Source organism: Arvicola amphibius, chromosome 9 (assembly GCF_903992535.2).
Source record: "Arvicola amphibius chromosome 9, mArvAmp1.2, whole genome shotgun sequence".
Taxonomy (NCBI): domain Eukaryota; kingdom Metazoa; phylum Chordata; class Mammalia; order Rodentia; family Cricetidae; genus Arvicola; species Arvicola amphibius.
The window spans coordinates 69,776,417-69,900,899 of record NC_052055.2 but is presented as its reverse complement, the minus strand read 5'-3'; the positions used below and the strand labels follow the sequence as shown (position 1 = coordinate 69,900,899).

Genomic DNA, 124,483 nt, shown 5'->3' with positions numbered 1-124,483 from the left:
TTTTTTTTTTCATTTTCTCTGGTGTTGGGGATGAAAAGTGGGGTCACAAGCCCCTGGCGGAAATTTTCTGATTCTGGAAATAAAGTGGACTGGATCAGCCCAGGTGGCTACATTCCTTGTTAGGGTAAGCCTGAGGGAGCCGTCCTGGGACTGAGGTCACTTCACCGCCCAGTATGCTTCTCAAGGTGCACGAAGTTGAACAGGGCACCAAGAGCTCCTCAGAGCCAGGCTCTCGCACCCTCGCATCAGCCTTCCCCGTGGCTGGGCAGCTGTTTGGGCCCCAGGATTCCCCGGAGGCTGGAGGTCTCCCTTTCTTTTTTTTTTTTAATTTATTTATTATTTATTATGTATACAATATTCTTTGTGTGTATGCCTGAAGGCCAGAAGAGGGCACCAGACCTCATTGCAGATGGTTGTGAGCCATGTGGTTGCTGGGAGTTGAACTCAGGGCCTTTGGAAGAGCAGGCAATGCTCTTAACCGCTGAGCCATCTCTCTAGCCCCGAGGTCTCCCTTTCTAAACACAAACCCCACAACCATGTGGAGGTAGTAGGATACCTTGCAGGAGTTAGCATGTCAGTCTCTGAGTGCTGGATGGTAGGGGTGTGAGCCATGACGCCTGGTTTATCGCCGCTTGAGACAGGATCTGGTTACAAAGCCCAGGATGGCCTTGATCCTCCGGCCTCAGGAGCCAATAGGCAGGAGGCACTGAGTCCAACCTAGCTGCGCACGCCTCAATCTACAGCCGGGGCTGCGCTGCCTGTCTGCGCATGCGCATGCGGGACAGCAGGGGTCTTACCTTCTTGTGCCTGGAGGGGGACCTGGGAAGTTGACCGAGTGCTGCCTTTGCTCTTCCTCCCGGTCTGGCTGCCCAGAGATGGGTGTGTCTGCAACTTCCGGTGGGCTTTGGGGCCTCCCGGGGCACCGTTCCCCGCATGCCCGGCACTGCCCAGTTCTGAGGGGTGGCTATGGTCGGAGCCGTTTGGCAGTAATGGGGTGCAGCCTAAGGGGTTCCCCTGAGGCTGGCCTGGGGAAATGAAAAGGTGGTGATGAAAGAGAGGGTCACCCTCTGATGATCTGTCTGATCCTACCAGTTTACTCTTAGTTTCACCTCCGGCAGCGAAGGCAGATCTGTGTCCTGGAGAAACTGAGGCCCGGAAAGCAGAAATGACTAGCCCACAGGGACATCATGGACCAATCACAGCCTGGGGTTCAGTTTCAACTCCCATGGCAGTGCTCATTCCGGAAAAACAAAAACTAAAACCAAAGGTACAAAGCAGGGGTACCTGAACCCCACTTTCTTACTCCACATGAAATCTGTCCTCTTGTAGGCTCTAGGACCTGGGCTAGACTGGTAGGGTCGGGGAGACATGGTCGGCTGGGGTTGCTGACGATGGCAGTGAATCAGTTAACCTTCACCTTGGCCTCTGCCAAACCCCCAGCTGTTTTCGCCCTAGGTGCTGCTGGTGACTTATTGGGAACATCTGTTTGGAGACATCATGCTTGGCTCTGGATTGAGGGCCCCTAGTAGCAGCCCCTTTATCTTCTGCTTCTTGCCCTCAGCTCTGCATAGTCCCGCCCTGCCCTGCTACTGTGGGCAGAAAGGACTGAGCAGCTCCTGGTCTGGGTGACGGTGGGGGTGGGGGTAGGGGTGACACGGGACGGGAGAATGGGTAGGGAGCGCCTTCCAAAGGCCACTTCTCCTCCTCTAAGCTAAGCAATCAATTTTAGAAGCTGAGCCTGGTGATGACCCAAGCCCTCAGAGGCTTTCTAGATCTCCTTGTGTTATGCTGGTAGGGGAGGTAAGAAGGGGTCACATGAGGTCTGGGCCCTGGCTGCTGAATGCCTTCTGCAAAAATGGGGTGCTTCCATTCCCTTAGCAGGGCCGTAGTCCTCACTTCTCCAGCTGACTTGGGAATTTACATTCTACAGGGGGGAGATATGAGGAGGCCCTCGGTGCTCAGGAGAGAGGAAGGTGGCCTCAGTGCACCTCTGGACTCAGGGGGCTGGACTCTTGTGTGCCAGTCAGTCGTGGTTCCTTTGAACACTCACTGTGTGCTAACCAGTCGCTGCCCCTTGAGCTCTGTGTGTGCTGGCCAGTCGTCCCCAATACTTGCTGATTATTTTCTAATGGAATCCTCTTTATAAGACCCCCTCCCCCGTCTTTGAGACTTTTGTAGCCAAAGCTGGACTCAAACTGGCTATGTAGCTGACGATGACCTTGCATAGGAGTTCAAGTCCCTCATTCTCCTGTCTCCACTTCCAACGTGCTGGGATTACTGGTGTAGACCACTGTGCCTCAGGACAGAGAGGCAAGGAATGGGGGCAAAGGCTGGGGACTGAGGAACTGGGAAACAAGCTGCTACATCCACAGTCACTTCTTAGAGTGGCAGCTAGTTCACATGCTTTGAGTGGGTATCAGTGTACGAGACCGTGTGCCCGAGTAATGTCTTTAAACACTATAAACCATCAATTATTGGCATGTTTCTCAGATGAAAAAACTTGAGGACCAGCTGGTATAATTCACAAGAGATTCCACAGCTAGGAAGCAGAGAGAGGAGGCTGGGAGGATAACACCAATGACAAGGTGGGAAACAGAGGTGCCAGGCTGGGGTTGGGCAAGGCATGGCTGGGGCCTGCACCTGGCAAACAGGAGCAAAGCCACGGGAGTGGCTAGGCCTGAATCATCCTGGCTCCAGAGCATACTGGTTGAGCCTTTGGCCAGTTTCGCTGTCCCTTGCCCTGCTGCCTAAACATGGGTTCAGTGGCCAGAGGGAGGGAGTCTGTGGTGAGCCTAGGGCCCTGGGAGGCCCTGCAGACACAAAGCTCGCCTGTGGCCTCGGCTATGGGGTGGCCAAGGGGTGGGGGTGGTGTTGAGTCACAGTGCAAACACTCAAAGACATAGACACAGGGGTGTCTGTCCCACTCTCGCCTGGGACCCCTCCCTGTGGCCATGGCCATGACCTCGTCTCAAGTGTGTTTGTGTGAGTGTGTGTGTGTGCATGCATGCGTGTGTGTGCATGCATGCGTGTGTGTGTGCGCGTGTGTATACAGAAGGCTGCTTCCAGGTTGTCCAGTTTGGCCTCAGATGCCCTCGCTAGAGGTGCAGAAGGCACATTATTTATGCCAACACAGCAGGTGGGCACAGCAGAATGAGGCCAGAAGATTGAGTGCCAGGCTTGTGTCCTAGTCTGGTCTAGGTCTGTGCCTCAGTTTCCTCATCTAGAGAATAGGCTTGACAAGAGCCGTGGTGATGTCTCTCTACGAAAGTACTCAAACTCATTCAAAGACGGAAAATCCTCTTTGAGACACTATCATGGAAGGCAGTAGATGCTTATTACAAAAATGACCTGGGTAGCCCTTGCCCGGCTCCCAGGGCACTGTGGAGACCTCCAAACAGGCCTGGTAAAGAAGATGAACTTTGTTCCATCCTCCCCAGAGCATCTGGGTGCTCCCCTCTTTCCTCTGCACCCAGGCCCTGTCCTGAAGGGTACACTGCACTGTGTTTCAGCTTCTGGCCCTGCCCAGCGCACCAGTTCTCCCTCTTGGAGGCAAAGGATGCCTCTTGTCCTGCAAGCTCAAGCTGTGTTTCTGGGAGCCTGGCCTCTTACAAGGTAGAGGCAGAGAGCTGCACTGTACTCCTGAGGACACACTGTGGTTGGATTTCCTCAGGCAGCTCCTGCATGTTGCCACCCCAAACCCTAGTTCCCTGGTACTCACACGTCACAGCTTCTGTGTGAACATCGAGGTCAGTGCTGTTCAGAGCCCGGTGAGCCCCAGGACCACTGTCTTGGGGCATGGAGGGTACCACCTCCTCTGGGGAGCCCTCTTCTGATGATGCGTCTGCAGGGTGAGTGGATCCTGCTGCTACCTCCAGCCCAGGGAGAAGGGATATGGTCTGGGCTAGTGAAAAAGCAGATGATGAAGGATTGTTTCCCTGGCATCCTTCTGTGTGCCCAGGCCCAGGTCTGACCTCCAGGCCAGGGCCCTCAATGAACTCCTTACTTCTGGTCCCTTCACGAGTCAGTCAGCTATCACCTTATCTGGCTGCGATGTTTGACTTCCAAATGAAAGTTTCTGAATCATAGCTCATATGTGTGCATGTAAGTGTTCCTGGGTGAGTACATGCATGTGGCATCAGGAGAGACCCATGGTACAAAGAGGAGTAGGGAGAGGAGGGGCACATGGTGCAGGAGAAAAACAGACAAGCTGTTCAGCAGTGGTGCCAGAGAGACAGTTATGGGGACTGACAGGCACTACAAGGCAGATGCCAGGGAAAGGGAGTTCAGGAGATTGGGTGGGGACGGCAGAGATCTAGTGACAGGCTGTCTGGGACCAACAACAAAGTCAGCCATGAGGAAGAAAGGCAAAGACTAGACAGGGCCTGGGCAGACCAGGGCAAGAAGCTGCTCAGACAGGAAGAGGGCAGATGTGGAGAAATTGGGTCAGAGAGGGGATGCTGGCATGGGAGAGGAGAGAGAGAGAGAGAGAGAGAGAGTAACCTGGGGGTGAGGAGCAGGGAGGGGCCCCAGGCAGGAAGAGAGGCCAGGAGGCAGCCAGGAACGCTGGGGAAGAGGTGAACCGCAGTCCCATGTAATTAGAGTGGCTCTGGGCAGGGTGGGCGGAATGAGGGAACGAGGCCACCTTCAAACCACAATGCCCTTGGCAGCAGGACTAGAGCCCCTTGGGCTCCCAGGAAGGACGGGGATGCATGGTGTCTGAGAACCCACAGCTTCAGTCTCTGGGTAAGGCAGGGGCCACAGGGGTAAAGCCCAAGTTCCGACAATTTTGGCTGTGCTATGCAGTGGGACGGCAATGGTCTCGGAGCATGGTTCTCTACCTGTGTCTCCCTCATAGTTCCCATGCTGGGAGAAAGAAAGAATAGAAGCAGGAGACTCTGTGAGAGGCAGACACCAAAGGGCAGGGCTCTGGGGAGGGAGGCTACACAGATGGGGGGGAGAGACCAGCAGAGATGGGGAGGGAGGGTACACAGATGAGATGGGGAGGGAGGGTACACAGATGAGATGGGGAGGGAGGGTACACAGATGAGATGGGGAGGGAGGGTACACAGATGAGATGGGGAGGGAGGATACACAGATGAGATGGGGAGGGAGGGTTCACAGATGAGATGGGGAGGGAGGGTTCACAGATGGGGGCGAGAGGGGGGAGAAAACAGCAGAGATGTCCAAAGATAAGAGATCAGAATCCAATCCACCCTGTACACACCAGAAAGGGATGGAGACAAAGGAAGGTCCTGCCAATGGAAATAGGTTCCATTACAGAGAACAGAGACGAGCTTTCATAGTTGTCCTCTGAGCTGTCTTCAGATGACAGCCATGGAGGGAGATAAACAGAGCCGTCCATGGAGATGTGGGCACTTGGATCTGGTAATCAGAAGCTGGAAGTAGGCCTAGGGGTACTCCAGTGTCCAGCCACCTCACTGGCTGCTGAGCCCGAGACCCTGTTAACAGGCCCTACTTCCTCTTGGCCATGCAGACACAGATCCCAGAGGCCTACTAGGTAGCACATATGACTGCAGACCCAAGTAGGCATGCTTCTGCCTGCCCAGGGAAAACCACAGGCCTCATCAGCAGATAGGAGCTGGGGCAGAGAGTAGGAGGTGCAGGAGGCCAGGAAGTTTGTGTTAGGTCCTAGCCAGACCCAGCTCAAAGCTGCACCAGGGTATTCATAAGTTGGCGAGGAAGAGGACTGGGCGAGCACTCAGTTAAAGCATTTGTTTGACATGAAAACAACAACCCTGGTTGCTATTCCCAGCACTGCCAAAAACCCAAAACCCCAAAACAAAAACAAACAATGCTAGCTCTTTCACCCCATGAGTAGTACCAATGGGGTGTAGTATCACTTACCTATAACCCCAGCACTTGGGAGGTGGGGGCCAGAGGATCAAAAGTTCAAGGCCAGCCTTAGCTACAAAGCAAGTTCAAGGCCAGTCTGGGCCTCCTGAGACCAACTCTTTTAAAAAAGTTTTAAAGCCAGGTGGTGGCACACGTCTTTAATCCCCAGCACTCTGTGAGTTCAAGGCCAGCCTGGTCAACAGAGTGAGTTGCGGGACAGCCGGGGCTCTTCTCACAGGTGTACACTAAGAAACCTTATCTCAACAAACAAAAACAACAGAAAACAAATTTTAAAAGCCTATAGGAATGTGTGTGTGTGTGTCTGTGTGTGTGTGTGTGTGTGTGTCTGTGTGTGTGTGTGTGCAGTGTCAGGAAGTACCCCAGAGAAGGCAGTGCCACTGAGTCTTAAACAATCGTGGGGGAGGGGTGTTTGAGAAGAGCAATGGGGCCAAGACCCCAGAACCACAGTTTGGTGGGAATGAGGGAGCACATGCCGTTTGGTGCTTCTGAGGTTGGGAGCCTGCAACAGCAGCTGGTCACTAAAGGCCCTTGGCTTCCCAGACTTTCTCCTGAGGTCACAGAGTGCACAGTCCTGTATAGACAGAGCCAAGATTCCTGTTTTTTTGGCCCCCAGGGCTTGAGAAGGAGAAAGACAATAAAGAGGGTTTAAGGCCATGGGAGTCCCGGGCTGTCCTTTTCACCCAGATGTCTCTCCTCACAGTCACTATAAGGCTAGTGATGGGGATGGAACAAAAGCTTCTAGAGAGACCAGACCATGGCCTGAGGGACAGAGAGGGGTAGATCTCCTGAAGCTAGGAAGGTCACAGTGGGGGCAGAGGAGGGAGACGGACCAGCAGAACAGGGAGGAAAGGGTGGAGTCAGGAAGACTGCTCTGGAGGTGCTGCCCCAGAGGACCTGGGCCCCAGGATGCGGCTGGGACGGAAGAGCCAGGGCACACGTGGGCTGAAGACTCCCAGACTGAGAGGCTACAGAGCCCAGTCTTCCCTCTGTGACCAAAAGACTCCTCGTCCTGCATGGAGAAGAGAGAGCATCTCTAAGGAGACTCTACTGCTGTGTGAGCGTAGGAGCGTAGAGGAGAGGCTGGGAGAGGCCAAAACCTGGCTGCCCGCTGCACATCTGTCATGTGACATCACTATTAATTTACACAGTGAACTCAACATGCTAGTGTCCTGCACGTCTGGGTCCCTTCAACAAGCGCTCCTCCCGAACATGGGGTGAGGCTCTGGTCTGCATGTCTCTCTAGAAAGAAGTGGAGAGAACATATTTAAATCCACACGCTCACAGGAAAAGTTGGGGAGACTCACTCCAGCACCAGGGACCTCGCAGACTCCCTCTGTCTGTCATCCACCAGATTGGGGGCGGGGGGAGTGGTTCTTGGCCAGGAAGGAAGAGGAGAACCTCTTCCAGGGGGGATGGTCTCACTTCAAGCCTGGCCAGTATCCATGTTCTGGAGCTCCAAGTTCGGCCCCTAGCATTGTCTTTGTGGACAGTGGATCTGGGCTCCCTGTACCTTGGGCTATGATTGTCTCTGGAGAGAGAAGATCAGGACTTCAGGTCAGAGAGTGGTGGCTGATACCTCTCAGTCACTCTCGGTATGGCTAGACACTCAAGGCCTCTGTCACACATCTTTAGTCAGTGTACAAAGGTCTCGTGTTCCAGGCACACTCGCCTGTCCAGGCCCCTGGGCCATCACAGCAGCTTCTGGCCAGACTACCTGTGCTTATTTAGTTCCTCTTGACTCCTCCCTGTCCAGCCGCAGCCTCATCTCTTTCTCCAGAAAGCCTCCTCTGACACCTGTGATATCAGTATGCCCTCTGCACAGCCCGTCGTTACTGACAACATGGCAACGAAGCGCTAGTTTCTGCTGCAAACTGGCCCCTTGTCCGTCTCCTTCCCTGTGGAGGTCTGCATGTCTGTGGTTGAGTGCTGGAGTTCAATGGCTCAGGTTTGGGGAAGGAGAAAGAGGGACCACATGAAGGATTATGGGCGACATCTGACTTTGAACCCCAAGGAGACCAGAGATGGTGGGCTATTTTGATGTCCAGTTAGCGAGGCCCGGGCCACGAAGAGGAGGACTGGAGAGGATGTGAGCTGCTGGCTATGCTCAGTCCAGTTGTTTTATTTTAGGTTCAAGGGCTCCAATTCCCAGGAAATTGAATTTAGAGCCATGGGTAGAAATTCGACGCCCCAGTGCTAGGCAGAAATCTTGTGGGTTAGGGAGCCAGGCTCTTGGGGCTCTCAGGAATGGGCGGGGTAGAGGCCAGGGGGAAGAGTCCAGAGTGTGAGTACTTGGCTGCTGGCCCTAACCACAACTGCCCTGAGTCCTCTTGTGCCCTGTCTGTATCTTGGAACCCTGAAAGAGGAGGCATGTCACACCCTGGCTGTCCTGCCAGCAGCTTCCACTCTGGGGACAGTGCTGTGGTCTCTCTGTTTTGTGAGCGCACAGGGAACGTGGAGGGTTCTGGTCTCAGGGTCAGGCATCTGTGGGGTTCTGGCTGCATCTTCTGCGGTTTGGGCTTCCTGGGTAGCAGGCAGAACAGTACAGGACAGGACAAGTGTTACAAAAGCCACATTGTCTGGCCCAGTTCAGACTGGGGAGGGGGCTTGCTGGGACACTGGGGCCTCAAATTACAGCCCAGGCCTAAGCCTTCCCGACAATTCCCCCTGGACTCTGCAGCCTGTCTTGAGCACACGTTGCTCCCCTCCTCTGCCATTGGGTGGAGAGCAGGTCAGACGAGGGGGGGGGGGGTTGGAAGGAGATATCGGAGGAGAGAAAAACTGAACAAGGGAAGGAAGACAGCATGGAAAAGTGGGGGTGGGAGAGAGGCCAAGAGAGACAGAGACAGTTCCCAGACATGAAGGCCTTCCAGCCCCCAGCTTCCCACTGTCTTTCCAAGCTGAAGGAGCCTGGTCCTTGGAGGAGCATCTTCCCTAGAAGTCTAAGTCCCAGAACAGGGACTTAGGGCTGATGAAGAAAAAGCACACACTATCTCCATTGGTCAGACATCCCTCAGGTTTTGGAGGTCCCCCACCTCTACAGTTGTGAGGGGCCAGGCCAGGTATACAGGCAGCTGAGACCATTCCCCAAACAGACAAACCAACTAGGGGATCCAGGTTGGGGGTAGGGCATGGAGACTGAGGCCAGAGAAGGGGAAAGACTTGTCTGAGACCCTGAGGGAGCCCGAGGTCCAGCCTTGGATCTTCATTACTGAGACAGTCTGAGGAAAGGGAGAGTTTGGCTGTGAGGAAAACAGAGCCTCTGGCTGAGCCAGAATGGGGTTTTAAGTCAGAAAATCTGGGCCTACACTTTTGCACCCCGCCCCCTACCCACCCCGACTCTAACGGAATCTGCACCTCCATAGAGGTGCCTTCCGTATAAGATAGTTTTAGCCTTTGAGGACAAGGGACTAGGACACTAGATTGGAAGCCCCACCCTTCCTTAGTCTGTAGGGTCCTGGGAGAATCAGGGTAGTTTAGCCCCTGAGGTGGGGGAAGGGGTATTTCACTACGTTGGTAGTGTGTGTATGTGTGCCACGCTGGGTAGGGACTGGACGGAGGGAACGGCAGCTAGCAAAGAGGGAAGGGGCCAGCTTCGAAGCCACTAGTTGCTGAAACAAAAGTTTGCAGAAAGCTCTCTGCTTAGTTTGGGGGAAGGGAAGAAGAGAGACTCAGACGCCACCCCCCCCCCACCCGCCACACACCCCGCCTAAGGCCCTCATAAATATTTACACACCGGGCAGAAATGGTTGAGACACAAATCCCAATATTATGGGCAGACGCCACGGCGTGTGTGTGTGTGTGTGTGTGTGTGTGTGTGTGTGTGTGTGTGTGTAGAGCTGGGGATGGGGGGAGTTGGAGCCAACTCCGCTCAGCCATGGCTGCCTGCTCCGGGCCCAGTTTCCTCACCCTCTACTCTCTTCTACTCCCCTTGGACCGGGTCCCCAATACTCACACTTCTCACCCTCACTCCCACCCAAGCTCCTGGGAGCTATCCGCCCGTGTGTCTGCTAGAGAACTAACAACCCCACCCCCCCAAAAAAACCCTGTTAGTTTTCCACCCCACTCCGGTCCATCTTTGCTCTCCATTCCTTCTCCTACCTGGGTCCGGGGTAGCGCTGGGGACTCCATGGGGCGCGTCGCACAGAGCAGGGCACTGACCGCTCACCTGGGACATCGGCCCGGGACCTGGAGAAAACAGCGCTCAGCGGGCAGGGCGGGCCTTCCCCGGGTGTGCGTGGGGAACCGGGGACTGACTGGGGTGCCCTAGCGCAGACTCGTGCAATCTGTGCTCCCAGGCAGGTCACCGCGTGGACCCCGCCATGCGACACCTGGGTGTCTCCCGCGCCCCCTCCCCGCTCACTCGCTCTTGGCTCCCATTCCAGCGCCAGCTCGCACCCACCTATCGCCCCTTCCTTCTTCCTTCTCTCTCTCTCTCCAGCCCCCTCGCTCCTCCCCTCTTCCCTGGCCCACCCTGTCCCCGCCCCCTCCTCGCTGGCTCGCCCCCCACGCATCCCCTCCCCCGAGCGGGACTCGGCGCTGCCAGGGCAGGACACGTCTGTCCGCGGGGCGTCCGAGGCCCAAGCCCCCACAGGAAGCCAGCTCGTCTGGTTTCCTCTCCTCGCACAGAGCCAGGGGCTCTAGTCTCCCCAGATCTCCGCCTCCTCAGGCCGGGAGGACCTCGCGGGCTGCACAAGGGGCCGCGTGTTTTCCTTCGATCTTAAACTTTGCAAAAGTTTCCAGACTATCAAAAGAAAGAAGTCACTATCACCTTGGGACAAATGTCTGAATACTACTAGCCCACAAATTGCGTTGTCTCAGGATGAGAACAACCTAGTTCCTCTGGTGCCCTTTGTTCATGTCCTGGATTTCCACTAAGAAGCTGGGCGCCTGGAGTTTGAGGATCAGCCCGCCAGAAACTAGACCTCCGGGAAATCCAATTGGTGTCTCATCAGCCTCCCCTATCCCATAGCAACCAGAAGCATCCCCAGTACCCTGCCATCCCCGCCAGCTGGACGTGGGAATTCGTTTTGGGGAAAAGACTGGTCACTCAATCTTTGGCTCCAGGCCGGCACCCCAACTTCAAACACGAGGGTGAGTGTAGAAAGGGGTAAGGAAAGGTCAGTCTGTTGGCCTGGCTGAAATTGTAAACTCTGGCTGTGGGGAGGGGTTGTCACCAAGCAGGGTGTGTGTGTGGGGGGGGGGGTGGTGGTTCGGAGACCCCCAGAGTGACCCCAGGATCCGATTCCGATAACTTGTGGGCAGCCAGGTGGGGCTAGACAGGGACCCACACTGGTCCTGAGCTGCCTCAAGCCCGGCGTCTGAGTCGGTACCACCAGGGCTAATTAGGGAGGCGGCGGCGCCAGGCCACCTCCTCCCAGCCTGCGTTACAACCGAGGGAAGCTGGGACGCCAGGGATGGACCTTTCCCCACGGTCGTCTCCCAGTCCTCGATGTCACTACTTACAGCTCTCTTAGGTCTTCTGGGCGCCGTCGGGGCCAGGACCCGCGTGGCCCCCACGGCGCCCGCAGAGCTCTCACCACCCTCGAGCCACGTCCCGGCGATGGACTGGAGGGACAGCTCTGGAAAGGAGTGGGACGGGAAGGATTCCACCCTGGATGCCTGGATGCTCGCCGCGGGTGTGTGTGGGTCTTGGTTCGGTTCCCCAGAGCCCTCCGAGATCAGGCTGCTCTCTGGGTGAGAACTTGGGTGCACTCCTCCTTCCTGGTACGGGCTGAGTCACCGCGACGCGCCCGCGGCTTGCAGGGCTTGGCGGCTGCTGCATTCTTCCTGGCTTACCTGAGCCGGTAGGTTGGGCCTCATAAGCAGCTCCAGTCTCCCGCTGGCTTCAGCGCCCTATCTTTAAGTTTCATCAGAACAAGGCCCCTGAAACTAACGCAATCCTTCCTACTGTTTCCATGTTGGCTGTGGGTTGTGAAAGCCCCCCAGAACTCCCTGCATCGCTGCAGCGGGCATGCTGATTACACAGGTGTGCTCCCTTTGAGGACTCGGCCTGCCGGCTACAAGTGGTGGGTGAACTTCTTCTTGTTGTTGAGGCAGTTTTGATGTAGTCCAGGTTGGCCACAGACTCCTGTGTGCCAGTAGTGACCTTGGACTTCATATGTCTGCTCCTACTTACCAGGTGCTGTGATGACAGGCCACCACAGCCAGCTTATGGGGTCCTAGGGGTGGGTTTCCTGATTGCGGTCAGCACCCCTCCAATCCAGCTATATCCCCACCATGAACTTTTGGGTATTCTACCATATTTGAATAAGAAGCATTTCGGTGAGGGGGGGGGTCTAGGTGAGACAGGGTCTCATTATGTAGTCAAGCTGGCCTGAAACTCCTGAACCCCCAGCTGCAGCGTCCTAAGCATTGGGATTACAGGGGAGCACCACTACGCCTGTCTTCACAGACTTGTTTATTACCATTTTATTGTTTTTAAGACAGGGTCTCACTGTGTTGCCGTGGCCTGGAACTCATTATGTAGACCGGACTACCTTCAAACACTTGCTTTAGTCAGGTGATGGTGGCGCACACCTTTAATCCCAGCACTCAGGGAGGCAGAGGCAGGCGGATCTCTGTGAGTTTGAGGCCAGCCTGGTCTACAGAGTGAGTTCCAGGATAGCCAGAGATACACAGAGAAACCCTGTCTCAGAAACAAAGCAATACAAGACAGCTCAAACACTTGCTTTGCCTCCCAAGGGCTGGGATCAAAGGTGTGTGTACTTCTGACTTGTCCCCTCCGCCATCTCCTCTGCCCCCTTTAGCCGGTCCCCTCTTTATTACATTGACTCCACCACCCTCTCTTCTCCAGCTTCCTTCAGACCGTTTTCTTTCCTCTCATGGTCCCTTTCCTAGAGTTTCATCATCTATACATACATAGTTATACATACACATGCATGGTCACGCACACGTATAATTTAATACATATATCATATATGTATATATATATAAATTCTCGATAAGAGAAAACATGCAGGATTTGTCTTTCTGAGTCTACTCTATTTTGCTTAACGTAATTTCCAGTTTCATCCATTTTCCCGCAAATGTCTGGTTTCACTTTTCTTCAGGGCTGCCTAGAATTTTGTTGCATATGTGACCTGCGTGCTTTAACCCATTGGTCTGTTGATGAGCCCCGGCTGGTTCTGTTTCCTGCTGTCAGCAGTAAACGTGAATGTGCAGGTATCTTTGTGGCCAACTGGCTTAAGTCCTGCAGAGGTTTAGCTGGGTTTTACGCTAGTAGAAACTTGTTTTCAGTTTTTTTTGAGGAATCTCCACATGGATTTCCATCTCACACAGGTCTGCCATCCCCCCAGGAATAAGGGAGGGGGGTTGCCTGAATTATTGTTATTTTTGTTTGTTGTTTTTTTCCTTGACGATACCCATTCTGACTGAACTGACGTGAATGAGATTGGATGCCCTTTCAAAATCTTCACCTAAGTAGAATGCCCCTCATAGTATGGTCCTGGCACTCTCTTCCTAAAGGAGCTGGCCGGGTTACCTGGGTAATTTAGGGGAGGCCAAAGAGGCCTACCAGGTGGCTCTGCACCCTGGTGGTAACAGACATCCCCTGGAGCTAGAGTTTCAAGCCCTTGTTAGCTGCCTGATGTGGGTGCTGGGATCTTAGAGTGCAGTGAGAGCTCATTACCAGGACCTTGCCTGCCCCCAGAAGTGTGTCTGTACAAGGAACAGTATACATATTCCAATCGTATAGGTGGGGAATGAGACACCGAGAGGGGAGGGGCTTGACACGTGGTAGCTTCATATGGACTCCAGTGTTTCACTAGCCCCCTCTCCCCGAACCCTCTAAACAGTCAAGATAACAATAAGCCATTGGACAGGCTCTGTAGCCTCCAAGCCTTCTAAAGCTGAGCAAGGCCCTTCCCATACTGCCCTCTGAGTCTTTCTTGGTGCACCCATAAGCCTGGCCCCTCCAGGGGTGCCCACCCCTCTGGGTCCAGCAGCATGCACCAGTCTTCCCCACTTCCTGTCTTAGACAGAGGTCAGCCAGTTGTTCTGTATGCTGCAGCTGGACCACAGCTGTGGTCTCCGTGCCCTAGAAACTGAAGATAGGACACTGTCTGTGTGAGGCAGGATCGTCCCAGATGAGGATCATGTAAAGGGGGTGTGTTTTGTTTTGAGGTGAGGTCTCACCATGCTGCGTAGACTGAGCTCCAACTTCCCGGGTCAGCATCCATTTAGCTAGGACTACAGGCATGTGCCATAACACCAGGCAGGGTGGAGAGGTTGTTTGTGTGTAGTGAGGGGAGGCTGCTCTGTAGGAATTAACAATTACTTTCCAGCTCTAACTGTGCATAATGGTGGCTGCCTGTAATTCCAGCCCTCAGAGTGCTGATGCAGGAGAGTGGTGAGATCCAGGTAAGCCTGGGCTACATAGGGAGACAATGTGTCAACAAGCAAAACAAGCTGAACATAGAGGTGAGTGCCTGTAATTTCCACACTGGGAGGTAGAAGAAGTAGAGGGATCAGGAGTTCAAGGTCAGCCTCAGCTACATAGCAATTTCCAGCCCAGCCTGGGCTACATGAGACCCTGACTCAAAAGATCAGTGACTATGGGTAGGAAAGATGGCTGAGTGAGAAAAGATGCTTGCTTTGCAATCCTGACAATCTGAGTACATCTATGGAAAAGTAGAAGGAGAGAACCCAGCCCACAAAGTGGTCCTCTGACCTCCACATGCACAGCGAGGCGTGTGTATCCTCCCACTTTTGTGTATAGCACATACACAGTAAAAAAATAAATAAACAAACCTACCAAAAGACAGCCGCCCCAAAACCCTTCCTTGATGCTTAATTCCGGATGTGGAATTACATACCTGTAATAATTCCAACAACTGGGAGGCTGAGGCAGGAGGATCTGAAATTGGAAGCCAGCCTGAATATAGAGTAGGACTTTGTCTTAAAAGAAGCCAGCACAAGATATGTGTCTTGCTTGGTAAAGTGTTTATTTGGCAACCACAGAGCCCCAGGTTGCGTCTCCAGCACATAAGCTGTTTGTGGCGGTGCACACCTAAAATTCCAGTCCTAGTTCGTGTTTTTCATTTTCTTTTGTTTTTTATTTTTGTTTTTGTCTTGTCTTTTGAGACAGGATTTCTCTGCGTAGCCCTGACTATCCTGGAACTTGCTCAATAGACCAGGCTAGCCTCAAACTCACAAAGATCCACCTGCCTCTTTGCCTCCTGAGTGCTGGAGTTGAAGGTGTGTGCTGCCACCAATACTACCAATACCTGGCCTGCATTTTTCTAATAATATATAATGTCAAATAAATTTTTATGGTTTTATCATGTATATACCTTATTGTTTATATATCTTCTTTGGGGAGATGTCTGAGTCTCATGTCTAGTGGTTCATTATTTTATGAATTATTTTTGAGAGTTTTTGTATGATTTAAAGAATCGTGTGTGTGTGTGTGTGTGTGTGTGTGTGTGTGTGTGGTGCACCTATGCACAGAGGCCGGTGGAGGACACCAGTGTACTGCCCTGTCACCTATCTCTGTGTTTTCTTGGGTCAGGTCTCTCACTGAACATGTAGCAACAGATGACAGCTAGCAGACCCAGTGATCCGCCTTTCTCTGTCCCCGCAGCTCTGGAGTTAGGGGCAGTATGGCTGTGCCCACCTTTTTATGTGGTGCTGAGGATTTGAACTCGGGTCCTTAAGTTTGTACTCAAGCATGTCGAGTCGGTCTTTTGTCAGATACGACGTTTGCAAATAATTCCTTTCAGTCTTGTCTTCTTGACGGTTTTCTACAATTTTAATTAAATCAGGTCTATCACTGATTTCTCTCGTGGCCACACCTTTTGTGATGGCATCTAAAGCATCCCTGCCACAGCTCTTCTGTGGTCCTTCACATACAAAGTATTGCAACATTCAACAGTCACCCAGTAGAGTACATGGTTCAGTGAGTTTTGTTACATTACATTATTGCTTTATATTGTAGTTAAAAAAACAAAACAGATACAGAACTTTTCATTTCAACAATTTTGAAGTGTCCAACTTAATTGGAATAATTATACCCCTGATATCGTACAGCAACACGTTTATAAAGCTTTTCATCACCCCAGACAGAACTCTTTAAATATTAAGCAGTAACTTCCTGTATTAGATTGAGAGAGAAAGAGATCCCAGCCTATCATTCTGACCTGCTTGCCTGTCTTCACATTGTTTATCCCTCTGGACAAGTTGGAATCTACAGCCGTCATCATGAAAGAATGTAGTATAAGCTGGGCAGTGGTGGCACAAGTCTTTAAACCCAGCAACTCAGGAGGCAGAGGCAGACAGATCTCTGTGAGTTCGAGACCAGCCTGGTCTGCAGAATGAGTTCCAGGACAGCCAGGGAAGCATAGTTAGACTCTGTTTCAAAAAACAAAAACAAACAAAACCCAAGAATGTAGTATAAACAGCACAAGCAAACAGAGGAGATCTTCGTGGGCTCCACAGTGGCAGAGATAGGGGACTATTTCCCTAACTCATGGGAGTGCATACACACGTTTTTCCAGGGCCACAAATTACAAGGTCGAGTTTCCCAGACGGGAGGAACCACCGCAGTGGGCAGCACGCCGGAGTGCATTGGGTGAACCTCACCCTGGGGAAACCACCTTCAGCGTCACAGGGCCTCCCTGCCAGGTAAGCACCTTGGCAACAGCGCATTGCCCCGCCTGAAGCGAGCATATGCTGCAGACAGTCTTGCCTAACCTCCTGGCGGTAATTTTTCTGGATTCCATATCCCTTTGACAATCTGATGATAGCCACAGGCTCCCTCTTCACAAACTTTCTCTGCAAACAAACAGCATTTCCAGCACAATTCTGAGAGATTCCTGGACTCCAGAAAGCCCCATGGAATGACATCAGAGGCTGGGGAGAGGGTCTTTGGCCACCACTGTGCCTCTGTCCCCTGTCAACTGGGTTTTAGAAAGCCTCTGACATTAATGATAAAAAGCAGCAATGAAAAATACATGGCCAGTAGGGTGAGTTTGGTAGTAAGAAGAAAGCACCTCTAATAGTAGAGAGAATAAGACAGGACTTCAGGATCTGAGGGAGGTGATAGGATTGGGTATAGCCCTGGGTACTCGTGAATTCGTTTTGGGGTCACCTTGCTTTACCCTGAAGCAGTCAAGCTGATATGTGCTGTCCCTTTCCACTAATGGGAAGATTACCAGAGTTTGGGGTTCCTTTCTGCCTTGGATCTTGCTATAAGGAGCAGTCAATTTTCACCTTTATCATGTGATGTTTTCTGTATCAATCAGGGTCCAATCAGGAAAACAGAAACTTCAAGAAGAAAAGCTGTGTCAAGGCTCTGACCACCAGGGCTGCTGGAGCAGGGACCCACACTGGTAGGCAGCCAGACACAGGAACTGGCTGTCACCTGCCCTACTGCTCTGGTCCACCTGTTCATGTGCCTGTCACTGTGCATCAGAAGTCACTTCCCCAAGCAAGGAAGGGCCCCCTCTACCTCGGGCCTTCCTGTCCCTCACTAGCTCCTTCATGGGGAGAGAGTACTGGGAATGCAATATTGGTGTTTAGCTCCATAGAAAATACGGAGGGAAGAAAGGAAGCTGAGTGCTTGAGGGGGGAACTACAACCCCTTCCTTCTTCCCCCATCCCACCCCTCTCTCTTTCCTCTCAGAAGCTGTGTTTGAACATGACTCCCTCCCAGTGCCTCACTGGAAGTGGATCCATGGTTTGTAAGCGCAAAGCATGACATTGCGAAAGACAAGACGCTGCTCACCGGCTCCACTTTCTCCCACGGTGACCCCCAGTGTTGAGTCAGTACCCACTAAGGATGCTCTCTCTCTGACGGTTTAGTCCTCTCTCCAACAGAGAGGGTTAGTGTTCTCTGCCTTTTATATCCAGAGATGTTGTAGTCCAGAGAACCCTGACTTAACCCACCCAATACAGCTGCCATGACTTGCCCTCCTGGCCAGCCAGAGGAAGGCTGACTCAGCACTGCCCGCTCCCTGCCCCGCCTCCCTAGCCGGTGCTGTGGCTCCCAGCCATGTTGCCGATGTCTCTTTCATGTATCTGTGAGCTTTGGGATCCGAGGCCAAGAAAGGCTGACTCAGACATGACCTCTTCAAGGCCGGCAACTTCCTCCTGCTCCGGGAAGCAGAGTATCCTGCGCCTCTGCCAAGAGGATCGCAACGGAGGTCAGAGAGTCTAGCGATTCGCGCATGTGGTGGTTAGGACATGCAACTGTCCTCACAAGGAAAGTGGGAGAGAGGCTTTGAGACAGGGTCTATCTCATGGATATCGGAGCACCCTGGTCTTGTCTTCCCTTAGTCACTAGACTCCTTGACTTTTGTTGGGGGCCTCTAGGCAGACCTGCAGGATGTCCTATTTCCTAGGACAACAGGAAGTTGTCGGTCCTGGGGAGGTCACCAGAGAGCGTCACTCGGTCTTCGCAGCTCTATCGGCAGTTTGTTGGGGAGCTACAGTCAGAACTGGAGGGTGTCCAGCAGCATGCAGGACCTCTGCTCAGCAGCAGCATTTACCCAGAAGCCCTCTAGTCACGGAAATAAAAATGCCTCCAGGCCGGTGAGATGGATTGGCAGGTAAAGGCGCATGCTGCCGAGACTGACAACCCGAGTTCCATCCCCGGAGGAAGGAGAGAACTGACAACGGCCAAATGTCTCAAGAGCAGGGGCAAAAGCTCTCCTGGTTGGGGAGTCCCGACCCCAGAACACCCGGCATGAATGTATTGAAGATGCTCAGTGTCCAGGAGAGAGTGGCTGGCAGGGAATTCTGGTCTCACAATGTAAGATCCTGCCACTAGGCTGGGGAACAAGAGAGCTTCTGGGCTAAGGCAGATGAGTGACCAGTCCCTCAGGAGGCAGAGAAGCAAACTTCCATAGCCAGAATTCCCAGGTCTTGGCGTTTATGAGAGAAGCTATCCTTTCAGGCTTTAGTTTCCTTACTTTAAAAAGAGGGTTCTGATGGTACCTGAGTTACAGGACTTTGTTGAGCTCTAAATTATTTCTTTAAAAAAATTATTTACTTTTAAAGATTAATTCATTTTAAATTACGTGTTTATGTGTGTCTCTGTGTGGGTATGTACACGTGAGTGCAGTGTCCTCAGAGGCCAGAAGAGGGCCCTAGATTCCCTAGAGCTGGAGTTACAGATGGTTGTGAACTGCCCAAGGTGGGTGCTGGCAACCAAGTACAGGTCCTCTGCAAGAGCAGTGTGTGCCCTTAATTACCCAGCCATCTCCCCAGTCCTGTGAACAATTTCATGGAGAAATTAAGGTTAGACCTGGCAGTCCGTGTGTACCACACTGGCACTCAGCAGGCAGAACTGGGCAGATCACAGGTTCAAGGCCAGCTTGGTCTACATGGTGAGTTCCAGGCCAGCTTGACTCACAGAATACAGAATGAGACTTTGCCTCAAAAACCAGACCCTCACATAGTAGGGTGGGGACATAGCTCAGTTGGTAGAGGACTTTACTAACACGTATAAAATGCTGAGTTGATCCCCAGGGTCGCCTAAACCAGGGGGCTGTGGTTTGTGCATACAGTACCACAACTGGGGAGGGGGGCATAAAGGTGGGAGGCTCAGAAGTTCAGAGGTATCCTTGGTTACATAGGGAGTTTGTGGGCAGACTTGGTTCATCCTTGGCTACACAGGCTAAATGTCTAGTCCTCTGCCCCCTGGTGGTGGCAGTAGCCTCTGACTTCCTTGGCTGCACAGGCTAACTGTCCAGTCCGCTGCCCCCTGGTGGTGGCAGTAGCCTCTGACTTCCTTGGCTGCACAGGCTAACTGTCCAGTCCGCTGCCCCCTGGTGGTAGCAGTAGCCTCTGACTTCCTTGGCTGCACAGGCTAACTGTCTAGTCCGCTGCCCCCTGGTGGTGGCAGTAGCCTCTGACTTCCTTGGCTGCACAGGCTAACTGTCCAGTCCGCTGTCCCCTAGTGGTGGCAGTAGCCTCTGACTTCCTTGGCTGCACAGGCTAACTGTCCAGTCTGCTGTCCCCTAGTGGTGGCAATAGCCTCTGAGCTCCTCACATGCACATGCTCTGCCGCAGTAAATAATTTAATAAGGAATTTTAATTTGAAAAATGACAACAAAACCAAGAAAGGATTGGGAGACTTAGCTCAGTGGTAGAGCACTTGCCTGGCAAGTGCAGGGTCCTGCGTTCCATCCCCAACATTGGGAGAATAAAAAGGGGAAAGGAAGGAGAAAAAGAAAGAGAAAAAGAAAGAGAGCGGTCCAGAGAGACCTCACGCACATGTCACAGTCCGTCTCCCACTAACGTTTGTGGTAACGCATCAACCGGCACTGACACATCTCCGCTAACTAAAGCCCACTTAATCAGGGCTCCTTAGTTTTGACCTAATGTCTTTTCTCTGAGCCAGAATCCTGTCCAAGACATCTTATATTTAACTGCCAAGTCTCTCCCTCTCTCCCTTCCCCTCCCATTATTTTTATTTTTTTAATATGAGTGTTTTGCTAGCATATATGCCTGTGCACCACGTTCATGCCTGATGTCCATGGAGGCCAGAGGAGGGCATCAGATCCCCTGGAGCCAGAGCTACAGATGGCTGGGTGCTGCTGTCCTGTGATGAACGCCGTGACCAAATACAACTCGGGGAAGAAAATGTTCGTTTGGCTCACACTTCCGCATCGTTGTTCATCACTGAGGGAAGTCAGAACGGGAACTCACACAGAGCGTGATCCTGGAAGCAGGAGCTGATGCAGAGGCCATGGAGGAGTGAGTGCTGCGGACTGGCTTGCTCAGCCTGCTTTCTTATCGAACCCAGGACCTCCCTCGGGGGGAATACCCCCACCAGCCATGGGCTGGCCCTCCCCCATAACTCCCTAGCTAAGAAAATGCCTCACAGACTTGCCTGCAGCCTGACCCCATGGAGGTATTTTCTCAGCTGAGGCTGCCTCCTCAGGGATAACTCGGCTGTGTCAAGCTGACACAAAACCAGCCAGAACGACTACCAAATGTGTACTGGGAATTGACTCCCAGGCCCTCTGGAAGAGTAGCCAGTGCTCTTAATTGCTGATCTATCTCTCACGGCTGCCATCACGTCTTGTCAGGACCTTCTTGGCTGTGACCATGGTCCTAGTTTCTCAGATTTCTCTGACTTTTGCTGGTCTGGGACGATCTGAGAAGAAATTGGTGAACACTCCTATTCTAATGAGGTTTGCTCTGTGCTTTCCTCACGATTGGTTATACAGGGGCCATGTATTCTCGGGAGAAAGAGTACAGAGGCCAGCTGTCATTCACATGATGTCGTAGTAAGAGAACACTCTATGAGTGTGATTTGGGACTGTTATATTGACCTTGATTATTCTCCACTGTAGAGTGACCTCCTCCTCTCTGGACTCAAGTGTTAGAGAGGGGGCCAGCTTTGCGCAGGGCACACTTGAAAAGTGGGGAGCAGCACAGAGCTGTGGAGATGGGCTAAGTTAAGAAATGTAAGGCCTAGGGATAGAACTCAGTGGTAGAGTCTTGTCTAGCATTTAGCAGGTCCTAGGTTCAATTCTTGGCTAACACTGCTCCATGTGTGATGGGTGGGGCTTTATGGCACAGATCTGCAATCCCAGCAGTCAAGAGACAGAGGTAGATGCCATAAAACTGTAAGGCCAGTTTGGTCTATGTAGTGTGATCCAGACTGCCCAGGGTTACATAGTAAAACCATTTCTCAAAAAAAGGGGGAGTGGGCTGCAGAGATAGTTCAGCAGCTGAGAGCACTTGCTGCAGAAGACCCAGGTTCAATTCCCCACACCCACCTGGCAGCTCACAACCATGGTCAGAGTTGCTTTTCTGTCACTGTGATGAAACTCCATGACCAAAAGCAACCTGGGGAGGACAGGGCTGATTTCACCCACGGTTCCATGTAACAAAAGCAATGAGGGCATGGATTCAAACAGAGTAGGCTGGAGGCAGAAACTGATGCTCACTGGCTTGCCCCCTGTGGCTTGCACAGTCTGCTTTTTATAGAAGCCAGGACCACCAGCCCAGGGATGGGACCACTGCAATGGACTGGACCCTCCCGTGTCTATCACTAATTTAGACAAAACCCTACAAGCTTGCCTGCTGCCCACTCTCACGGAGGCGTTTTCTCAGTTGAGGCTCCCTCATCTCTGACGACCCTACCTTGTGTCCAGTTGACTTAAAACTAGTGAGCACACAATGGTAGGAGGAAAGAACCAGTCCCTTCTGGCTATCCTCTGACCTTTACATGCGTGCTGTGACTGGCGTGGATCCACACACAAATACATAGGAATTAAATGTTTATAAATATAAAAACAAAGATGTGAAGGGCTTGTGAGGTGACACACCTGGCTCCATGCTGGCTAGAACAATGGCCTCTAAGGCCATCCTAGGAATATGTGGATACACTGCCTAACATGACAGAAAGGACTTTGTAGAAACAAGGACACAGACCTTGCAATGGGGTGATTTCCTTGGTAGACCTGCGCATCACACCATCCTCAAAACGAATCAGCCTTTGGCTGAGACCAGAGAGGGTAACTGAAGGCCAGGAAAACGGCAGTGTGAGGACTCAGTCTCCCCTACTAAAGGCACCCCAGAAAGACACAGCCATGACAGCCCCGAACTCTGACCTAAGAACTATAATATAAAACAATTCCTATGGCCTATTGCTTCTGACGTCAAGGTAATTGCAGCAGCGACGGAAATGAGCGTGTGTGCTGGCTAGCATGGCTGGTGTGGGAAACAGAGTCGTTGGGCAGAATTTCCTGCTTGCTGCCCTCTGGACCTGCAGGTTCGGCTCTTCTAACAACAACAGTCACCAAGCCAGTGCTGGGTGTGGTGCCATGTGCCTATAGTTCCTGCGCACAGGAGGCGGAGGTGGAGGATTACACACTCCAGGTTAGGGTGAGGTGACTTGGTGTAAAGGCCAGGCGCTTGGTGCCAAGCCTGATGGCCTGAGCTTAATTCCTGGGCTCGGGCTTCCACAAGCAGTCCACCTGTGCCAGCCCCAAATAAAAAAGTGTAGTTATAATAATAAGAACAGCAACAGCAACAAACCCACGTTCCAGGCCAGCCTGAACCACAGACTAAGAGCAAGAAGTCTGTCAGAAAGTCCCCCACTGGGGAGGAAGAGACAGAGGCAGGCAACCTCTGTTAGTTCAAGGACAACAATATGGAGTGAGCTACAGAACCAAGTCTACAGAGTTCTAGGAGCTCCATGTGACATGCATGTCCATGAGTACACTGTAGGGACATGTATGTCCATGAGTATGCTATGACATGTATGTCCAGGAGTATACTGTATGGACATGTATGTCCATGAGTACGCTGTGTCATGTATGTCCATGAGTACACTGTGACATGTATGTCCATGAGTACACTGTGACATGCACCCCCATGAGTACACTGTGACATGCACATCCATGAGTACACTGTGACATATATGCCCACGAGTACACTGTGACATGTATGTCCAGGAGTATACTATATACTCATGTATGTCCATGAGTAAGCTGTGACATGTATGTCCATGAGTACACTGTGACATGTGTGCCCATGAGTACTCTGTGACATGTATGTCCACAAGTACACTGTGACATGCATGCCCATGAGTACTCTGTATCATGTATGTCTAGGAGTGCGCTGTGACATGTATGTACAGGAGTGTGATGTGACATGCATGCCCTACACAGACATCATACATGTGGGATAATGATAATAATACTTTTTTGTTTTATTTTGTTTGTTTGAGACAGGACTTCTCTGTAACAGCTTTGAGTATCCTGGAACTCACTCTGTAGGTCAGGCTGGCCTCATACTCACAGAGATCCTCCTGCTTCTGTCTCCTGAGTGCTGGGATTAAAGGTGTGTACCACCACTGTCCAGGGATACTGATACCTTTTAAAGCTCAGCGAGACCAGATGTGGTGGTGCATGTTTGCCTTCTCAGGACTAGGAAGGCATCAGGCTAGCCAGATGTATGCAGCGAGACTGTATCAAATCCCTTAAAAAAGGGGCCATCTAGATGACTAGGTGGATAAAGGCTCCTGCTTCTAAGCCTGATGATCTGATTGTATCCCTGGGACCCTCCCTAAAGCTGCACACACACACACACACACGCACGCACGCACGCACGCACACACAGATGCTCACACACACACACAAGCACGCGCACACACACATGCGCACACACTCACACGCAAGCACGCAAGCACGCACACACACGTGCACACACAGACGCTCACACACGCACACAAGCACGCGCACACAACATGCACTCACACGCACAATGCACACATGCACACACGCATGCACACATACACAGTGTTTACAAGAGGAGGAGACTGGGGTGGCTGTCACACACGATGGAGACTAGAGTTCAGATCCCCAGCACCCACACAAAGCATTCACAAACAGCTGTTACCTTGGCACTGGGGACAGAGAGAGGAGGTGACTGGATCCAGTGAGAGACGTCAAATAAAAAGGTGAAAGGCAGTAGTGGAAGACACTGCGTGTAAACCTCTGGCCTTCACACATATGTATTACCTATGCGTGTGTGCACACACACGCACATATATTATATACATATAAACATATACACACAGCCCTCCAAACAAACAAAAACAAAATTGAACAACTCAAAACCTTTTTGGTGAGTTGGCCCGTTCCTGAGGGTCACCTTCAAGTCAGGTCCTCAGTGGGGCCGATTTATCCTTGTCTCATGTCATACTCTGTTCTATGTGCAGCCCAGTTGGAAGGAAGAAAATTGTGCTTCTCTTCTATCTTCCCCTTCCTCTACCATCGAATCATAACTTGTTATGAGTCAGTCGAAGTTCTTCGGTCAGCTAAAGTCACTCCCGAAGACTCAGTTGAAGGAGGCTTGCTTGCTCTTTTGTCTCAGCTTAAGATTTCCTGGGAAGGCCTGGGTGTGAAATAGCCCCACAGCTTGGCTCTCTAACTGGTGTTGACATTTGAGGAGGTTGCAGAAATGTTGGGAGTGGGGCCTAGCTGCAAGAAAGTGAATCTCTACTGGGCGGGCTTTGAAGTTTATAGCCTGACCCTACTTCCTGTTGTATCTCTGCATCCTGGTTCATAGAGATGTGAGCATGCAGCCTGGTGCCCCAGCTGTGATAGCCATGAGCTGGGAGCTGGCTGGATGCCTCCAGAGAGTACACTCTCAAATCGTGAGTCAAGCATGTCAGGTCATGGTAACAAGAAGAGTAGCTGATATACCTCTCGGCACAATCCTTGCAAATCGTTGGGAGTATCTGGCAGGCATCCACCCATTCACTCCTTCATCCATTCATTCATGCCATGCTCACTGCGTTAGTTACTCCTTCATCCCTTCATTCATGCGATGCTCACTTCATCATCCATTCATTCATGAGCTGCTCACTGCATAATTCATTCACTCATGTGATGCTCACTGCATTAGTTACTCCTCCATCCATTCATTCATGCGATGTTCACTGCATTAGTTACTTTTTGTTGCTGTGATAAAGTCTCATGACCCTGGGGCTGGAGACGGTTCAGAGGTTGAGAGCACTGGCTACTCTTGCTGAGGACCCAGGTTCAGTTCCCAGCACCCACACATTGGCTCACAACTGTCATAAGTCCAGTTGCAGGAGTTTCAACAACTTCTGACCTCTGATGGCACCAGACATGCACATGGTACACATGGTGCACAGACATACATGCAGGTAAAACATCCACAGACATTTAAAAAAAAGGAGGGGGGGGCTGGAGAGATGGCTCAGAGGTTAAGAGCATTGCCTGCTCTTCCAAAGGTCCTGAGTTCAATTCCCAGCAACCACATGGTGGCTCACAACCATCTGTAAAGGGGTCTGCTGCCCTCTTCTGGCCTGCAGGCATACACACAGACAGAATATTGTTTACATAATAAAATAAATAAATATTTAAAAAAAAAGGAGGGGGGCAAACGAAGGCTGGAGAGATGACTCACTGCTCTTCCAAAGGGGCTGTGTTCAGTGTTCAATTCCCAGCAATCACATGGTGGCTCACAACCATCTGTAATGAGATCTGGAGCCTTCTTCTGGCCTGCAGGCATGCATACAGGCAGAACTCTGTATATATAATAAATAAATAGATCTAAGAAAAAACCCACCATGACCATGGGAACTTAAGGAAGACTGAGTTTGTTTTGACTGTGGTTCCAGAGAGGAGTCCATCAAGGAAGGGGGCAGAACAACACGCAGAAGGCATATGGGAGGAGTGGGGGCTAAGAGAGTGCATCTTTACCACAAGGATCAGAGAGAGAGAGAGAGAGAAGAGACTGGGCTCTAAAAGCCAACCCCCAGCAAAGGCAGCCCTCTCTAAGCCCACCTTCCCCAAACAGTGTCACTGACTGAGGACTGTGTTGAAATGCCTGTACCTACAAGGAACATTTTTTATTTGTTTGTTTTGTTTTTCAAGACAGGGTCTCTCTGTGTAGCTCTGGCTGTCCTGGAACTGGCTTTGTAGACCAGGCGGGCCTCTGCCTCCCAAGTACTGGGATTAAGGGTGTGTGCCACCATTACCATGGGCAAAAGTTACTTTTATTTTCTTGAGTTTTTTGTCTGCATATAATGTATGTCTGTGTACCCCATGAGCACTTGGTGCCCAGAGAGGCCAGAAGTGAGTTTGGATTTCCTGGAGCTGGAGTTGCACAAAGTGAGCCAGCCTGTGGTTGCTGGGAATTGAACCCTGGTCCTTTGAAAGAGCGCCAGTGCTTTTAACGGCTGAGCCACCTCTCTGGTCCTCAGGCGGCATTCTTATTCAAGCCACCAGCTATGGAGCCCTGGTGCTCAAGCTCCGGTTGCAGAGGGGGATGCTAATGTGACCTGGGACAGAGTAGAACTGTAGCCGTCCAGAAGCAAGCAAGCTATGCTTATTTGACTTGGCGGGAGACAGCAAATCTGGGAGGCTTCGTGGAAGTTGCGTGTTTAAGTTGGCCTTGAACAGTCCAGCCTCACTGCAGAGACAATATCACCAGCTGTCCGTAAGCAGAGGCCCAGAGGAATGGGGACAGGCCCACAGTCCTCTTGGTCTCTGCACTGCAACCTGCTATTTCTCTTCACATTCCCAGAGCATCCTGCAGAGCCCAGGGCCTCACATTAATGAACAAGAGCATTCCAGTCACATTGCTAGACTCTCTACCTCTCTACCTCCAGTGGCAGGCTCCTCAGGCAGGGATGCAGGCTCACACCTGCAATTCTTGCTTGCTCACACTCAGGAGGTGAAGGCTGGAGGTTCCAGAGCTTAAGGTCAGCCTTGACTACATAGTGAGTTCAAGGTCAGTTTGAGCTACTGGAGACTCTGGCTCAAGAAACAACACTAATTAGGGGATAGAGAAGAGGCTCAATGGTTGGGAGTGTGTGTGTGTGTGTGTGTGTGTGTGTGTGTTACTCTTGCAAAGGACCCAAGTTTGGTTCCCAGCACCCATGTTGGGATGCTTACAACCGTCTAAACCATCTATTCCAGTTCCAGGATATCCTACAGTCATTTCTGGACTCCAAGGCTCCTGTATACACAGATTTTAAATAAATCTTTAAAAATTAAGTCATTAATTAATTGATTGGTGGTGATGGCTGCAGCGCTCTCTATTAAAATACCTTGAATTGCACATGGCAGGAGGGGGGCAGAACTGCACATCTTAGGTGTGAATTGTGTGGTGTGTGAATTACAGTTCAGTAAAATGGTTCCAAAAAATAGTCATATGACTGATCATAAACATCTCAAGAGCTCAGTGGTAGAACATTTGCCCAGCATGTGTGAGGCCCAGGCCCACCCGGGAAACACCAAAAAAAAAAAAAAAAAAAAAAAAAAAAAAAGTAAATGAAATAAATCAAGGCTATTAAAAGAAAAAGAACAAAGGGCAGAAGCCCTGCAAGCTCGGGAAAGCCAGAGGGGCTTGGTTGGAATCAGAGGTCCTGGGGAGGTGGAGGCACAGCCGGTGAGGGGGCTGTCAGAGGAGCAAGGGGTGGAAGTGGCCGGTGCAGGGAACTCTTTTAGAGCAGTTGGCAGAGAAAGGGAATAGATGAGGAGGCCGGGCACTCCTGGGGCAGGAGGAAAGAGGAACACCTGTGTCTGTTTGTATTTGGGAGGCAGCAGACAGGAGTGTGTTTTCTGAGAGAAAAGTCTGCAGAGAGAGGGAGAATTGAAAACTTCCAGGAAAGAGGGAGAGGAAGCCACACAGTAGGATCTTTTTACCATGTCACCCTGGCGAATTAGATGAGAGAAAGCCCCTGAGGATCTCTGAAATGACTTATGGACACACTGCACAGGCCAAGCTGAACACGCACTGCCTGCTCACGTCTCGTAAGAGCCGTTTGCATCAACACTAACGCTGTAACCTCTGTCTGACAGGAGGAAGCCTGAGGCACACACAGGTGACTTCCCAGTGGAACAGTTAGTGCTGCTCTCACAGTCGGGCAGGGGCTCAGAGGAAGACTGAGGCACACACAGATGACTTCCCAGCGGGACACAATTGTTAGTGCTGCTCTCATACTCAGGCAGGGGCTCAGAGCCACCATCTGTACATTGTATGTCACAGTCACAAACTCGTTAGCCAGATGATAGCCTCTGGCTGTAGTGATGTATCAGAGGCCAGATTTACTCCTGTGGCTTCAAAACCTAGAACTCCAGGCTGGGGTGTATTTCATCAGAGCTCTTGGCTGATGTTCACCTAGCTCTGAGTTTGAGTCTCTGCACCTTATAGACCAGATACCTGCCATCCCAGATCTTGGGAGATAGAGGACAGAAGGATGAGAAGTTCAAGGTCACCCACAGCTACTACAAGGCCATTAAGGCTATGAGATGCCATCTCAATACAAGGGGTAGTGGTAGTCTAGGAGATGGCTCAGCCAGTAAACTGCTTTCCGAGCAACCATGAGGACCTGAGTTTGAATCACCAGCATCCACTCAAGAACCAGACATGTAGCCAGGTGGTGGTGGTGCACACCTTCAGTCCCAGCACCCGGAGGGCAGAGGCAACGGGGTCTCTATGAGTTTGAGGCCAGCCTGGTCTGCCAAGTAAGTCCAGGGCATCCAATTCTACAAACTGAAACCTTGTCTGAAAAAAATAAAACAAAGAAACAAATAAAAACAGACATATATTGAGAAAAATAAAATTCACAGGTAAATGGATGGATTCAGAAAAAAAAATCATCCTGGGTGAGGTAACCCAGACTCCAAAAGACAAATATGGTCTGTTTTCTCTTAAATGTGGATGCTAGCTTTTTGTGTACTATAATCTGAGTTACCACAGAGGTTAGGTGCCTGGTAAGGGACTAGTGGGGAGGAGAGGATCTCCCAAGTCAGGGAAAGAGAGGATATTGTTGTAGAGAGACAAGGAGAAACTAGAAACGGAGGGCTAATGGGAGGGGAGTGGGAGAGAAGGATGGGGGGGTCCAGGGAGGGACAGGTAACACCAAAGGCCGTTTGAAAATGAATATGGAAACCTGCATTGTAGAGATGTCTTAAAAGTATATACATATAAGAAAGGATCTGCTAGGTGATAGTACCACAGCCTTTAACCCCAGCACTCGGGAGGCAGAGGCAGGTGAATCTCTGCAAGTTCGAGGCCAGCCTGATCTACAGAGTGAATTCCGGGACAGTTAGGGCTACACAGGGAAGCCATGTCTCAAAAAAAGAAAAGAAAAGAAAAAGAAAAAGAAAAAAAAGAAGAAAGAAAAATAATCTAAAAGGAGTTACCAAATAATAGAGGAGACAATGCCCAAATAGTATATCTTATATCACCAAGCAAAATCTCCAGTGCCAGGAATAGGTTGCATCTTTTTGAATCATTGGTCAAAGGGGTTCCATGGAAACCCCTAAACATCATAGGCTATAGCTGAGGCTGTTGCTGACTTTCCACAACCTGACACCAAGGCTCTATTGCCGACCACAGCACTTCCATATGGCTTCGAACATGGAGAAGTTGAGCTGGTGCCTGGCTGGAGGCTTCAGCCCTGTTGACTTGTGTTCATGGTGCTAGAAGGTCCTCTGCATGCTATCAGAGGAGAAAGGGAACCATCAGTATCTTCCAGCTGCAGTCCCTGCGACCTGCAACAGCGACCTGCCTGCAAGATACACGGGCGCAACTGTGGCACAGACGTCAGGGGTAACCAACTGCCCTCTCATTGGGTTTAAGACCCACTCTAGATCTGGAAGCTACATCAGACACTGCCAAAGTAGTCAAGAACCTGAGACTAGAAAGGTCACAGGCCTAAGGGAAACCCAACATGTTATCCTGCTAGAGGAAAATAGCAATACAATAACTCACAACAACATACTGCTGTGTTGCTATGTTCTTCTCATATATGGAAACCAACACACTGGGCAATGTGCAGAGAGTAAGATTGGAACACTCGGTCCTAAGAGGGATGTCTGCATCAAAGCCCTCGCTCAAGGCTCAGGCATCTGTGAGAAGAAGAGCTGGAGGTGATGGATGACCAGGTGAACAGTCTTCCTGGTACAACAGGAACAATACCTATATGAACTCACAGAGGCTGTGGCAGGATACACAAGGTTTGCACAGGTTCAAGCTAGACAGGGCCCCAGTGCTGAGAGGGGAAGTAGGTACAGGCTCCCATCCCTAAGCTGTTTGCAACTGACACCCACTTGCAGAAGAATTGGTTTTCTCCAGTGGAGTCTCACTGGATATATTAGCCAAACCTCAGGGACGGTCCAGGAGTAGCTGGCCAGCCCAAAACAAACTCAATAATATTTTTTAAGACTTTTGTCTTATTTTTCTTTGTTTGCGCTTTTTCTGTCTTAGTTGTTGTTTATTTTGATTTTTGGTCTGTCTTGGTGTGTGTGAGTGTGTGTGTTTCTTTAGCTGTTGTTTTTGCTTATCAGAGAGAGAGAGAGAGAGAGGGAGGGAGGGAGGGAGGGAGAGAGAGAGAGAGAGAGAGAGAGAGAGAGAGAGAGAGAGAGAGAGAGAGAGAGAGAACATGAAGTTGGATGAGGAGATCTGAGAGGAACTAGGGGAGGGAAAAACATGTTCAAAATATATTGTATGAAAAAAACCAAACCAGACCTGAACAGGATGGGCATGGTAGTGCATGCCTCTCATGCCAGGACCTAGGAGATAGAGGCAGGCAGATCTCTCTGAATTCTAGGCCAGTCTGGTCTACATACAACTTCCAGGCCAGCCAAAGCTAGAGAGGTGGAGGGAGAGAGAGAGAGAGAGAGAGAGAGAGAGAGAGAGAGAGAGAGAGAGAGAGAGAGAGAGAGCGAGCGCCCTGTCTCACAACAATGAACCAAACCCCAATGCGAGGAGACGGACATAGCTCAGCAGTGAAGAGTACTGTTCAATTCCCAGTGCCGCCTGCTGGCTAAAGCTGGCTGTAACTCCAGTCCCAGGCCTCACAGGGCAGCAGGTGCACACACAGTGCACAGACATGCAGATAAAACTCCCTGCCCATGAAAAGTAAAACAAAAAGAGCCCAGAGTTCAAGCCTCAGCACCACATGAAGCACAGGAGAAAAAAACTGAAGCCTTGAGCTCACACAGAGCACAGGCTAGACCAGCGCCTGGAGCTCACACAGAGCACAGGCTAGACCAGTGCCTGGAGCTCACATAGAGCACAGGCTAGACCAGCGCCTGGAGCTCACACAGAGCACAGGCTAGACCAGTACCTGGAGCTCACACAGAGCACAGGCTAGACCAGCACCTGGAGCTCACACAGGCTAGACCAGTGACCATTCTCATCCACACTGGATATTGCATGCCATTCTCATGGACCTCGGAAGGGAGTCACTTTGATGAAAGTCTAAATTAGCCTTAGACAGCCAGTCTGTGCCTATGCCAGGAAGTCTTAAAGGGAAACATCACAGGAGAACTCTGATTCCATCTGGGGAGGGGCTCAGAAGTTGAAGTGTGATCATGAAGGCCAGTGTTCGGATCCCCGGAACTCACCTACATGCCAGCTGGTTGCGGTGGACCGCCTGGAATCCCAAGCTTGAAAGGTGGAGACTAGCGATCGCAAAGCAACTGGTTGACAAGACTTGCCGAATCAGCAAGCTTTGGGTTTGATGAAGATCAGCCTCCATGAACAAGGTGAAAAGAGCAATGGGGGATGGGTTCCAACCTCAACCACTGGCTTCCACATGCATGTGTGTACACATGCACTCACATGTACACAATTCACCCATGAACTTTTGTGTGACAGTGTTCCTGGGGAGACATGAACAAACTCACCCCAGATAGGAGACAGACAACAGACCAAAGTGAGAACCCCCCAAAAGTCCACTTGGAGGGGAATGAGTTTACTGGGGTTCCCTGCAGGAATACAGGTAAGGCAGGTGCAGCACCAAATGCCGCTGCAGTATGGGGGATGATCCTGAAAGTGGGAAACTTGGAAGACGCAGCACAACCCGCAGACAACTTAACAGTTTGGGCAGTGACTTTCCCAGGCAACTCAAATGTGGTTTCTGGAAATGAGACAACGTGTCTTAAGTAGGAACAGCGTCCCCCAGGGATAGAATTGCCTTGGCACTTTTTACATTTAATTTTTTAATTTTTGATGGTCAAGGCCGAACAGCGGCTGATAGACATGCTAACATGACCCCCGAAGATAAGGGAGTGTCTGTTATGTGGAAGGATGTGTTGGATAATAAATGAAATGGACCGGATCCAGTCATTGTGAGATCCAGGGGAGCTGTTTGTGTTTTCCCACAGAGTCAAGAAGTCCCTCATTGGGTACCGACACGGCTGACGAAAAGCCTGAGACCAACAGCTAAAGATGAGGGCCACAACATGGATGCTGATCCTGACAATGGAGACAACCCTGCTGAACGCGAGTCCAATGACCTTATGGGCGGTAACGAGGGCCTGGCCCATGCCGATGCCTGTTCATGCTAACTCTTCCATATTTCCCACATTGTTTTCCACCTCCTGCGATCTGGAGGCACCCTGTCTGCCTAACTCGGATGCTAAACAGGAGTTGTTTAACGCTACAAAGATAGCCCTAAATGGGACTATGTGCTTCTTCCTTGAGGGGAAGGGACCCTGCATAAGGCTTTTACGCAAAAACTTGACCAATTGGATGGATCCCCTGATACAAAGTAAAGTTGGGATAAATTTCCTGGGCACAGCATTAGCCCAGGTGACTCAGGGTGCCACCTCAGGGTCAAAAGGGCCCAGTAATGCTACATCCATTAATGCTACCACCTTGGCCATGAGAGTGGAGTCCATGGTACCGTTGGGAGGTACATCCACCCCTAAAAATGCCACTCGTTTTAGGGCGTCACCACACTGTGTTCCAGATTTTTCATTTCCACTCACATTTACGGCCTGCCAAGCTAAGACTTGGAAAAAGACACAGGTTGCCTATGGGTTCTCCCTATCCCCATCTATGAGGAGATACTTTTATAACCAGTCTAATCAAAATTCTACTATCGGATCAGGATGGTCCTGGTATCAATGGCTGCTCTCTAATGAGATGGGAGCCACTGCGGACATCTCAGCCCTGGCGACGCTACAATTAACTAGGACTTGGCTCCTTAATGTTTCTGGTAGCATATCAGAGTCACCGGGCCAGGGGAGATGGCTTCGCATTTATCAGAAAGAAAAATTGGGTTATGCCACTCTAGGGGGAGCTGCGGTCTGCGTGACCCCTCCTTTTTCCTTTTTGCTTACTAATTCCACCCTGGACTCCTCGGATACCTTGGATTACACAAATGGATCAGTTAATTGTCTAAATGTTAAATTTAGACCACTTGTCTAAATGTTAAAATGGCACCCAAAAGCTGGCTATAATGGTGAAGGTCCCAACCTTCGTACCCCTCCCGGTCCAAGCTGACCCGGACCAATTTCCCATCACAACGCTTTTGCGTAAACGATGTGACTTTGGTATTACTACAGCCATTGTCACCGCTATAACAATGGCGGCGGCGGCTGCTGTCACGGCTGGGATAGCCATGGCTAATCAGGTACAAACGGCGACCACAATTAACGACGTGGTTTCAAAAACAGCTGATACATTAAAAACCCAAAATAAAATCAACAATCATATCCTTTCTGACATAATAGCTGCCAATCAGAGGATAGATTATATACAGACCCAGGTGGATAAATTGACCCGTCTGGTCCAGATCGGATGTGTCTCCTATCAAAAACATGTGTGCATTACTTCTCTTGTCTTTAACAATTCCAAAAATGAGTCACAAAGAATTGGGGAGTATCTGACAGAAAACTGGTCACGGGAAGCGGAGCTGCTTCTCCAGAATCAATTGTTTCGGATCACTATCCTGAATAATACTCATGTCCAGCCCATCACCCTTAAACAGTTTTCTGACTGGCTATATTCCGCTTTCTCCTTTTTTAAGGAATGGGTGGGGGTCGGGATATTTCTGGCTTGCTCTCTGGGAGGATGCATGGTCTGCTTGTGGCTGATTTGCTGTCTTCGAGCCCAAACAAATAGAGATAAGGTTGCTGTCCTACAGGCCTTAGCCGCCTTGGAGTGTGGTGACTCTCCCCAAATATGGTTATCGGTTCTTAAGAACCAGTAGGCATTTGTCCTGCATAGCCTTTGCACCCCTGTAGGGCTTGTTCCCATTGCACCAGGGAAGGTATGCTGAGACAACGCTTGAGGTACTGCCTTTGCACCTCCTAGGGGTTTGGCCCATTGCACAGGAAAAGGATTACCACGAGCCTGGGCCTCCCTTGATCAGCCCCCACATCATGAGGTGGGAGCCAGAACGGGAATAAGACCCCTTGTTGCCTATCCTACTATAAAAACAAAAAGGGGGAACTGCAGGAAGCCGATTTGCCGGCCGCCATTACAAGATGGCGCCGAACCCCTGCACCCACCGAGTAAACAACTCCATATTAGACAAGGCTGTAGACAAAACCTCTCACATGCGCAGTAGTGCGCAGTAATCATGGCCAATCCTGTGGCTGGGGACATCAAAAGACAAGCGAGTAGCCAATCCAGGCAAGATCCGTGTCTGCTCTCCCTATATAAGCGACTGCCGTTTAGTCCTGGGGGGCCCCTCGCTTCCTGCTCTCCCTTCAACCAAGAGGCTCCAATAAAGCGTGATTTGAAAAGAATCCTCAACTGTGGTTTTTCTTCCCTGCTGGTCAGGGGGGTTCGCTGCACATTGGGTTAGAGAAGGAGCTGATTTGATGATACCTTTGAGGAAAGTCAGTGAGACAGGCACACAGGGAGCAGGAGAATAAACGGAACATCAGTGACACGGGCTTATAGAAAGCAATCTAACGCACAATTAGAGGCCCGGATTGAGCAAAGGGGCAAAAATGTATTTTATGTATGAATTGACAATGTCTCAGCAGGTCAAGGAGCTTGCTGCCAAGCCTGACCACCTGACTTGTCACAAGCAGAGACCAGAGAAGGATTTTGGGTGCCCACCAGGAGCTAGGTGACCAGGAAGCCCCAGTGACCTCTTGTCTCTACCCCACACAGCGCTCAGGCTATAAGAGCTCATGTAGCCATGACCAACTTTTCGCTTTAACTTCATTATTGGATCTTTGGGAGTCTCACCTCACTCACCCCATTTCTGCTCACTACCTGGTCCCGTTCCCCCCCAACCCCGTAGCCTCCTCTTATCCCCATCATGTCCCCAACAAAAGAAAACAAAACAGAGTAAGCAAGCAAACAAAAGCAAAAACTAAAACCAAACCAAAACAAAAACAGAAAAACCTCTCTGTTTCTCCTTCTTTCCCACCTCTCCAACCCTCTTCCTCCATCCCAGTGGCGCTGGAGGCTTCGGTGTGTCATAGAGTGTACCCCTTTGTCCCATCAGCTTGAGTCATTGTTCATTGCAAGTGTTCATTGCAATGAGTCACTGGTCTGGTGTGTTGCTGTTGATTTTTTTTTTTACTCTTTTTGCTTTTATTCTTTTTATTCTTTTGGCTTTTTTTGGGGGGGGGGGGTCCCCTTGCTCTTGGAGGGCCTGCCACCCAGCTTCCAAATAAATCACATATGGAGTCTATTCTTTCTTATGAATGCCTGGCCTTAGCTTGGATTGTTTCTCACCAGCTTTTCTTAGGTTATCCTGTCTACCTTTCCCTCTGGGCTTTATCTTTATTTCTGTATACTCTATTTTCACTCTTACTCCGTGGCTTGCTGAGTAGCTGGGTGGCTGCCCCTAGCGTCCTCTCTTGTTCTATCCTGCTCCTTCATCTTTTCTCCTCCAGATTTCTCCTATTTATTCTCTCTGCCTACCTCACTCCTCCTTGCTATTGGTGGCTCAGTTCTTTATTAGGCGTTTTAGATGGCAAAGTAACACAGCTTCACAGAGTTAAACAAATGCAACATAAAAGAATGCAGCACATCTTTGCATCATTTAACAAATGTTCCACGGCACAAACAAATGTAACACATCTTAAAATAATATTCTACAGCAGTTTGGCCTCTGGTTTTTGAAGGCACACCGTCCTTGCTGGATCCTCACCGGAACTCCTCTGGGGATCTTGTGGCTGCCTAGAGTCTTGGAGATCTTGTGGGTGTTGTTCCACAGGAGGGGTCCCTTCACCAGCTCCAGCGGGACCTAGAAGGGGTAGATGCTCAGCTGGGTCAACGCAAAGCCACGCTGGCCTGTCTGTCCACCCACTGGGGCCACCTGTCTCAGACTGGGGGCAGAGTCAGCTCTCCTACGTGCATTCCCTCAGGGCTGGCTCACCCTTGCCTGTGGTGAGGTTTGCAGGCCATCTCTCTGAGTGCAGGGGCCACCTCTCTTGCTATAGTGTCCAGTGAGAGGCAAGGCCTGCTTTCTCAGGGCCAGCGAAGGGTGGGGTGGCTCAGCATGGCCCTCTGATTCATCTTGCATGGTTCCTAAGGTCTCCTGAGGTGATACAGGCCTCAGACATCAACACAGACCCCAGCTGCAGCTGGACCATGGACCCAGACATGACCCAGGGCAACAGCTTGGGCCCAGACGACATCCGGGCTCTGAGTGGAAGGAATGGCCACTCATGGTTCTGGCGGTTGTATGGCCGCTGAACACAACCAAGAACTCAGGTTGTTGCCCAGACAGGGCTTCATATGGCCTTTGGTGTCACCATAGGACACGGGCATCAACATAGACCTTGGCTGTGGTAGAACCATGAACTCAAACATGATCCTCGACAGCAGCCTAGGCCCAGCTGTCACCATGGCCCCAGATCGTGGCAAAGGCTGCCAAGATCGGGTACGGCCCCAGCTGCAGCATGGCTCATGGACCAAACATGGCCCTAGGAGGCAGCCCAGTCCATGGACATCAACACAGACCCTGGCTACTGTAGGACCAGGGACCCAGACATGGCCCTAGGTAGCAGCCCTGCCGGGCATCACCATGGCCCCAGGTGGCAAGCAGGCCTCCAATGTTGGCGCACTCCTCACCATCTTCAATTCTTCCTTTCTTCATCTTTCCACAGTGCATGAACCATTCCGCTTCTCTGTCTCTCCCGTTTCTCCACTACATATTTCCTTAGCATAATAGGGCCCACATGCCAGGAGCTGCAAGTCACCAGGCAGGCCCATGACGGTCTGAGGACCCCGCCAGGCCCAACTTCTTATGTGAGTTCTGGGACTCAAATGCGGTCCTCAGGTATGTGCAGGAAATGCGTTTCCCCACTGAGCAATCTTTGCAGCCCTTACTTTTCAGTATTTATAACTCATTCATTAATCTACTCATTCACTACTTTTCATGCTAGGGATTAAATCCAGGGCCTCAGACAGGTTACACATATGCTCTACAGATGACGTCCAGCCCCCTCTCTCCTTCCCTCCCTCCCTCCCCCCTCCCTTCTTCCCCTCTCCCTCCCTTCCCTCTCTCTCCCTCCCCCTCCCTCTCCCCTCCCTCCCTCCCTCCCTCCTTCCCCATCCCTCTCACATCTTCCTGGGGACTGAACTCAGGGCCTCACTCTGCTGGGCAAATTCTCTACCACTGAACTACATTCCCAGGCCACTTTGTTTTCACACAGGGCTTCACTGAGTTGCCCAGTGCATCCTTAAACACATTCTGTAGTTCAGATTGGCCTCAAACCTGTGATCCTCCTGCCTCAGCCTCCCTACCACAGACTTCCAGAATCGTGAGCATGAGTCATCATACCCAGATTACATTTTATTTTAATTTTTCATGTCATTGCTACCAATACAATTATTACGTGAAAAATCGTGGCTCAGTGGTTAAGAGCACTGACTGCTCTTGCAGAGGACCCAGGGTCAGTTCCTCCCACACAGGATTGTTAACAACCACCTCTAATGCTGGTTTCAGGGGATGCAACTCCCTCTTCCGACTTTTGGGAGCCCTGTACTCATGTGCTCATAAACATATGCACACAAATAAAAATAAATTTTTTTTTGAAAAAGAAAAGTGTGACTGGTTATGTTACTAAAGTTAGAGCATAAAGAAGAATATACATTCAATGTACATGAATATTTGTTTTTAGTTAATTATTAAACCAAACATTGCTGCCAGTCCTCTAACAAACTCCCAGATATTTAATATTACCTAAATCTAGTGATTAGTATATTTCATTTATTTTACTCTTTCATCATTTAAAAAATATGTTGGGTGGTGGTGCACACTTTTGATCTCAGAGGCAGGCAAATCTCTGTGAATTCAAAGCCAGTCTGGTCTATAGAATGAGTTTCAGGGTAGTCAGGGCTACAGAGGAAACCCTGTCTTGAGAAACAAAACAAAAGAATATATATAATATGCACATATAATATATAATGTATGTTGTATATGCATGCACAGTCTCTTGTTTTGTTTATATATGTGTTTGTATATGCATATATATATGTATATATATTTATTTAGTGTTTTGAAGTCAAAGGCAGGAAGATCTCTGTGAGTTCAAGGCCAGACTGGTCTACAGAGAGAATTCGAGCAGGGCTATATAGTGAGACCTTGTCTCAAAAATAAATAATTTTTTTAAAAAAAACCACCTTTTAGTTTTATGTTTTTCTGTGTTAATACAAACTTATGATACTAATTTATAGGCCAGCTTGAACTAATATATGACTGTCTGTCTATATGCGTGCGTGCGCACACACATACACACACACACACACACAGAGTAATAATGTCTTCTCAAGTCAGGCGTGATGGCTTACACTCTGGGCTGTACAGCAAGTACTAGACCAGCCAGGGCTTATGGTAAGACCCTGTTTTCAAAAGATAAAATTGAGTAAGTATTTTTCTCATCTTCTAGAGGAAGAATGAAGTCTGAAGGCCACATTCACCTCCAACTTGCTGATAGATTGTCTGACGTGTGCCTGCTCCACCCTGCTGGGAGCAGAGCCAAGGATGGGGTTGGTCTTGACTTCTCTGGTTTCTAAATGACCAGGCAGGCACAACCAGGCAGAGTCCTTGGCAGACGCAGCCAGCCTGCTGGTGTCCAGCGCCCGTCTCAGAGGGATGTGCTTCTCATGCCGGCGGAGACCGTGTTTTACAGCATGGGTTGGGATGACTTGTGACGATGCCGATTCCTGAGGACTGCTCTGGCTGTGTACCATGGAGTGTGACCGTGACAGGTGACAGTCTCAGGACCCAGCTACTTCTCTCTGCACTGCCTGGGAAGAGAGGATGGGGAGGGGTTAGGAAGAGCAGAACACGGAGAAGTTTCTGGAAGACCTATGAAGATGCTGCAGCACCTCTGTGTAGACAAGGAACAGTTCCATGGGCTGGGGCGTGAAGACAGACTGATGACGGTAGACGTACTGGGACACTGTGTTTCCCCATCAGCAGGAGAGAGCTTGAAGCTTGCAGCTGGGACGTGGGTTGGGGTTCTGAGTCCTCTTTTGAGATGGTTTCTTTACGTAGCTAGCTCCTTGTCACCCTGGGAATAGAAACTAGTGCCACTTGGCAGTCCTAAAAATAAATGCAGGCCAGACAAAGACAGAGACCTGGGTGTTTGAGAGCCAGAGACTGGCTAGGACTGCAGAGGCCTTCCCAACCAGCCACACCAAGCCAAGATCCCTATGAATCGAAAAATGTTTGATCTGATGGAATCAAAAGAATTTAAGGCTTGGGTATGTAGCTCAATTGGTAGAGTGCTGGCCGAGCACTCATGAGGCCCTGGGTTCGATAATGGCATCACATAAAGTCAAGTGTGGTGGCATGGTGGTCTTCTCCCTTTACTCCAGCATTAGGTGTACGTACAAGAGGATCGGGACTTTGAGTGTGTGGCCAGACTGGGATATGGACGATCTTGTCAAGGAAAAAAAATCAAATGTGCAGTTGTTTTCTCCAGTGGCCTGGTTTCCTACCAGCGACACTGGCCCCTTAAATCAAGAGAGGCTTCTGCACTCTGCCACTTGACGCCTCTCTAACCTCAGGGCTGCCCCTGACAATCTCTCATCCGAGTGTCCCTTCTAGATATCAGTTAAGGTCTCCCTCGGAAGGGCAGAGATGACTAAATTCCACAAATGACTCTGGGCCATCGCCAGCCCAGGTTTTGGTTGTTTATCCTGCTACAGCCCGGGCCAGCTTGATCACTTCGTCCTCCTGGCTCAGCCTCCTGAGGGTAGGATTATAGGTATGTACCACACCCCCATACCCCCAGCTCTCCAGCCTAGTCTTTAAAAGAAGTCTAGCTGCTTCTGCCTCAGTTTGGAGTCCCTGGACTGTGGATCAAATTGCTGGGAAAAATCCAGGCAGCCTCCACGCATGGCAACCACCCCAGCAGAATGCAGCCGAAAGAGGACAAGTATCGCTGGCTTTGCTCCCAAGTCAATCATAACAGCAAGTAGTGCTTGTGTGAAGTCCTTACGCTTTGGGGTAGTTTTCTTGCTGTGTAGACATTGTTTCAACACATAGTGGTCCTGCTTGGCCTGCAACCTGCTGTGCAGATCAGGCTGACCTTGAACTCTCGACCTCTGGAGTGCCGGGATTAAAGCACGTTCTATGTTCATGGGGTGGATTTTATATGGAGCAGACATGTGGAGATCTGGTGCGAGCCTTCTCTAGGTCATTCCATCCTAATGTGATCCTTAAGGGTGGTACCTTTAGCTCTGTTTTCGGAGGGCGACATGGCCCTGCCCTCTCACAGCTGGGAAGTAGTGTATCCTGATTCCAAAGCTAAGAGACCACTCTACCTCTCAATCCCACCCCCAGCCATGTCTTCCGTCTTCCTATTCCCTCCATTCTCTTTGGAAGGCTCCTCCCTCCCCAGGTTAGGAGAGATGGCTCAGTGGGTAAAATGTTTGGTGTGCAAGCATAAAGATCCAAGTTCAAATCCCCAGAATCTATACAAAGCTCCTCAGAGAGGAAGGAAGCAGAAACAGGAGGATCTTGGAAGCTGCAGGCCAGCTAGCCTGGTGTACACAACAGTAAACAAAACAAAACAAGAAACCCTGTCTCAGACAGGAGGGGGGGCGGGGATGAAGACTGACATCAGATTGTATTCTAACCTCCACACATGCCATGTGTGTGGCCACACTTACATATATGACATGTAGGGGGCAGTAAATAAGAAACAAAGCCCTCCCAGGGTAGCTGTCCCTCTATGTAGCGTACAGACAGCGCCTGCTGGCCACAGAGCTCTAGACAGAATGGAGTCTGCCGTGACAGCCCTGAAGCTGCCACTCACTTCTTCATAGGCCTGTTTCCTCACATGGAGTGACAGGGCAGAGCAAAAGTTGTCTGCCCTCTGGAGCTTCCAGTGACTCACCCCACAATCATGTAATCGAGGGCCTGCTGTCTGGCGGGTCCTGGGCTGGGTACTGAGGCAACATGGTGCCTGGCCTGTGTCTGCGATCTTGAACCTCTAGAGCCAACAGGGAGGCAGTGAGTGTTCTCCTGCAGCTGGAGCATCATTTGCGTTATCGAGTTTTTTTAGAAAAGCAGGACCCCTCCTCCATCCCCAGCACAGCCAATTCTCTGAGTGGACTTTCTGACGTTAGGACCTATCTCTACAGAAGAGACAGGCAGGGCCAAGGAAATGGTTTGGGTGGGAAATAGTTGCTGATGCACACACACCGTGACAGTCTGACTACAGATGCCCAACAGCCACCGAAGGAACCACGCACTGTGCCCCTGTGGTCCCCATACCATGAAGGCTCCGGCAAGAGGGTTCCTGGGGCTTCCAGTCAGTCCATCCAACTGAACTGTCAACTCAAGTTTCAGTGAGAAAATGTGGCTTAAAAAATAAGATGGAGGGGCTGGTGAGATAGTTCGGTGGCCAGAGACGCTTGCTCCGGAGCCTGACCACCCCAGTTCAGTCCCCAGGCTCACATGATTTATTGTTGTTGTTGGGTTTCTCAAGCCAGGGTTTCTCTGTGTAACAGCCTTAGCTGTCCTGGAACTTACGCTATAGACAAGGCTGGTCTCAAACTCACAGAGAGTCGCCTGCCTCTGTCTCTGAGTGCTGGGAGTAAAGGGGGGTGCCACCACCGCCCTGCCCTGTCTCTCTTAGGCTGACCTGGGCTTTCTCCTCTAGTGTGGAGGAGGTGCTGCTCCTCTACTCTGTGCTGGGAGAACAGGAGCTGTGTTTGGGGAATTTGCGTGTCTCCACATGTTTCCCCCTTAGGCTTAATTAATAGCCAGGCGGGTGTGCTTTCAGGTTGGAGATAATTCCCCTTAGGATGTCAAAGGCAGTGCTCTTTTTCAATGGCGCGGCTGAACAATCAGGCACTACTTTGAGTCTCTGTCCTTTTGATGTGCCTCTGCTTTCTTTCTGTGAGTCTGAGAGATCGCTCTTTCTCTCTGGGTTCTGAAACTCCGTGGCGGTGCCCTGGGGAATAAGCTTTCACTTGCTCTTTGACCTGCTCAGCTTGGAAATTCAAGTTGAAAAACTCTTGAATTACTTCTTTTTCCTTCCCCTTTCTCTCTCCAACTAACCTCCACATGTCCCTTTTGACAGGTCTTCAATGTTGCCTGGGCTAGCCTTGGACCCTGGGCTAGGGTATGCCTCCTACCTTAGCCTCCTTAGTAGGTGACACTGCAGGTACCACAGTGTCTGTCCTGTTTCCCTTTTTGGATGGTGTGTGTGTGTACGTGTATATATGGGGCACTTTTAGTATGGTCTTTATTTTATTCTTATTGTAATAATTTAATAAAGAATAGCTGGGCTGGAGAGATGGTTCAGTGGTTAAGAGCATTGCCTGCTCTTCCAGAGGTCCTGAATTCAAGTCCCAGCAACCACATGGTGGCTCACAACTATCTGTAATGAGGTCTGGTGCCCTCTTCTGGCCTGCAGGCATACATGAACACAGAATATTGTATATATAGCAAATAAATAATTATTAAAAAAGAATAGCTATTAATTAATTAGTTTATCTTTGATTTAAAAATTTACTTATCTTGAGCTGGGTGGTGATGGCGGCTCACATCTTTAAACCCAGCACTCAGGAAGGCAGAGGCAGGTCAATCTCTGTGAGTTCAAGGCCAGCCTGGTTTACAAGAGCTAGTTCCAGGACAGGCTCAAAAACTCCAGAGAAACCCTGCCTCAAAAAACCAAAAAAATTTTACTTATCTTTAAAGTATTATTTATTTTTATTCTCTATATATGTATGTTTATATGTATGTGCAAAGTTCACGAAAGCCAAAAGAGCCTTGGATTTCCCCTTAGAACTAGAGTTACAGATGGTTGCAAGACAGTGTGTTGGTGCTGGGAACTGAACTTAGGTTCGCTGGAGGAGAGATACTGTGTTCTTGATGGCTGAGCCATCTCTCTAGCCTGGCTCTAGGAGGATCTGGCGCCCTCTATTGGCTGGGTTTTTTGTTGCTTTTTGTTTTTGTTTTGTTTTGAGACAAGGCTTCTCTGTGTAACAGCCCTGGCTGTCCTGGAACTCGATTTGTAGATCAGGCTGGCCTCGAACTCACAGAGCTCCGCCTGCCTCTGCTTCCTGAGTGCTGGGACTAAAAGCGCATGCACCACCGCCCGGCTCCTAGCCTGTTTTACTTCACTTGTCTCAGACACCCCAGGCTGGCCGCTTGCTCTCCTTGCGGCAGAAGCTGGCCTTGAGCTCTTAACCCTCCTGCACCTCCCGGTCACTGGCGCAAAACTTGCGTGTCCTTATGCCTGGATTATGCAGCTTAGACATGAGGCAAGGGCCTTATGCATCCTAGGCACACACTCTTGACTGAGTTACACCCCTGACCCTGTTGTTTCCTAAGACACAATCTTGCTATGCAGCCTAGGCTGGCCTGGAGTCCTGGGCAACCCTCCTTTCTCAGCCTTCTCCGTGCTGGGACTAAGGTTTTACAGCTCACCTGATCCTGTCTTTAACTTCCAGTCCCCATTCGTTGTTTTCATTGCTGCCACCATGTTTTTAATTCCTAAGGCTTCATTTTGTTCTATGAATGCTCAGTTTTCTATTATCTGACTTTTATTTCATAGATATAGCATCATATCTGAGAATAAATAATTATTTTGGGTCAGGTATGGTAGCACACACCTTTAACCCCAGCACTCAGGAGGCAGAGGCAGGTGGATCTCTGTGAGTTTGAGGCCAACCTGGTTTACATAAAGCATTCTAGGCCAGGGCTGGATAAAGGACCATGAGACCCTGCTTTAAAAAAAAGAAAAACAGGGAAAAATGAAGTTAATTCAGGCATGATGGCACAAGCTTTTAATGCTAGGACTCGGGAGGCAGAGGCTGGCAGATCTCTGTGAATTCAAGGCCAGCCTGGTCTACATAAAGCATTCTAGGCCAGGGCTGCATATGAGACTATGAGACATGTGTACAGATGGGAGTGAGCTGAGTGTCTATGTGAGTGTGTGTGCACGTGTGTGCAGGTGGAGTGAGCTGAGTGTCTGGGTGAGTGTATGTACACGTGTGTGCAGGTGAGAGTGAGCTGTATGTCTATGTGAGTGTGTGTGTGTGCACGTGTGTGCAGGTGGAGTGAGCTGAGTGTGTGTGAGTGTGTGTACACGTGTGTGGAGGTGGAGTGAGCTGTGTGTCTATGTGAGTGTATGTACACGTGTGTGCAGGTGAGAGTGAGCTGAGTGTCTATGTGAGTGTATGTACACGTGTGTGGAGGTGGAGTGAGCTGAGTGTCTATGTGAGCATGTGTACACATGTGTGGAGGTGGAGTGAGCTGAGTGTCTGTGTGAGTGTATGTACACGTGCGTGCAGGTGTAGTGGGCTGAGGGAGCCCACTATGAAGGGAAGCCTGCATCTTGGCTGTCCTTGCTGGCCGAGGACTGGGCTTCCTCAGCCGCCCTCTCTTCCGCTGCCCCAGCTGGTCGTCCTGTTGTATTCATTTTCTGGAGTCTGTTCCTCAAAATAAAACAATCTCTGTAGCCTCTCCGGCTTCAGGAGGCAGGAGGGGAGTGCATGAACTCCGTCCTCCATCTTTAATTAAAAGTTGCTCCAACTGGGTTTTCTGTTGTCGCCTCAAATTCCACCGGACTCCGAGTCACGCTTTCATCTTCCGCCACAGAATGAGCTGCTACTCCATATAGTCTTCTTCCTGCCCCTGCTTTCCGTCACTCTGTTACCTAAGCTTCAAAACCCTAGGGTCCCTTTTGTGTCTTTGTTTTCCTGGTCTCCTATTTGTGGAACAAGGTCACAAGGTTTCTCTCCTCCCCACCCCCCACTCCCTTCCTGGGTTCGCAGCGGCCTGAGACCTGTCTTCTCACAACAGGGCAGGACGTGGTCCTGGGGAGACATCGACCAGCGTTACCCTCCCACACAACATGTTCATAATTGCAAAATAAAATAAATCTTTTTTTTTTTTATTCTGGGACTGAAGACATGGCTCAGAGGCTAAAAACATTGGCTGCTCTTCCAGAGACATGGGTTTGATTCCCAGCACCCATATGGAAGGCCCTGGGGAGTGGTCAGGGTGTGAGCCACATAGAGCTTCACAGTCATCTGTAGCTCCAGGTCTTGGGGATCCAGCACCCTCTTCTGGCCTCCTCAGGCACTGCACACATGTGATATACAGGCATACACATAGGCAAAACTCCCATACACATTAAAAGAAAATGGACATGGTAATGAATGCCTTTAATTCCAGAACTTGAGGGGAGGGGAGGGGCAGAGTTCTATGCCAGCTAGGACTATGAGACCTGTCTCCAAACAAAAGAAGCAAAAAACAAACAAACGAATGAACGAATGGACAGACAAAAACAAAACAAAAACCAAAACAGGAAAAAAGGAGGAGCCAAAAGTGATGGTGCACACCTATAATCTCAGCATTTAGCAGCAGGGCCAAGAGTTCAAGGCTATCCTAGAGGCCAAGATGGCCAGAGTCTGTTTCAAAACCAACCAAACAACAACAACAACCAAACGAACAAAAGGCTTAGCAGGTACGAGCAGTTGCTGTCCAGCGTGGCGATCAGAGTCCAATCCCTGGAACACACAAAAAGCCAGATGCCCAGATGCCGTGATGAACACCTGTAAGCCCGGAGCCCCTGCTGCAGAGAGAGGTGGAGACAGAGCCAACGCCTAGAAGCTCCAGGGCCAGGCAGCTTGGGGTCCTAGAGGACATAAGCGCAACCGGCAGAGACCAGAGACCCTGTCTCAACAAATGAAAGAACCTCTCATCTGCACGTGCACACACACATCACACACACAATGGTGCACACACATCACACACACAATGGTGCACACACATCTCACACACAATGGTGCACACATATCACACACAGAATGGTGCACACATATCTCTCACACACAGAATGGTGCACACATATCAAACACAATGGTGCACACATATCACACACAGTATGGTGCACACACATCACACACAGTATGGTGCACACACATCACACATCCAATGGTGCACACATATCTCTCACACACAATGGTGCACACACATCTCACACACAAAGCAACGTAATAAAATCTGAGGGGACAGCTGTCACAACCACCATACATAAACTGGACAACCCTTCCATGTAACATGAGGGTCCTGCTTGTTGGGGTTTCCGTCCTACCTGGTACCCCACAGCCGGCATGCCCCAAAGAAAATCACACAGAGATCTCCATAAGTCATAAAACTGATTGGCCCATTAGCTCAGGCTTCTTTGCTTATCACTTATATTAACCCATTATTCTGATCTATGTTAGCCATGTGGCTCAGTACCTTTCACAGCAGGGCAGATCACATGTTGCTTCTTTGAAGTCTGGGCAGGAGTGGGAGGAATGGGCTTCCTTCTTCCCAGAGTTCTGTTCTCATCGCCCTGCCTCTACTTCCTGTCTGGTTGACCTGCCTATACTTTCTGCCTGGCCAATCAGCGTTTATTTAAAACATGATTGACAGAATACAGACAATTCTCCCACACCACTTCCCCCCCTTTTATTTTTTTTTAAACAAAGGAAAATATGGATAGTCCATTTTTGGGGAATGTGGGCGTAGTATTCCAGGCTACTTCTTGCTGGTTGGGGGTGCTGATAATCTTATGGGAACCTAAAGAAAATTTAGAGTTATAAAGGAGGAAGCCCATTGCTCCCTCTCCTGCTCAGACTCCGAAGAAGCAACATGTGATCTGCCCCGCTGTGAAAGGTACTGAGCCACATGGCTAACATAGATCAGAATAATGGGCTAATATAAGTGATAAGAGTTAGCAAGAAGCCTGAGCTAATGGGCCAATCAGTTATAACCTAATGTAGACTCTCTGTGTTATTTTTCTTTGGGGCTTGCTAGCTGTGGGGTACCAGGTGGGACAGAAACCCCAACAAGCAGGCCCCTCATGTTACAATTTCAGGCCTTTGCATAAACATATTTGATGCTGTCCAGAACAAAAGTCCGCATTTCTGGGCAGAGCAGCAGCTTCCACCATCTGCCTCCAGTCTGTCTGTCCAGGTGGAACCCTCCCGCCTTTCTTGCAGGCCTCCCTTTCAAATCCTCCCTGTGCCCAACCACACCCTCCTCCTGGCTCTGCTCAGATGCCCAGAGGAGTCACACACACAGATCCTTTCCTTTCCCTCCTGCTTCTGTCAGCTGGCTCCCCGGTTCCTTGAGAGAGACTGTCTAACCCATTTTGTATTTTAAGACCTCATCAGTGTCTTGTATGCTGGACATGTCAATAGGTTTTGAATGGGTGAGTGGCGGGTCTGCTACATTTCATTATTCATCTGCCCTTCTCTGTGGCCTTCGCTGTCGTATATTAATAACACTCCTTAAATAATGATGGTGCTTGGAGGTGTCGGGAAGGATACTCCCCGTAGAAAGCTGCCTAGGGCGGCAGAGACTGGAACGAGTTCTTTTCTTTGGTGGGGATGGGGAAGGAGGATGTCACTATGTAGACCAGCTGGAGTAGATTCTTTTCAAGTCTTTTAAGTTTTGTGTGTGTGCGTGTGCACATGTGTGTCAGCCGTTATTCCTCAGAAGCCATCCACTTAGTTCTTTAGACGAGGCTATCTTTCCAACTTGAGGCTCCCCTGAGTAGGATACACTGGCTGACCAGGGTACCCCAAGAGGGAGGATTCCTGAGTCTGTCTCTCCAGTGTTGGGATTTCAAGTATACACCATGCCTTTCTTTTTTTAACACGGAATCTGGGATCAAACTTGGGTCCTCACGCTTGTGCCGCAAGCATGTGACTGACTGAACCATCACCCCAGCCCCTGCTGAGTGCTAATTTTTTTACTTAATAGTTTACGTTACTACATAGTGGTGGTCGCTTTGCCATCTGCTCTGTGACCCCTACAAGGCTCCAGCCCTGGGTCTACTAGTGGTCACTGGTGTTCCCCAGAGACCCCAGAACCAGCCTGGGTGTAAACCAGAGGCTTAGTGAGCAGTGAAACTGGGGAGAGGGGTTCAGTTAACACTTCACCTGGGTGTCAAGCAGGCTCAGTTAACACTGCACCTGGGTGTAAAGCAGGCTCAGTCAACACTGCATCTGGGTTTAAAGCAGGTTTAGTTAACCTGCACTGGGTGTAAATCAGAGGCTTAGTGAACACTGAACCTGGGCAGAGGTTCAGTTAACACTGCACCTGGGTGTCAAGCAGGCTCAGTTAACACTGCACCTGGGTGTAAAGCAGGCTCAGTTAACACTGCACATGGGTGTCAAGCAGGCTCAGTTAACACTGCACCTGGGTGTCAAGCAGGCTCAATTAACACTGCACTGGGTGTCAAGCAGGCTCCGTTAATGCTCATAAACTGGCTGTATGCTCTGGGATAAGGAAAGACACAAGTCAGCTTGGGGTCCTCTCTGACACAGACACAAAATCAGGCCTGGGCTGGTGGCAGACCTGTGGCAGCTAGGCACAGAATGGCCTCCTGGAGACAATGACAGCCAGCTTCTCTCAGAGAAACCTGAAGGGAAAAAATGGCGCTGCAGAGGTGGGGCGGGGCATGTACATAGAAAAGAGCTGCAGGTAGGGGCAGGTCCCTGGAGGGGAGGACTTAGGAAACTTCACACTCAAGCTGCTGTGCTGAGCCCTCCCCTCCCCACCCCTGCCACGGGAGCCCCGAGAGTCAGAGAGTCATGCCTTATCCAGAGAACACATTAGGCTCAGGCCTGTGTTGATGGAAGGGACTCCTTCCCCATTTCCTCTCCTCCAAACGCCCAGTGATGGTTTCCAGACCACCCCAGGGTCCCATCCCTCTTCCTAAGCATTTTGTACTGAGCTGAGTTCGGAGCAGAGCTTCGTGTGCATGTGTGCACGCGTGGGTGTTGGGGGGCTGAAGGGGTAGGGGAAAGGTGGAGAGAGTGGGGTGGGATGGGGGGTGAAAGATGATTCAAAAAAGAGGGAGGCCTGGCCCGTGTAAACTCAGAACCCTGTTCTTTACAAAGGAATGAAGTCATCCTAGATGAGAGCTGCAGGCCGTGTCCCTTTCCCTGGTCATCTGAAGTCTGTTCTCTCCCCTTCATGACCAAAGTCTCCAGAACACAGCTTCAGCCAAATGCTCCTCCCCTCCTCTGGCTCCTCAGCTGACTATCTTCTGGGGTGTTCTGTCCTTGGGTGCCATTCCCAGGCCTCTGCCTCTGGGGCCCCTGTGCTGGCCTGGGCTAGTCCTCTCTCCTGGCACTGTCTTTTGAGACTCCCCATCTTCTTTCATGGCCGCACCTCTTGCTCTGTAGACAAGTCTGGATCAGATGTGTTTCACCAAGGTCCAGCTGTCCACCTGGCAAGATTGTTCTACTGTCTCCAAGACCAGGTGAGATTTAATCTGCTTTGTCCTGACTTGGTGAGTGGGTAAGGACCCTCCCTGGGATGTCGGCCTCACACCTCGGAACAACCTCTTCCTTCTCCACTGAACGCTAATGTGTAAGGCTGTAGCCACTGAGGTATATCTCAGGCTTGGGCGGAAACTTTCAATATCTGTCTATTCTTGGGGTGTGTGCATGCCACTGAGTGCATATAGACGTCACAGAACAACCTGTGGCAGTCGGTTCTCTCTTTTGATCGTGTGGGTCCTGGGGAATCTCAGATCTCGGCAGCAAGTGCCTTTTCCCCTGCTGAGCTGTGCCAGCCCAGTCGGCTCTTTCTGAGATGAGGTAGCCCAAGCCGTCTTCCAGTTCCTTGGTCTCCTGAGTGGTTAGATTACAGGATAGGCATATACCACCATGTCTGGCTGCTACTCCTTGCCCCTCCCTCCTCTTCTTTTTGAGACAGGGTCTCATATAGTCCAGGTTGGCTTCAGACTTGCTATGTCTCCTGTTTCAGCCCTAAGATGTCAGGTTACAGGTGTGTGCCACCTCTCCCAGCCCACCTCAGCTCTTCTCTTTCTCACATTTGTCTGGTGTGTGTGTGTGTGTGTGTGTGTGTGTGCGAGTGCGCACACACACACATGCTGCGGTGTGCATGCAGAGATCAGAGGACAGCTTTCAGGAGCTGGTTTTCCACCATATGGGTCCTAGCAATGGAACTCAAGTTTAACTAAGAACTTCACCTACTGAGGCACCCTCCCGACCCCAGTTCTTCTCCACTCCCTCGGCCCCGACAGGATAGCCCTGGCTCTCCTAGAACTCACTCTGTAGGCCAAGCTGGGCTCGAACTCAGAGATCTCCTGCTTCTGCCTCCTGAGTGCTGGGATTAAAGGCGTGTGCCACCACTGCCTGGCTTCTTTTCTTATTCGTGTTTATTTCTTATTTATGTTTTGAGAAAGGGTCATGTATGTCGAGACAGGCCCAAGCTGGCCTGCAAATTTCTATCCTCCTGCCTCAGTCTCTTTCTGGTCTAAAATGAAACATTCCAGCTCTGGGTTCTCTCTGCCCAGCTCAAACTTGACATTAGCAGCTTACAGGAAACCCCTGGAGACTCCCCCTCCCTTATATCCCCTTCCCCTGGAAGACAGCCAGGTTCCGAGAGTTCTTGCTACTCCTGCAAATTCCTTAAATCTCCGTTGCATGTACATCATACCTGATAGGACATTGCCACGGATGTTTTCAAACATGCTAATAATGGAAGCATTCTGTTCCCCCCCCCCCATTTTTTTCATTATTTCTCTAACCTTGGCCTTGCAGGGACCCTGCCTGGTCCTTTCCTTTGCTGCCCACTACACTGGAATCCGTAGCACACCTGAGTTCCCCTCTCTTGAACCAACACGTAGCACTATCAGGCTTAATGCCTTCAAGGCTTTATCTATCTCCATTATTTCTGGGCCATAGAAGCAACTCCACCCTGACAGAGCCTTTGTGCCTGTCCTGCCCACTCGTCCCTCAGAGCAGGTAGTGGCCAACTTGGGGCCAATCCAGGTCCCAGGAAAGCAGGGACCCTGGTAGGACACGCCCATTCCACCTGGCACGGCCAGTTACCTAGGGGGTGGCCAGCCCCATGCCTGTCTGGACCCTCTGCTAGAATGATGGACCTTTCTGACCAGGCAGGTACAGGGATAGGCCCTTTCTAAAACTTTTGTTTTTTACATCACTTATTTATTTTACCGGGAGAGGAGGACTCTAGTGTGCAGAATGGAGGAGTCAGTCGTCTTTCACCACGTGGTTCTGGGGATTGAACCCGGGTCTTCAGGCTTGGCAGCAAGTGCCCTTTCCCCAGGAGCCGTCTCGCTAGCCCTGTTTTCCTAAACTTTTGCTCCTGAGGCCAGGCGAGGGGACCAGGCCCCGAGGGTGGGACTGCTCTGCACCCCGAGGAAGGGGCCTCTGAGTGTAAACCAATCACTGGCCGGTGTGTTAGCAAAGCCAGGCTGCCGACTCCCACTTCAGACAAGGCTGCCTTTGTCTGCCCTGCCCCGAGGTGCTGCAGAAGGCCCTGTTAGAGTATTTCCTCAGGGCGGTTCAGCCTTGCTCTGTTGCAAACCCGGGTTTACCTCATTCAGCCTGGAGAAGAACATCAGCTGGGGGCTCTGAAAGCCACTGTCTAAATCCTACCTCTGAGATGCTCTCGTTTCTCTCGTGAGCATCTCCAAAGAAGCAGTAGGCACCAAGCGTCTCTTCTTCCTTTCCCAGGGGACAAATTCGGCCCCCACCTCCTCACATTCTGTAGCCCAGGCTAGCCTTGAACTCAATGGTGGTCTCCCTCCCTGCTCAGTCTCCTGAATGCTGACATTACAGGCACGAGCCACCATGTCTTCTGAGCTACCTGCTAGCTAGTTAGACCGTGCCTCAGTTTCCTTGTCTAAGAAATGAGGATACGGTACTTAGTCTAGAGTTGTGGGGAATCAAACACAGAGCTTCTAGAAGCATGCAGGACATATTAAAATCTCATTAAATGATAGGTTTTTTTTTTTTTTTTGAGATAAGGTCTCATGTAGCCCAGACTGACCTAGGATATATGAACTAGAACGACCTTGAACTCCTGATCCTCCTGCCTCTCACAGGCTGGGACTACGAGTACAGGCCACCCGTACGTATTACTGTTAGAACTCATCCTTCCTTGTGGAGGTCTCTGACTTTGGGTCTCCACATTCTTCCTCCTTCCTTTAGATTTTTTTGTGGACTGTTTCCTAAGTCACACGTTGGAAGAATCTGGAAAGTCCCAACAAACAGCAGAAGGAACTCTTTGGCCCCGGGTGAGGCACGGGTAAGGTCTCCAAGGCGTTGGCTGCACCCTCGCGCGCGGGCAGCGTCCTCTGTAGCGGGTCCGCTTTGTCTGGAGCGCCCTCTGCGGGCTGTGGGCGACAGGCCCGGGACAGGGTGGCGGTTCTGGAAGGGGGAAGCCGGCCCTGGGTGTGCAAGGAATCCGGCTCTGGAGCGCTTCTCCACCGGGGCAGGAATGCTAAGACCAGGACAAGCCGCTGGCCGCAGCCAACACCCGTCAATAGCGGGGAAAACTCGGGCTGGGGAAGCGGCTCGGCAGTTAGGAGTGCTGGCGGCTCCTGCGGAGCGCTGGAGTTGGGTTCCCAGCACCCACATGGTGACCCATAACCATCTCGAACTCCATTCCCTGGGGATGCGATGTCCTTTTCTAGCCTCTGCAGGCACTTAACACACATTCAGGCAAGTTATTCATAAACATAAAATAACCTCCAACAAACAGATAACATAGGGGTGGTGGTGGCACACACCTTCAGTCCCAGCGCTTGGGAGGCAGAGACAGACAAATGTCAGCGAGTTCCAGGACATTCAGGACTGTTACACAGAGAAACCCTGTCTTGGAAAAAAAAAAATGAAAGAAAGAAAGGAAGGAAGGAAGAAAGGAAGAAAAGAAAGAAAGAAAGAAAGAAAGAAAGAGTCAGAGACTCAGTAAAAAAGAACCCTAGGAAGGAGAGAAGCTAGACAGTGTGGAGAACTTCCTGATGGAAAAGTGACCAAGAGGCAAGGCAGACTGGCATTAAGACTAGTATTGGCCGCGGTGCCGCACATCTGTGACTTTAGCACTGGGGAGGCAGTCAGGAGGCTGGGCCGAGTCCAGCCTGGTTTCTAGACTAAGTGCCAGGACAGCCAGGGCTATATAGGAAAACCCTGACTCAAACACTAAAAAGGTAACGTGAGTTTCTAAGGTCAGTGGTCCTAGAAACGCCCTATGTTGTAGAACAGTCTTCATCAGCACCGGAGGCTGACCTACTTCTCCACACTGACAGACATTTGCCACCCTCTGGGAAAACGGGAATGCAGAACCAAAAGCCACTAGGATTTTAGTTAAAGCAAGAGAAACTGAAGTTAGACTGCTGGGAGAACTGAGTACAAAGCTGGGGGTGGGGGAAGGGTGACATCTTGTCCCTTTTAGGGTCTGGAGTAAGCAGAGTACCACTAGGAATAACTCTCAAAACAGCGCCTATTTTTACAGGGGTAGGGTAATGGAGTTGGTGCTTGGCAGTCAAGATCCCTGGATTCTCCTGGGGCTCTGGGGGCGGGAGAGAGGAAAGGAGAGCAAAGGTCACGTTAAGGTTTGACTGAAGGTGGTGTCGTGAATAAGCGCACACTGCCTCTGTGGCGGCCAGGGTCAGGTGACCAGCAGGACGAGCAGCGTGTCTGTCTGTCTCCAAGAAGAGCTGTTCCACTCTTGATGGCACACGAGAGTTCATCTCAGACTGTGTGAGGGAGAGGGGCCAGCGAGCTAGGGTTAGAAGCAAGATTGAGGGTTGGCAGGCGAGGTCGGCTGCAGTCTTTGGAGTCTCAGAAACTAAGAAGCAGCCTGTGGCTTGCAGGGCGATTGCAAATTCGCAGGTCTGGTACTTTTCTGTGCCCCTCCCCCTCGTTCCGGCTGAGCAGCTTCCAGAGCGCAGCAGGCTAACACTAGGAAGGCAGAGGACCTGCAGAAGAGGCCCCGGTGAGCAGCGTTCAAATGGGGACGTCACCCACGGACAGAACTCACCTTGGAACTAATGGCTGAGCCACTTCTCTCCCGGCTCTTCCCCTCACTCTTCAGGGTCCCGAGTGGACCAGACCATTCTTTTCCCAGCCCAGAACCACCTGACTATGTCACTGCAGACACGTGCACCCCAAGGCCAACAGTAATCGACCTGGGGAGTCACGATGCACGTGCCCACCCAGGTGACATGACAGCTGAGGTAGGCATCATGTGTGGGGCATCACACATTTAACCACAGTGGCAGAGGCCACCATCATGAGTTGTAATACTCTCCCTGACGGAGCCGAGGGCCCTGGCTAAGAGTGCCGTCAGCAACCAAACCGCACCAGGGTCTGGCACTCAGGACTCGGGGTTAGGAGAAGCCTGGTTCATGCAGGGTGCCAGCTGGGAGAGGGACCCAGCTGGATGGCCTGTGCCCTGGACACATTCACATGCCTGGCTTGCTTGCCATTCCTGTCCTTAGCAAGTCTTCTGGCTCCAAGCGCCCTCCCTTCCCTCGCCTTGGTGATACACACAGGGCCCGGTAAATAGAGGATTTTAATATTTCTGTGCTGGTCAAACGGAACACAGGTGGGGATACACGGGGAAGGCCGGGGCCCCTTGCCTCTCAGGAGGGCGGCTTGTGTGGGGTGGGAAAGGGGTTGACGGTGGATGTGGGGTTCTCAGGGTAGGGGCTGTCGCAGGGTGCTCTGGGCATCCCTGACACCCAGTCCATGGCCTTGGGTTGTGGGTCCCCCATAGGGGGTCTGTGGAGTCTCACTTTTCCAGCTCGTCTGCTGGAATCCACACTCCCAGCACGATGGGGACTTGGTCCTCTGCAGGGGTCTGAAGAGCCCCCAGAAAGCAGCCCAGGATTGGGGGCAGGATTCCTGCCCTCTCCCTTTTCCTTAGGTGGGGGTTAGAGCAGAGGGGAAGTGGGCAGGACCCCTAGACCCAAGAGGAGGGGAAGGAGAGGGTCTTGCCACCAACAGACACTGTAAACTTTGGTTTTAAACAATAACTTAAGTGGAGGGATGGCTTCCAGCCTGGGGCTGGGGTACAGAGGGGCAGGGTGCTCAGGAGGCGACAAAGGAAAAAGCCAACAAAAAGATTTGGTTTTTGCTTCCGGCATAAGAAAGGTCTTTGGTCATCCATTTAACTGGGGGGGAGGGGACAGGTGCTGAGGGGGTGAGGGGACCCCAGTGCTGGGGGGGGCCCGCAGGCTGGGGCTGAGGATGGTTCCCGCCTGGCTTTCTCCTGTACTGTGATGCTCAGGCCACAGAGGCCACCCGTGCACACAGATGTGAAGGTGCCCAGCATGGGGGTCCCTCAGTGCTTCCTCAAGTTGGGGTGCCACAGGAGCACCCGGCAAACAGGCTAGGGTGGAGGCCTGTTTTCTTCTGGGTCCTGTCTCAGGTGTGTGTGGGGGAAGGGCAGGGCACAACTTGCCCCATGCCAGCAGCTTGAGGGGCTGGGCTGCAGCTGCGTTCCCAGTCTGCTTGGCCCCACTGAGCAGGGAGCTGGGGCTGGAGAATTACAATCTTCACAGTTGGGAAAGGTCAAGGGGAAGATAAACCAGGAAGGGTCCTCTGGCCAGAAACCTCTGCCACAGCCAGGGCAGGAGATGAAGGTCAGGGATGTCAGGGTGGCTCAGCCCCGCCTGCGGGTCTCCCCTGTGCTGAGGGGCCCTGGAAGGGAGCACTGGTGGGGGAGGAGGGCCCTGCTGCTGCTGGTGGTTGGGATACAGGGAGGGTCTGAGAGGGTCCCGGGCCAAGGGTTCTGTGTCCTCTCAGGGGGCAGGGATGTGCCTGCCCCCAGGCGTCTGTCAGTCAGGTGGCTTAGGGAGCTGCCGGCCCAGGTCTCCCCCCGTCTGAGTCCCGGAAGTGCCTTGAGATTGGAGGGGCTGTAGAGTGGGGTGGGCGGGCTGGGGTCCGGACTGGGCGGCAGGGTCTGGGCTGGCCCTGCCTGCCCACCCAGCCCTTAGGACATGTCCTCGCCTGGCAGGTCCTCCTCCAGGTCCCTGTCTTCTGGAGGCCCCACGGTGCTGGGGTTGGGAGCACCCAGGGGAGGCCCCGGCCGCCTGTCTTCCTCTGCCTCAGCAGGCTCCTCTTTTACTTGCACCTGGTGGCTGATGGAAAGGGTGATGTGAGCATGTGGCTGCTAGGGTTCCCCCTTCCTCCCACAGATTCATTCAGAAGCTCAGGATCCTGTCTGCCAGGATCCCATCCTCTGAGGTCTGCCCCCCTCCCCCAGGCTCTGGGGGAGGCAGAAGTGGGAGGAATGATGGGGAAGAAGAATACAGAAAGAAGAAGGAGGGGTGGGGGAGGGAAGAGAGAACCGTGGGGAGGAATATGAGGGTGGAAGAGATCACTTGTCCATTGCAGAGGTGAGGCAGGACGGATGAGCCATCTTCCACATCTGAGGGGCTTGTGTGAGCTCACCTGTACTGAGGAGGGGAGAGGCGAGGAGGGCTGCTGCTCCCGTTGCTGGGCAGTGGCTCCCCAGGGGCACCCATGTCATCCTGGCTGAGGGGCAGAAGGCTGCTGGCTGAGCCAGGGTTCAGCATGCCGGGACTGCTGAGGAGGGGGAAGCTGCTCTCTGCCAGGGCAGCCTAGAGCACACAGGAAGGGGCTATCAGTGGCTGGAGACCATTCCCCCTTGCCAGGGCCCTCGTGTGATGCCATGCTTGTCTATCTGGGCAGTACTCCCCAACACACCCAGGCCAGAACCCTTCACCCCACCTCCCAGCTCCCCTGAAAACTGTTCTCACCCAGAAATGCTCCCCACTCCAACCTGGGGAGAGGACCTTAGCCCATCAGTGTGATGGGCTGAGGCACGGGACGCCACTGGCTGTGCTATGTCCACCCTTTCCAAACCCAGGCCTCAAATCAGAGGTACACACTAGTACAGAGGGGCAGAGGGCTGAGGCCAAGAATGGGGAGTCTTTACCCTCCTTCCCACCTACCCCCAACTACAGGGGGAGAAGGTAAGGCAAAACCAGGGGCAAGGCAGAGGGGTAGGTGGACTCAGTCACCTGGTAGCTGGCGTTTAGTGCCCCATAACTGAGGCCAGAGATCATGTTCTTCACCAGGGTGGGGCTCCTAGGGGAGAGAAGGTGAGCTCAACTCACTGGTCTACACATGACCGACTGTCCCCCCGATTCTAGGCCAGAATGAACAGATGTACTTGGCTCCTCCGCTGCTCTAGGAGAGGCTGCGGGGTTAGGGACGGGTCCTTTTCATCTCCCTGCTCTGCTCACAGCCCTGCATGGAGCAGGGACTGCCAGCCTTAGCATTGACTGCCCAAGGGAAGTAGGATCAGTACTTCCAGAACTCCCTTTTAACAGGGTGTGACCAGCCTCTCTCTCACATCACCGCCCCCCCCCCCCCCAATCCAGAGTCTCAGTCGAGGGGCATGCCTTTAATCCTAGCACTCAGGAGACAAAGGCAGACAGATCTCTGAGTATTAGGCCAGCCTAGTCTACAGTGTGACAGGAAAGGCAGAGAAAACCAGAAAAATCGTGACTAAACAAACAAACAAAAACATAAAAAAAAGAAAAAGGTCTCTTTCATAGCCCAGGCTGGTCACTGAAGTGCCATAGCTGAGGCTGGCCTTGAACTCCTGATCCTCCAGCTTCTGCCTCCTAAGCCCGGGAACAGAGCTGCACCAGCATGCCTATTTTTTGGTGTTTGGCAACAAAGTCTGATCTATAGCTATACTGCTCCTTAAATGACGTCCACTTTCTGGAACTCCTGAACTGAACCTGTGCTCAGACCTGTTCCCAGGAACACCATGCACCAAAAGGGGCCCTTCTATCCCAGAGGCTCTGGGGATGCCAAGGCTGGGGTTGTCTGCCTCTCAGAACCTCCCAGAACTCACACCGCGGGGGGGGGGGGGGAAAGCAGAGGCACCAGGACCCAGGCTGGCATGAGATGACATGGCCAAGTGTGGAGGTGGCCGCAGAGACACAGTAGGGCATTTTGCAATCTTACCCTGTACCTGCTTCTCTGCAGCTGCACAGCATGGCTGTGCTTGGTTAGAAGAAATATTGGGTGCTAAAGGTATCTTCTTAGCCTGGGGCTGGAGAGATGGTTCTGAGGTTAAGAGCACTGGCTGTTCTTCCAGAGGTCCTGAGTTCAATTCCCAGCAAACACGTGGTGGCTCACAACTATCTATAATGGGATCTGGTGCCCTCTTCTGGCGTGCAGGCATACATGCAAACAGGGCATTCATACATAATAAATAAATGAATCTTAAAAAAGAAAGAGAAAGGGTATCCAAGCCTACTTCGGGCCTTCTCTGGCAGATGGTAGGTACGGCTCTGACCTCTGACCTACTGTGTGGTGAAGCAGCTCAAACCTCATGTGATACCTGGTCCAGGACCCAGCTCTGCCACCAACCTGCTGTGTGGTTTCCTGCCAGCCCCTTGCCCTTTCCATTCAACTCTTCCTCTGTGAACTAGGGCGGGGACCAGGGTTCTCCTATGAATGACAGCTGTCACCTCAGCTCTGGCCATGCCATGACTACTATGGGAGTCATCTCCCTGTCACCCTGTCCCCCTTGATCACTCCTTAGAAGTGAGAACAGAAGCTGTCTGGACTGTCTGCCGCGTCCACACAGCTTGCCGAGCACTGGTCTCCCCCATCCTCGACACCCACATTTCCCTTTCAGGGTAGCATTTGGAGCCCAGGTGTCCTTGAGAAGCAGGGGCTGGCCTGGCCCAGCCCACCCAGTGGGGGCCCACATACCCCGTCATCTTTGGCGGTCTCCGTTTCTGATATTCTCGCTCATCCACGGTCCACACAGCCCCCTTGACGTTCTCCACACGGACGAAGCATTTATGCAGGCTGAGGTTGTGGCGCACGGCGTTCTAGGGATGCAACAAATGGGGCTCACCTTCATTCCAGTGAACACACACAAAATCCCCCCATGGTCCCACAAAGGTCCCACATTTTATGTCCTAGGGAGCAACAACCACATACCCCGCCCAAGGGCAGCAAGAGGGAGGGCTCTCACTGCCCCTGCTACCAGGAGCTCCTCACCTCTGCCTCATCTCGGAAAATGTTGTCGTGGACAGGGTGTGGCGGTACATGGCTTTATTTCTTACCATGGGAGGCAGAGGCCAACCTGGTCTATACAGGGAGTTCCAGGCCAGCCAGGACTATATACATTAGAGGCCCTGTCTCCAAAGAAAGAAAAAATGCTGCAGCTGGGGAAATGAAATCGCTCTTTTTCCTGTTCTCCCACTGGCAGCTGTCATTCCTGACTTCTGATTTTTTTTTTTTTAATGCACATTGGTGTTTTGCCTGCGTGTATGTCTGTGTGAATATGTTGGATTCCTGGAATAGGAGATATAGGTTATGAGATGCCATGTGGGTGCTGGGAATTGAACCTGGGTCCTCTGGGAGAGCAGCCACTGTTCTTAACTGCTGATCCATCTCTTCAGTTCCCTACCTTCTGATTTTAAGACCTGATTTAAGGGCCCTGGTGGCTCAGAGAAGTTGGGACACTGTACCTCAGGCACACAAGGAACTCGACTTGCGAGTTCCCATGGTCCTCACTGCCTTTATTGAAGCCCTAAGGAGTCTGAGGCTTTATGCTGTGGCTCTGAACAGACAGCTTCCTGGGAGCATAGGCATACAGTGGAGCCCAATAAATGCACGTAAAAACCAACTGCTAACTTGAAAGGACAATCTAAAGTCACAGCTGTAAAACAACATGAGAAGGTTACCACCACCTTCTCCTGACGGGGGAACTTCAGAAATTGAAGTCACCTGGTTGGTAGGACACATGGGCGGGTGGGGGGTTGCTGGGCCTAATTCCCTCCGGAAGCCCGGGTGAGGGCCCTGATCTACCCTTCTCCTGTCCCCAGGTCCCTTGGTCCCACCTCCCTAACTCTCTGCTCTCAGTTTTTCTGCTTCCCACCACCAGTCCCAGCCCTGTCCCCATTACCTGTCTCCCATCAGCCTCCTCCACTTCACCCCATTCCTGTCTCCTCTTTACATTTCTAAACGGGGAAGAAAGCGGGCAGGGCGGGCAATGGGTGCCCCTGGAGATCCCCTCTCCCTCTCTCCCATCCAACTCTTGCCTCTTGCAACTGGCCCGATTTCATTACCAATTTTAATTTGCCTCTAATTAAATCCTGTGTATTTTTCCGACTCGCTTGCTAATCCACGAGGGAGGCGGGCGGCTGGAGTGGAATCTCACGGAGCGATAATTACAAAGGGCCTAATCACGCCGGGGCTCCTGCCTCGGAATAAATTTGCCCGCATTACGGGGCTCCGATCCTCCGCTTTGCAAATGAGAATGACCCCAATTTCCGAGGGTGGCCTCGCCGGGGCTTTTTTCCCTCGTTTCAAAGCCTGATTCGTGATGAGAGACTAATTCGTTACGCTGAAACATTAACGGCAATTTAAGGGGTCTGGCGGAGGCTGCGTAAACAAAAGGATGGGCCCACAACACAGGCCCTAAGAGGGGATGGACACGGGAGGGCTGGTGGGGACCACTGGCTTGGCAGATGGTAGCTCTGTCCCCAAGAAATGGCAGCTGGCCTGGCCTACACCCACTTCTAAACCTGGATGCCCTGAGCCTGAAGTAGAGGCATTATCTATGGATGGGGGCCAGACAGGGTGGGGATGGGACTTAGAAACCCTCTACTTTATTGTAGAGGAAGATGACCTGGAGGAAGTGCAAAATAGGTGGAACAGGAACAGAGGGAAGAAACCACAAGCTTTCCCCCAATACATGAATGAAGTTTGGCTGCTGAAAAGAATTCTCAAAGACAATGCGGCTCTCAAGCCATCATAGTCTGACCGACCAGACGTGGTAGTATGGCATCCCTGGGCAGTACAGGTAGCAACACGGGCCCCCTGGGTATCTGGACCAGTGTGTGTGAGAGATGAAACAGAGTCGGAGGCCAACTGACCAGATGTTTTAACATGGTCACTGAGAAACCAAGAAAGCCATCTGACCATCTTCTACATAGAAACTAGGCTCTATACCGTATTAAATTTTAGATGACGTGATTGTATCACTTGTAAAGCCTGCTTTCCGACCTGGCCTGGAGGTTGGAGGCGGGGTCAGGTGGCCCCAGAACATGATGTTGGCTCAAACCAACGTGATGTTGGTTGTGGTTGCCAGGAAGTGACATCACTCATAGCCAATCAGAATGGCTGCCCCTGCCACATAGTCTCTCTAAGCTTTGGGAGCTTGGCATAGGAAAGGGAAGATGATATGAAAGGTCCTTCTAGTAACTTTTTGTATATTACCAAGGTGGAAAAGGCTGGGCAACCGCAGACCGTACACAGGGCTTGGTGGTACACGTGTTGAGAGACAGGCCACACTGTGGGAGAGGGTTCGTTTCGCTGCAGTTTTTTCACTGGCCAGCAGGGGGACCCGAGAGCTAGGATACAATTCTGAGTTCTGAGATAGGGACGCTCTCTCCAGTGTTCAGACTTCACGAAGGGGCCAATACTCCTTCCTCCTTAATTCAGATACCACTTTCCCACCTTGCTGCACAGTGAAAGTCAGACAAAGTGTGCACACGCATACCTCGTCTTGACTAAAGAATGGTTTAGGGTCCCAGACCACATCTGGGTCTTGCATTGCTCTGGTCTCCTAGGAAAATGCTTATGGCTGAAAGTGTTAAATTTCTAATTGGATAGAGACAATTATCTCCCTGCTACTGGTACATGGGTAGTGTGTGAATGCCCATGTGTTTCCCGGAAATGGTCCATGGGCTTCAGTTCACCCATGTATTTGGGCCATACACCTGCAACTCCTCCGGGACTTCATACTTTAGTTTGGAATCTAGACCCATGAAGCACCTACAGATTCAGCCCAGGACCTGCTGCCAAGAATGCACCCTTCTGCTGTCCTGCTTCACGGGGCTGGGTTCTTTGTACCCTGGAAGTACCTTAGGAGAGGGGGGTGATTTCTTCTTAAAGTGACAGCACAAGATTGGCCAAAGTCACTAAAAGCAAGTCCCTCTGTATGCCTAGCACACACGGGGCTGGGTTCTATGCCCGGCACTGCCTGACAGGGTGTGGTGATGCACACCTGTAATCTCGGCACTCGGAGTTGGAGGCAGGGTTTTAAGACCAGCCTGGGCAATGTGGCAAGTCCCCGACTCACAAAAGGGCCGTTATGAATACTCCGCACCTCCTGCTAAGAAGTGTGTGTGTGTGTGGCTGGGGTGTCTGTGGCCCTGGTGGGATAGTTCTGCAGGACTGTTGAGGGGACAGACTGTTAGGCAGCCTGGGTCTCCATGGGATGTGGAGGTCTAAGAAGCGAGGATGAGGGGAGGGGCAGGCCTCACCTTCCAGGTGGCGGTGTTTCTTCGGAAATAGGCGAACATCCTGGTAAACCAGTTATAGATCTCATTCAGAGTCAGCTGCCTATCTGGAGTTTCCAGAATGGCCTGAAAGCAAGGAAAGGGCAAAGAGACCCTCAGCTTACTCCTGGAGGGCTCAGAGCCCTGTGTTTTCGCCCCTCTCTGTCACCTCAGACATAAGGAGAGGAGACCCGTTGCAATAGGTATGAACCAGATGGGTGGATACAGGACCAGAGAGAGGTGGGCTGGGCGTCCCAGCAAGGCCAGTGAGCTAAGAAGGGCTGAGGATACTGGGAGCCCAGCTCCAGAGTCTGTGCAAGTGCATGCAGGACACAAGAGCCTCTGCTGGGGTTGGGGGTGAGGGAGAAACAGGGCTCCATATGCCCTATCTGGAAGAAGCGAATGAGCACCGTTCTCGAAGTGGCTGGGAATTTATCCTGATTTGGGCAAAGTGCACCCTGAGAATGGGAGAGAATGCACACCTATAGGAAGTCCCGGAGAGCAGACACATGTGTCAGAGTATGTCCATGTGTTTATAAATATCATGTGAGCATTAAGAACATGAGGGTTATGGACAGGAGAGAGGAAGGAGGCTGAGTGTGTATATGAAGAAATGAGCATGGTACTGTGGATACAGACAGCAAAAATTAATGGGAATATACTCTGAGCTGCAGGCAAAAGACCAGATGATAGGGGCCCAGAACCCTCTTGGAGGTTATCAACTAGCTTGCCTTCCACACCCCTCCTGCCTTCCACACTTACCTGGCGGATAAGGGAGGCGTAGGTGAAGGGGGGCCTGACATCAGCATTCTTGTAGAATTCATGATTCTGGGCCAGCTCTGGGGAGACAGGCAGAAGGTGAGGCAGCCAGACCAGGGACCTGCTCGGGGGAGGGAATACCCCTCCCTCCACAGCAGCCTCACCTGAGGAGATGGGGGAACAGAATTTGTCGCTGCTTCTCCGGCGAGCAGGGCCCCCACTATGCAAAGATGCAGAGCCCAGGCCAGGGGGTCGCAGGGGTGTGACAGGGGCAGCCGCTGAAGTTGGGGGGTGCACGAGGCCATCTGGGAATGAGTCTGCAGAGATGGTCACCTTGGAGAAGGAGGAGGAGTGAGGAACTGGGTTCAGTGGTTAGTAGTGGGGAAGGTGCAGAGAAGAGCACCAGGGAGCTGTCCCCTGAAGGCATGCAGGGACGTGGGGGAACTCACTGGCTGGCTGAAGGGCTTGGGCTCTGATGGCCGCATGTGCAGATGGGCCATCATGGCCTGCAACCGCTCACTCTCCTTGGCGAGCTGGGAAAGACACAGGCAAAGAGGGGCATCGTAAGGGGAGGCAATGGGTCCTTATCCTTAGATGTCGTCTTCACCAGAGTACTCCCCAGAAGGCCCCGACACTACACATACTCTCACTCACATACACACACTCACACACATACACACAATCAGACACATTCACATGTACACCTACATACACATTCACACATACAATTGCACACACATACTCTTACACACAATCACATGCACACTCATTCTCTCTCTGTTACACACACACACACACACACACACACCAAACACACACAGAGGTGTCTGCTCCCCCTGTGTCTCACTTCTGAAAACTTCCTTTGGCCCTCTGAACCTCCACACCCTCAGGGTCAGGATGTTGACACCCTCTCCTGGCTCAGACTTTACTACTCTTACACATGGGCAGCCTTCTTCCCATCAGCAATGTGCCCTTTCTCCCCAGGGAAGGCAGAATCTGTGGCTGAACACCACCCCACAGCCTGCCTGGTTCACTACTGAAGAGGTATGTGGGAATGGATGAATGATTCACTTCCTCCATTCACAAATCTGACGCTTCTTTTACAACCACCCTCTTCATAGAGCGCCCTGTTAGGAGCCAGGTTAAACGGGGATGGCTGATTGACTACTAAGGACTCCACACAGGAGCCAGAGTATCTGGTTCAAATCCCAATTCCTTCATTCACTGAGCGGCCACTTGAAAGTTCCCATGCTCTGTGCCCGTGTCACTTGGGGATGGTGTTAGTGCAGGCATGGTGGGCTGCTCTGAGGACTCCTCAAGCTACCTAGATGGCGGAGGGAGCATGGCATGAAGCAGTTCTGTACACTAGCCACTCACTCAGCCTTGTATTTACATAGCATATAAAGCACATAGCCTCAGACAACTCACCGGTACTCACCCCACACTATGTTAACTAAGACCCATTGAATGTAAGATGTTGGCTCTGACCACAGGACCCTCGCATGACACTGCCTGCCCTGATGGGCAACGTTGTGTGGCCCTCCCCGCACACCCGTGGGTCACACCTGGATCTCCAGCTGTTGTACCACCTGCATCTGCACGCGGCACTGGGCCGTGCTCCGGTCATCCAAAGCGTGTTCTGTGTTGAGGTGTCTTAGAGAGGAGGAAAGCAGGGAAGAGAGTGAGCCCTGGCTTGTCTTACTTCACCTCTGCCACCCATCCCCCACCCCGACTGTCAGCCAGTCCTCAGCCAGAAAAGCAGACAGAATAAGAGAAACGAAGAAGAGAAAGGGTGGAACAAAAGGGGGGGGGGAGCAACTGAGGAAGCTTTCTCCTCAGCCTCCTTTGATGTCTTAGCTAAAACTGGGCTACAGAGAGATCTAATTGCAAATGAACTAATTAAGTAAACCTCTGACGAAGCGTGAAAACAATTTGTTTGACCCTGATGCAGCAAGGGTCCGGGAGACAGCAGAGTTAATCAGTCAGTGACGGAGCTTGGCACTGTGGTGGCGGCTGGCCGCCTGCTGCCAGCCGCCTGTCTGCCTCCCACCCTGCCTGTCCTAGGCTGGCCATCACTCTCCAGGATGTGGAGAGATAGGCTTCCTCCACTGACACCCCTGTTCTGGGGTGGGAGGTGTTGGGGGGTGGGGAAAGCAGAGGAAGAGCTAGGCCACCCTGCAGCTCCACTCAGCTGGGACATGAGGACTGCAGGTGACAGTGGGAAGGGCTGGGTGACACCTACTTGATAAACTGGCCCAGGTCTTCACACAGGGTCTCACAGCCTGGCCACTTGCATTCTCCATGTCCATAAAGGGGGTGGGAACTGGGGGTCTCCTCGTGGGAGGAGCTGGAAAGGGACGAAAACATTAGTGGTCAGAGCCCGAAGGCCCCTCCTCAGCAACCCTGGGTCCAGCTTTTGTCCTACGGCTGGCTTCCCATTCTGTACACCAGAGGGAAGAGATAAACTCCTGCGTCCCTGAGCTCCAGCCCTCCCTCCCTCTCAGACCCCACCATGGCTCCACTCTTGGGGCTCCAGGCACAACCCAGAGCAGGGCCTGGGCACGTGCTATGCCCTAGGGCCATCCATACCTGTCTCTCCGAGATGTGAGCACAGTGGGCTGTCCGTTGGGTAAGGGGTGGTGGGAGAGAGGTGGGGAGACCTTGGGGGGGCTGGCAAACGAGGTAGCAGTGGCAGCTGTGCTGGCCAGGTCCAGCCCCTCCTGCCTGACGCTGTCCTCAGCAGGCTGCCCTGGGGCACCCTCGCCTTTCCACAGCTGAGGCAGGTCTGTCGGGCACACGGCTGCTGCAGGAGAGAGAGGCTGGCTGGCTGGGAGCACAGAGCCTGTGCCTCACCCAGGGTCTGGTGAAAGCTGCGGGGTTGGGGGCGGGGGTGGGGCATTGCTCACCTTGCGGGAGGGCCTGGAGGGGCCCTGAGGCTTGGCTAGGCTGCAGGCTGACCAGCCCCTGCCTCTGTAGGTTGAGCAAGTGCTGTTGCTGCAACTGTTGCATCTGCAGGAGCTGCTGCTGGAAGGCCAGCTGTTTGTTCCCCAGAGCCTGGGAGGGAGCCCGAGGGGGTGGGCAGAGAGGGGTGCCGTCGGCCTCGGCCGTGCCATCTGGCCCCCATGCTGCCGCCACCCCCTCCCAGGGCCTGTCAGCCCCTGGAGCTGTCGTGGTGGCCTCTGCAGCTGCAGCTTCTCTGCTCCCGGCCCAGCTTCCATAGGGCTGCATGCCTTCTCGCAGTAAACACACGCATGCACGCACGCACGCACACGCGCAAACACACACAGCCAGACCCAGACACGCAGCACAACGCCCTCCCTCCTCCCTCTCTCCTCCTCCTCCTTGGCGGCAGCTTCTGCTAAGCACACCGCAGCTGTGCGCCTGGGTGGGGGGGCTCTCATCACAGTGATCGATGAGCCTGTCAGATCTGGGGACCACTCCCACCTGGAGGAGACCCTTCCCACATGCCCAGAGCCCCCCTTCTTCTAGGGTGGTGGAGACTCTGCACCTCCATCTCATTCTGTTGTGCTTTTCAGACACGGTGCTAAAGGAGGGGATGGGACCTGACCAGCCTCAGCGTGGTCTAGAACAGTGACCAACACTGCCCAGGCGCAAACTCCTGGTTCCCTGCATACACGGCTCCCCGCCCCTCCCCATTCAGCTGACAGGTCAGGCTGTCAGCAAGTTTTCTGAGTCCAGAGAACCAATCATGTCTTGGATGTTTGAGAAGCCAGGTATCTCTGCCTGTCTGTCCCGAGGAGTGGCCTGGCATGTATTAGGGGTGGCAATTCATTGAGACAAGAGGATAAAAAGCCTAGATTCAAACACAGATCTGTAGCAACCGAAAGCACACTGGAAGAGAGGCAGGGGTGGGGAGGACCTGGTAACCATCAGAGCAGCATTCTGGGAAGGGGCACCCTGAAGTGAGGCCAGAGTTTGGTCAGGAAGGAGACAAGTCTGGGACACGAGGCGCCTGCTGTAAACCCTCAGGATGCGCTGAGGCAGGAGGTAGAGCAGACGCTGGGCCAGGGAGCTATGAGAATAAACTGGTGAGGGCTGCACAAGGCATCAGGAGACAGGGCAGGCTAAGGGGCAGGAGGAGGACCACTGCTGAGGATCATCTGCATGGGACAACTGGCTCACTAAGGGACAGGGTGAGGGCAAGATGGCAGGACATGAGTCTATTGGATATAAGCTAAGACCATCAGACATATCCGGTGACTTTACACACTCCTGCGCACACACGCAGGGATAACACAATTTGAGGCAAGGAGAGAAAGAATGGGTACAAGGAGTTGGAGGCAAGTGAATGTCCACCCCTAACTTCTTCCTTGAACCTTCCCCTCCCAATGTTTTCCTGGTTTTCCAACTGTTCCCACAAGGCCAATTTTCTTTATCAGACTGGAGAAGGCTGGTTGCCAGTGTTGGGACTGGAGAACGCAGGGGATATCTGGGCACAGCTCTGCAGCCACTCACCTCCTTAGGCTGCTGTTTCCCAGCCTGCTGCTGGGTAAGGAGCTGCAGATGGAGCTGCTCTTGCTGCTTCTTATAGTATTCCTGCAGCTGAAGGAAGAAGAGGGGCAGTTTCCGGGAGCTGCTAGCCTGGGAGCTGCTAGGTGCAAACCCAGCCCTTCCTGGCCAAGGCTCCTGTAGGCAGGGCACAAGTGTTGCACAAACATGGCCAGGCAGAGAGGGAGATAGGGTCTCTTCAGTATGTTTCTGAGTGTGTGTTGGGGGTATGGAGGGCATGACGTTCCATTACTTCACCCTGCTCCCCAAGAGTTCTAAAGACAGAAATGAGGCCAGTATGTGGGGAGGAAGGGTGGGAGGTAGCAGAGGATTCTCTGGGCAGTGTTTCTGGTTTCTGCCACAGCAGAGGTCCTCAGTGAGGCTCAGGGAGGGAGCGGGTGCTGCCCTGCGGTTAGTCTCACCTGCTGGAGCATGAGCGCCTGTTGCTGCTGCAGCAAGGCTTGTAGTTGAGGGGGTGACAGGATCTGCTGCATCTGCTGAGGGGTGAGCATCTGCTGCGACATCATGGCCACAGACACGGGCACCTGTGGGATGCACCCCACCAGTCAGAGGCTGTCCCCGGGGCACGGCAGAGCGGCTATCCAGTGTGTCTGCCTTTGCCACCTATGGATGCTGTGATCACAGATGTGAATTACCGACCTCCACAGAGCCTTGTCTCTGGACATATGATTTAATAGTCACCCTCTTCAGGCTACTAGAGCATTAACAACAGCGGTCAGAGGCTAGTGCATAGCAACGGCCTTTAAATGGCTGTGATCGCAGGATGCACGGTCCCAGGTGTGGGAGATGAGATGGCACTGCAGCAGGCCACTGGGCCACTTCCAGCTCTTACTTATTACGTTTGAGACTACCAGCAGCGTGAGCCTGCATCAGAGAGCAGCAGGGAGACAGAGTCAAAAGTACCCTGCCCGCTGGACATGGGGACGATGCCTATAATCGTGTGAGTTTGAGCTCAGTTCGGAGGACACAGGACGTTCCAGGCCAGTCAGAGCTCACAGTGAGACCCTGTCTTCCCCTGAGCAGCACCTGGTTGAGCCCGCTCTGGCATGAGCCCACCTGGCTCGCTCTGAGCGTCTGTGTTCATGACAGGCATGGCGGTCCAGAGCAGAGGCCCAGAGAGCACACCCTGCTGGGACTGTTCTGGTGAGCATGCACATGAGTGGAGTCAGAGCTACAGCAGAGAAAGTGCAGCAGCTCAGCAGGCTTAGAGTCACTTGCCCTCTCCAGGATGCCACTGTCCTCAAACATAAAACACAGGCGGAGTAGCTTTCTGCCTCCTGGGCCTGTTAGCACTCTCTAGAAGGTGCAGACAATTCACCTACAAACTAAAATGGTTCAGAGAAAGAAACGACATCACATTATCCCCCAGCCCTGCCTTCCCTGTGCACCCCCAGTCATCACATCACACAATCCTACAGTGGTGAACAGGTGTTCGGGTGGAACTGTCTGTATCCCCACCGCTCAGTGAGCCCTGCACACACAATACTCATCTCTCATTCCCATGCCCTGATGGAGGACCTAGCACACCATAGGTGCTCAGCTAAGTACTTGCTTCCTGAGCTGAAGTACCTGGACCCAGGGGGAGGAGGAGAGGGGACTGGCCTATCAGGAAGCAGGGTCAGCAAGCGGGCCCTAGGTAGAGACTAAGTTAAGTGCTCAAGGAACCCTTCCCTCAACTTCAGCCTGGCCTGTGGGACAGGGGAGGAGGGGTTCTTTCCCTCCCCAATCTAAGGCCTCAGCCCTGAGCTTAGAAAATCCCCCCCAAAGAGGAGCAAGCAGGGAGTTGCAGCTGATGCAGGGGTCCTCCCACAAACGATCGCTACCTCTGATTCTTCTTCTCCCTACCCACAGCCAGTGGCTGGGCTCCACTCCTGATCTTGCCCCAGTACTCAGTCTAGATCTGTACTGAAGCCCCTGTGTAAAGGAAGGGTAACAACCGGGCTTTTAGTCACAGACACAGCCCTCGCTTGAAGCCTGTGTGTATGTGTGAGGGGACCAGATGGCTGTGAGCACAGGGACCTGAGCTCCTGTCCGATCACAGGCTGGCAGACAGTAGCTGGGCCAGTCCAGCTTGAAGGGGCCATGGGACTGAGATCTCAGGGTGACTGACTTCTTTGAAGCTTTAACCCCAAGGCTGGGGCTGGGGCTCTGTTGGTAAGACACTTTCCTAGCATGCAAAAGCCCTGGGGCTGAACCCCAGCACTGATAGAATCACGTGTAGTAGTGTGATGTAGGTGGCTCATCTGTCTATGTGTTACTTTCACTGGTTAATAAAGAAACTGTCTTGGCTTTTTGATAGGACAGAAAATTAGGTAGGCAGAGTAAACAGAACAGGATGCTGGGTAGAAGGCAGTGAGGCAGTCGCCATGAGGCTCCGGCCCAAGATGGATGTAGGTTAGAATCTTTCCGGTAAGCCACCACCTCGTGGTGCTACACAGATTACTAGAAATAGGTTAATCAAGATGTGAGAGTTAGCCAGTAAGAGGCTGGAGCTAATGGGTCAAGCAGTGTTTAAATGAATACAATTTGTGTGTTGTTATTTTGGGTGTAAAGCTAGCCATGTGGGAGCCGGGTGGGATGGAAAGCAGGCCTGCTCGCCTCTTCACTACAAATGGCGCCCAGACATGGATAACTGAATCCACAGAAAGCTGAGAAAGCTTGGGAAAGAATAGAGTAAAGCATGTTTTTCTTTTTTAATATTTATTTATTCTGTCTGCGTGTATGCCTGCAGGTCAGAAGAGGGCACCAGATCTCATTACAGATGGTTGGGTTGTGAGCCACCATGTGGTTGCTGGGAATTGAACTCAGGACCTTTGGAAGAGCAGGCAATGCTCTTAACCTCTGAGCCATCTCTCCAGCCCCTGTAAAGCATGTTTTCTTGGTAGCAGCAATTTCTCGGGTCTGCTCTGCTCCCTAGAGGCAAGCACTCATTTAAGAGAGGCGTCCTGACTCAGCTTTAGCTGCAAAACCTTGCAGCTCTTTTAAGAGGTCCTGCCACGAAACACTTAAATGGTGTTGATGAAAAACTGAATGCATGCTTTTCGGTTTTCAGCCATAGCAGGAAAAAAGCTGCACCATTTTAAAATGTAGGCTTTTTGGGCCGTCCAGCCAGGGTAAACTCTGATTCTTTCAGGCAGGCAGTCCGACAGAGTGTGGTCTGTGAGCAGAATGCTGCAGCTTGCTTGCTGGCAAGGACCTTGAAATGCCACAGAGTTGTGGCAATAAAAATGGTTACAGCTGGTACCTCCACCGTGAGGCTGGAACGCTAAGGAATGGGCTGGATCCAGTTGTCAAAACCGTGGCTTTAATCCTCTCCTTAAAGACTGATGTGGTCAGAAAAAGAGAGATATATAGTAAAGAGAGATTAAAAAAAAAACTCTAAATGGTTTACTGTGTTAAAAATATATGCAGACTAAAGATTAAAATTCTTAAAAGTAAAAAAGAAAGAGAGTAGTTGGGTATGATGGTACACACCTTTAATCCCAACACTTGAGAGGCAGAGGCAGATTGACCACTGTGACTTCAAGGTGTGGTAGGACACACCTTTAATCCCAATGCCTGGGAGGCAGAGACAGACAGATCTCTGAGAGTTCAAGGCCAGCCTGGTCTACAGAGTTATTCCAGGACAAAGATATACAGAGAACCTGTCTCAAAAAGTAAAAGTAAAAATAAAAGAAATAGAGGTTAAAATAAAACTGCATAAAGATGGAAAATACACAGAGAATCTTGATACTTTATGCTATTATGCTCTCTTGGAATTGTTTGAATGCTGAGGAAGGAGCAACAGTTTATAAATGCTGCTGAAATAATTCAAGATAGATATTTTGAAAATACCTTGACTTCAAAATTTGGGTCTAAAAATATGATGCTTTGAAAAAGAGGGTCTTCTTTTGTTTTCACAGAGGATGAGACCCTATGGATTGCTTCTATCCCAATATGGTATGATAGACCACGCCCCCCTGAAAGGTTGCTGTGAACACCTTCAAAAAATTACTTCACTCAATTGCCGACTGAGATGAACCTGGCACACAGGTTACACCATGAAAGATCTGATTAACAGCGCCCCCATTCAGCACGAAGCATTTTGGAGAGAAATAACTGTGCCCATATTCCCAAATATTATTTATAAATATTCTTTTACATTTAAAGGGGGATATGATATACATATGAATAATTTACTTTGGTATAAATTTTGCTTTATTGGTATAAAGTTAAGGTCAATTTTGTTATATGTATATGTATTTCTGATCTTAAGATATTGTGATTATGTAGTTCATTTATAATTGTAATATATAATTAAAAATATAGGTTGTCAATTGATAAATGTCAATGATAGTCAAGCTTGTAGTCATGTTAGATTTTCTAGATATATAGAGATATATTTCAGTTAGATAGGCATTCTTCATATCTTTCAAAGACTACAGAACATGGCATTTAAGATGTTTTAATAACTTAGGGCTTTTCCTGACAATGAGACACATCTGCTTCTGGCAGCACCAATCTACTTCAAGAGGAAGATGGGCTTCAAAGAGACTCCTTATGGAATTTGATAGCCATTTGGGCAAGAAACTGCTCTTGCCTGGACTGTTGCATAATCTGGACACAAAGAACCCTCAGAGAGAGGACTGTTGAACTTGCCTAAAGGTAAGATGGTCTTTCAGGGTTCCTGCTTTATGAAAGAGTCTGCGAGACATTCTGCAGGACACAAAAGAAAGTGACTGAACTGTCTTTGGAATTTCCTGCTTCATGGAAATATCTGCTGGATACTATGGGCCTGTAGGCTGAAGATGGATGCCCCAACAGTACAGAGGAACTTTGGGTGACTGTACAGGTAGCGAGATGTCTCTGTCATTTCTAGAGTTTTAAAAGTTGCTTATTTCTTATTTACTTAGGTAGTATTATATCCTTCTGGAGTTTTTGATGGAGCTGAAGAATAAATAGTTATAGTTTTCCTTAGTTATGATAAAAGATAAAGTAGATATAAATAATGTAACTGTAATTCTTGCTTGATAACTGTTTTGTTATATGTAATTTTACTATGTTAAAGTGAAAGCCTTTTTTTGTTTAAACAGAAAAAGGGGAAATGATGTAGGTGGGTCATTTGTTTATGTGTTACTTTCATTGGTTAATATAGAAACTGCCTTGGCTTTTTGATAGGACAGAAAATTAGGTAGGCAGAGTAAACAGAACAGGATGCTGGGTAGAAGGCAGTGAGGCAGTCGCCATGAAGCTCCGGCCCAAGATGGACGTAGGTTAGAATCTTCCCGGTAAGCCACCACCTCGTGGTGCTACACAGATTAATCAAGATGTGAGAGTTAGCCAGTAAGAGGCTGGAGCTAATGGGCCAGGCAGTGTTTAAATGAATTAAACACTGTGTTGTTATTTGGGGTGTAAAGCTAGCCATGCAGAAGCCGCGCAGGATGAAAAGCAGACCTGCTCACCTCATCACTACAGTAGTGCACACCTATAATTCCCTGGGGTTGAACCCCAGCACTGGTAGAATCAGGTGTAGTAGTGCACACCTATAATGCCCTAGGGTTGAACCCCAGCACTGGTAGAATCAGGCGTAGTAGTGCACACCTATAATTCCCTGGGGTTGAACCCCAGCACTGGCAGAATCAGGTGTAGTAGTGCACATTTACAATGCCAAACACTGGGAAGTCGGGGGCAGGAGACTCAAGAGCTCGAGGCTATCTTTGACTGTATGTTGATTTGAGGACAGCTTGGGATCCAGGAAACACTGATGCAGACTGGAAAACTAATAATAATATAATTAGGATAAGAAGAAACTTAGCCAGGCAGTAGTGGTGTGGTATGTGGCTTTAATCCCAGCACTCAAGAGGCAGAGGCAGGCGGATCTCTAAGTTCAAGACCAGACTGGTCTACAAAGCAAGTTCCAGGAGAGCCAGGGCTACACAGAGAAACCCTACCTTGAAAAACCTGAAAGAAGAAAGGAAGAAAGAAAAGAAACAGCACCAGGACTGGGAACTGAGGTCACCTAACTCGAACTCAGGGTTGGAGACATGCCAACCTCTCAGCTGGCGCTGCCCTAAGAAGAGGAAGAGAAGGGCATCCATGGATGCTCCGTGTTGGGTCCTTCTGCCTGAATTCTTTAAGCTGCCACCCACTGCTTCTGGGCATCCACCAGGAGCCACAGGGCCATGTTCCACTGAGCCCAGCCCTAGGTCCCTCAGACTGCAGGTCTTGACATCTCAGCAGCCTTACAGAGAACCTTTCTGGGGTGATGTTTCTTCCTGTCCTCTTCTGGTTTTTCAAGGCAGGGTTTCTTTGTGTAGTCTTGGCTGTCTTGGAACTCACTCTGTAGACCAGGCTGGCCCAGAACTCAGGGATCAGCCTTCCTCTGCCTTCACCCAGGTCTAAAGGCGTGCACCACCACTGCTCAGTAAATTCTTTTAAAAAATTAATATAATCTTCTTGTTATTATTATTGTGTGTGTGTGTGCACACACGTGCATATATGATCTCCACAAAGGACAACTTCTGGGTGCTGGTTCTCTTTCTGTGGGTCCTGGGGACTTGAACTCAGGTCACCAGGCTTGTGTCAAGCACTTCATACACTGAGTTGTCTCACTGGCCCTCATCACTGCCCTGGGATCTGAACGTCATCCCTTCTTGGCCTCACGCTGCCTGAGCCGGTACCAAGCAGGTGGCTAAGCCTTCAAACATGTTTCCCCCCCTGAAGGTCAGAGAAGCCACTGAGAAGTGTGCATCAGCTCCATCTAGACAGTGGAGGTCAAACAACCCGCCTCAGTCCCAAAAGGACACCAGCAGAGTGGAGCAGAAAGGACATACCAGAGGTCATCTAGGACAACTCACGAGGTCACCTGTTCCCACCACGGCAGGAGGTGAACAAGAGTCAGGAGAGAGGGCAGGCAGACACACCTCAAGGACCCTTCTGGGCACCAGGATGTAAATGACTGACAGAATGCAGCAAAGGACATGGCCTATCCCTCCTTGGGGCTTTCTGGCTTGGAGGCAGGGGAATGGAAGCGATGACCCTAGAAGGCGTTTCTGGCCCCCACGCCTCCTGCCAGCTGGCTAAGCAGCTGGCTGCAGAAGCCTCCGTGGGGACCCAGATGGACCTCACCCTGTGTACTGATCTCCAGGTGGCCAGCCACACGGAGCCAAAACAGAATCGGTGAGATGGCTTGGCCCAGCGATCACCAGGCCCGTCTTGGGGTTCTGAAAAGTGAGTGGAGGCGCTCTGATGGTGTCCCCGTACTCACTGGACAAGGGTGTGTCAGTATGGACATTGGTCAGCTGGGAGGCTCAACAGCTGAGAATCCCTATCTAGAGATTGGCCCCGAAGCCAGACGATCAATAGTGCCATGGCAGGGAGACCGGCTGAATGCCAGCTATGCTCAGGTCCCAGCCCTCCCCCCACTTCAAATGCGGAGTACTGGGCACGGTGGCCTGACTAGGAGGAAGTGAGGCAGGGCTGCCATGGCGGAAAAGTAGCTAGGGGCTGAGGGTTGTGATGGATCTAAACTCAACTCCTGAAGGACAGGCTCTGGGGTGCCTGGTAGGCGGGAGTAGTGTGGGGCATCAGGTACCCCTTGCTAAGGACTAGAAGAACCTCGGTAATTCTGTATTGAAGCTGGGTGAGAACGGCAGTGGTGGCCAGGAATGGGGTCTAGTGCTTGTGGTCCCAGCACATGGAGGTGAGGCAGAAGAATTACCTTGAGTTTGAGGTCAGCCTGGGCAATATAGTAAATTCTGGGCCAATCAGGACTACAGTATAACGCCCTGTTTGAAAGAACAAAATAAAGCAGGGATGGGATGGAGGGCAGGAATGTAGCTCAGTGGTAGGAACTTGTCCAACGCACAGAGTCCTGGGTTTAACTCCTGGCTCTCCAGAAACCAGGTGCGGCGAAACGTGCCTGCGATTCTAGGTGGAGACAGAAGGGTCAGAAGTTCAAGGTCATCTTCACCTATATCTACACAGAGAACTGGAGGCTAGCCCAGGCTACAGGAGACCCTATCTCAAACAAAACAAAGAGAAACAAAACCTTCGTAAAATACAAAGCCAAAGAAAAGGCACAGCTTCTAGAATTGTGGAGTTGAGAAAGCAGCAAAGCTGCCTGCTCTCCTCCTGGGACTGATCTCTATAGTGATGGACACTCCTCGGGCACAATATGGTCAGGAAGCCCACTGAGGCAAGCTGCAGGAAAATGGTAAAAGAAGCTGGAAGTGAGGGACAAGTGACCCGTCCAGGAGCAGAATGTGCCCATGGACACATTCCCTTCACTACCATGTTGCTCAAGTCCCAAATCCACAGCACATACTTTCTGGTAGGAGGCTCAGCCTTCATCTTCCCATTTCTCCACTATCCCTGGGCCCTACCTGAGGACAGAGTTCCCACCATCCCCACTCAGAAACAGCAAAGATGGGGCGGGGTAGCACAGAAGGCAGACCTGGCTGCAGGAGAAGGGACTGGGGAGAAGCTCAGCCCCAGCCGTGTCCCTGGGACCCCAGGGACTTGAGTGGCACCGGTACTTCACGGACTGAGGCACCACATGGATCAGAGCTCTGAAGCCAGTCCCTTGGGCTCAGCCTAGTCTCTGCTCTTATTTGTAGGGTGTTGCAGTTGGTTTTAACTGTCAATTTGACACACCTAGAATCACTAGAGAAGAGAGAGTGTCTGGTTCAGGTTGGCTTATGGGAATGCCTGTAGAAGGTTGTCTTGATTACATTAATTGATGGGTGGGGGTTGGGAGTGGGGACCCAGCTTGAAGGTGCGTGATATGTTGGCACCCTTCCCTGGACTGTAGAAGAGCAGAGAAGGAAGCTGACACCAGGCACACATGTGTTCATTCTCTCTGCTCTGGGATGTTTTGTGCCTGACCACCACGAATGAGCTACTGCCTCGATGTCCCTGCAATGACGGAACATTAACGTGGGCCAAACAAACCCGTCCTTCCCTAAGCTGGCTTTTGTCAGGGCCTTTTATCACGGCGACAGAAACTAGGGCATGGACTGACTTTGACTAGTTAGCTAGATACTCTGTCTCAGCCTCGGCTTCCTCATTTGCAAATGGATTAATAATAGCAGCTGTCCCATGGGTGTGAGGACAAAGTGCCAGATACTTGTACCGGGCCTGCCTTGGATAAGCACTCTGAATCCAGGCTGGTAGGGGACGGGCTTGGGTGGCTCGTTTGATAAATGCTTGAGAAGTCCTGGAGTTTGATCTTCGAAACCCACTCCTGGGAGCAGCCAGTGTAACCTAACTGCTCAGCTCCAGGCCACTGAGACTGTCTCTGAGGAGGTGGTGATAATTCTGAAGCTATCTTGGGGATAACGTGTGAGGTTATCCTCTGGCCTCCACACGCACATACACAAATGTGCACACAAGCACGAACACATGTGCACAGACATGAAAGAAAAGAAGTATTTGATAGCTGCCGAGTGGGTGAGGAAGCTGACCCAGGGCAGCGAGGAGGCAAAGAGGGGGCCACCTCTTTCTCCTGGAGCCCAAGTCGAGGCAGCTCTCTTCGGCAGGGGAAGGCATCCTAAGGAAGTGTCCTTGAGATAGCCATCCCAGCACCCAGCTGGAAAGTCCCCTGATGCTGGTTCTCTTCCAAGGCCACCCAACTCCTCCTGCCCGACTGGGGTTGGGGTTCACCTGGCGTTTTCCATTTGTGTATGTGTGGAGGGGGGGGCTTCCTGTCCCACAGCTCTCATCCCCCTAGTTTACAAGGAGGTGCCAGGCCAGGTCAGCAAGGGGAGGGCTGCTACAGACCTGGAGACCATCCATGGGAAGGTCCCTCACCCTCAGCGAGAACTGCCTCCCCTTGAGATCTTCCTTCCTCCCTCCCTCCCTCCCTCCCTCCCTCCCTCCCTCCCTCCCTCCCTCCCTCCCTCCCTCCCTCCCCTGCTGCCTTTCCAGACTTTGTCCTCCCCCACCCCAGCCACAACCCTTAGCCAGTTCCCCACTTGGGAGAACTCTCAGGTTGCTTAGATTGCTCTGAGGCCACTGACGGTCATGACTGCACAGCTGTCTGGCACCTTGAACTTTTTTAAAGCACTTTCCAAACATATGCTTTTAAAAAAAAGCATCAATAACTTGTCTGTAAGCACTGACCCTCTCCAGGACCACATTCAGCCCTCTGTCCTGTGTCCTTCAAGCACCCTGAGCCTGTCTTATGTCCCTGTTCCTCCAGGTTCCCTCAGACACGGGGGCTCAGGGACAGCTCCACATGGCTCACACCATTCCCCTCAAACTTCCTTTCAGAGCCTGGCTTAATCCCGTCCTCTGTCCTCTGTCCCAGCCACCCCCTCTGCCACAGCAGGGAGGGGACTCCGGTGGTGGGGAGGAAGCGGCTGGCCAGAGTAGTGACCCATGGGGACCCAGACTGCAATTCTCCCAAGTTCTCTGTGACACAAAAGGGTAAACAGAAGGCCAGGCTTCCCCACCGCCTCCTGCTCCCCTCCCCCTCCAGCCAGCCAGATGGGCCGACAGGCTGGGGGGGAGGGGACAAGGGAAAAAAGGGCAGATTGTGCAAAAGAAAACAGAAGAGACAGGGATGGCAAGAGACAGGAAACGGAGAGACTGGGAGAGATAAGGGGGAGGGGAGGCTTAGTGATCCTTCAACTGAGAAGTCTAAGAGGAGCCAAGACCCAGTTTAGGGACCGGGTAGCATGTGGGGAGGAAGGAGGGCGGCCTCTGAGCCCACAGGAGGAACCCCAGTGAGTCAGGTCCAGAGAGAGGTGCAGACAAAGAAGCCAGGCAGACTCAGACCTGGCCGATCAGGTGGAGACAGGGAAGGTGTTGGTGCCTGGGCCCCACCCTACAGTGAGTGACTGTACTTCTTCCAGGAACGTGGGGGCTGGGTAGGGGTCTGAGGGGTCTCTGACTGCTCCCTGGGCCAAGCATACCCCCAAGCCCCTGACCTCCACCCCAACCCTGCCTAGCATGAGTGGGTGCACCCCCTCTCACCTGCACTGCAGAAGCCGACTGTTTGCTGTCATTGTTCCCCGGGGAGTTCAGGCTGGAGACTTGCTGCAACAGGAACTGCCGGGCCACCTGGAGAGCCTGTAAGACAGGGGCTGAGTCAGTGTTGGGCCCCAGCGATGCCCTCAGAAGTGGCTGGGAGCAGGGATGAGTACACGGAAGGGGGTGGGGAGGCCGGGCAGTAAGGCTCATATGGGTTGGGGATAAGGACGGAGTCACTGAGGTCACGGCAGGATCAGCGCAGACGTCTAGGGCTCACCAGGGATCAGAGTGGTTTTTAGCTGGGACAGCAGATGAAAGGGTCAAGGGTCAAAAGGACTCCAGGTGAAAGTTCAGGAGGGTGAACTCAGGGCAGAATAAGTAGGTGGTTTTTACTGAGCATTCCTGCGCCCGGTGCAGCACAGATTTGTTTGCTTGTTTGATTTTGAGGCAGCCCATGGCTGCCCTGGAACTCAGAACTCACTCTGCTCAACACCAGGCTGACCTTGAACTTAAGAGATCCTTGGGCAGCACCCAGGGGTAGAGGCCAAGCTCTTGATCTTCCTTTTAAAAACTGAGTTAGGACTCATCAGCCTTCTTTCTAGGTGAGGCAGTGAAGCCTCTAGGAGGTTAAATCAGTCACTTGGCCTCAAGATCAACTGACCAGCCCAGGAGGCTTGTTTCTGAAGTCTAAGGAAGGGAGGAGGTGGGTGTCAATCAAGAACAGGACCGGCACTGCTATTAAGCTACTAGGACACACAGTGTGGGTGGGGTGGGGGGGAGGGAGGCTCAGTGGTCCTGAGGAAACCGATCAGATTTGAAGTAGTGTCTAAATGATAGGAGTCACCACATGAGTGTCTAGGCTTGGTGGCCACAGTGACAAAAGACTGGATCAAGGGAATCCTAGGAATGGGATGGGGGGCACAGCCAATGACTACACATGGGTGGTGATGTCTGATGGGAGACTGAAGAGTCAACAGCTCCTCTGGGGTCTAGCCAAGATCTGTCCCCAAGACCTGGAGGTGGATGGAGGTGGTGACAGTGGGGGACCCGTCCAGTCAGTTCCAGGTTCCTCAAAGGCCTCCTAGAGAGCCAGAGCAGATGCATTCAGGCCCTGGAGACCAGGCTTTGACACCAGGCAGATGTGGGTTGCAATCTCAGCCCTGTAGCTCACTGGCTGTGACCTTGGGTAAGTCATTCCCTCTCTCAGTGGTAAACTGGGACACTACCCACTTCAGAATCGCGAGGAGGGATTAAAAGACCAAGGCTGGCGCCTCGTTGGCATTCAGGAAGTGTCTACCCTTTTCTTCTCAGTAATTCCCAGGTGGCTCACTACTTACCCACTCCCATCGGCCCACACTTGTTAGATGAAGGTGCCCAACTCGGAGCTGGCTCGTGCACTGGCACCCACACCTGTTCCTTTCTCACGTGGAGTCCATTCCCCTACCCCAGCATCCCTCTGTTCCCCTGCCTCCTCTTCCCAGTGCTCAGCAGCCCAGGGCCTCTACACATCCTGAGGCCGCAGCAGTACCATGGACGTGTGGTGGACACTCAGAGTTCAGCAAACACCCTCTGAGTGTCTACGGTGTACCCAGTGTGACTATATATATACAGTCCACCTGCGCGGCCCTTCACAGTGTTGGCTGGCACAGCTTCCTGGGGCTTCAGCCTAGTTTACCTTAGGACATTGTCTAAATACTCCCTGGTGTATCTATGGGAACGTGTGCTCCTTGGCAGCCCTGTTCCCTAACCAACCCCCACCCCCGGGGCTCCTCCTTTCAGATGTCCCAGACTTCTAGGCGGAGTCAGGATACTGCCTCTCCAAAGGGTTTTCTTTAGGAAGCAGAAACTGGACCTTCCTGGGCCAAGAGAATTTCAGAAACTCTAGAAAGGAGAGGATGGCGGTAGATGTGGAGGGGGAAGGAGGTGGCCAAAGGACCTCAGGAAGACATTCTGGCCTTCCGTTGCCTAGCTCTTACTAGCTCTTACTAGGCCGCCGGGTCTAGGCGTATAGAATGCTTCTTGTCCTCTAAAGGGACACCATGGAAAAGCAGCGGGAGGAGGGGACACACTAAGACACAGAGACTAGGCGGTAAGGGGTGTGGTGGAGGCTGACCCCAGAGCTGACCAGCACAGATGATTCAAAAGAGACATTAGTCAGGGGATGGGGGACAACCCCCCCCCCATGTGGGCGGAACAACAGCAGAGGAAGTTGGGGGCAGCTGGGCAGAGAGCCTGGCCCAGTCTCTGGGGCTGCAGAGCAGCCAGGGGAGCTGAAATCACTCCACACCAACCCTCCTACTTTGTGGTTCCCTGGAGCAGGAAATTACAAGATTTACAGGGGTGGGTGGGTGGTGGTGGTGGTATGACAGGATCCTACAATCTCTTTCCTGAAGGCAACAGACCCTCTGCTCCCCACCTCCACCCTGCCGTAGGGAGCTCACCCTTAGGCCAGCTGAGTTAGGTGAGGTGGTTCATCCCTCCCTGTCCCCCAAGGGCTGTCTGTTTCTTCTCTCCACCTCTCCCATCTTCGTTAGCATGTACGAACTGCCTACTGTGTGCTAGGTCATGCTAGGTGGTAGGTGGCCTGGCCCCAGGTGTTCAACTGCCAGAAGCAGGAGGTCTCTAAAGAGCCTGCGCAGGAAGCAGTGAACTGGACCATCAAAACCACCCTTAGCCCATGGAAGGCCCTCACTGCTGTGGGGCTCTGAGCAGGCCTCCCAGAGAAGGTGACAGCACCAGAGGCCTGGAGTCCTGAAGGGTCTGCTCATCAAGCAGCTGAGGAAGAGGAGGAGGTGCTCCTACAGTGTGGCAGCGCACCTGAGGTGACTGTGGCAGGGGCAGGAGGACTTGAAATAATTTCTAGGTCAGTCAGAAAGCTGGACTGTGCCGGGGAGGCAACAAGGGCTGGAGAGTGGCTGCGGCCCTGAGGCTGCGCACCTGCTCTCCAGCACCTCACTCATTCACTGCCTCCTCCCTTCTTCCCACAGGGTCCTGGCCTGGAGGGATGGGAAGCCTACGGGGACAAAGCAAGTTCCTTGCCTAGAGCATACTTGCCTAGAGCAAGCCTTGACCCATCGGAATGCAGTATCACCTAACAAGTACGCTGTAGGTGCCAAATGATAGGTGTGGAGAAACTCCAGGACTGTGGTCTAAGCTCCCCTCCTCAAACGGCCATGGATGTCACATGCCACTCAGTGGGCAATAACTGCTATTCAAGCACCTGGCTGAGGATGGTGCATGTACCTGGGAGCCTTGGACATCCCCCAAGCTAAGCTGCCTTTGTGTAGACGCTTGCCCAATGGACGAGGGAGGTCAAAGGCACTGAAACTTCATTTGAGTTTCATCTGTCAGCGTAAAGCACCAAGGGACAATGTCTTCTGTCCCGGGCAAAGAAACCACTGGACCCATAGCCTCTGAGACATAGAAACAACAGGCCCTGATCTCACAGCCCAGCTCACCTTCTTCAGTGATGCTGCCCAAACCGGAGCCACCCAGTGTGTGTGCATGTGTGTGTGCGTGTGTGTGTGTGCGTGTGCGTGTGTGCATCTGCGTGTGTGTGTGTCTGTGTACGTGTGCACATGCACACACAGGTGCATATGTAGGAATAACAGAGGATAACTTTGAGGAGTCCATTTTCCCCTTTCACCCTGACAGATGTTCTGGGGACTGAACTCAGGAGGGCAGGGTTGGCACAGCAACCACTTTACCCTGGGCCAGGGACACCTTAAGAGCACGGATGTCAAATTCAGCTGTGAGCTTCCCACCCCCAACACACAGTAGGCATAATCCCTGCACACAAAGTACATCTCATTCTAAGTATGGGAGGCTGGTGGAGGGTGATCCCAAGTTCAAAGGTGTTAACCTGTGAAGGTGCTTCTGCAGTGTCAGGACAGCCAAGAGGTCACAGGGCCAGAGGCAAAGCCCTTCTGCAGACAGACTGTCCAGGAGCATCCCTACACTAAGCTACGGGGCAGGCGTAACTATGTTCACCTTATAGACAAGGAAACAGGGCTCAGACCCAGACACACATGCAGGCAAAACACCAATGCATATAAAATAAAACTAAATAGATGAAGGAGGAGGAGGAGAACATGGAGATCCAGAAAGGGGCAGACATAGCAGCACAGGCAGAACTAAAGCCCACCAGACCTAATTCTGCAGGAAAAAGAAGCAAGAGCCGGCAGGGTAATGGGGGGAGACTCCAAGAGCCAAGAGGGTGATGGGAGAGAGACTCCACACCAGGGAACTGTGGTGTGTACGCGTAGTCAACTCTAAACTTGCTGGTCTAACTCTGGAAATCCACACTGTCTTCTCTGTCCCTGGAAACTTTTTGGCAAAACTGGACCTCAGTCCGATCCATATTTGATGATATTTATGTGAGCTTCAGGGGTCAACTCAGTCACTAAGCTCACAGGGCAAGTTCCTTTAACCCCTGAGGCACCTTATGGGTCCTGTGTTTATCATTAATGTGGTGGGGGCAGGCTGGGGGAGAAGGGGGACCACAGGGGGTCCAGGACTGCTGCCTCCTCCCCGAGTCTCAAATCTGAGAAGCAATCTTAAGAAAGACTGCCAGTTTCAGGCCCAGGACAATCTAGTCCTGACCTCCTGTCCCAGGAGCTATGGTCAAGTTCAAGGGGGAACTCTTAACTGCCAGAGCTCCCTGGTTTAGTGGGCTGACGTAACCATCAGGCAGAACCGAACACAGCGAAGCCTTATGCTGAGCATAGCGTGCTACATAAAACATGGCAAAGAGACACCTCACTGCAGAAGCAGCTAACTCTTCCCAGGGAGTATTCAAGGCTGAAAAGCAGAGAGTGCAAAGGTCCTGAGGTAGAAAAAGCAAAACATGAGGAATACCATAAACTATACACAGGCCAGCCAGGTGGCATGTGCTTTTAATTCCAGCATCTGGAAGCTGAGGTGGAGGATCTGGAGCCTGAGACCAGCCTGGGCTACACAGCGAGACCTCTTCTCTCTGAACACACGCCCCACACGCCCCATCCCAACCGAGAAGCAGGCTGAGGCTGAATTCTAGAGACATGGAGCGACCCCATTAAATAAGGGCAGGGTGGTTTTTTTTTTTTTAATATTTATTTATTTATTATGTATACAACATTCCTCCCCTGTATGCTTGCACGCCAGAAGAGGGCACCAGATCTCATTACAGATGGTTGTGAGCCACCATGTGGTTGCTGGGAATTGAACTCAGGACCTCTGGAAGAGCAGTCAATGCTCTTAACCTCTGAGCCATCTCTCCAGCCCCGGCAGGGTGGTTTTTGTTTTTTGCTTCCTCTGTATGCCCGCGTGTGCACACACATACACACATGCCTGTATGTGGAGACCAGCGATCAATACTGGCATCGTCCTCAATAGTTCGCCCTTTGTTTTATGAGACAGGGTTTCTCCCGAGTTTGCCGATTTGGCTAAGCTGGATGGTCAACAACCTGCCCGTCTCTGCCTTTCCAGCACTGAGATGCCAGGCTTTTTTTTTTTTTTTTTTTGGTTTTTCGAGACAGGGTTTCCCTGTAGTTTCTAGAGCCTGTCCTGGAACTAGCTCTTGTAGACCAGGCTGGCCTCGAACTCAGAGATCTGCCTGCCTCTGCCTCCCGAGCGCTGGGATTAAACGCGTGCGCCACCGCTGCCCGGCATGCCAGGCTTTTTAAATGAGCACCGGGGACCAGAACTCAGGTCTTAATAATGAGAGTATGCCGAGTACTTTACTGAGTCATGGCCCAAATCTGTTTTGTTTTTGTTTGTTTTGTTTTTTAAAATAATTTTTTAAAATGTATATGGTCTTGTTTGTTTGGTTTTGCCTGTACCACATCCATGCCTAGTATCATAGAGGCCGGAAGAGGGCATCAGATTACAGACAGTTGTGAGTCACCATATGGGTTCTGGGAATCTAGCCCTAGTCCTCTAGGAGAGCAGTCAGTGCTCTTAAGCCACTGAGCCATCTCTAGCCCCATCTGTTTCCGTTTTTTTAGGACAAAGCCTTGCTGTCTGTGGGCTAGCCTTGAGCCCATGACTTTCCTGCCTCAGTGGCTCAAGTGCTTTTCATATAGGCACGCACCAGAGCACCAGACACTTCAAATGAAGCTCACCTCATTGATCTCAGGGAGACTGAGCAGAAAGTGACACCTGACCCCCTGCTAGTAAACAGCAGGTGTCTAATAAGAGTTACTTAAAAGCTCATCCAGCCCACAAAACTCCTTTCGGACAGATCCAAGGAGGGAACAGCAGGGAGAAGGAGTCAGAGGCTGCCACCACAGACAGAGCTAACCTAGGGGAGCCGGGCGGCGGTGGCGCACGCCTTTAATCCCAGCACTCGGGAGGCAGAGGCAGGCGGATCTCTGTGAGTTCGAGGCCAGCCTCGTCTACAAGAGCTAGTTCCAGGACAGGCTCTAAAAAAGCTGCAGAGAAACCCTGTCTCGAAAAACCAAAAAAAAAAAAAAAAAAAAAAAAAAAAAAGAACTAACCTAGTGGGACACAGGTTCTTGACCAGTAAGGCTCTGTCCTCTCCTCCAGTGAGGAGACGTAAAGATGAAATTACACGGGGGGGGGGGGGGAGGAGAGGGCGGGCGCGTGCGGTGGGGGAGACTATAAAACCCCCAAAGTGATTCTACTTTTCTTCCCTTGGATTTTTTTTTTTTTTTTTTTAAAGAAAGCTTTTTGGAAAAGGCTGTAAATTTTTTTTACACCAACCTCGTAAAAATGACATCGGCACATTCTCAAATTAGAACCATTAAAATGAAAACCAGCAAAGCACAGACACAGACAGGCCCTCCCAGGCGGGAGACATCCTCAGGACGTTCGCAGATTTGGGGCCTTGCCGCCAACTCTACAGAAGGTTCTCGCTTCATAAGAGGTTGGCCTTGGCAGGTGCGGACAACCATGGGCCAGCGGCATAGAAGGGACTTTGTCCTTGGAAGGCTCCTGCGTCTTCCCCTTGCAGGTGCCTTCTCAGCAGCTTGGCTCCGAGGGACATCCAGAGCCAGCTCGGCATGCATGGTTCTGGTCTGAAGGGATGGCATCCAGGCACTGACCAGGAGTGAAAGTGAGGAGGTGGTAGCATGGCTCCTAGCCAGGCCCTCTGTCCTTGCTGTAGAACTCTCCAGAACTGGGTCTACTTCAAACTGCCTGGCCCCAGCCCCTTCTACAGGGTGCTGGATTTAGACCAGAAACTGGCAGGTACACCCCCAGGGGTCCTACTAGGGCATTTCAGAGCAACACCAGCTCCCACGTCAGGTTCCACGGGAGCCCACGGGTGACTGGAATACATACAACCCTCTTCACTACAACCCTCACCCTAAACCCTTCCCCCCAACCCCAACCCCACTGTTCTCCTCAGTGGGGACTAAAATGCTCTGCTGTGGAGAGGAGGAACAGTGGGGAGCTTTCCCCCAGGCACTGAGCCCCTTCCTCTCTCCTAAAGGACCTTGAAGTGGCGAGCAGCCATTACCCCAACCCCTCCAGCCTCCCCCCACCCCCTCCACCCCCGGCTTCTCATCCACCTTCTCATCTCCTTCTGAGCACTCCCGACCCCTGGGCGGTTTTTCTCTCACTCCGCAGCTCCTCTGGGGAGGGACTCCCTCTCCAGATGGACAAAGAGAACTTAGTTATAGGACCAAAGCTGACACAGAGGAATCGAGGGCATGAGGCTGCAGTACTGACCAGCAGGAAGGCTTCAGACAACTGTTGGCAGCCTGTGGGCGGCGGGGCGGGGCTGATCCCCTCTGGAAGCTCCCTTTCCACCCAGTTCTCCTAAGGAGCCTGACAGAGGAGGGCCAGACGGAGGAAAGCCTCTTTCCATTCTTTTCCTCCCCTCCCCCTAGCTCCCTGACTCCCCAACCCCCATCTCTTAGGAGGGGGTGAGTTAAAAGCCCATTACTAGGCTGAGCCCCCCAACCCTTTTGAAACTCCTCACAGGATGTGGACGGGGTGGGATTTGGCCCGGTTGCCACGGCAACTGCAGTGGGAGTTCCCAGACGCTAGGCAACCCTCTGGTGACCCTCTCTGACCTGTCACCCCTTCAACCCAAGGACAATGGGAATGCTGGCTCTGGGGGCCCAGGACGCCTTTCAGTTCAGTAGCCATTGGTTCTGCCTACCCCCACCCTGTTAGTTCAGTCCTCCTGGCCCCAAGTCCAGTTGTCTGCCAGCAAAACCAGAAGTCCCTAAGACCTTCCAAAACCAGGGCAGGGGCACACCTTCCACAGCCCAAGTCCGACGGGAATTTGTGGGTCCCCACAGCATTTTCAGTAGCAGAGGCAGAACAAGGTTCAACTTGCTCAGGCTGATCTCCAACTCAGTGGTAGCAGAAGATGACCTTGAACTTTCGAGGTTCCTTCCCCACCTTTCAAGTACTGGTGTACAAGGCACAGGAGTGACTTCACACCCAGTTTATGCTGAGCCGGGACTCGAACCCAGGGCATCACACGTGAGTGAAAGCACACCACCAACTGAGCTACAGCCCCGCGGCCCTCCCACACCACCCTCACTGGACAGTCTCCAGAGAGTGTGGCTGCAGAAGACACGGAGGCCCCAGGCAGACAATGGAGCTCTGGGAAATACTGAACCGGGGCAGTCAGCAAGGACGCTGTGCAGCCAGAACTGGCCTGGCAGCTGAGCTGGGTCGCCCCCTCACCTCTGTTTAAACAAGGTCCCAGCCTGCTGTTGCATGGAAACAGCGCACCAGCTCTTGTTCCAAAGTGACGTGGCTGCCCTCTTCAGTGCTGTTTGCTCCAGCCTAAAGTCCTGTCAACCGCCTGACTTCTGACTCGCCCTGTCTGGCTGTCTCTCAACTCATTACTCCTAAAGGCCAGGACTGCATTTCCAGGACTTGTTTACCAAAGAGACAGGGACCCACAGACAAAGGGATTGGGGCCGGGAGACCCTCGTAGGGCAGGACAGAATGCCATTTGCAGACTCATTCAGTCAAACCTCTGCCTGAAGCAGGCACTGGAGTGGCTGCCTAGGGCAGTGTGTAGGGTCTTCCTCGCAGTCTTTTTTTTTTTTTTTTTTTTTTTTTTTGACACAGGATTCATATAGGCTAGTCTCCAACTCTACATACCTAAGGATGACCTTGGATTTCTCCATGTCCTGCCTCCACCCCACCTAAGTACTGACAGGTGTTGTTACCATGCTCAGCAGGGATGCTTGTGTGTGTTGTGTGTGCTCACATGTGTGCAATTGTGCTCACCTGTGCAGGCATGTGATGAACACAGATGTTGACATTGGGATGGTCCCCTCAATTGCTTTGCCACATTACTTTAAATTTTTTTATTTATCTCTTTTTCAAGAATTACGGACATGTATAGAATATGCCTAGTACCCCCATCATATCTTCAGATACAGTGTCTCTCACTGAACCCAGGCCTTATAGTTTGTACTATAGTTTGGCCGGCCAGCTCCAGGGACTCCTGTCTCCCCCTTACCCGACACACTAGGCTGGAATTACAGGTTATATATTAGAGCATTCACTTTTCTGTGGGTGCTCGGGCTCCAAGCTCAGGCTCCCAAGCTTTAGAGCAAGCACTCTCCCCACTCAGCCATCTCCAGAGCCCCAGGGCTCTGTCTGAATCAGGGTCTCACCAAGTAGCCCAGACTGTTCCTAAACTTGAGATCCTCCTGCCTCAGTTTCCTGGCTTTATATTTACTCCCCTCCTCTATTTTCTCAAATTAACTTATTATTATTATTAGTTTGTGTGTGTGCGCACACGCATGCATAAGTGCCCAGGTGCCACAGTGCAAGTGTGTGGACAACTTCCAACCATTGGTTTTCTTCTTCCACCGGACCTTGAGTTCAGCGAGTGCTTTTACCCAGTGAGCCATCATCTCCTGGGTCCTGCCTTCCTTTCCTGTTTTAAGGGACCCTATTAGCCAGGCAGGAGGTATTCTCACTCACCAAGACTCACACATGTACTTAGCACCATGTGTGTGAGAAGTTCTTCCTCCTCCCGCACCACCCAGGCGACGGTGGCTGTAGTGGGACCAACAAGGAGAGAGCTGAGCCCTGAACGACAGCCTGGAGGCTGTCAGTGCTGCCTCTGGTGGCCTCATCTGCAAAGTGGGAATGACAGGGCCTCTCTCCCCCCTGGGATGCTGAAGCAATTTAATGACATGTAATGACACAGTGAATCCAAAAGCTGTCTTCTGCAGATGTCCTGCTTATGGCTGAAAGGCAGATGGAACCAACAGATCAACCTCCCTTTCTTGATCTTGCTTACCCTGCCAACAATAACATCTGTTTTCGGGGGGAGGGGCAAAAGAATTGCTGAATGTTCTCCCCCAAAGCCTCAAGTCATCTGCTGGAAGTGGAAGAATGACCCACAGGCTATGTTTTGCTTTAATTGAAAATTTTATAATTTTAATTTTGCAGTGTTATTTTTGAAGTTTAAAGCCAACAAAACCTTTTTTTTTAAGTCTCACATATTTTCCTTGGGCCTGGGCACTTCTCCCATGGTGAGCCCAAATGGATAAAACGGCCCCTTGCCTGCCTGCAAATCCCCATCCCAGATTATTTGTGAAGCAGATACAGAATTTTCCAGGACGTTGGGATGGTCCCCAAAACAAACGGGAACAACTGGAACGCAGAATTGAGATGGTACGTCACGGCCCGTGTACAGGGCAGAGCCCAGAAACTTGATCAGTACAGATGGTTCTGCCTCTCCCGCCCAAACATCTCCCTAGCCACCCAGAGGCCTGTGTTTATGCCTCATGGCGAGCTTTCTAATTTCCTTTTGAAAATTACATTTTATTTACTTAGTTTGTGGATATGTACGTGTGTACACAAACCGCAGTGCATGTGTGGGGGTCAGGAGACAACTTGCTGGAGTCAGGTCTTTTCTTCCACCTTGTGGGTCCTAGGGAATCGAACTCAACTTTGTCAGCAAGCCTCTGAGTCACTTCACTGGCCCCAAGATTTTTGGTTTTGTTTTATTAAAGCTTCCAGTCTAGGCGGCTCCTCCAGCCTCATGCCACATGTGAGGTTTTGCATAGTTTCTCTTTGCAAAGAGATGTAGAAGGGTCCAAAACAGTGTGACCTTGCAAACTTCTAGGGGTCTATTTTTTTTTAAGATTTAGTTTTAATTATGTATATGCATGTATGTCTGTTTGTATATGCACAGGAATACAGGTGACTACAGAGGCCAGAAAAGGGAGCTGAAGCCCCAAACCGGCATTACAGATGTTCAAGCGGCCACGTCAGCGCTATGAATCAAGTCCTCGGCAAGAGCCCATCTTTAGCTATATTTTGATAAAAAGCAGGATTCTGTCCCAGCAGAAAGCACAGACTCAGTGGCTCTCTCTTCCCAGAGATTCTGCTTAAAAAGGGTTGTGACAATGCCCACCAACTCACAAGTATCCCTGAAGATCTGAGTTCGATCCCTGGGTTCCACATGATGGAAGCAGAGAACTGATTCTCCAAAGCTCCATACACATGTACTGTGGCATGTGAACACACACACACACACACACACACACACACACACACGCACGCACACGCACGCGCACACACAATATATATATATAAGAAATGAGATGCCAGGTATAGTGGCTTCCTCCTTTAATCTCAGCACAGAGAAGCAGGCAGATCTCTATGAATTCCAGGCCAGCCTGATCTACATAACACATTCTAGGCCAGCCATTGCTAATAGTGAGACCCTGTCTTAAAAAACAAAACAAACAAACACAAACAAAAAAACCCCCACAAAGACAGAGAGTGACTAAGGAAGGTACCCTAAATTCATCTCTGTCCCCTGTACACAGGACAGGAGCACATATAAGCCAATAACACGCAGAAACTGTTAACTCCTCTGCTTGTTCACAATTACTTGAACTAATGTGAAGCTTCTGGTCCTAACAACTCAGTATTTTAATGGCCAAGTGGCTGCTAAGATGCTGGCTTAGACTCAGGACAGGCCCCTGTGTGATGGGGCGGATCACCTGTAGCATCAGTGAGCTGCTTCTGGAGCAACCCTGAGGACATGGTGAGGTCTAGGGGAGGAGCCTGGGTGAGAGCAAAGTCTGCAAGGTGCAAAGGCCCTGGCTGCACAGGCAAGGATGGGTGGTATGGAACATCCAGGGTCTCCTGTTCTACTTTCCCAGCTGAGGCCCTAAGGGTCAGGACACCAGCAACAGTTGAAGAGGCAAAGTCAAACAAGATGCCTCCCAAGGCCAGGGCTGGCTAGGCCAGCTCTTCTGAACCCTTCAAGCAGGATCCCCTCCACCCCAACCCCTGGGGATCTGCTCATTCATAATCTAACTAGGTTCTCCACCTAGTGCCCTGTCCTTCAGGGTGGAGATTATAGGCATAACAGAGGGGACACAGACTGGGTTCCTAGTGTGAGCCTTTAAAATAAAATACAAGCCTGGGCTGGGGAGATGGCTCAGCAGTTAAGAATATTTGCTGTTCATGTGAAGGCCTTGAGTTTGCTTCCCAGCACCTGTATCACGTGGTTCATAATTGTCTACAATTCCTGTTACACAGTGTCTGACACTCGGAGCCTCTGCAGGCACCTGAACTCACAAGCACATACTGTGTGCAGAATGCAGACATACCCACAATTAAAAATATAAAAATAAGCTGGGTGGTGGTGGCATAAACCTTTCATCCCAGCACTTGGGAGGCAGAGACAGGTGGATCTCTGTGAGTTCAAGGCCAGCCTGGTCTACAAGACAGCCAGGACTGTTACATAGAAAAAAAAACAAACGTGTGTGTGTGTGTGTGTGTGTGTGTATGTGTGTGTGTGTGTGTGTGTGTGTATACCTTTCCCCTCCCTTCCTGGGCCTCTTTCCAGATTCTTTGGCCACTTAACCTCTTCACAGCCTTGGTTCACAGTACAAATAAAGACACCCCTGTGTGCATAGCACACACTCCCAAACCTGCTAATAAAGCCAGTTTTCCAGCCACGTGCTAAGACATCCACCCACTCAAAACAGACTTTCAAAGCCCAGGCAGCTGTCAGTCCTTATGGCTTTGCTGGGACTATTTCAAACTTCATAAACTTGAGTCCCCAGTACCAGGTTCAGGCTAGCCACCAGAACAGCAGACACACAGAGAAGTCCCTGGAGGCTGTCCCTTCTCACTATCTAAAAGCCAGGGTGCTAGGCTGGACGGAGCAGCGACACCCGCGGGGAGGGCGTCTGGGCTAAAAGCCCTGGGAGGTCAGCCTACCTGTTGCTGTTGGAAGTGCAGAAGCTCGGTGGAGCTCATCTCGCCATTGCTGTCAGCTCCGCTGGCGGCGTCCCTGCTTGAGCCATCCCTTCCCGCGGCCGGAGCCGTGCCTGCGGTCCCGGTCCCACTGCCGCCATCAGCCTGCCCAGAGAGGCTGCCCACGCCGTTCTGACCAGACGGAGCCGACCTGATTGTCTCCGATGCAGATTCCACCATCATGTCGTTCTTCTGGGACCTGGAGAAGAGACGTGGGGGAGGGGCTGAGGCGCAAAAAACAGATTTCCAGGGCAGGTTCTACCTGGGACTACAACTGAAAGCTGCCCCACCCACCTCACCCACCTAGGGTGCTCTCTCCCTCAATTTCCCAGAAGCTCCTCCAGAGACCCTCTCAGTGTGTCACCCCTTCCTGAGAGCCTGGTTAAGGAGCAGCTGTATAAGGAAGCTCGGGCCCCTACCCTGCAACCTCCCATTTCGCCCCCCTCCCAGTAGGAGTAGATAGGGGAGGGTAGGAGATGAGCTCTTCCCTGTTCCCTCAGGGTCCTAAACCTGTTTTGGTCTTTCCTTTTAGCTGGGACCTACCAACCCTCTTCCCTTTCACCAGTATGGCCCTTGCCTTTGTTCCCGTGTAGATACAGTTCCCTGGGGGCAGAGGTTGCTTTCCCCAGGATACAGCAGGCCCTAATCAACACAGGAAAGTAATTGCCTAAGCCCTAGTTAGCTTCTGTGGAGGCATCCTGGGGTCCACTACCTATGGTCACACTTAAGCCCTTGGCCCGGCTACCAAAGTAACTCTTATGTCTCTTTTATTACTACCCACAGCCCAAGAGTCCTCCTCAGAGCAGTGAGATCTGTGTTCAACACCCATTTTACTGACGGTAAAACAGAGGCTGTCAGTACAGGCTTAGGTAAAGACTTAGCCTGTTGAATGCCCTCAGTCCAAGCCCAAGCAAGCGTCACCCCCACATGGGATTACTGTAATTCAAGGGGAGAGTGTGTGTTTTGGTTCCCATTCCCAGCACTATGTAAACTGGGGTGGGGAAGGATGAAAAAAACCCCTGTCACACTTATAATTTGAGTTTGGGAGGCTGTGGTAGGAGGAGTCCCAGGCCAGCCTGAGCTACAGGATAACCTGCCTCAAACACAAACACACAGGGCTGGAAAGATGGCTCAGAGGTTAAGGGCACTGGCTGCTAGTTTCTAACACCCAAATAAGAGTGTTCACAACTCCAGCTTCAGGGGATTCGACACCCTCTTCTGGCTGCCACAGACACCTACACAAGTGTGCATCTACACACACACACACACACACACACACACACACACACACACACACACACACAAATCTGAAAAGAAAAACCAAATGAACAAACTAATTAAAAATTGGGTCTTTTAAAATAATTTATTTATTTTATGTACGTGGGTGTTTCGCCTGCATGTATGTCTGGGCAGCATGTGTGTGCAGAATCCAGAAGAAGGCATCAGATCCCCTGGGACTGGAGTTACAGACAATTGTGAGATGCCATGTGGGGGCTGGGAATCGAACTAGGGTCCTATGGAAAACAACCAGTGCTCTTAAGCCCTGAACCACCTCGCCAGCCCCAAATCAGGTTTCTTATCCAAAGCATCAGGATCAAGGCCCAAATGCCCTCCCCTTAAATTCGGAGTGCTGTAAATTCCCCAGAGACAGGTGAACAGCAGGGAGAGCAAAGGGTGAGGAGTTCCCTTCCCCAGCTGCAGAGCATCCCACCAGCTTGACACACACACTTCAGAAGGGGGATGTTAGCATAAAAACTGAAACTAGGAGGGGCAGTGCATGCCTGTAATCCTGGGACTATGACGCAGAGGGATCACAAGTTCAAGACTAGCCTGAGCGGTACAGTAAGACCCTGCTTCACGCCCCAGCATTCACTAGCATGTGCACGCACGGACACACACACACACACACACACACACATACACAGCAAGCTCTCCTCAAATTCTGGACTCTATATTACCCCATGAATAATCACCCTAAAGGGAACAGTTGGCACCCACCATGCCCTAAACTTCCGTTTCCTTGTCTGTCATCCTATCCTCTTGCAGTCCTTTGCAGACAATGAGGGCGCTTGCCCAGGCTAGCCCTCATCAGCTCATTCTCCGCCCATCCCAGGTGAGGCAGAGGTGACGAGGTTCAGAGAGCTAATGATTTGTCTGATGTCACATAGGATCAAGTCACTTGAACATCCAACAAGGACTGGAGAAACCAGCCAGATAATCACATCTTTCTCAGCCAACAGGCTGAGGCTCTTCAGGTAACAGATTAAAGAAACTGTAGAAAGCGGCTGGCTGAATTACTCCTCTCCCCAGGATGAGGCTCCCAGTCCTGTCTTCCTCCCACCCCTTTCCGTCTCTCTCCTGCACCAGTTGTTCACCCATGCTAGAGCAGAGTGAGAGAAAAGGAGGGTGCAGGGGGCTACACCACCGCTCCAGAGACCTCAGGTTTTGACTCTGGACTGTCTCTCTTGTAGTGGATTGGGAGAGGGATCCTAAAGAGTCCATGTACTGCTGAAGTGGCCTTAATGTTCTAGTGAGTAGCTCCCACTCCCAAGTTCTGAGAGGAGCTGGAGCAGGGGTAGAGTGGAGGTGACGGTTTGGAAGAGATTGAGCACCCGGTCCCCAGCCTTTAATAGCTGTGTCAGCCCCAGGGCTTGTAGCTGCCAAATGATGGATGGGTGGGCTCTGGCCTCCACCCACCACAGCACAGGACTTCAGCCCCCTCCCCTGAAACCACCCACCCCGAAAACTACAAGAGTAACTTCCCCCACTCAGGCCTGGACCTCAGCTGGGGGTGAGGGAATGGGAAGACAGCGGGAGCCCACTGCCCACTCAGCTCTCCCTCGCCTCCAATTCCAGCCCTGCTGGGGCAGAGAGCAGCTTCCAACTCAGAATCCCAGACTAGCTGCTCAGAGATCTGAGAACTCCTCGGCTCCATGGGACAAAGACAAGCCTCCCGGGTGTAAGCATGGCCAGGAGAAAGCAAGAAAAATCTGGCAGCTCTTTCTCCCAGGGAAGGAAAAGTGGTCCCCTTCCAACATTCACAGAACACAGCAAAGTTGTAGCTCTGACAGCAAGTTTGGAAAAGGGAGAATGAAAGGAAGGGGGGTGCCAGCAGAGTTGTCCTTTCCTTTCCCTTCCTTTTGGGGAGAGCGGGGGGGGGGCATAGAGATACCAAGTGAACAACATAATTGTGGCAATGTGCCATGTAATAATAGCTATTCAAGGGCTGATCATTCATATTGAACAAGCCTCTCATTTGTATGCTTGAGATTATATGCATTTGAAAAGTCATTTCCGCAGGGTGTATGAATAGCGGCCATTCCCTTCTGACTCGTGCTCTGCCCCTCCAGGGGCCTTGGCCCGCTGACACACACCCGTATACCTCTTTCCAGGTTCTGGCCCACCCACCAACACCAGCCCCTCAAACCCACAGGGCAGGAACTTCCAGGCCCTCTAGGAATCCTCACCTCTGCCCTGGCACACCTGCCCTCCAACCCGAGCACACCACAGCCAACAGCCTCCAGGCTCACAACGCCTACCCACCTCTCAGCAGTGATGTAAGGAAGACGGGGAGTTCCCTGTACCGTAGGTGAGCAGGCACTAACGTCTGGGGCCCAGCCAGCTAGAGGTTGAGTGGGGTGGGGTGCTTAGAGTACACGTTGTTATCAGTGCCTAGTAACTAAGAGGGGGTAGGGCAAACCACTGGTGCGCCTTATGACACTAGGAGAGATGACAGCCTAGGCTCTGTCACAAACCAGCTATGAGCCCTTTGCCTTCCTACATCTCAGGGCCTCAGTTTCCCTTTTCTCCATGAGAAAATAGTTTCAGAAGCTCCTGGGGTGGGGGTGAAGGAACTCCCTAGCTTAGCCGGTGGATGGAAAGTCACAGTATTTGGGTGTTGCTGGGAGCCACCAGGAGGCCATTAGAGTCACAGCTTAGTCCCTTGACCCAAAGGCTCCACCCAACAAGGAACCCAGTTGGCTGACGGCGCATATTCCCGCCCCCTCTGTATACAGAGCCACCCTCCCCTTAGCAGGAGTAACGCTTGCAGTGGGGAAGGACAGAAGCCGAGATTAGACCACTTAGGCCCGCTGTGTGTCTCTGGACAAGTCGCTCTTCACATACTAATCCCTCCAGGCTTGCTGGGTGCCTCTCTGCCCTCATCAGGAGGAGGAGGTGGTGGAGGAGGATCAGGTCAAGGCCAACCTCAACTAACAGCCAGCAGACTGTTTTTCCCCTACCCCCAAAAGCCACTAAGGAGTGGGCACCAAACATTTTCAAATTTCCCTAAGAATTGCTAAGACTAGGCTTCTCACTTCATGCCAGAATTTCCAGACCACTCCCCCACCACATGTCGTGGGTAGTGGAGGACCATTTACAGGGTGTGTGTGTGTGTGTGTGTGTGTGGTGGGGGGTTCAGGATATGGATGACTACAGGTGGGTGGGTCCTAGTCTCTCATACTCCCATTCTCCGGATTCCCTGGCTGAATTCGGAGCAGTAGGCAGCCACGGTCTGGCCCGGGCTCCAGCAGGCGTCCTCGGAAGGAAGCTAGGTCAAAGCCACAGCCACTTCTTCCGCTTTGGGGAACTCCGTGGCCATCTGAGGGTTCCCACTTTCCCTGAGGCTTTTGCCTCTATGATGCACCCCAGTGGGAGCAAAGGCAACAACGCCTTCTTGGAACCAGTCAGGGTCCGCCCCGTCCCCTCCCTGCCGGAAGTGACGAGTTGCACCTAGCTTGAGGCCAAAGGGGCACTCCGGACCTGGGGTGCTTTTGGGAGGCGGAGAGGAAAAGACACCAGAATCCTACACGTGGACAAACCTTTTGTGCCTTTTCGCGGGCCCATATGGCGTGGGGAGTATTAATTACCGTCGCGTTTTAATTAACAGTCGCTTAATCTGAGCCGTAACATTTGCCACGACACCCTGTGCCTCGCCGCGAACCCGCGCCGCCCGCCCTGCCAACTCATCAATTAATTTTTATTGACGTTTTCTTCCCCCAAACAGGCACAATACCAGGGTTTTCCAATTAACACCTCCGCGATCTCTAATTAGTGCAATTAACAGACTGATGGATGCCCGGAGTTTACCCGCGAGGGAGGGGAGGGGGAAGGGACCGAGAAGCTCCGGACGCGCGTTCCCGGGAGCAGCAGCGCGGCAGCAGGCGACAGATGGGGGCGTGGCCATGGGTCACCTGTACCTGAGTCCGTGGCCCCTGAAGCAGAAGGTGGCCCTGATGAGAGCCTGACACTTAGGGCTAGAAAACTGGTGTCTAGCTGCAGCCCTGTAGGTCACAAACTTGCTGAGCGATTTGGAGCAAATAAGTGGATGTTGTCTGCTTAAAACTCTAAAGGAGGCCGAGGAAGTTGATTGCAGTAATAGACAGAATGTCCTAAAGCACAATACCATGCAGGAGAAAGAGCCCAGGGATGAACCAACACCTTAGTGTGCTTGTACTGCGCTCCATCTGAGAGGTAAATTCTGTTGATCTGAGAAGGACATAACTTGTATTGCAGTTTCCCGGTCAGCTGACCTGCTTGTCTGGGGCAGCAGGGCTCTGAGGATGAGAGCAAGCTTCAGTGGGAAGAGCTAGCTTTCCCATGGTCCAAACTAGTCAGTTGGTGGACCTCTGAGGCCATGCATTCACTCAACAAGCATTTAGGGTCCGATTAACCTAAAAACTGAGATCTAGCCACAAGAGCCCGAAGGGTAGTCCTTTCTGAGTGGAATGGAAAGACTCAACAAGGCAAATAGAAGAGGTGAAGGCCCCACCCCTCATGTTTCCTCTGAGTATCTGTCTTTGAAAGAGTGGTCACTTGTGGGGGTTCTCTCCTCCTCTACAGCTAGCCAGTCAGGAGTATGTTGTGCCAACAATGATCCTTCGCCAATCATAGTTTCAAAAGGCACTAAGCAGCACCAGCGTGCCAGGCTGGGTACGCAGAGAACAGGCATTGGCACGCCATTCTAGAGCTCACCTTCCCAGGGGAGAGAAATGATAGGCATAAGTGCACTTCTCAGATTGAGATGAATTCTATCCAACGTGAGTATAAGGAGTAAACATAGTACTTTTATTCATTCTTGAGAAATTCATACATGCACACAGTGTCTTTAGGTCATATGAAACCTCTCCCCACACTCGGGGCTCTACCTTAAATGAAGTTTGGATTGGGGAAGGTCTCTTTTGCTGAAATGAAGTAGCTATGAAGGATGAGCAGACTCAGCCAGGCAGACTGTAGCCTGAATGCCCAAAAATTGCATGCAAAGGCCTTCATTTCACTAAAAGAGAGCCTACTGGGTTCAGACGTTTCTAGGACTAAAGGTCTTTGAAATAGTGACATTTCCTAGATCACATATAACAACACACATGAACATGACATAGAATAGAGTAAGGTGCACACCTTGTTTGTCTATTCCTTTCTCTCTGACTATCCTGCTAATGAATCTTTAGTAAGGAACAGAGAGCAAACAGCTTTTCAGGGCCATCAACCTTGGTCCCACAGGCAGCTGAGTGTACCTCTCAAGTCAAGGACCCAAGGACTCAATGCATCTCTGACCTTCACTGGTTACAGGCTGCCAGGAATAGAGAGGGCGCCACACAGGAGCCCACGTCAGCCACTCACTTGCCGTTCTGCAGCTAACCCTTTCCTGGCATGATCCATGACACGGAACAGTGAGGTCCCCAGCCTGAAGCTTGGGGTCCAGATCTCTGGCTGATACCAGTAAACCTTCCTTCCTTCCTTCCAAGGGTGCTTCAGACTCATTAAAGCATAGGGCATGAACAAGACAGTCAGAAAAGGGCAATTCCTGGGGCTCCCAAAGGCCCTGCTGCAGGCCCACCCTTTGAAGGAACTGGAGTTAAAAGTTCACTTGACCCCTTCCAGCCTTCTGTTCGGCTTCTAAGAAAAGCTAAGGTAGGAACAACCAGCTAGAAGGCCTCTAAAGGCTGCAGGTCCAGCTCACGGGTATAGCATTCGCCTGCCATGAGCAACAAACACCCTCTCCCCAAGTTCCAGGATAGGAACTCGGGGGCTTTCCCATCTGTAGATCAGAGGCTAGCACCTCAGCTTCCCCACCCACCTGTGCCTGAGTGCCAAGCCAAAGATCCTCTGTAAATGGCATGTGGCACCTTAAAAGCTACCTGCCCCCAGATCCAGGGACCGGTCAAGTCCTCTTAGCACAAAACTTCAGGGCTAGAGGGGCAGGGCAAGGATGGACCCATTTCAAAGGGTCACCTGGCCCACACAGCCCTTGACTGGGAAGCTGTTCCTGGGCTACCTTTGGGGGGAAGGGGGTCTTTTCTCAAGTTTCAAAATTTTTTTATTTTCTTTTTTTAAAATTTTATTTCATGTGCACTGGTGATTTTTCCTGCATGTATGTCTGTATAAAGGTGTGGGTGCTCTGGAAGAGCAGTCACTACTCTTACCCACCAAGTCATCTTTCCAGCCCCATTTTTTATTTTCCAATTCTAAAAGCAAAGGACATCTTGGAAAAATATTCTAGGAGGGAGATGTATAGCTAGGTATGGGGGCATATACCTATATTATCATACATCATGCATTTATGCCTATATCATATGGTATATATCTATATCATACGATATGTATATGTGCCTATACTATATGGTATATATGCTGATATCATATGCTATATATGTCTATATCATATGCTATGTATATATGCCTATACCATATGGTATATATATGCCTATATGCATACCATGTCCAGTATGTATGCCTATAATCACAGCACTTGGGAGACTGAGCCAGGAGGAAAGAGTTTCAGGCTAGCCTGAGCTACACAGCTAGATCCTGTTTTAAAAAACAAAAACCATGCCAGCAGTGGTGGCACACACCTTTAATCCCAGCACTAGGGAGGCAGACGCAGGCAGATCCGCCTGTCTGTCAAGTCTGAGGCCAGCCTGGTCTACAGAGTTCCAAGACAGCCAGGGCTACACAGAGAAACCCTGTATTGAAAAACTAAAACAAAAACCACAACAACCAGGCCTGGCATCGTAAGCCTGTAATACTGGCTTAGAAGGCAGAGGCAAGAGGGTGACTGGAAATTTGAGGTCTACATAACACATTCTAGTTCTCAAGCCCTTAGAGTCCGATACATGGACTGTCTTCACTTATCTTCACTTAGGAGAACATTTTGCTTAGAAGGTACAGTTATTTCTTCATCTTCACTGCTTTTCATTTTGATTTCCTTTTTTCTGAGATATGATCTTACTACCTTAGGTAGGCCAGGATGGCCTGGAACTCCCATGATCCTCCTGACTTTCCCAGTGCTGGGGCCACAAAGCCACTACCAGGCTTTAGAATCACATTTTTTTTTTTTTTAAGGTAAAACTGGCAATTTGCTGAGGATGACCTTGAACTCTTGATTCTCCTGGTTCCTCTTCCCAAATGCTCATATTACAGGTGTGTGCCATCGCTGCCCAGCTTTGGAACTGTATCTCTTTATAGCTCTTGATTTCATTGGTGTCCATTGATTGAAGCTTCACAAGCCTTTGGGGCCGCTTCTTCCACTGCGCAGCTCCTTCCCAGACAGTCTCAGCTCTGCATCAGGAAGCCAACACTAAGCCCCTTCGCTATGCACAGCTCCCAGTACAGAGGTGCTGGGTGGGCCTTGCCCTGCAATGGATACTGAGTACATACGTGTGGTGGAATCCTGGCAAACAGAGGTGAAAAAACCACAGCTCTGGCTTTGGTGGAGTGCAAAAGGACCATAAGCAACAAAGGTACACAAGCCTCTTCCTGACCAAAAAAAAAAAAAAAAAAAAAGCCTTAAAGACAAACCATTCCTACTTCGTACTCTCGGTCAGTTAAGTCAGACTCTGGGGAGTGATGTAGGCATGGCCACCTCACACAGCCTTCTCCAGGACCCTGAACTACAAACACAGCTGGGGTGGAGAAACTCAGTTACACACACACACACACACACACACACACACACACACACACACGCTCCACTTTGCAAATGTTATGTCAGGCACTAAAACAAAGGAGGGGAACCTAAAGGGAGTGTGGTACTTTGGAAAGGCCCTGCAGATTACTTCTGAGCTAAGTTACAGGCAGTAAGCCTCCAAAGCATAATTTGCCAATGTGTTTCATTCTGTGTGTCACTGTCTGTCTTCATGGTACTGGAGACTGAGCCTAGTTCCTCACGTACGCCATGCAAGGGCTTACCACTGAGCTACAACATCAACCTTTCAAAAAACCTTTCTTTCCCAGAAAGTGTCAGGTAGGGTTTCCCTGAGGAACCCAAGGCTGGCCTTGAACTCACTCTGTAATCTAGACAGGCTTAAATGTGCCTCAGCCTCGTGAGTAGCTGGGATTATGGGTCCAGGCCTGAGAGCAGCCTGTGCTTCTTAATCGTCCTCAACCCACTCAAGAGTCCTTGCTGGTCTCCACCATACCCTCACCCTCTTCCCTCAGCCACACTCCCAGGCTCACTTTGAAAGAGGAACAAATAATTGACAAGGTCATCTGGTCCCAGACCCTTCCCAGCGTCCCACCCCAGTGGTGACAAACCCATGGACCTCAGACACTCTTCACTGCCACCTTCTGACGTCACCAGACCTGGTAAGGAAGCCTCATTCAATACTCTTTCCTATTACCATGACCAAAAGGAAGGATTAACAGAGACAGGACAAGAGAGACAGAGAGAAGCAAAGAGCCCACTCCATCTCATTAAGAAAGTAAACATAAGTGCCATCTAAGTGTCTAATTAAGCTTCTAATTAGTCCCTGCTTGTTACTAATGCAAATTAGATTACTCCGCTTAACTACAGCATGTCCACAACACCCTTGTTAATTGCGGCCTTTTGAAATTAAATTACTCCCTAATTAGCATATCAAAGCCATTGATTCGGAGCTGGGAGAGAAGAGGGCAAGAGGAGCCTAATGCCAAGTTTGGTTAATCAGACAGAGCTAATTAAATAGTGACGTCTTACGTGGGGGGCCTGCCGGTTCAGGGGTAGGGGCTACCCATTCAGGGCTCAAGTGACCATCTGGAGCCTGTCTGGAGCCTGGTTCTGGTGGTGCCCTTGGCACCAGAGGCTCCTGTAGGCCTGCGGCAGACCACCTGGTCTGACACTCCATGGCCCTTGACCCAGCCCTGGCCCCTCTGTCTCCCCAGAAGATTTCTAGGCATGGGATTCAGAAGGCTCTTGGGCACTGATTCAGGGACATCTAAGACACAGCAACACACAAACAGGCAAAGGCTGAGCGAACACTCCTGCACTCTCTGTCCCTGCCTCAAGGTTAGGTTCAGAAGGTGCCTCATTCTCTCTAGGCCTCAGTGGGCCAGAATCCACTTGTGATCCCATTCTTAGAGAACCTCCATATCAAATAACTGATAACAAGAGGCATCAAATTGTTTTCTTGGGGATGTGAGATTCTGATGAAGAGAAATCTCATCGCTGGGGATCGAGTAGAAGGTGGGAGGCAATGATCCTTCTAAAAAGGCTCTTGCCCAAACAAGACATACACAAGAAGGTACTTTGTACTTGTACAGTCCCTGGAAGCATGAAACCTTAAAATTCACTTCACAGGAAAAAGGGGGAAGACCTCCTAGGATTGGAGCTTAATGACATCTGGTTCAACACCAGTACCACAAGAACCACCAAGATCTGAATGCCACTGTCAATTCCTAGCAGCAGCATGGGAATAGGAATTTGATTTCAGCAAGAATTTCCTTCCAGGTCTTCTCTGAGCCTTTGGAGTCTTCAAGGCACCTTCTCCCTATCCCACCCTACCTTTATCTCCTTAAAGAATACTGGGATCATGCCGGGCGGTGGTGGCTCACACCTTTAATCCCAGCAGACACAGGTGATCTTTGTGAGTTCAAAGACATCCTGGTCTATAGAGGGAGTTCCAGGACTGCTGTGGGATAATGCTCTTGTACACAGTAAGGATTTGTCACTTGTGTTAGTTTAATGAAACACTGATTGGCCAGTAGCCAGACAAAAAGCATAGGCAGGGTGACCAGACTAGGAGAATTCTGGGAAGAAGAAAGCCTGAGTCAGTCACCAGCCAGATGCAGAGGAAGCAAGAGGAGAATGTCTTACTGAGAAAAGCTACTGAGTCACAAGGCTAAACACAGACAAGGATTATGGGTTAATTTAAGTTGTAAGAGCTAGTTATTAATAAGCCTGAGCTAATAGGCCAAATGGTTTATAATAATAGAAGCTTCTATGTGTTTCTTTGGGAATGAATGGCTGTGGGACCAGGTGGGACAGAAATGCCCATCTACACAGGACAGACAGGGCTACACAGAGAAACCCTATCAAAAGGGGGGGGGGGAGAAAACAACACAACAAAACTGGGACCAAGCTAATGTCCATGTGAAAAGATGTTAACCAGCTTTAATCCCAGAAATTGAAGGCAGAAACAGGAGAATATATATGAACTTGAGGTCAGCCACAGCTACACAGTAAGACCCTGTTTCAAAAAGAAGGAAGGAAAGATGGAAGGAAGGAAAGAAAGATCTGGAGTTAGAGAGATGGTTTAGTGGTTAACAGCACCGGCATCTCTTCCAGAGGATCCTATGGGAGCCAGGCACACGTGATGCACAGACATATATGCAGGAAAACACCCATACATGTAAAACAGAAAGAAATGAAAGGTGCTAAGTAGTAGCCCCTCTGTAGCTAAGACGGCCACTAAAGAGGCCCAGGGAGAAGAAGCTGTCACTCAACCTCAATGTGTCCTCACTGCACACAAGTGTAGGCTGTGTTTGCTTGTTCAAAGGAAGCCCGAGTGGGAATATTTATGTGACTCTATGTGACATTCCCCATGGGTTGACCTGTGTGGCAGCCAACAAAAAAGCAGGGGTGAGGTCAGTCAGCTTGTGACACCACTCCTGCTCCTAAAATAATGAAGCATTTCAAGAGTCACGTTCCATGGCAGGGGATTCCTGCTGTGACAGACCACCTCCCCAGGCCCAGGTCCTTCATCTGTCAAATGGGAGCAATAATCACACCCTGGGGGTCACCAGGTTGTGGTAGATTAGGATGAAGAAGCTGCAAGCCAGTGGTTCTCAACTTCCTAATGCTGCATCCCATCAGTACAGTTTCTCATATTGTGGTGACCCCAAACCATGAAGTTATTTCATCTCTACTTCATAACTGCAATTTGACTACCATTATAAATTTCAATGTGAACATCAGATATGCAACTCTGGAGGGCTGCAGACCACGGGCTGAGAACTGCTGCTTGAAAGCACGCTTCTTCACTGGGAGGCATTAGAGAGCCTTTCCAGCATCTTCCATTCTAGGGATGGGGCCTGGACTTCCACTCTGAATAACACTGAGGGCTGAAGTCGCTTATCCTGACTCTCAGGAAGCTGGGGTGGGGGCAGGGGGCCATACTGGTGCTCTCTGCCCTACAAATGATAAATTGATCTGCCAAGGGCGACAACTTCTAAATAATTCCTAAAAATGATGGCATTTTCTTTGAGCCATGAACCAGCTCCCAAATAAAGACACAGAGACTTAATTGAGTGCTCAGCCTTAGCTTAGGCTTGTCCACTAGTTCTTTTTACTTAATTTAACTGTTTCTATTCATCTAAACATTTTGCCTCAGGCTTTTTTCTTTCTTTCATTTTGTATGTCCTACCTTCCTACTTCCTCCCTCCCTCCCTCCCTGTCTGTCTGTCTGTCTGTCCTCTGGCATCTTGTTTTCTTTCTTATTCCACACCATCCCAACTAAGAAACCCATGCTAAGCTCCTCCCTGCTACTTCCTGCCAACAAGTTGCTAACCCCACCTCTCTGAGTCTACGTTAATTTTATTTAATTAACAAAAAAGCAACACATCTTTACATAGTTAAACAGATGCAACATAAACAAATGCAACACATCTTTGCTAGTTAACCGAATATCCCACAACAGACCAGGGCAGCAGGAGGATGGGTCACTGAGATGACTCAGCAGGTAAAGGTGCATCACCAAGCCTGACATCCTAAGTTTGATTCCCAGAGTCCACAGAATAGGAGAGAACCAACTCGCAGGAGCTGTCCTCGGACTTCTACACGTCTGCCATGGTACGTATTCACAGGAGAGACCCCTGCTTTGATCTCTCTGTGTGTCTCTCTTTCCCCATCTAGGATGTAGCTATTCCAACCCCTCCCAAGTTCTAGCCCCTGGAGTCAGGGGCAGAGACAAACCCTGAAGGGTGAGGTTTTGTTTATTTAAGGAGAAACCAAAGAGAGAGGTGGACTCCCTGACAAGGCGAGACTAGCCAGTACCCAGCTGGAAGTATCCATCCACATCAAACCTGGCAGAGGGGCTCAGAGCAGAGCTTTGATTTTAGAAAATATGTGAAATTAAAAGCAGAAAGAAAGAGTTTGGGGGAAGGGTTGGGCTGTCCTGGTTAGTGGGGGATGGGGACAGAAACACATAAGGGCCAAGCTGCAGCACGCCTCTCGGAGCGCTCTCCCAACGAGATTCAATTAATTGATAACAAGAGGCATCAAATTAATTTCTGGAGGATGTGAGATTCTGATGAAGGGAAATCTCGTCGATGGGGATCGGGCGGGAGGAGGCGGGCAGCACCCCTTTTAATCAGGTTCTGGCTGTCTAATTGGCAAAGAGGTGGCTTGAGGGGTCACAGGGCCCCTTGCCCTGAGTTCCACAGCGCTCCCTTCAGGCAGCCCCTTCAGGGGCAGAAGGCCATGCTGCCTTGGCAAAGACTGTGACCATCCTCAACTGAGGCCAGGGAGAGGAGGCGGTCATTCGTCAACTACACTGTAGGAAACTGGATACCCACAGAGAACATGGCAAAGGCCAGGCAGAAAGTTAGGACTTTGGTGGCAGTGCCTTACAGGGATCCCACAGTGTACTTGGAGGACCCAGAGAATCATCCCAGAGCACAGGGAGAATAACACTTAGGGGCTGGCTATAGCAAAAAGCAGATCATGAAGTCTGAGCGGAGGTGGGGAGAAGTCCATGCTCTGGTGGGTTTGGTCTCACAACCCACGATTGCCTTCCTGGGCTCAGGTCTCCGCCATCTGCAGCCTTTCATCAAGGGGCAAGGATGTTTGATGCTCCTGGGACTCAGCAAGATGCCAGGGGAGCCACTGGGAGCCTCCGTCACCCCTGTGCTCCAACTAGGGAGAAGGGCAGGTAGCTTGTGGTCTCTGGGGGAAACCCAGGTGAGAGTCTCCCAAGGGAATAGAGGTAAGACCTCAACAAAGCCTCCTGCTCTGAAGGCCACGAGCCCCTGCCCTTACTCCCCCAGCCCTTCCAGCAGCTGCTCCTCACCAGACTGTGGGCATACCTTGATGTTTCCTCCTCTCTAATTCTCTCTGGCAGGACATTTTCCTTCCTCCACACAGGGAATTCCTACTGAAAAGGGAAGTCCCAAATAGTGACTTCTTCAGACCTGGGTCTGGTAGAAATGCAGGCCCAGCTGGAATCATATCCCAAGAGCTAGCTCTGGTTTGGCAGGATTGAGGAAACCAGAACTCAATGCTCACCTGCCCACCCCTTCATTTCCCCCTCACACTGGGGTGGGGGAGGAGTAAGGCAAGAACTCTGCCCCAGCATGTGACCCCTGTCAGAACACCACCCTCTCTTGTCCCCAGCACCCATCTCAAAGATCCACATTCGCCTACTTACTCCAGTTTGGGCTTTTGGAGTTGCAAGAGAGCCTCCTCTTATTTCCTCTCTTCTTTAGGTCCTGCCAATGTGTCTGCTGCACACAGCAGGCACTGGGGTTTGTAGAAACGCCCATCTCTATTCCCAAAATCCTCCTCAAGCCTGGCAGCCATCACTTTTCCCTCTCTTCCTACCAGTCAGAAACTGAGATATGTCATGCTCCACAACACGCTAGACTGACATACAGACAGATTTGTGTCACCTCTGCCCCCTCCCTACTTCAAACAAATGGCATGCTTAATTCTGCATACTGTCCTATTATGAGGAAATCCACCATTTGCTCCCCCTACCCATTTATACAGTAGTAGCTGGGGTCAGATGCCATCAGAACCAATTCCAGTGCGAAAGCAAATACCCTTCACGTCTATCTGGTACCACCCATGCAGCCCAGTCATCCTCAGGCAGTGGTGGAGGAGAAGGACCCCAAGAGATGAGGACACACCTGGGGCTGGAGGTGCAGGCTTCTGATAGGGTTTGGGAGAAGATGTATGACTTTGTTGCAGGTAAGTGGGCAAAAGCATGTACGTGCGTGCGTGCGTGCATGTGGGTCTCCGTCCATCTGTCCTGGAACCAAGGAAGGTGATATAACAAGGAAGACTGCATGGCCCCTCACCCTGTGGTTCCATGCAGAAGGCACCTTTTGTGGGGGGTGCTTTTGTTTTTCAGCCCATCAGTGTACCTCAAGTCTTCTGAGAGAGCCCAGAGCATACACAAAGTCAGAGGCCATAGGCAGAGGATTCCCACTGAGACCCAGGATCAGTGCAACTGGCCGTAAAGTGTTCATTTCCACAGAGAATTCCAGCTGGTGATGGGAAGGACTGACAGCTTCAGGGTCCCTGCAGGAAAAGTTCTTGCCTCTCTGAGCCAACCATTCAGCGGCAGGTCTCAAACCTGAGGATCTCTGCCTGACAGCTTCATGTAAGGACAGGAGGCGCCATTCCCAAACACTAGGAATCTTTCCTTTTAAAAAAAGAGAAGATGCTAGTCTTCCAGTAATTTTTTTTCTCCTCAGTCTTCTGGAGAATTCTGTCTCATTTGTATTGGTATCTATTACCACCCTAAGAAGACCTAAGGGCCAACCCAGGGTAGGAGCAGGCAGAAAATGCAGGAAGTACAGCTCAGACAAGCAAGGGAGGTGGCCGGCTGGGCCAGGCTGGTGAAGTGTCAGCCCTCTATCCCCTGGCCTTCTCACTTGCCCAAGGCAGAGGCTCCAGCCCCTGGTTATTCTGGATCCCAGCAACTTAGTCTCAGCTCTGTGCCTGGGCAGCAGCGAAAACCTCACACGAGTTACCACTTCTCTCTGGCTTCATTTTCCAGCCTATAAACTGAAGGTTTATACCCCAGCATTTCCAGTATTCGGCCTGATAAATGGCCTGGCAGTGCCAGTAAACCAGTTAGAGAAAAGAAAATGAAAAGCGTGCCATCACTGGGTGGCACTCTGAAGGCCAGACGCTTGCTAGGGCGTGAAACTTTCCTCCCATTCAACCTCCAAGCTGCTGCTCTACTCTGGGCATTGTTGACCTACTTTACAACCTAAGAAAATTGAGGTTCTAGCAGCTTAATTAAGTTCCCTAGAGCCCTATCTCAAGTGCCAAATTCCAAAGCCCTTTTTACTCTGACACACGTATGGCCCTAGGGAGACACGAGCTATGTGCCTCGGGTTCTAGGGCTCCGGAACCACCTCAGAGGAAGCTATTCTCAGCCAATGGAGGCACAGAATTCCAGCAAAAAATGGGCCCATGGCTGCCTTGGGCCTGGGGAAACTGAGAGGATAGGAAAGAGGATGGGGGGCAGAGAAACTGAGAAGCCCCTAGGATGGAAGGAAGTTAGCACTGTTTGGGCAATAAGAATAAAGGCCTGAGCTTAGCACATTGCAATCTAGAGGGGAAATCTTCCAAAAGTACCACGGGCAGTGAAGGGTTAAAATGTAGGAAAGGAAGGATGGCTTCGTGGGGAGAAGCCCCTTCCCTCCCTCACACAGTCCTCTGAAATCAAACCCTTGCATGCCACCTACCTCCCCATCACATCTGTCTCATCTATTCTGGTAAGCTGAGGTCCAGAGAGGAGGCTCCAGACCCTAGCGCCCAGCCTGGGATCTGTCCAGGCAAGGAGGGGGCTCAGCAAACACTGAGGAAATTACCAGATCAAAGAAAGCCACCCCCTTCCAATCCTCCTGGAGTCCTCCCCTGCTAGGGAAAAGGTGCTTTGGAGTGAGGGCCCAGCAGGATATGCGCATTCTTGGCAAGAAGGGACCTACCTAGCAGACTGACAGAAAGGGAGCTTCTGGCCAAAGGTAGAGGAAAGGGGTGGGAGATATCTAGGAAGGAACAGGCACAGCTCCATCAGAAAGTTGGGCCTGACTAGTCCCCCATGCTCTCCTGCTCCTCAATTCCAACCTAGCCTTAGCCTCAGAAGAGACTAAGGGAGAGTCTCCTCCAACTTCCAAGGTTGGGCTAGGGTAAAATATAGAAGGAGCTTGGTGAGGTGTGTGGAACACACCTGAAAACCCAGCATCCAAGAGGCGGCGGAAGGACACTGTACGAGGCTGGCCTAGGCAACATAAAGAGACTGTCTCATGTCTCCCCAGCCCTCCTACAAAACAAAATAAAAACAACAAAACACAACCAGGCACTTAAGGGTCCCCGCAAGTTGAGGATCATATATCACGGGGTGTGCAGCAAGTGTGGAAGAGGAGGTCCTAGAACAGCCCTGATACCAGGCTACCTTGCCCAACTGACTAGAGTGGTGGACATTCTTTACACGCGCTGTTCTAAGGGTATCTCAGAGCCAGCAAGCCATCCAAGGGCCCCTCCGACCTCCAGACGACAGCCCCTGAATCACCCTGGCAAGGTAAAGTTTCTCAAGTTTAAGGAGAAAAAAAGAGAAAGAAGGAAAGCCTGCAGACTTCCCCACAGCGGTTTTCCGCGGGGGCGGGCAGAGGTCGTCTGAGGCCGACCGCTCCCCTTAAGGAGCCTCCCCTGGCTCCTCGGTTGATTTCAACCAGGGGCTTAAAATGCCGGTACCGCAGGGTACCTAGGCCAAGGGGCCTACCCACTGAGGTTGGCGGGGGTGTGGGTGGGGGTGGGGGCTAAGCTTCTCCAGGAAGCGGTGGAAGAGCACGGACCACCCGCTGCTCCTTTCTTCGTGTGAGATGGGACACTCGCGCAAAACAAAACGACTGTCGCGGAAGCTCCCGACCCCGAAATCCAGCCCCAACGCCGTCGACTGCCAATCCAGGTAAAGACGCTTTAAGTTCAAGGTAAAAATCCCGCATTAGCCAAAACTCTTTTCGACTTGCTCTGGAACCACCAAACGGTGGATTTGGACTCAGGTTTGTTCTTCCTGGTCCCCTTCCCCGCTCAGAGCGCCACGGTCCATCGGGTGGGTAGACCTGTGTAAAGGTGCACCACACGCGCCTATCTTTGAAGTCCCAGGTGCCAAGCAAAGGAACGTGGAAACACGCACGGCGGTGTAAGAGGCCCGGGATGCAGAGGCGGGGGCACTGCCCGAGAGCAGGGACAGCCCCCGATACCCTTGTCCTCCCAACCTACAGAGTCGGCAGATGCTACATGAGGGTGTTCACGCGGTAGCCTCACTTGGGGAAGAGGGTCAATCTGTGATGGTCACGCTTCTGCCTCAGAATCCGCGTCCCACGAAATCACAAGTTCCTTCACACAGGTGGCCGCGGCCCCAGGTCTCTAAGCGCCACCGGGTTCTGCTCCGGCGCAGCCCAAGAGGCAGAAGTTTTACGCAGAAGAGGAATGCAAGATTTGAGCACCGCCGAGGGTGGCCGCGGGTCAGAGAGGTGTTGGGGAGACGAAAGGGCTGTCTAGTGAGTCACCAGAGTGCTCGGTCTGGAGAAATGGGGTCCGGCTCGGTCAATCCGGCAGCCTCATATCTCTGGTGGCATTGGGCCCTCCGTCCAGTCACTTTATTCCCCCACAACCCTGCAGGAGCCCTATTCCAGTGGGGGAGAGTATCCACCGGGTCAGTCCCCCACGGACCAGCTCCAACACACAAAAATCACAGGGGCCATTTCCAGTCTCTCTCAAGTCCCCAAGAAGTTTTTCCGCTCTATCTCAGATCTGATTAAGGGATGAAGGGAAAGAAGGTTGACTAGTCTCAGCACTTCCGAGGTGCGACCAAGGCGACAAGGTGTTTGAGATTGTTGGTCGTATCCCCCAACCCCCCCTCCTCAAGTCCCTCTGCCTCCTGCTAGTCCTGGGGAGTCCCGTGCAGACTGGACTTGGGGGGGATCCCACTTCACCACTTCCCTTCCCGGTTCAGGAAAGTCCGGGCCGGGAGTATTCTTTGTCTCACTCCGGGAGGGGGGGTCGCGCCCCCTAACACCCCATTCCCAGCAGCGAGGCCAGAAAGGGGCGGAGTCCAGATTCTTGGGGCAGGGCGGGCCTCAGTGGCCTCTCCAAGCCGCCCCCATGGCCGGCTTCCCGCTGCCCCCCAACCCCGCGCCGCAGCCCCCACCTGTTCCCCAGACAGCTCCAGTCCGCTGGAAGCCCGGGCCGAGGACAGGGTTTCGTACCCACTGGGGTCAGTGCGACGCGGCCGGCCCCGGTTGGAACAAAGTGCTCCGGCCCGGGGCCGGGCTCCTCCCGGCGCCCGGCGCGCCTCGGGCCGGCAGTTTGCAAACACAAAGTGAGCCAGGGAGCAAGAGAGAGAGTGAGCGAGCCGGGGAGTTCGACGAGTCGTCAGCCCAGCCCCCACCCGAGTCCCTGGGGTCTCTTGGATCGGTCACCTACCTGTCCGGCCCGGCCGCTCAGTGCGGGCTCCGGCCCGTCAGCCCGCACGGGGCATGGGGCTCGCTCGGGTCGCAGCCCGGGCCCGCCGCCACCCGCCGGGACTGCCCCTGCGCGCCGCGCCGCTCCGAGGCGATCTTTCCAGCACTGAACGCCGCGCGCTTCAGCCCCTCGGGGGCATCGCACTTTGTAGGGTGGCTCGGCTCCCTCAGGCTTCCGATCTTCCTTCCCAGGGCTCCCGCGACGCTCCTAAGCTCGCTCCGGCTCCGGGGCTCCGGGACCCCGGCGTCCCCGCCCCCGGCCCAGCCCTGGTTCCGGCCCGGGCTCCTCCCCGCCGCGCCGCGGCCGCCTGCGCCGCGCCCTGATCGCGTGCTGGGGGGCTCCGTCCCGGCCGCCGGTGGCACTGTCCGGCCCGCTGGGGCGGCCGGCTCCGGACTCCGAGGGGCTGCGACTGAGCCCCGGCTGCGAGTGGCTGCGAGCGAGCGGCTCGCGGGCGGGGCGCACCGGGCGGAGGACCGGAGGGGTGGAGGGAAGGAGGGAGCGCGCCGAGCGACGGGGAGGAGGGAGCGAACGAAAGAGCGGCGGAGGGAGGGGAGACTAACTTCTAGTGCTACCATAATTCGCCTAAAGCAGGTGCAGCCACTTTTTGCCCCCGCCAGGCGGCCAGCGGCAAGCTGAAGAAGACCACGTGGACCAAACTTTGGGGAAGGAAAAATGGGAACGCTGGGCTACAGATCTGCCAAAGCAGATAGGCCGCAGAGGTTCACACTGGCCTGGGGACCCAGCCTATGGGACGCTTTATAAACTCTGGCCTTTTCCAGGAGCCTGGAGGTACGGCCAAGTCCTGCTGGCACACGGTTCACTGGTTTCGGGCGGGCTGCGCCTGGCGCTGGGAGTGGTCAGGGGGCCCCCCGAGTCCGGAGCCGGCGTCCGGCGCGGGCTCTGCCTTGCCTCCTTCCGACTCCCCACTGTGTGGGGGCTGGGGCTGGGGAGGCTCTTTCTGGGCTTTGTGAACAGTCGTTCTCCCAGCCCCGCGCACGCGCTGCCTCGGTCTGCAATGGGGAATTTCCTATAAAGTGCTGTGAGAGCCAATGAAGAAGGGGCTTCAGGCTGGATCCACGCGGGCCAAGCGTGGAGTAAAGTCGAGGCAATTATCTGAACAAATTAGATTGTAAACAAAACTCAGCGTCCCTGAATACCGCTGTGCCCGGGGGACTTGGGAGGATGAGGCTGGGGGGGGGGGGAGGTAGGGGGGTGGGGACAGCCGTGTGTATTTGGGTTGGGAGGGGGAAGTCCGGGCACGGAAAGACCCACGTTCCGAAGGGGAGGGCTAAGTTGGGTAGCAGGCGCCAGGCTCAGACTGGTGGAGATCTGAAAAAAATCCTCCCACTCTCTACCCCAAACATCTTCCCTGTCTGGGTGTGTGAAGTGGTGAGTGGACGCCTCAGGGTCTCTCGGTGGTTGCCCCCACCCTGCCCAGTGATGCCAGCTCTCCTGGCCCCTGCTGTGGTCTGAGAGCAGGAAGTCAGTGATCCTGGAATGCCCTGTTGGCTTTAGGTTAGCAGGTGGCCAAGGGCAGGCAGACCCATGCCTCAGTGAAGGGTGAACTGGTTAAGGACTGGCCTAATTTCCTAGGGACACATATTTTGGAGAAAACACTTTTAAAAATGGATCTCAGAGATGATGCTCGACTTAACCTGTTTTTGCTCAAGCATTCTGCCCTTTTCCTGTGGGGAGTTACAGCCAGTAATTGGAAGTTGATGGCAACTGCACAGGTCTGCAGTGTCTGCCCAAGCGTTGGACCCTGCTGGAGTCCAGGCAGGGAGGTGTCAAGGTGGGGGGGACTGTTATGCCACTTATTGAATTAGTTATCTGCGCTGCTGGAGAGCCAATCAGGCCTCATAAATGCTAAGCACATGATCTCCCACCCAACCACACCGCAGCCCAGCTCATTTATTTGGACATCACAGACACCTTTCCAGTAGAATCGAGAATCCAAATGACCGTGGGTAGTGAAGGCAGAAGGTGGTTCCGGCGTTCAGGGTCATCTTAAGTTACAGATGGGGGTTCCAGGCCAGCTTGGGGTACATGAGACCCACTCTCAAAAATCCAAAACAGTGCTGACCAGATGGCCCAGTGGGTAGAGATGCCTCCTGTCACCTGCCTATAGACCTGGGACCCTGGGAGACACAAGGCAGGAGACAACTGCCTCTTGGATACTATTCTCTCACCTCCATACACACAGGCACCTTGGCACATGTGCGCGCACACACACACTACATAATAAAACTTTATTTTTTAAGCATCTTTTAATCCAAAACAATAAAAATAATCAAGGATTAGATGTAGTTAACATGGGGATCCTGCCTCATTCCAGGTATACTGGCTCCTGTAATCTTCATAGTTAGCCTATGAGGTAGATAGTTCTGTTGGCTCCATTTTAGAGAGGCGGAAACTGAGCACGAAAGGCACTCACCGTGTATAAGTTTACACAGCTGACAAGTGATGGAGCAGGTCCAACCAGAGCCGTTTGTCTTGGACAAGGTGCACTCTGGAGCTCTTTAACCAGAGGGTCCTCATCTTAGCTTCTGTGGAGAGCAGCCTGGCGAGCCTCCTGGTGTGTAGACACCGGGGCACTGCGAGGCTGGTGACCCTGCTCCACAGCCCCCTTCCCATCCTGTCTTCAGCAGAGGCTGAGGTGGAGTGTCTGTGAGGTGTGTTGCTGTCATGCCCACAATGCTACCGCAGCCCCTCCCCCACCCATCACATGGAACCCTGGGAAAATAACTTTTGTTTTTGTTTTTCTTTCATTTCAGTTTACCCGCTTTTCTCGGGCCCACTCGGTCCCCCGTGGGACTGCATGACTTGTGAGTCACAGTGGAAAGCCCAGGGGAGTCAGAAGACCCCATCTTGACCTAATTGAGGTAATTCAGTGGAGAAAACAAACCTCTGGGAAGAAGGTACTACAACAATGTTTTAGTCAGAGTAGCCATAGTCCTGAGTCCTTCCTCCCGGTGCAAGAGTTTGGAGGGGTTCCCCAGTGGGAGTCACTGTGCCTTGTCCCATCCCAGTGTGCAAACCAGGTACAAAGGCTCAGGAGGTGGCTGCGGGCCTGATTGGAGGATGGAAGCTAAGGTTAGGACGGTGAGGGCTGGAGCCAGGCAGTCTCAGGTTGAACTTTAGCCTGGACACTTACAGATATGTGACCTGGACAGACTGTAGGTCCCAGCCCCCTTCCCTTCAGTCACAAAATTGAAAGGACGTCTTTTTTGTTGTTGTTGTTGTTTGTTTTGCTTTGAGACAGGGTTTCTGTGTAGCCATGGCTGGCCTTGAACCTGAAGATCATTTGCCTCCAAATCCTGGGATCACAGGTGTGGGCTACCACTGCCTGGTGGGAGGTGTTTTCTTAAGGGGGTTGGGAGGAGAGCCTGAAGAAAGCATGAGGAAAGCCTGGTGACCTGCACCTCAAGTGTTTCCCTTAAATACTCAACTTTTCTTTTGTGAGCCCCACTTTCGTTGCTTAAGAACAAGGAACAAGAAGCAGGATACCCCCGAGACGTAGGATGGAAGCAAACGCAGAGGGGATAAAGTCAGTGAAGTGACGCGAGTCTGCTAGACTCAGATTGGTGCCTAGCCCAAGTGTCAGCAGAGAGGCTTCACTCAGCAACCGATGGAAACAGATGCAGAGACCCCAGCCAAACAGTAGGAGAATCCTGTGGAAGAAGGAGAGGAAAGATTGTAGTAACCAGAGGGGTCAAGGACATCACAAGAAAAACCCACAGAACCAACTAAGCTGGGCTCAAAGGGGCTCACAGAGACTGAACCAGGGAGCCTGCATGGGACTGATCTAGGCCCTCTGCATATACGTTCCAGCTGTGTAACTTGGTCTTCTAGTGGTTCTCCTAGCAGTGAGAGCAGGGGATGTTTCTGACTGTGTTGTCTGCTTTTGGAACCCATTGGTCCTGCTGGATTGCCTCATTCAACCTTGATGGAGGAGGGGGTGCCTGATCTCACTTCAGCTTGCTCTCCCATGGCTAACTGATATCCATGGGATACCTACTTGTATCTGAAGAGAAACAGCAGAGGAGGAGTGGATGGGGAGGTGGCGGGAAGGAGGGGGGTCTGGGAAGAGGGGAAGCTTTGGGTAGGATGTAAAAATCAAGAAAATAAATAAGGAAATATAAAAACAAGAAAATGAATGAATGAATCATAGCAGCAGTGACCTCAGGAGGCGAAAGGTAGCCAAACCAAAAAAAGCTGCTGGTTAGGAAATCCTGGTGTGTGCTAGGCCGCCTGCATCTGCTCTTCTCCCCATTCTGCATGCAAAGATGGCTCAGAGATGTCGGATAATTTGTTTCAGATCACACAGCCAGGAGATAGCCCAGCAAGTGCTTGTTATCAAGTCTTCTTTGGGCTGGGAAGCAGAAAGGCTTTCCCAAAGGGCAAGAGCTGGCCAATAGCGGAGCTTGTTCCTTGCAGGAGGCCTGAGCTCACTCTCAAGGGCATGATGGGTATGCGATTAGAAACAGTGTATTTAATCTCCTACTCTGAACATACCTAGATCCAGATATTTTGTTTCAGTTCATCTCGCAGCTAAGGAATTTATCTTTTTCTTGCCCCTCAAAGTTTGCAATCCTTTATCTTTTTAGATTTATTTGTGTGTGTGTGTGTGTGTGTGTGTGTGTGTGTGTGTGTGTGTGTGTGTGTGTGAGGAGTGTTTTGCCTGCGTGTATATCACGAGTGCAGTGCCCAAGGAGGCCAGAAGAGTGTGTCAGATACCCTAGAACTAGAGTTATAGATGGTTGTAAGCCACCCTGCCGGGCTAAGGACTGAACCCAGGTTCTCCGAAAGAGCAACAGGTGATCCTAATGGCTGAGCCATTTCTCCAGCCATTATTTTTTTTTGAAAGATTTTTTTAAAATGTGTGCATGCACTCACAAGTGTGTTGGGTGCCTGAGGCAGCCAGAGGAGAGTGTCAGATTTCTGAAGCTGAAGTTGCTGTGGCTGTGAGCCACCTGCTCTGGTCGCTTGGAGCAGAACTGATATTTCTGGAAGTGCATCTTGTGTTCCTGACTGCCACAGTCCACAGAACAAGTCCAAGGCTAGCCTGCCCTACGTTGTGTCTCCAGACAACATCCCACTGCGTGTGTCTGCTTCTTTCCCACCTCCCTGTCACTGATGGACGGTCAGGCCCTTTGGATGTCTGCCCATCATGGGCTCACTGCAGTTCTTTCCTCTGTGACCCCCATTTCCTTTCTACTAAGTTGTCCTTTTCTCTGGAATTTTCTCCCCTCCCCATCTACCCTTTGCAGTCTTTCAGAATGATCCAGAGTCTGTGCTGAGTGGAGGTGAGGGAGGATATAAGGGCAGTTTTCCCACCAAGGCCTCTGTTCCCCAAGATAAATGACAGTTTAAACAAAGAAATATTTCATTAAGGGTTGATATCTTAATGAGCTGTGCCAGGATCCTTCCAGGCACTCTGTAGACTCCCCCTTACACTGAGGGGGGCTCCAGCCCCTGCAGGAGGCTTATCAGCTTACCATGCTGGCCTGAGTAGAAGACCATGCTGTGGGGCTATGTCCCTGGCACTGTGGATTGAGGTCCATGGGACTGGGTGAGGTGGCATTGACCTGTGTGTCAGGGCCCTGGGAGATGCTTGCAGAAGCCTTGACACTTCAGTTTGTCTGTGGTGGTGGACATAGGCACTTTGGGCTGAGTGGTTGGAAATCTCTCATTGAAGATCAGGAAATGAACACTATCGTGACAGGCCATGAGCAGTCTTCCTTTAGAGAACAGCAGCGGTGGGTGTAATGAGGTCTCCTGCTTGGAGAGGCTTTTGTGCAGAAGTGAGACAGACAGACATAGCATGGATGTAACAGGAGGGCAGCCCTGGCATGCCAGCTTCCTTTTCACAGTCTTGAGGGAGATGAAGCAGAGAGGAAATCTCACTGTGGGCACCTTTAATCCCAGAACTCAGTGGCAGGGGACAGTACAGCCAAAGCAACATAATGAGACCCTGTGGAGAGAAGGAGAGGGGAGAGGATGGAGAGTGAATCTCACTAGATTGCCTTTACTGAGGCTGGTCTCCCGGCCAGAACTATGGCAGTCCTCCTTCTCTGGCCTCCCTAGAATGGGGACTGCAGGTGAGTGCCACCGTACCTTCTACTACCCACTGTGACATCACCAGCATGCAGGTGAGTGCCACCATCCCACTGTGACATCACCAGCAGGCAGGTGAGTGCCACCATCCCACTGTGACATCACCAGCCTGTGGGTGAGTGCCACCATCCCACTGTGACATCACCAGCCTGCGGGTAAGTGTCACCATCCCACTGTGACATCACCAGCGTGCAGGTGAGTGCCACCTACTCACTGTGACTTCACCAGCGTGCAGGTGAGTGCCACCTACTCACTGTGACATCACCAGCGTGCAGGTGAGTGCCACCTACTCACTGTGACATCACCAGCGTGCAGGTGAGTGCCACTATCCCACTGTGACATCACCAGCGTGCGGGTGAGTGCCACTATCCAACTGTGACATCACCAGCCTGTGGGTGAGTGACACTGTACCACTGTGACATCATCAGCGTGCAGGTGAGTGCCACCTACTCACTGTGACATCACCAGTGTGCAGGTGAGTGCCACCTGCCCACTGTGACATCATCAGCGTGCAGGTGAGTGCCACCTGCCCACTGTGACATCATCAGCATGCAGGTGAGTGCCACCTGCCCACTGTGACATCACCAGCATGCAGGTGAGTGCCACCATACCATCTACCCTCTGTGACATCACCAGCCTGCCGGTGAGTGCCACCATCCCACTGTGACATCACCAGCCTGCGGGTGAGTGCCACCATACCATCTACCCTCTGTGACATCACCAGCCTGCGGGTGAGTGCCACCTACTCACATCACCACCATGCAGGTGAGTGCCACTTACCATCTACCCACTGTGACACCAGCTGCCCTCACACCTTAACTTGTATACTGCTGGAATAGGAGATCAAGTCTGTATCCCAAATAAACAATGGATGACAGATGGACAGAAGAAAAATAAAAGGAGCCTTTTTATGTCCCTATTGGATGCAGTGTCTGCGCTGGCCTGTATCCTAGGTTTCCTTACACTGCCCCCAGCCACATTCTATGCCAGGCCTGAGCCCCAGGCTCCCTCTCCAGTTTCCTCTTTTTGCTGATTGTCTCCTCATCACTCAGGATCCACTTTCTTCGGGTCTCATCTGTATTTGACCTCTGGGATCCTTAGCCGGAGATTGTCTTAGTTGTCAGGTGGCCGGAGATTCCTAGACTTGAGCAGCTGAAGGCTCTAGTGAGGCTGAGGGCCAGTGGAATGGGTGGGTCCCCTAAACTAGGTGCAAAGCTTTCTGCACAGAGCCCCATCTCCTCCTGTGCTCATGGGCGTGATGCAGCTGCTGCCCCTTACACCTGATAACTTCCCATAACCAGCGCCTGCTTTTCCCTCCTGGGGGTTCCCTCTGAGCACTGGAGCCCACTCTGCCCCATGAAGAAGAGAACATGAGTGTGGGGAGCTGAGCCTTCCTGGAAGAGTGTGTAGATGGGAAGGCAGCTCAGTGGCAGGGCGCTTGCTTAGTGTGTATTCAGCCTTGAGCTGGATTCCCAGCACTTCAAATGTGGAGTGGCATGGCCTTGAGAGGAAGTGTGTCACTGTGGGGCGGGCTTTGAGGTTTCCTATGCTCAGGATACTGCCCAGTGTTTCAGTTGACTTCCTATTGCTTGCAAGATGTAGGACTCTCGCGACTCCTCCAGCACCATGTCTGCCTGCACACTGCCATGCTCCCAACCAAGATGACAATGGGCTACACCTCTGAAACTGTAAGTGAGCCCCCCCCCCCCAGTTAAATGTTTTGTTTTCCTTCGTAAGAGTTGCAGTGCTCATGGTGTCTCTCCACAGCAATAGAAGCCCTGACTAAGACCCTGGGGTTTTCATACTTCTGAGCTGGCCCCAAGGCTGTGTTCACACTTGGACAATTCAACCTACTTTCATGTTTGGTTTAATTTAAAATTACTCTATATTGCTTGTCAATATTCTATGTGTATATGTGGCCATATGTGCTGTGGCACATGTGGGGGTCAGAAGAGAACTTTGTGGAGTTGGTTCTCTGCTCCCACCTTTGTGTAAGTTCTGGGCACTGAACCAGTTTGTGTCGTTGGGTAGCAAGTGCCTTTAACTACCGTGCCATTTTCCAGTCCTCCTATCTTGGTTTATTTTTATTTATGTAGGTAGGTAGGTTGCATGTTTGTATGCACATCACATGCTTACCTGGCGCCCGCAGAGGTCAGAAGAGGGTATCAGATCTCCTGGAACAGGATTATGGATGGTTGTGAGCTACCATGTAGGTGCTGGGAACTGAACTCTGGTCCTCTGGAAAAGCAGCCAGTGCTATTAACCGCTGAGCCATCCCTCCAGCCCCTTGCTCCCTTGGATTTAACTACCACCTGTAGCTGGGGGCTTCTTGTACCATCTTTTCTTAGATTTTTATCCCATACCCATTCCTGTGTGCCTCAAGGCTTTTCACACTCAAAATGTCTCCAACTCAAGTCATCATCACTGAACTTCTGATTCCCCTGCGTCCATCTCTTGGGTGTTGGATTCCAGCTGTGTAATCAAGCCTGGTTCAGGTGGTGCTGGGGACCAAACCCTGGACTTGGTGCGTGCTAGATGACCATGCTGCCATTTGAGGCACGTCTCCAGCCCTGGCGTCACTGACTTCATCTAGAGCATGCTTCTCCCATCGATCCATAAGAACCACTGCTTTCTCCTATCCCTTCCTCTACACATGCACTCATCCACCTTGTCCTGCCAAGTGGCTTCCTAAGCATTTTCCAAAGCCATTTGTTCCCTCTTTGCCACCTGCACCCTGCTTGCCACCGGGACCCTCATTACTGATGGCTTGGAACATTCTGGCTTCTGAACTGGACCCTTACTTCCGGTCTGATTCTCTCCAAGAACCTCCATCCGATGCATTCATCATCTGAAGCAGTCAAAAAGCTCTAGGCTAGACCTGGTGGTCCACACCTGTATCCCTGGCAAGCTGGAGGCTTGAGGCAGGTGAGCTGCAAGTGGTAGGTCAGCCTGGGCTACACAGCAAGACCTTGTCTTAAAAGGCAGTAAGGACTGAGCAGGTGGGACTACAGCCAAGTTGGCAGAATGCTTGCCTAATGTGTGACGCTCTGGATTTGGTCCCCAGCGCCACACAACAAGGCATTATGACACGCATCCATGATCCCAGTACTCAAGTAGAAACTGGACATCTTGGTGAGTGTGAGACCAGCTTGGTCTACATATTCGACGCTGTATAAAAAAAAGAGTTCTATATTCAAGTAATGTGCAGTATAATTGGGAGGGTGGCACTTTTAAAAGTATGTTCACTTTTAACTATCCTGCATTCGTGAACCATGGGGTCAGTTCTCGGAGTGCCAGGCTGAACTTGTCATGCCCTGTCCGAGACCCGTTCCAGGGTTCCTGAGATGGTCAGTGCTGAAAGACCTTGCCATGGAACCCTGGTATCTGAGTTGGGTCCCTAGAGCCCACAACAGAAAGAGAAGTGACACCTGACTCCCGAAAGCTGTCCTCTGACCTCCACAGTCCACACACTCCATGAGCACCTGTGCTCACAGCCACACACATTATACACACAATCATGATAGTAATTTCATATACATAATATACACACACTAGGGCTGGAGAGATGGCTCAGCGGTTAAGGGCACTGGCTGCTCTTCCAGAGGTCCTGAGTTCAATTCCCAGCAAGCATATTGTGGCTCACAACCATCTGCAATGAAATCCGGTGTCCACTTCTGGCATGCAGGCTGAACACTGTATACATAATAAATAAATCTTCAAAAAAATACACACACACACACACACACACACACACACACACACACACACTAAATTCAGCACCCAGCCTGCCTGGCGCACAGGGTGCAGGGTGTGCTTTCTCAAACCTCCCATCCCATCCTGTCCACCCCCAGCTCTGTCACCTGACACTTGTGCTGTGCAACTGGCCTTCCTCTCACCCCTGCCCTTTATCCCGAATATCCTTTCTGCCATTTGCTTTCACTGCCGACTCTAAGACCCATCAGGATGGCTCCTCCACTTGGAAGTCTTCCCTGAATGCCCCAGGCTGGATTACACCAGGTCTTTTGTGAGCTTGTATCAGTGCAAGCATCAGAAAAGCTACTTCTAAGGGGCTTAGCTAAATGGCAATGGATCAGATGTGCTCCCGGAATTGCAGGACCCAGGGTTGAGGTTTGCTGCTGTTGCTGTGTGCTCTGGGCTTAAAACAACAGCCCTAGGCCCTCCCATGGCTCACTTCAGCCTTCCTCTGAGTGGGCTTTGTTCTCTGGAGACTTCAGGCTTTCACCCAGCCTGCTTTGGTCCAGTGAAGTATTCAAGCAAACATTGGCTCATCTGGTCCCTGTGGAGGTTTTCCTTGGCCTGTCACACCATCAGGCTGGCTAAGGGCTCTCAAGAGTTCTGTTGTAATGACTGAATTCTGCCACCCATTTGTACAAGGTTTTTTCTTCTGGGCCACCGACCATTTCTCAAATCATGACACACAGACTTCTTATTAGTTATGAATGCTCGGTCCAGCTTAGGCTTGTTTCTAGCTAGCTCTTTTCACTTAAATTAACCTGTTTCTCTTCATCCATTTTGCCTTGGGGCTTTTTACTTCCTTTCCGTATATCTTACTTTCACTGCTTCTCACGTCTGTGGACTGGGGGTTGCCTGGCGCGCGGTCCCAGGTGTCTCCCTCCTTCTCTCCTCCTTCTCTCCTCTCTTCTCTCAAGTCTAGATTTCTCCTCTTATTTATTCTTTCTCCCTACTATTCTTTCCCTGCCAAACTATTGGCTGCTCAGCTTTTTATTAGACCAATGAGGTTCCTTAGACTGGCAAGGTAAAGCAAATACAATGCATCTTTACATAACTAAACAGATGCAGCACAAGCAAATGTGACACACGTGCATTTTCCCGCCAGGTTGCGTGGAGGTGGAGCCTCTGGTGCTTTCAGGTTTGGGTCTCACTGTAATCCACCGCCATGGCCAAGGAAGGCATGCACCTGGAGGTGTGATGTACATCAGTACTGCTCTTCAAGAGGTGCTGAAGGCCTCCTTCATCCACGATGGCTGAGCATGTGGCACACAGGAAGTTGCCAAGGCCTTAGACACGTGTCAAGCCCATCTTTGTGTGCTTGCATCCAGTGTTGATGAGCCTGTGTATGCCAAGTCGGTGGAGACACTTTGCTAAGTCAGCCTAAGCAAGGTTGATGACTGGAAATTAGGGGACCGGATTGACCTCTGTAAAAGTGATCGAGAGGGAAAGTCACGGACAGACAGTGGTTGGTTGCAGCTGGGCAGTGGTGAGGGATGATGGCAAAGAATCTCAGGCCAAGGATGTCATCAAAGAGCGCTTCATGTACAAGAAATTAATTAATAAAAATTTTGGCTAAAAAAAGTAACATACTTTTACACAGTTAAAGTAATATTCCACAGCATAAACAAATATAATACATCTTTGCCTAGTTAAAATAATATTCCACAAGCCGGGAGGTGGTGGCGCACGCCTTTAATCCCAGCACTCGGGAGGCAGAGGCAGGTGGATCTCTGAGTTCGAGGCCAGCCTGGTCTACAAGAGCTAGTTCCAGGACAGGCTCTAGAAACTACAGGGAAACCCTGTCTCAAAAAAACCAAAAAAAAAAAAAAATCCACAACAACCGTGGTCTCTAAGAAAAGTTGTGTAGCATCATGGCCACACCCAGCTGTTTAGATGCCATCGGGCTGGTCTGTGCTGCAGTGACAGGGTGAGTAGGAGGCAGAGAGTAAATTAAATACTCTAGGACTTACTGCCCAAGAGGCCAAACTAAAGATGTTATATAGGGATTCATAAAACAAATTAGCAAAATTACAATAATAATTAGTCATTTCTAAAAGTAGAATTCAGAGGAGGAGGCGCTCTCTCTTTTTGAGATGGAATGGTAATATGTAGTCTTTGCTGGCCTTGAATTCACAGAGATCTGCTTGCCTCTGCCCCAGTGCTGGGATTAAAGGTGTGTGCCAGCACTGCCAGGCTTCTGTTCTCCCTATCCACCATGAGAGTCACAGGTTTTAGCCTTGTCATCATCAGCCTTGGTGACAAGCACCTTTATCTGCTCTGCTATCTTGCCAGTCCCATCATTTCCCCTCATTGATAATATGGTTAGAATCTGAAACAGCCCCACAAGCTCTTGGGTTGAATGCTTGGTCCCTATCTGGAGTCATTATTTTGGAAGGTTCTGGAAACCCTGAGAATGTGGGGCCTGGCTTGAGGAAGCAGGTCACTAGGGGCAGGTGGTTTCTGGCTCCTGTCTTGTTCTCTGCTCCCTAATTGGCCATCATAGGAAGAATATTTGCCACATGCTCTTGACACCTTCGCTCAAGCTAGTTCAGCATGTCTGTTTTTCTCTGATGGGCTCTCTGCAACTGTGAGCCACCCCTGCCTCTCCCACCTTAACCCCACCCCTGCCTGTTGTACCTGCCCAGAACTGTGATCTGGGAACTGCAAAAGTAACAGATACAGCTAGACACAGTGACACACACCTTTAATCCCATCTCTTGGGAGGCAGAGACAGGTGAATATCTGTGACTTCGAGGCCAGCCTGGTGTACACATGGGGAAGTTCCAGGCCAGCCAGGGCCACATAGAAAGAAAGATTCTGTCTAAACAAACAAGCCAAAAAAAAAAAAAAAAAAAAAAAAAAGGAAAAAGGAAAAAAAAGAGGAACATATAACTGGATTCAAAATAAAACTTCCTATTATCAAACTGTCGGTAAATAATTGCCTATTATTATAATTAATGCCAGTCTGGGCCTGGGGATGGAGCTCAGTGATTAGAGTGCTTGCCTA

At 51.5% G+C, this 124,483-nt stretch overlaps 2 protein-coding genes, 1 non-coding gene and 1 pseudogene across 5 annotated transcripts in view; 1 reads left to right on the top strand and 3 right to left on the bottom strand.

The window, feature by feature from the left end:
- Positions 1-10,304, bottom strand: part of Mdfi (MyoD family inhibitor) — a 14,225-nt gene extending 3,921 nt beyond the window's left edge. The window contains exons 1-4 of one of the 2 annotated variants that reach the window (XM_038343442.1): positions 10,274-10,304; positions 9,973-10,059; positions 3,719-3,901; positions 798-1,025 (exon numbers count right to left, since the gene is read on the bottom strand). In XM_038343442.1, coding sequence (XP_038199370.1) covers positions 798-1,025; positions 3,719-3,901; positions 9,973-10,048 — 487 coding nt within the window. In that variant the 5' untranslated portion in view covers positions 10,049-10,059; positions 10,274-10,304. Of the gene's footprint in view, positions 1-797; positions 1,026-3,718; positions 3,902-9,972 lie in introns of both variants that reach the window. The other variant, XR_006020887.1, reaches the window with a different exon arrangement.
- Positions 10,305-16,362: 6,058 nt separating this feature from the next.
- On the bottom strand, positions 16,363-16,523 carry LOC119824138. The gene has a single exon (XR_005287064.1). It is a non-coding gene; the product is annotated as a U1 spliceosomal RNA (small nuclear RNA).
- Positions 16,524-54,910: 38,387 nt separating this feature from the next.
- Foxp4 (forkhead box P4) lies at positions 54,911-111,924 on the bottom strand. 2 transcript variants are annotated; one of them, XM_038342853.2, is made up of 17 exons: positions 111,568-111,924; positions 92,118-92,352; positions 78,948-79,043; positions 68,393-68,515; positions 67,938-68,024; positions 66,368-66,515; positions 66,051-66,261; positions 65,704-65,808; positions 65,027-65,114; positions 63,911-63,994; positions 63,626-63,794; positions 63,465-63,541; positions 62,688-62,789; positions 59,119-59,240; positions 57,405-57,471; positions 56,812-56,981; positions 54,911-56,498 (listed from the first exon to the last, which is right to left on the bottom strand). In XM_038342853.2, exons 2-17 carry the CDS (start codon positions 92,334-92,336, stop codon positions 56,351-56,353), a joined length of 2,016 nt encoding a protein of 671 aa, XP_038198781.1. In that variant the 5' UTR covers positions 92,337-92,352; positions 111,568-111,924; the 3' UTR covers positions 54,911-56,350. The 2 variants fall into 2 exon arrangements, with proteins under 2 accessions (XP_038198781.1, XP_038198780.1); XM_038342852.1 differs by having other exon boundaries at positions 66,051-66,264; positions 111,568-111,923.
- An 8,382-nt stretch (positions 111,925-120,306) lies between these two features.
- On the top strand, positions 120,307-123,052 carry LOC119823721 (annotated as a pseudogene).
- The last annotated feature ends 1,431 nt before the right edge of the window (positions 123,053-124,483 follow it).

Excerpts from the sequence above, each read along its gene's own strand:
- Foxp4 (XM_038342852.1), bottom strand. The coding sequence starts at position 92,336 with ATGATGGTGGAATCTGCATCGGAGACAATCAGGTCGGCTCCGTCTGGT. Across the intron at positions 66,516-67,937 it reads GGAAACAGCAGCCTAAGGAG|GCTCTGGGGAACAAACAGCT; the intron begins GTGAGTGGCTGC and ends GCTCCCTCCCAG. Across the intron at positions 59,241-62,687 it reads GAAACACCGCCACCTGGAAG|AACGCCGTGCGCCACAACCT; the intron begins GTGAGGCCTGCC and ends TTGCATCCCTAG.